General features: G+C 42.9%; 5 protein-coding genes and 1 long non-coding RNA gene across 8 annotated transcripts; all 6 read right to left on the reverse strand.

Moving 5' to 3' along the window:
- Positions 1-13,745: 13,745 nt before the first annotated feature.
- Positions 13,746-29,028, reverse strand: LOC308332380 (uncharacterized protein). The gene is made up of 26 exons (XM_080788261.1): positions 28,901-29,028; positions 28,594-28,733; positions 27,849-27,974; positions 27,273-27,321; positions 27,131-27,174; positions 26,849-26,918; positions 26,689-26,745; positions 26,418-26,548; positions 25,799-25,906; positions 24,696-24,747; positions 24,246-24,326; positions 23,262-23,492; positions 22,975-23,099; positions 22,350-22,448; positions 21,959-22,019; positions 21,590-21,727; positions 20,544-21,413; positions 18,275-18,417; positions 17,333-17,467; positions 16,517-16,574; positions 16,090-16,167; positions 15,842-15,982; positions 15,702-15,764; positions 14,109-14,916; positions 13,948-13,969; positions 13,746-13,825 (listed from the first exon to the last, which is right to left on the reverse strand). Exons 1-24 carry the CDS (start codon positions 28,983-28,985, stop codon positions 14,111-14,113), a joined length of 3,891 nt encoding a protein of 1,296 aa, XP_080644387.1. The 5' UTR covers positions 28,986-29,028; the 3' UTR covers positions 13,746-13,825; positions 13,948-13,969; positions 14,109-14,110.
- Positions 29,029-29,211: 183 nt separating this feature from the next.
- Positions 29,212-46,709, reverse strand: LOC308331455 (uncharacterized protein). The gene is made up of 18 exons (XM_080786897.1): positions 46,537-46,709; positions 46,363-46,434; positions 43,762-43,786; positions 43,053-43,070; positions 39,872-39,931; positions 39,314-39,450; positions 39,112-39,228; positions 37,401-37,458; positions 37,148-37,207; positions 36,930-36,998; positions 36,471-36,610; positions 35,567-35,692; positions 34,061-34,121; positions 33,596-33,676; positions 31,527-31,592; positions 30,984-31,021; positions 30,803-30,871; positions 29,212-29,473 (listed from the first exon to the last, which is right to left on the reverse strand). The coding sequence occupies exons 1-18, from the start codon at positions 46,561-46,563 to the stop codon at positions 29,351-29,353; spliced, it is 1,347 nt and encodes a 448-aa protein (XP_080643023.1). The 5' UTR covers positions 46,564-46,709; the 3' UTR covers positions 29,212-29,350.
- A 1,441-nt stretch (positions 46,710-48,150) lies between these two features.
- On the reverse strand, positions 48,151-61,308 carry LOC308332379 (uncharacterized protein). 3 transcript variants are annotated; one of them, XM_080788260.1, is made up of 16 exons: positions 60,446-61,308; positions 60,008-60,115; positions 59,719-59,837; positions 59,490-59,580; positions 58,706-58,848; positions 57,526-57,648; positions 55,924-57,100; positions 55,217-55,360; positions 54,046-55,059; positions 53,782-53,933; positions 52,622-52,756; positions 51,558-51,615; positions 51,364-51,441; positions 51,063-51,197; positions 50,919-50,981; positions 48,151-50,749 (listed from the first exon to the last, which is right to left on the reverse strand). In XM_080788260.1, exons 1-16 carry the CDS (start codon positions 60,774-60,776, stop codon positions 49,077-49,079), a joined length of 5,544 nt encoding a protein of 1,847 aa, XP_080644386.1. In that variant the 5' UTR covers positions 60,777-61,308; the 3' UTR covers positions 48,151-49,076. The 3 variants fall into 3 exon arrangements, with proteins under 3 accessions (XP_080644386.1, XP_080644385.1, XP_080644384.1); XM_080788259.1 differs by having other exon boundaries at positions 55,223-55,360; positions 59,490-59,837; XM_080788258.1 differs by having other exon boundaries at positions 59,490-59,837.
- On the reverse strand, positions 61,258-72,590 carry LOC308331681 (uncharacterized protein; the record flags this gene model as incomplete). Its single annotated transcript, XM_080787172.1, has 18 exons — positions 72,472-72,590; positions 72,175-72,258; positions 70,385-70,422; positions 70,207-70,275; positions 70,070-70,097; positions 69,749-69,769; positions 68,631-68,702; positions 68,362-68,507; positions 66,455-66,574; positions 66,298-66,358; positions 65,879-65,926; positions 65,722-65,778; positions 65,456-65,589; positions 64,165-64,272; positions 63,679-63,724; positions 63,077-63,157; positions 62,465-62,839; positions 61,258-61,565 (listed from the first exon to the last, which is right to left on the reverse strand). The coding sequence occupies exons 2-18, from the start codon at positions 72,230-72,232 to the stop codon at positions 61,258-61,260; spliced, it is 1,770 nt and encodes a 589-aa protein (XP_080643298.1). The 5' UTR covers positions 72,233-72,258; positions 72,472-72,590.
- A 5-nt stretch (positions 72,591-72,595) lies between these two features.
- LOC308332196 lies at positions 72,596-77,577 on the reverse strand. Its single transcript, XR_013965683.1, has 3 exons — positions 77,445-77,577; positions 76,134-76,211; positions 72,596-73,416 (listed from the first exon to the last, which is right to left on the reverse strand). It is a non-coding gene; the product is annotated as an uncharacterized lncRNA (long non-coding RNA).
- An 11-nt stretch (positions 77,578-77,588) lies between these two features.
- On the reverse strand, positions 77,589-99,846 carry LOC308331682 (uncharacterized protein; the record flags this gene model as incomplete). Its single annotated transcript, XM_080787173.1, has 17 exons — positions 99,752-99,846; positions 99,521-99,592; positions 94,972-94,996; positions 94,260-94,277; positions 93,295-93,336; positions 92,226-92,356; positions 92,025-92,138; positions 91,430-91,478; positions 90,366-90,413; positions 88,993-89,061; positions 88,664-88,803; positions 87,828-87,956; positions 86,175-86,232; positions 85,693-85,773; positions 83,112-83,225; positions 77,649-78,233; positions 77,589-77,608 (listed from the first exon to the last, which is right to left on the reverse strand). Exons 1-17 carry the CDS (start codon positions 99,776-99,778, stop codon positions 77,589-77,591), a joined length of 1,722 nt encoding a protein of 573 aa, XP_080643299.1. The 5' UTR covers positions 99,779-99,846.
- Positions 99,847-101,667: the final 1,821 nt, after the last annotated feature.

The raw sequence follows: 101,667 nt of genomic DNA on the forward strand, positions 1-101,667 counted from the left end.
GACAAACGGTGCAAGCACAAACATTAAACGGCGTTTACAAAACAAACATTGAACTAAAGACAAATTAAATAATCTCTAAAAAAAACACCTCTAATACCATACCTTTCCAATGTATCTAATATGTGATAATAGGATCAAATGCCCTTTTTAAATCTACAAATAGTCCCATAGCACACTTCTTTTTATCTATACAATAAGTGATCTCTTCAATTAACCAAATGTATTTAACCAAGAAAGTGAGATTCCTGAGTTATGTTTTGTCTCCTTTTATTGTAAGTCTCGTTTGTATGTTTTTTTGCTATTTTTTGTCCGATCTGTAATTTTCTGGTTAATCACTACTGAAATGCTTTTATGCCAAAAATCATAATAAACAGATGTTTAAAAAAAGAAAAGGAAAGTGGGATTCCGTTTTAATTCCATTCGTGCTAAAGAGATGTTTTCTCTGAAGCCATGGCTGTCAGTCAGCAGTTTGTTTCTCAATGAATGTGTCCAGTCTTGTATTGAATATCTTAGAAAACTGAGGCAGCAATGAAACAGGCCTGTAATTTGTAAAGTCGTGTTTGTCTCCAGTTTTATACAGTATTATTAACGGTATGATGTTTTTGCCAGTTTAAATACACTTGCCTGGGCTTGACCGCCAGATGTGGACGGATGCGTTGGGCTGACTTGGACGTTGTGAGTCACCTCAGAAGCAGGTTGAGGTGGTTAGTTTCCTGTTCAGCAACGAGCTCTCTCTCTTTCCTTAAATCTGTCAACACACAGAGAATGATGGAGAAGTTCAGACGACTGAACTGACAACCGCATAGGAGAAGTTCTGAATAATGTGAGAACCATCAAGAGACTGGAAGAATAAATAAACACTTGCACACCAAAAGGAAATGCTATGAGAGACTGTTGAGAGAGATTGCATGATCTGTTCCACACTATCTCATCTGCATTTGACCAACACAGTCCTCTCCAGGCCAGCACACTCGCTCATGTTTACCAGCTCCCTGGTTATCTGAAACCCTCAGATGTGAACGAACACCTCTCAGGGAAGCTGAAAGGAAGTGGCGTAGGACAAAGCTACCAGATGTCCACTCCCACTTTCACTCACTCCTTTCTGCCTTCTCCCTCTCACTATCCACTGCAAAAACCTCTTTCTACCAGACCAAAATCTCACCAGAACATGATTTACCATTCTGTCCATATCGGGTCACAATTGAACGTCGCGAGTCAGCAGGTTGTGTCTCTCCTCTCGTGGCTCAAGTTCCCTTGAGACGGCACCCCTCCGTCACGGTCTAAAACTGTACTTTATCCCCTACTACTAGTAGGATGGGGTGGGGTGTGAGCATTTACTTAAACGTGAAGAGGATTCCATGCTCGTGTCTGGGATGGCTGGAAGCTGGTCTTGTGTAGGTCCTTCCGTCCATCTGCACCCCAGCAGTCCACACCTTCCCATCAGCACTGCTGATGATCTTTGTGACTCGTACTACGGGCCACAGCACTCGAGGAGTCAGCAGGTTGTGTCTCTCCTCTCGTGGCTCAAGTTCCCTTGAGACGGCACCCCTCCGTCACGGTCTAAAACTGTACTTTATCCCCTACTACTAGTAGGATGGGGTGGGGTGTGAGCATTTACTTAAACGTGAAGAGGATTCCATGCTCGTGTCTGGGATGGCTGGAAGCTGGTCTTGTGTAGGTCCTTCCGTCCATCTGCACCCCAGCAGTCCACACCTTCCCATCAGCACTGCTGATGATCTTTGTGACTCGTACTACGGGCCACAGCACTCGAGGTAGCCTCTGGTCGATCACCGTCACCAACGTGCCAACAGTGAGGTTCTCCATGTGTCCTTCACTCAATTCTGCCTCGACTGCAAGGAGTAGTACCACAGGACTGGTCTCTAACACCTGGCTGTGCAGCCATCTTCTGAGGATTTTTTTATTCAGGGTACACAACTGGTGGGGCGGAGTCAGGCTGCCCCATGAAGAAGTTGGGGTATTTGGGGGTCCACATCAGCTGTCAGTCGACACATAACCTAGTGGCTTGGAATGTAAGATTCCATCCATGTCGATCAGGGCGGTTCAACTTCATAGCACTTGTCACCATCTGTGCTCCCAGGGTAACAGACTAACAGAGTGCAGCCTTGATCGTCCTGAAAACTATTCTGCTTCAGCATAGTTATATGCACTGGGAGTGCTTGAATGAGAGGCTGCCCCGTGCAGTCACCTGCTTGTGGCCTCAATGGGCTCTTCAAATGTGGAGTAATCTTCAGCGGCTGGGGAGTAGAAATAGTGAGACCACAGAAGACAGACTTCTTCATCTCTGTCTCATCCGAAACCTCTTTGAAGTATCACGTGGCAAGGATGGCAGGACGATGACTGAAATGGTTTGGTGTGGCAAAATCCAACAGCATAATTCCTCTGGTGATGGCGTCTGCAAGACTATTCTTTGGTGGTTCGTCAGCTCTTGGATTTCAGATACTCGGGTTCCGGCAAACACTTTGTGTTGTTAGGACTCAGACTGTATTCAGGTAAGCACAGTGGTGGAATCGGACCACGGCACTCTCTCAATTTAAGATTGAGCTCTCTCTGGATGAAATGGGCAAGCTGAGTTCCAGACAGAGCTTTACTAAGCTGAAGTTGTGGCATTGTCTGCTTATTCTTCAGTTCTACTTTATAGCGAACTAGTATGAAGCCTACATGGACTTGGCCTTTAAGATCTTCACTGTGTAGGTAAACAACTAATCCACAGGCGGACTCACAGAAGATGTGAAGCTTAATGCTGGGAGAACTAACGTCTGAGTTCCCACCAGACATGGTGGGAACTGCTAGGAGCTGCGGCAACTCTTCTCCCCATCTGGACCAGACTTGCAAGAGGTCAGCAGGTAAGTGTGGATCATCCCAGTCGCAGTCTTTGGCCCAGTCTCTGGACCAGAACTTTGGCCCTTGTGGTGTAGGGCAGGGGTACCCAGGTGATGCCTGTAGTGGAGTGAATCCTCCATGAAGTGCCAACTGAGGCCTAGCGTCATCTCCTGAGAACTCCATGGGTTTGGCAAACACTGCTGTCAGACATGGCCTCTGTGTGCACGTTGCGGCTCACCTCCGGTCGGTTGAATGCCCACTGGCAGATCTCGAAACCGCCTGCAGCTAGCAGGGTTCTCAGCTTGTTCATGAGGCTACTTGCGTCTTCTTTGGCAGACAGGCTTTATAGACAGTTATCCACATAGATGGAACTGTTTTACATTATGATGGACATCTTCTCCAGGTTGGCTGGATTCAATTTTGTGCTTTTGGAGCATGAACTGCATGTCTAGAGTCATATGAAATCGGTGTTAACGGAATCGCGGACGGAATCGCGGAAATGACCAATAAAATGGAATTGGAATAAAACGCGGAATATTGTGGAATTGGCCCTAATCTAGGCTGAAATTCAGTCAGTTATTTACTTAATAACGTTTCTGTCGGATGGAAACCTGATATTTCCAAAACTTTTCAGGATCAAAGGATTCAAAAATAGAAAAAGTAGCAGGTCTACAAGCTCAAAGCGCAGCACGGTTTTGTTGAGCTTTCAAGCTTGCAGATCTGATACTTTTGATACTTTTGTGTGACGCTGTATGATTAAGTAGGGCATTCATTTACCAAAAAAAAACACATTTTGAAATGTTATATATACATAACATATTCAAATTTGTTGTGTTGTTGAGGGCCTAATATATACAGGCTTAATGTTTGTTTTTAGTTCAATGTTTGTTTTAAAAACGCCATTGACAATTAATGGAAAACATGTCATCTTGTCCCTAACACAAACATTAAATGCCATTAACAATAAAGAGAATTTAATGTTTGTTTTGTCACCGTTTGTTTTATATCACCATTACATCACCTAATCAACATGAGTTAGACTTTAATATATTAGCGCCCCTCACTTCACACGGGTGTGATTTTTGAATATGGAGATAAGAGGTTTCTGCCCGACAGCAATGATATGCACAGGCACATGCAGTTTACACCGGCGTGTGTGGTTCTACATGAAAATAAAGTTAACAACCGAGCTACACCAAGCATGTGTGCACGAACCCCACATATGCACACTTTAAAATAGGACTGGATCTAAAAGTGTGTGTGAGTTTGTGCATATACACATCGCAAACGTGCTTTGAAAAGCCTGGTGTAGCTCAGCCTTTCACAAACAAATCAGCATTAGCTATTTAGTATTTTTAGGCTATACTTAAAACATGAACAAATACAAGTCCTCATAATAAACATTATAAAACGCAAACCTTACTCACTTGTGTTCCCAGATGCACACCCTTTCAAATCCAGACATGAACTGAAGTCACAAACAAATAACAAATCAAACCACCTGTGCTGACATCCATTTACCAATTAAACAATCTTCATCAGTGACCAACCAGGTACGTGCTCCTCGTTGGGCATGTACTATGTAGTGACATGGTGATTGGTCACTGCTCAAGTACCACTGGAGCCTTAATTAACAGCCAGTCCACATCAAATGATCAAAATGTTTTACAATAAGTAGCCTAAAAGTCAATAGCAATATAGACATACTCTGTTACAACTAAGTAAATGACCGGAATTCAAAATGTACTTGAAAATGGCATGAAAATGTACTTTACTCATTGTGCAGAAGATCCCATTTCAAGTTTTCAAATGTATAAAAATCTTTTGAAAATAGCCACTCTACAAGCACAAAACTTCATATTCATGCTCCTTAGCCTACAAGTGAACTCAACTCAGTCTGTTAGCCCCTCTCGGGACCCCCTGGGTCAGCTCATTCTATCGTGCCGACCCATGGTAAAGTCTTAAAAATGTCAGAAACTTTACTACCATTGGGTTCTGACTCGCGGGGCTATCAGTCTGTCTACCGCAAACAAGTGCTCTGCTATTAAGCCTACAAACAAGATGGAGTTTGGACATCACTTTCAAACACTTGTAGACTAGACTGCCTGTCTTACTATAATTTTAAAGCGAAAGCATTATTTAGTTAGAGTGTCTGCCCTGCTGAGATTGGGTGAGCCATTTAAAAATAAACCCAAACGGTAGCATACCTACTTGTACTAACAGTCCTGGAAACGCCATCGATCGAAGCTGTTGATGATGAGAGCAAAGTAAATGAAACGTGTTTTTATTCCGTGGAGAGAAGACGCCAAGACGTCTTCTCGGTTCACCAGCGGTTGAGTCCGACTCCTATTGTCGATAATATGGCGTAACAACTTCGACCCCCAGTCCCCACCCGGTCTACAGTCTATGACCCCCACACGGCACACACACCACGGCACGACACGAGTAGTAGCGGAATCTTTGTGCGTGGGCGGGCTGGGCTCAGTGGGCTGGCCTGGATGGAAACGTCATGGTGATGGTAGAGCATCACCATGTGATGATGATGTGTAGTTACAAAGTTCTCCGTGGTAGCCTATCAGTGATCCTGGTCTGATCAGTGATAATGTTCCCTTTTTGCTTTGCTGATTCGGTCTGGCATATTATTAGCCAGGCTTATATTATATATATTATTATATTTTTTAAACGATGCAATAGTGCCTCATCAAAGTTGGTGTTGTGTCATTAGATATTGTCAATTACTTGCATGAGGCTCAAAAGTGAACGCTTTCAATTGGCTATTGATGATGTTGGAGCCGAGGAGGGTAAGGGTAGTGGTTCTCAAAGTGGGGTCCGGGGTCCTTTACTTGAAGAGGCACCGGCTTCCAGCATAAATTACCACCAGTCCACAACTGGCGCACATAAATTATGTGCACTGCGGTTTTATCGACCCCAGCAACCCTACCATAAGTTCATAACCATAACACAAACACATGACATATACTAAGTATGTAAATATAATATATATATTATAAATATAAATACGTTACAACTTGTAATGCATTAAAATAAAAGCTCACAACTAATCGTCGTGGTGCTATTTTTACTGGGCTATATCTGATAGGGCTTAAGGCGTGGGTCCAAGAGTCCATTCCAAGAAATGTAGTAGCATCAAATGGCCTACGTACAATATTATTTTTTGAAATGTTGTGGGATCTCACACACACACACACACACACACACACACACACACACACACACACACACACACACACACACACACACACACACACACACACACACACACACACACACACACACACACACACACACACACACACACACACACACACACACACACACTCTCTCTCTCTCTCTCTCTCTCTCTCAGTCACCACACACACTTACTTGCTGATGGCTGTCCATTCATAATCAGTGTCGATGACTTCATATCCCCCAGGGGTAAAGGGGGGTTTTCAGCGTCTGGTGTGCTCATGCGCACACACAAGTGTGCGCATGAGCATGCATACACACAAGGGGTGTCTATGCAGGAAGGGGCCCCCCGCATATTCAACGCACATTTCACACGCACGTCACAAGCATGCGAAGACCATAGGCCTCCCCTAATATGTACAATTTTGGGCCAACGCAGACTGTTGATTGGTGCATATCTCGTTTGAACGCACACACCGCTGGGGTACATACACACTGCTGGGGTACACACACACACTGGGGGTACGTGCACGGTGCACATACATTCACAGCAATGTATTGACCCAGTATAAAGTGGCAGACAAAGGAAATAACCGCACTCCTATTAATACCACACTTTGTCATACTCAGCATCACGCAAAAGTAGCGGAAATAGCTGATCTACAAGATCCTTTGTGAGCTTGTATAAGCTATTTGTGCTTTTTTGTAAATGAAAGTGTCTTTACTTGTAAGTGTTTGTTTGTGTGTGTGCATGCGTGACTTGCGTGTGTGTGTGTGTGTGTGTGTGCATGCGTGACTTGCCTGTGTGTGTGTGTGTGTGTGTGTGTGTGTGTGTGTGTGTGTGTGTGTGTGTGTGTGTGTGTGTGTGTGTGTGTGTGTGTGTGTGTGTGTGTGTGTGTGTGTGTGTGTGTGTGTGTGTGTGTGTGTGTGTGTGCGCGCGTGTGTGTGCGCGTGCTTGTGACAATATTATAACTACTAGGCCTGCTGTACATTAGAACACATTTCCTGAAAGGTATACGAGTACACCCAACAGCAGGATGTAGCATGTTGATCTAATCTGAGTTCCCAGAAAAGGGCAGAAAAAGGGGGTCTATGCAGGAAGGGGCCAAGGCAGCAGTGAAAGTACAAAGGGGCCTAGGTCAGCTACACATGGAGGCAGCCGAAGACCCAAAAGGTGTTCCCACGATTACAGGGCTGCCAAAGAACAAACAGTCCACCAAACACCAGATGGCACCAAACGCCAGAACAAATCAAATCAAACTTTCAATTCAAACTTAATTTGTATAGCACATTAAGTGCTGAACAGGGTAAAAAACTAAACACAGCAATATAAAACAATGGAAAAGGAGACAATAAAATATAAAACAGAGCAATACAATAGCACAGAGCAGGAAATCAGAATACAGGTAAAGCAGGTGCAGTTAAAGTCGAGGGAGAACAGATTTAAAAGCCTGAATTGACTGGGAAGATCTAATAGGGAGGGGCAGCAGAGCTTGGGCCCACAGCCGCAAAAGCACGATCATCCCCGCTCCTCTTACTAGTCGTGAGCTCGACCAGCAGCAGCTTAATGCTCTAGGTGGGACGTAGGGCACAATTAGGTCAGAGAGGTAGGAGGTGTAGAATCGTTTGAAAAGAAGAAGTCCTCAGGATGCGTTGTATATTACTCAGCAAGAATCTTTATTAGTTGCTAAGGAGTCACATTTGAGTTCAACAAAAGTAAACAGAGTTGGACAGCTTACTTCCATGAGATGACAATTCGAGTATGACTCCAGATGGCTGTTTGCATAGTTCCTATATAGTTCTGAATATAATGGGAGTGTGTGTGCATGTGTGTGCGTGCATTGTATGCGTGTGTGTGTGTGTGTGTGTGTGTGTGTGTGTGTGTGTGTATGTGTGTGCGGGTGTGTGTGGGTGTGTGTGTGTGTGTGTGTGTGTGTGTGTGTGTGTGTGTGTGTGTGTGTGTGTGTGTGTGTGTGTGTGTGTGTGTGTGTGTGTGTGTGTGTGTGTGTGTGTGTGTGTATGTGTGTGCGTGCGTGCGTGTGTGTGTGTGTGTGTGTGTGATTAGTCCGACATATAGCATCACTCTATGGTCATGTGAGTTATAACAATGTACATAGGATGTCGATTGTGACAATCGAGACAGTGTCCCGTTGCGCGTGGTGTCTCACAAGACACAAGTCACACGTCCCAAATACCACAGAGTGCACACAATATACTGCATAAGCAACAAAAATATCCTATAGAGGGTGAGAGGCCGTGAAGTGATTTAAAAACAAATAAAAGCACCATAAAATCTATTCTAAACTTAACACGGAGCCAATGGAGAGAGGCCAGAACTGGGTTGATGTGGTCTCGTTTTTTGTTCCGGTGAGAAGACGGGCAGCTGCGTTCTGCACTAGCTGCAAGATTATGATTTTAAAGGGGGAATAAGAGCACATAGCATATCAGTAGCAGCAGAGACACTAATCAGCTAATCAACTTTTATAAATATGTTCAAAGTAATATTTGAAGAAGCCTGGGAGATAGAAGATAGAGAAAGATTATATTGAAGGGACCTGGGAAAGCGACAGAAGGGAGAGAAAGATTAAGATCAGCTAATCAAGAAACAACAAGTGAACAGGATGGGCTGTGATCTGGGCACGATCACTGGGAAAGACAGTAAGGAGCACTTATGATGAAAATAGTCAAACAATGGGAAGATAGGCTGCCAAAATGTCGAGCTAACCTTAAGAGTATAAATAAGGAGGGTTTTGGAGGACCAGTGTGAGTGTGTGCCTCTACCATATCGTATGGATACTATGTCCTGTATGCTACGCATCTTTCTGAATAAACCCTACTAAACTGAGTTTACATTCCTGCCTGATTATTTAACCTGTGTGCATTATCATCCCTGAGCTTCCAAGAGCTACACTCTCAACTACAATATCATTCCACAGACATGCAGGGCCAGCAGTAAACCTTATCTTCATTGAGATTATCACCAGTGATACATCTAAAGAGATAGTTTTATAGCATCTACTGTAGGCCTAGGGGCTTAAGGGTGGCAACAGGCATGCAAACCCGGTTGGGGTCACTTAAGGTTCAATTAGAAAATGAGTCGAGTGGCTGTGAGGACAACAGGACAACAACCTTCGATGCAAATACCAAAAGGGTCCTGCGTGTGCGCATGCACACACACACACACACACACACACACGTTTGTAGTGGCAGAAAAGGTCAAATGTGCAGAGGAAGACTCATGATAGTCTCACAGAGACTGAACAATACTCAGGCATTTCAAACATAGCGCAGCTTTTAATTAGCAGGTCCAAGGTAGTTCCAGCCAGCAGTTTGGGAGGTCGATGATCTCTCTCTCCCTGATGTACACCCTGTGCATGTAAGTGGCCTTCATGTTCATATACAAGTACCCATTCAAATGACTGGTTTCCCTACAGACTCAGAGACTCAGTCCCATGGGATGTACCATAATTATAATTGATTCCATTCAGTTTTTAGGATTACCGGTAAGTGTCATCGCCACAGATCACACCCATGTCATGTTTGAATGTTCCATTCAGTCATAAAAGCATTCATTCACAAATCCTTGATCATTGATTGGAAATATGACATTCACTGTACAATAAATGTAATCATTGCAGTTATGTTATGTGATAAGTGCATGCATACACAAAATGACCTTTCCCAAATTGAACTTCAAAGAGACTTTGCCTCACAACAACAACATGATGTCTACTTCTGGGAATGCATGTCATCTCAATGTCTCCATCTTGCAATGAGAGTGCAATATGGTAACTGAGCCATGCATTGCACAACGAAGAGAGCTATATAATGAAGAGGGAGATGAAGCCCAGCCAGGACTAGTGGGATAGCATAGGAACGAGGAGGATCCGGAGGGATTCAGAGGAAAAGACGGATGACGATGGAGGGAGAGGAGAGGGGAGGGACAAGGAACCAGAGAGAAGGATGTCTGATGAGAGGGTCTCGGCCACATCGCTACACAGACCAACCCCACTGCTCTGACCTGAGTGTCCCAGGCGATGCCAGGCAATCCAAGGCACTACGACGACAGGCTCAGGAGTTACCCTTACCCAGACGATCCAACCCCTGCCGCCGCCTGCCCGCTGTCCCTCTCTCCATCAGAAGACAGGCGAACACCTTAAGTCTATTATTTGCTCAAGAGTTGAACTTACTGGTTTTTGACACATGCAAAGTAAGAAGGCTATGTCATTTTAAAAGATCTCTTACCTTCAGATTCCATAGATTTATTGAGATAAAATAATAATTTTTAATTATTTTATTAGTGGTTTAAAGTTAAGGGTTAAATCTAAATTAATCTTGTGCTTATTCTTAAACTCATTTCACTCATTTCACAAAACATGCAGTAATCCTGGTCACTAAACTGCCTCCCCCTGGCCAGCCGGGGCGCCTGATGGAGGGGAAAGGAACTGGTTGGAATAACGTGTTCCTTCCACGCGCTACGTCCAACCAGGGAAACTCCCCCCTGTCAGGTGTAAAGGAGCAACTTGGACACTCAGGCATGAAGGAAGCATGAGTTCAAGTCCCCTTGTCCCCCATATATGGGGACTACGTTGGTGGAGGGTGTGTAGAGCCCAGGATCACATTAGATGATTGACACAGGGGTGAAAAATGAGTTACAAAATCGTGGGATAAAAAATATATATAAAAGAAAATAAACTCATTTCACTGGTGCCCCTTCTAAAATTCAGATTGATTTTGACTCTTACTTATAAGACTTATAATTATACTTATAATTCAAACTTAATTATACTTATAATTCAGACTTATGAATAATTATTTCACAATTATTCATTCCACTGATCTACAGGATTAAATATACAACTACTGTACCTATATATGCTTAAACCTTGCTGGACTGTCTGAGTCTCCCAGTTCATTTCGACTGTACATTTTCTGTAATTTCCCTGGACACTACACAATGTGCCATGGGTGTGTGTGTGTGTGTGTGTGTGTGTGTGTGTGTGTGTGTGTGTGTGTGTGTGTGTGTGTGTGAGAGAGAGAGCAATTATGCTGATGTTACTGTTGCAACACCACTGTTGCAACTGTTTAGTCTGGCTTTGGCTAGACACATCTTGTGCCACCCCTTACCACTTATCTATAGGAGATGATTAGACCTAGACATTTGTTATGCTTTTGAATTGGAATTTGAAAGTTTTGGACATGTGAGGTTTCCAAACGACAGAGGTGATAATACTGTATCTTTATAATTATCGCAATTAGTAACTAGAGCGGAGAGGTTTGACCACAGTTAGTTGGATTCATATCCAGCTCAGGTTCAGGTAGAGCAAAGAAAGTCCTATCAGTACAATGACCCAAAATACACTTGCCAGCAGGGTTACAGAGGTTAAATAAGGGGACATCTGGCCTGCGCCTGCAATGCCAGTGTGTCGCGGGTTCGAATCCCGATCCCGACGACCTATACAGCGTGTCACTCCCCAGTTCTCTCCCCAGTCTACTGTCCTATCAATAAAGGCAAACAAGCCACAAAAAAAAAATAATAATAATAAAGGTTAAATATAATATATACCCATTATTTATTGAAAAAAAGTGAAAGAGTGAAAAAATAAATTTTGCTTCACATTAAACGAATACATTCAAATATCCAGTTAAAGGTTGATTATTAAACAAATAAAACATACTTTTCCATCTTAGCAATACGTTCTGTCTCAGTAAACAAATTGTCTCAGTAAACAAACTGTATCTATATGAAAAACAAACTATAATTAAATTATTACAAAACACATTAATCACTTAAACCATTTTACACTTTGGCTATTCGAAAATAGCTGATCTACAGTAGCCTACAAGCTCACAAGTCACAACAAGCTTCTCAGCTTACTGTAGATTTGAGTGCATTTACTTTGGTAGGCTACTACTGAAAGTAAATTTTTATTCCATACTATTACTCAATTATAATTTTTGAATGCAGGTATTTTACTTAATTAAACAGAGTTGTTGCTGTTCGGAGGAAACCTTAAAACTCAATTTTTGAGGTTTTAGATTTTTCTTTTGTTGCATAAATCAGTGCTATTGAACACCCTTTACGTCTGTGTGTTGTTTCGAAAATATTGAACCAATGGAAAGTAGTAAAAAAAACGCATTGGACAAAACCTCTTAATTCCATTGGACCCTCAAACTGTCTGCTAAAACAGCTAACTCCACCACCTCTCTCCTTCTCATGCAAGTAATTGACAATATCTAATGACACAAGACCAACTTTGATGAGGCACTATTGCATCGTTTAAAAAATATAAAGTTTTAGTAATTTTCCTTAAAAATGTATATTTTTCATTTCCTGAAAATACTGTATTATAGTCCTTTAAGCATACATTTAGTTCCTTTTGTCCTGATGGCTGCACCCCACGACTGACACAGCCCTGGGTAGATAACCCAGCCTGGCAGAGATCTGTGCTCATAGCGCATCCTTTCTAGTATCTGGTCCTGCAATGTGCCGTTTAAACTTTGGAACACAGTTTCCTTCTAATTCACATAATCAGGGGTCACCATGTTGGCTTGCGGTGGACATATTATTTGTAAAAAAAATTTTTTTGCTATTGGTCCATTTGGTGTGGGTCCACGAATGTACAGTAAGTAAACAGATTCTGCATATGTATAACATTAGGGGGGTTATTTAACTTTGTTCCGTAGTAGTCTGCTCATAAAGTAACTACTGTATAACTATAACAGATACTTTCTCTGTAATCAGGGGTCATACCCATGTTGGCTTGCGGTGGACATTTTTGTCAAAATTCAATATTACCAGAAACACACAGATAGCCCTGAATTACCATAAGTCATAACAGGTCTGTAACTCTGAGAGTGTGCAATTTGGTTCCATGCTTATCTATTCTGTTGTGCGGGCTCTAGCCACCTTTAAACGGAAGTAGGCTATTTTTAGTCCAGCACCCACCTGTCGATGTGGGTTATATACATCCTCTTTCTGCTTCATTCACTCTCACAAAAAAGAAAAGCTTATCACCAGATCTAGCTGACAGTGTAATGAAGGGCTACACGACATTCATCATTTCATAATTCATACATCTGATTACGATAGACTGATCCTATGACTCCAGAAGAATAATATACACCTGGAAATCGCATCTATCTAAAAATGCACCAAGTCTGTGTGTACGTAGCTAAACTAAATGTTTAAATGACTACATTTCAGTATTTCATTAGGTAACTTATGTAGGGTAGACTCCTGGTTCATACCTCAGAAAATATGATGAAGATAAGAGTGAGCATTCTCAAGTTATAGGCTTTTGTGTCACCTTTGCCCTATTCAGACTGGCCTTTTTCAGAGATTGGGGTAGGTGTAAAGAATAGCCAAAAAGACAAAAAAAACTAATTTTGTCCCAAAATAAAGTTTCGCAAGAATCCATTTAATTAATGGGAGACCCTAAAGATAAGAAAAACATAGTTGCATTTAGTTCTAACTCGGGTAGGGGTATCTAAAAAACTAAGGCCTTTTTTGAGGACTTACCGGTCTAATAGTGCTTTAAAGAATCTGTAAAGAATCTGAATACTTCTAAAACTAAACGTTGATGCTGTGGGCACAGAGGTTAGGGTCAGAGGAATTACCAATGTCAGACAAGAGGGTACCAACAAGAGGGAAGTCAACTGTTGAACAGTAAATGCCTAACTCAAGATGTTATTACCGTGAACATGGGGCAGCAGTGGTTGTTGGAGGTAGAGCAGAAGGTTCCCTGTTTGATCCTGAGTTGGTGTCAAAGTGTCCTTGAGCAAGGCACTGAACCTCCATGAGCAGGTCGGTGCCTTGCATGGTTACCTCCGCCGTCGGTGTGAATGCATGCGTGAATGCATGCGTGAATGAATGGGCACATTCAAGCAGGTCAGATGTATGGAGAATCAGGATGACTGGCGGCGATGGAAGGCTCGTCTGAGGACGACGGTCGACGGTCGACGGGGGGGGGGGGGGGGGGAGAGAGAGAGAGAGAGAGAGAGAAACATGGGTGAATGCAATGCACATTGTATATCACTTTGGATGAAAGGCGCTAGCCTATAAATGCACAATTTACCATTATTGCGGCTGCTGCCAGGCTTCTGCAGTGGGATACTGGAGGATACCTCCTCCAGTAGAACCATAACTGTAGTCGACATACTGTGAGAACACAGAGTGCTGTTCTGGAGCTCGGGCAATACTCGCAGGTCCAGTTTCGTACGGACACCCGTGTGTGAAGTAAGAGCTCTGGGTTCCAGTTCCATATGGATATCCATGTTGGAAATAAGGGTTGTGGGTGACTTGACCGTAAGGATAAACTGGGGTGCCATAACCTGCAGCTGGCAGGGAGTTCCAGGGGCTTCCCGTTGATATGGTGGACTGGTGGAATCTCTGGCTAGTTGGGTTTGGGTTCACCATAGTCATGGAACTGCCCATGTATGGACCGACCCCGAAATTAATAGGAGAGGCCGTGGTGTTATATATGGCAGCAGCGTTTGGATTAATGACTGTGGCTAGGGTGGCGCTGGGTTCACCCACGTTGATGCTCACATTACAGTACAACTGAAGAGCCTGGTCTACCCTGGGCTGTAGCTCAGTGGAACCGACGGCCTTGGCTGCAGGTGAGTTTGACGGAACAGGACTGTCTTCACCTGCAGGGTTTGCTGCTCTGCAGTGGTTTTCCAGAGACTGGACATCACCGATGATGGCGTCAGTGAGAGAAGAACACTGGCCGGCAGGTGATGAGATGTCTGAATAAGGACCTGATGGTCTGTCATGTGTGTTGCCGCCATCGGGAGACATTGACATTCTTTGCCGTTTGACCGTCTCTCCGTCTCCATTCGATGAGACATCATCCAAAACACGTTTCACCGTTTGTCTCTTTTCTGGGGAAGAAAAAAATACAAATATGTTAGGATACATGCCAGACTGTCACCCTGCACCCAGAGATATATTCATTGGTAAATAAAACAAGAAAAATAAAAACAGATCAGTTATCTGCCTGACAGCGACAATATAAAGGACAACTGCACTGGGTCAGAGGTTCCGGGCTCTATTTTGTCCATGTTTTTCTAAAGAAAAAAGGAAATTTGGTATATAGTATTTTTTATTGGCCTAAAATAGTGTCTCTATATACATTCATGAATCCACTTGCTGACCGGCTGTCGGTATCTTTTTTAAAGGGGTTTCTTGTGACCCTACCATTAACATCCTATGTAAGGCAAAAATGTCAAACTTTCCTTGTGCTTTAAGTAGCATGAGACATGTCAAACTAGGGGGGTTTTCATGATTTTGAATCCATTCCAAGCATTAGTTTTGCACTAAAAACAGCCAGAATGTATATATGAATGTAGGCCTAGACAATATTTTAGGCCAATAAAAAAGACTATATAACAAATTTCCCACCCCACAAGCCCGGCTGGCGGACTATTAGCATGGAAATAGAGCCCTCCATCTCTCCCATGTGTGCACGGGACACATGCACATGGAAATAAAGCCTCGGAGTGGTTTTCTTTTTTAGAATACAACCTCATGACATATAAATATTAAATAGTATCGAATCCATAATCAAACCCTGGAATTTCTATAATAGTAAAGTTGCTCAAAACAGCAGCATTTTCAGGACAACAATACAAGTTGTGTTCCAGTATACAGTAAGTGAGCTATTTACCATTATGTCCAGAGAAGCAGGGGTGGGTGTGGGCTTCCTGTTTCACCTCCTGTTTAATGGTGACTGGAAACAGCAGAGAGACAATTAGACCAATTAGATGTGTTGGGAGTGGACTTGAGAGTAATGTTGACCTCACACACCTGTTATGTTTGAGTTGTGAGCGTTCAGGGTTGTGAGCTGACACTCTGGGATGGGCTCAGTCTTCACAATGGCCACGCTGGTCAGAGTCGTCTCAGTCAGACTCTTTTTAAAACGTACACTTTCTTTGTTGTCTGTCCATTCTGTATAGGGAACAACGATACATTAATAAGATTATGAACTTCAACGGTGTCACTAGCTGGGACATATCATAATCATAGAGCTTGTCTGTAGACGGAGAGGTTCTCACCTGGTGGTTGTTGGTCAGCAGGTGGACAGGAGGAGGTCACATTCTGTTGTCTCCAGATGTCCTCCAGTATCTGGATGCCTATAGACAACAATCAATCCACTACAGTTACAACACCACACATTCAAGGACCACAGCTGTGAATAGAACATTACACACTAATGTGTGTAATGTTCGGTAATCAATCAATTACAAGACAGGACGATAGGTCACAGTTCTCTTGGGTTTAATGAATTGAACACAGGAGATGACACAAGAATGACTGACATGTGTTGGTCTGCAACTAGTATTAGGGGGAAATCTAGTATTATCTGGTGTTATATTGTCTATTAGTAAACTCACATGGGGTTAGACATACACACACACACAAAGCCACATTTAGCGAGGTTAGCATCGCTCAAAAAGCGAGAGAAAGAAGATTAAGAACTACCTTCATCGAATGAAGCCGCTTGGACGCGATCATATGAGTTTGTGTCAAGCAGTCTAACCTTGAAGTTTAAAAAAGAAACATTACAATAGGTTAGAAGTTTTAAAAAAACTTAGTAGGGCAAGTGATATTCCTTTATTAAAATAAGTATTAAATATCTATATATTCTGATGTAATCATTGCTATATGAGTGTTCGTTCAGTAACAGGAGTCTCGAAGTCTCTCCAGCTCTTTATTAAACAGAAAATGCATTTTCAGTCGGGATACCAATTTTATCCAGTCAGGACTTTAATACCCTACTTTGTAACACAAAAGTTGCTAAAATAGCTAGGGTTGTCACGCGATCGGGACATACATTACCTAATGTCAATATTATATCCATATCATGATATTAGACTGGATATTGTCTGTGATTTTGGATATTGTGCTATTGTGATATGGCATAAGTGTTCTATACAAATTGGGGAAAATTGTATCGTATTCTATCGGTATCCCTAAAATAGCTGACGTTTTGGTTTTTTTTAGGTATTTCTGAATTTGAATCATTTAAAAGTAACATTTAAAAGGACATACAGTATGAGGTATCTCAAACATACTCACACTGTGTGAGGGGGCACAGGGAGAGGGAGGACAGGCAGGGAAGGAGACACGTGGTTGTCTGTGTGTGCTCAACCTAAGAGCAATGCTGTTGTGCAGACTTTCATTCTTTTAAACCTGTCATTTTGTGTCCAGTTACCAGCAACAAAATGGAAGTGTGCAACGCACTGTTTTAAACTAAAAATATGTTTGTGGTGCAGCAGCAACGTTCCAACTGGTTACCTCAACGTCCGTTTGGTAAAACTCTTCCCGTTCGGCGACTTCATTGACGGCAAGCTCGAAGCCTTTCTTCTTCTGTTCCACACCCATGCCCTCCAGATTCCAGATTCCAGCCATTATATTGGGGTACTTCTCCCACTAACAGAACAGAGACACATTTCAACCTGTAGCTCAACACAGCTACTGTTCTGATAAAATAAAATGGAGAGTCAGGCACTCAATTTCAATTTAAAATTGGGAGATAAGTGGCAGAATGCCAATTAAAGCCTCTAGTCTACATCAACAACATCTTTATGCTAGGCAGTTGTTACCATACACGGATCATAGAAGAAGGGGAGTGTAATGAGTAATCTGAGTAGATGTACAGTAGTACAAGACAGAAAGTTCACAAGCTGTTAGAACTCCCCTATGGGAGTTGATGGTCTGGTTAGAGTCTGGCAGGACACGACCAAGGTTACAGGAAATGAGAGGGAGAATATAGCTGTTTTGACGATTGGAAAAGTCTGGGAAAAGGAAGCATGCGAGGCACATGGGAGACAATAGCAGCTTTCATGTCAGGTCACTCAGTACCGCTAGAGGGGAATGTGCGCCTTCTGCATCATGTGTTTGTGTTCAAATCATCCTGACCCGGTTCGAAGGAGAGGAGGGGGCCAAACCTAACCACTGATAGAAAAGGCACTGATGGAAAGAGTATATACAGTACTGAGAAGTACTGCTTCTGCTATGCTATTTGTAACCTACAGGCACACAATAAACTGAGCTTGATGAAGTGAACTGTGTCATCATCGATTCAACTGCCTTGTCAGAGGCTATACACTTCAGGAGCAGCCTTGATTTAATACTCCAACCACACTGATAACAAAACAAAAGCATGTAGTCGATTCAATTCACTCAGATTTTAGAGCATGACATAATTGTAGGAGTTAAGTACTAGAGGCCACTGACCATATAGTGAAACTGGTGATCGATGCCGACGATGTGTTCACAGATGTGTTCAAGTTGGACAGTCTCTTGGCAGCTGCGACACATGTAGAATCGGAAGACTGTGTCCCTCTGAGACTTTCTACACACCAGCATCGACTTCAGACCTGACACACACACACACACACACACACACACACACACACAAACACACACACACACAAAGACACACACACACACACACACACACACACACACATACGCGCGCACACACACGCACAAGCACACGCACATGCACACACTATGACACATGCTTCTTCACTAGCCGCCCTACACAACCAAACGTTGGGGTGAGGACTTGTGTCAAGTGACTAAAGCCGTTAATCCTCTGGGGATGTTTAATTGTTTCATACTGGTCTGATGTGGAAAGAGGAATCAGTGTCACATTCGGTTTTATTATGTTTTTCGTAAAGTTCCCCACTCTCTCAACTCTCTCAACCTCATGATTTCCATAACTCTTCTTCACCTTCACAGTATGATGATTTGTTATAATTATAATTATGAAGATAACTGCTTCATATAAAGAACAATGTTGGTGTCAATGAAGAATCATCAATAATAATAATAATAATAATAATAAAGGAAGTTGCACTTTAACTCAATGCAGTGTATACTGTCTTCAAATATCTTTTGTGTGAAGCAGTTTATAGGTGAACTATAACAAGGCAATGCAAGGCAGTGGCCAGTTTACAATAACGTTAGGTTTGCTCTATTATGGCCATGGCAATCATTATAATCATCACCAATAAAAATGTTGTAGGTCATCACTACAACATAACTACCAGGAATTAGCCTTACCTTTGCCTCATTAACTTATTTAAGACGTATGATGTACACTACAGTAATACTTGATATTACAATTTACAATTTAGGCATTTAGCAGACGCTCTTGATCTTGATCTTGATCTTGATCTCTTGATGACTTACATTAAGCAAAAACAAAAGCATGGCATACATCACATAAGAAGTAGTTATCATGAATCATGTATAAACTAAGAACGTAACAGTGGAGTATCTATGTCAACTATACATACTATACTATACTATATTATATATTATACAATATACATGTGTACTATAAAGTGCTATGACTACATAAAATACAATTCTAGTGCTGTCTACGTAACAAGCTATAAGTCTAAAATACTATATAAGGTCGCATTCTCACCAGAGAGCTTTGCTGCGATTAAAACGAATCCTGCTGCGCATTTTCAGAAAGTGCGCTTCGTTTGGCAGGTGTGAAGGCTCTTTCGAATCCTAATGCGCAGCAAAGAACCACATTTTACTCCGAGCAAAAACGGGGGTTTCGCTTCACTTCCAATCGCGCTTGACTACGATTCGGTGCAGGTGTGAATGCAATCCGCAGCAAATAAAGGAAATGAAGCAAACAATGTGGCGGGTGAGGAGCTGAACACAGTTGGAGACGGAGAAGGCATATTTTACGCAGCGCAAAGATGTCCCGTTACCGTGGATAGACGTGGTCGAATGAGGAGAGTGGAGACTGAAGCCCTGATCGAAATGAGGACGAGTACATTAATCAATTGCTTAAGAAAACACAAACACTGTAGTGCAGTGTAATAGTATTATAGCCTACAGAATATTCTGTCTGTCTGTGCGTGCCGTAAACATGGAGTGTTGTCACTGTGTGGGGACTAGTGGGGAGTAGGAACTTTCATCTCGATAAACTTGTAAACATTTTGCGCTGCTGTCTGTTATATCAGTGCGCTCAGCGCTGTGCCTCCATGCCCAAAAGAACAGTGCGTGGCTGCGTGCTTATAGTGAGAGAGCGAGAGAGAGAGGGGGGGGCAGTCCCAGACGGCACGACACATATGCACGTTATGAGTATAATTTTATCACCATAGATTTATCATTTCACTGTGTAGGCTAGTTTATGAATGGAACACATTGATAAAGGTCCCCCCTGCTGCGTTTCCAATTGCTGCGGATCATGACAGTGTGAAGGCAAACCGTAGCCAATTAAACATGCAAGAATCCCATTTCTCCGCCCATACGCATTCGAGTCTACCGAAGTATTAGGTGAGAATGCGACCTAAGTCTACATAAAGTGCTATCTAAGGGGCTAGGCTAGGGCAAGTGCTACGGACCATATTGACTTGATACTTATTAAAATGAAATACTTTTTTTTAAACTTTGTAATATTTGAATATCTTGTTGACACCCTTGCAGCAAATCTCACCACAAAATGATTTCCTTTGTGCATAAGGTCACTCACCTACGACTCGCTTTCCAGTGGCTGCTGAAATGGCTTTAAGGTAACAGGACAGACGGCTGTCAGTCGTTATGCCTGCTGGGAGTGACAGACTTGAAGTGATGCCCTGAGGTGCTTCCTGCTTCGTACCAGGGTCCTGGGGAACCTGCAGCCTTGTACCAGGGTCCCGGGGAACCTGCTGCCTCGTACCAGGGTGCTGGGGAACCTGCTGCCTTGTACCAGGGTCCTGGGGAACCTGCTGCCTCGTACCAGGGTGCTGGGGAACCTGCTGCCTTGTACCAGGGTCCTGGGGAACCTGCTGCCTTGTACCAGGGTGCTGGGGAACCTGCTGCCTTGTACCAGGGTCCTGGGGAACCTGCTGCCTCGTACCAGGGTGCTGGGGAACCTGCTGCCTTGTACCAGGGTCCTGGGGAACCTGCTGCCTTGTACCAGGGTGCTGGGGAACCTGCTGCCTTGTACCAGGGTCCTGGGGAACCTGCTGCCATTCCTTGGAGTCCTCAGGAGCCCCTGGCTGTGTCCCTACATCCCGACGGGCCACTGGCTGTGTCCTGGAGCCATGAGGAGATGTTGGCTGTGTTCTGGAGTCATGGAGAACCTGCAGCCTTGTACCAGGTCCCTGAGGAACCTCCTGCCATTCCATGGAATCCTTAACAATCCCTTGTTGCTTGACATCGTCCTGAGGAGCAACTGGCCGTGTCCTGTGGTCCTGAGAACTCTCTAGCTGGACATCAACGCTCTGTGGACCTTCTGGCTGGGTGTCAGTGGGTAAGCTCTGTGGACCTTCTGGCTGGGTGTCAGTGGGTAAGGTGTGCACCGGTGAGCATTCTGAGTCAGGACGAGTCAAAGGATCTGGGCTTTGATTTGTTTTATTACCTATGGATGGAAGTGATAGTTGGTGCCCAAGAACCATTAAGAATGCACGTAAATTATGATGGAAAGAAACAGGCGGAGGAGGGAAACTGAGAACAGGAAAATCTGGGCTGACAACCACTGTAACAAAGGCATCCTATCTATAAATGTGAAACAGTGAGGATGGTTGGTGCATTTACCATCAGGGTGATGTGAAGGTTCATGTACACCAGTTGACATGTCCTGGTGTTTCAGGCTCTCTGGTTGAGGATGAGTTGCAGAAGGTGAATCCTGTGACCCTCTCTGCTGTCTCAGGAGGGCTTTTACTTTAATTAGGACTGAACAACAAAAAACACAATCACATCCAATTAAATAAAAAACCTGACGCACACACGCACACCTGTACACTCCTCTCTCTCTCTGTCGCTCTAATTAATTAGTCTCATGTCGCGCAGCTGCGACTAGATTCTCCCAGCAGATCCTGTCGGGAGCTGCCTATGCCATAGGTGGACCCCAGGCAATTTTTTATGTGACCGAATAAAATCAACTAATCAAAAAAGCTGTTTTACCTTCAGGTACTTCTGCTTTAGTCAGCTCTTCATACTCTCTCTCACTATTCATTGGCATAGCCTATGCAAAGAGAAAAGAGACAATCACAGTAACCCATTAAAACCGGGAAAGCATCCCTGCCGTGTACAACCATGTTCATTTGCTGCTCTGAGGGCAGCTTTTGAATTCTTCTCTCAGGGCATCAATTTAACATTGGTGTATGTATAGCATTTAAATGCTATACATGATGCGCCTGTTTCAGGATTTAGAAGATATTAAAAAAATTGGCCTCATGAGGTCTTAATGGGTTGAACAAAACAAAACATGGCAATATGATCATCAACATGCCCATCCATTCTGAATAGAGTTGTGTATTTTGTCTGGATACCCGCTAGGAGGACTGTGAGTTACCTGCGTTCTGCCTCCCGTGTCTTGCTTAGCCAACTCCGTGACAATCATCTGGAACTCCGTGTCTGGTAGATCCGAGATCAACTCTGGGCGCTTGAACCTCTAAATGCATCATTCAGAACATACAGTTAACATGTACTGTAGTGTAGAACAGTGGTTCTCAACCTTTTCAGGCCCCCACCACCCCCAAAATAATCATATTTGAACCCCCCACCCTGACAAGCACATGGAATTGTATTGGAGTTGAGGCATTACATGTAGTTTGACTTGGTTCCACAGATAAATATTGTGAAAATAGCAGATAAACGATGATGGAGCTCACAACGACTCACAGCGTGTAGATCTGCTATTTTCAAAATGTTTGCCTCTTTCTTAAATTATTTGATCAGTTTTTTATAGTAGGCCTATAGTTTGTTGATTACGTTTGATGCAGTAATTGTCTTTTTGATGTGTTATAAAGGTCTCAGAACCAGAAGTCCTTAACTTATCGCTTCACTGTCATCTGGGGACCCCCAAATCAACCTGTTTCCTAAAACTACTGACCACGTGCAGGTTTAATAAACTGTGCAGCAAATAGGTGTTCACTCACCAGTCACCACGTAGTTTAATAAACCTTTGAATCACTCACCACATAGTTTAATCGGTGTTGCGTGCTGAACCTGTGCTGGTAGCTAGACGGCCTGGATTTGCACAGTAGACAGAACAACGCACACCTTTTGTCACCGTGCGTGACCGCTACCAAGAAGTTCAAACCTGGAAAGGTTCACAAGCAAGCACACGTTGTTCTGATTTGATTAATCATCACAAGAGTAAGAAACAACAGAATTGGCATACATGTAACAATCTAACCACGTTGCATAATGCGTCCAGATGTACTCAAAATAGCGGTAAAGTGGTTAAAAGAGTTATACTGACCCACTGCCGGTCCATGTGTTGTGGACTCTGATTGCCTGGTGGATTCTGATGTTTCTACACTGCTGCTCCCACACGTAGATGCAGGAGACACGGCTGCGGCCCGTGAGAGATCACTATTTGACCTCACATAGGTCTGGTCGGTCTTGGAGGGTTCTTTTGAGGTTTGACAGGTAGTTGAGGTGGCATGGGTTTTGGCTGCAGTGGGTTTGGAGTTGGCTGTGATTCTTGACACTGTTGGAGTTGCACTGGAGTTAGTCTGGGTCAGGTGTGACTTGGCTCTAGTGGATTTGGAGATGGTGGATGTGTTGCACTACAGGTGGTTACAGAAGTTTTGTAACTGATGGCAAGTTTTGAGTTGGTTACAAGCACATCAGATGTTATTATTATCATCATAGGTACAGAAGGTATGGTTAAAATCTGATTAGGAAACATAATTTTTTTCATCAGATGTGATGAAGAGCTGATGAGGCACGAAACGTCATGTCCACTTTGGTGTAAGAATAAATCTTTAAGCTTTGGAGCTCAGACCAGTGTGCGGACCTTATTTTCTTTTCTCTTATTTACCTCGGCCCAGCACCTGGCGTTTTAGTTAGTGGATGTGCGTGCTTTATTGTTTCTTTCAGCGTTCCATTCTATATCATTGTAGGTGAGGTTCCTTTCACAGTGTGTCACAATGTATGTTAGGTATACAACAAAATGATTTGTTTCATGACATTCATTTTCATTTATTTTTCGTTTTTTTTTTTATAGGTTCTATGACCTCAATTACACCCAAACAACCTGAACTTTGAACATTCAGTGGATTTTCTGTGGTCTGAGGTTTTCTCTGTGTGTTCTGAAGCCCTTTGAGCTGCAATGAACATCACAGTCCACAGGCAACAAAGTTTTTTGGGTGCAATGAGCTAAAAACAAAACAAAAAATCATTTTTATAGGCAAAGACAAGAGCATTTCAATCAATATGTGCCTGATTTGACTTGACTTACCCAATTTCGCTCCCACTGGTAAAACAGGAATAAGCTCTCCTTGACCACCCTTCATTTTACTCCTTTGCAAGATCTTGACAGCTGGAACAGACATGAGGGACTAAGACACCAACTCTGGTTCTATCATAAATGACATACTGTACACACCATGAGAGGAAGGGGAAGTGCAGAACTGCCTATATTCACAAATATCGAGGGCAAAACAAATTTCACTGATGTAGTACATCAGTGCCAGGCATAGACTCCAATTGTAACGAGCCTCCGTTTCATGTTATAATAGAGGCTCAATGGAGCTGGATGGAAAGGACCCATAGCTGGTGGGGACGTAGGCTTTGCATATGCATATAGCAACCGGAGCAATACTAAAAGGTAAATTGGCGGGACTCGCTCTACTGAGAACATGTTCTAGTTATCTACAACAGCAGAGGGTATAACCATAACAACACTCACCCTTTCCATATCCGTTTGTCCTGATGGGGATGCTATTGCTCAGTGTCACAATCTGTAAGACAGAAAACAGAGAGATAACGTTGAAATCAAACTGATTGCTGCAGCATCTATCAATACATTCACAAAACCTGTTTCTGTATCTCTGTGTGTCTGTCTATCTGTCCCGGGCATAACCCAGACTTGGTACAGGTATGTGAAGACCTGGAGGCGTGCAGTGCTGAGTGGAAATATGGTCGGACAAGCGGTTGTCCAGAGCCAAACAAGAAATGATCACATAGTGATATTTGTCAGGTGAAAGAAGCGCTGTCTCCGTTGTGTTCTCCCCCCATATTATTATGATTATTATTTTAGTAACGTGTATGTTTGTGTGTCACAACCTCGCGCTCAATGACTGTGTTTTGTTGTGGCTATGCATTGGCTGCGCTGCTGTTTCAGCCGTGTTTGGTTTGAAGTTATATCGAGTGACGTGAGAACATTGCAAACGTGTCAAATAACTCTCTCTCTGCAGTCTGCGTGGCTGCCAGGGATATTTGCCTGTCCCCTTCCCATTGGCTAGAGGCAGCATTGCCGTTGCTTGTCGCCCCATTGGCTAGAAGCAGCCAATCACGTCATCACGTCAGTATGACTAGAGGGTTGATCTTGTCGTCTACATTTCATGTAGGTTTCACCTGACGAAAAAACATTGCCACTGCACCAATACAAGTGATATAGCATGCACAATAGATATTCATTCCTTTTACAGGACAGTCTTGCATTGTTGTTTTGCATTGTTGCCTCTCGCAATTTTCTTCCGTCATACAGTCTGGAGTATGGGGAAGTTCTGATCATGAGCAAGCTCCCCACTTCCGTTTCATCTTTACAGTCACACTAATTTATTCTAATATAAATCAAAATCCTCCTAAGCATATAGCTGGCTGCTTAGCAGAAATGGAAATAAAAAAATAAAATGTAAAGTGAAATGGCATTCGGAGATTGTGGAATAGTTGTCTGGCCACGCAAGACTAGTGTCTGACTAGTGATCTCTACACTAGAGTGTACACTCTAGATATCATTCATTAAATCAGGACGGTGTGTGTAATTGTACTTGATGTGTAGTAGTGTACCTGTATACAACCGGTGGGGTGGATGTTTGCTGCCTGCTTTGCCAAGTCCAGCATCTTGTCACAGCTTTTCTTTGCTTCAGAATCTAGGGAGTCTGGGTGTGCAGAGTCCTGCAACGCACGCACACACACACACGCACACACACACACACACACACACACACACACACACACACACACACACACACACACACACACACACACACACACACACACACACACACACACACACACACACACACACACACACACACACACACACACACACACACACACACACACGGCTAATATATTTATAACCATCTTCACCAATATAGGAGTCGAATAAGTGTCATATTTCAAAGTTGACTAATGGTCAATACTTCATACTGTAAGTATACACAATATATGCCTACTGTACTGTATATCTGGTTGTGATGTCTCTCTATCTATACAGTAGTATTAGTATAGTGGTGATGCAGGATAATATATGACTGGAATGGATATCACCTCTGTAACAAAGCTTCATCACTGAAGATGCCATGAAGTCAGTTTGTTGTGGCCTGGTTTATTAAAACATACATACAGTATGGATATAGTACCTCTAGCACATTTGTTACAAAAGCAATTTGAATGTACTCACCAGAAACGTTTCTACGTGTTCAAAACTGAATACGTGGCAGGAGAATTCAAATTCATCCAGGATCCTCTTACAGAGTAAACATAAGGATCTCCGCGATCTGCCACAATTGTACCGAACTAGAAACTGCAGACCTGGTACGAGCACATGCACCATAACAATTATACAAAGGCCTTCGGCCAGGCGCAGATAATTAGAATCACTGGGATCACCTGCACAATATAGTGTTTGTTGTCTGCAGCCCTTTAGAGTGGTTGCAGTCGTACTTACTCACCGAGCTGTGGATATTTGTAGTAGCTCTGCAGGTTATCAAGTCTGGCAATCTTTGGAACTATGCGTACACATGAAAATGTCAATATAAAACACCAAAAATAATATTTTTGATAAATGAACGGGAGGCAAGCGCACAACATTGTTATAGTACAATCACTAACCTTCATACATCCAGTCAAACTTGAGGTACTCATCAAGCATCTTGCAGGCTGTCAGAAAATCATTAAAATCCTGAAAAGATACTGTACAATGTAAGGAGAAAGCCTGCTACTTTTGAAAAGATATGGGGTAGGTTCTTTGAGGTTCTACCTTCAATATCTCCTCTGGGTTGATTTAGTTTTATTTATATTGTTATTTTTGATGTTTGATTTTTGATGTTTGATGTTGTCAAGTGGTGTTCAATACAGAGTACAATACAAAGTAATGAGATCTGTGTAGTTTACCTTTCTAGGGTTGGGGTTTGTTTTCTTTTTTGAGTTTGTCTTGTCTTGTTTAAAAGAAAAGAAGAAAATCATGATTCTGTAATTCATTGTTTGAAATGATGATGTCTGCATTATCATTAAATAATGATAATAAATAACTCACCACGATGACTGTGCTTCCCCAAGATCATCCAGCTTGGGAGATCAATTATCTGAATGAATGAAAGAATGAATGAATGAATGAATGAATGAATGAATGAATGAAAGGACGGACGGACGGACGGACGGACGGACGGACGGACAAACAAACAATCGTGCAGGTCTCTGAAACGCTGGGTTGCCTGTCCATGGCCCACAAACTTTGGAAGTCAGTCATATATATATATATATACATAGCCATGTGTACCGAAGTGTAGGAGTAGAAGCAAAAAGTGTGTTTTGAAGAAAACGCATAAATAGATCTAGTCTGGCGCAAATGGCAAGGCAAGTGGCCTACATGAAGCGTTGATTCATGATCCAAAGAATAAAGAGGAATATTTACAGTTATAGTTTTAAGCATTATAGTGCCACCATGAGGCCAATTTAAATAAAGTTTAATTCCAACGGTGCCGGGGATTAGCTGCTCAAGTGTGAAATCATACATAGTCCAAGTCCCCGCCAGGCCCTCGACCATCCAGCCTGGCAGTGGTAATAAATGAATCGTTTCTGGAGACGGGCCAAGGAAATCGAGGACTTTCACCTTGAGCACCATGTGTTCAGGTCCTTGTCCATGTGCATTCTCTTCCTCCCAGGCCAAAGATGTTAGGACCTCCTTAACCTCCTTTTCCTTGCAGGCAAATGGTAATTTAGCAGGACACTGGTGCATCTACAGTACACAAGTAAAATAAAAGAGAGAAAAATTAAAAAGTGCTATAATGTTATTTTCCCACTATAATGACAGCATAATGAAATAGCAATAACCAGTGTTATAATGGATGGCACAACAACTGCAGATGGTGTTGATGCCAATTAGCGTAACTTGGCACTTGATCAGTAAGGGACATTTTAGACCAGTGGTTTTCAACCAGTGGTCCCGGGGCCACCAGTGGTCCTTTAGAGAGTTCCAGGTGGTCCCCAGTAAAACTTAAATGATGGAGAGTTGGTAACCAAATGGACCCTTATATATCTTTAACTCTTGAGAGAGTAAAATAAGCTCTCAAGAGCTAAATTATTGTTAAACATCTGCATTACTTAATTTACAAGAAATTGGTCCGTGGCTAAAATGTAGAATAAATATTGGACCTTGACATGAAAAGGGTTGAAAACCATGGTTTTAGACTATTTCTGGACAGCCCAGAGTCTGGAAAAAATGTTTAACTCAAACTCAAGTGTAATACACATGAGGTCTCTTTGATGCTTACTAGTAAGGACACTTCAAATCTTAATTGTACAATGAAATAAAAACGTAACATGCAACCAAATATGAACAGGAACAAATGACTCACCAGAGTCTGTTTGATGTGTCTGGGATGACTCAGGTGGGCTCTGAAGTTGGAGTCAGGGAAAACATACTTGCAGACCATGCATATGCAAAGAGGCTTGCAATTACCTCGGGTGCTGACGCATGTCACGATATGAAGAAGACCTTTCCAAAATAAAATGTTCTATTAATCATTGTTATTCAAGGAAAAGAGTCCATTGTGTTTGTAAATGTGGAACAAAGTACCTTTTCATTTCAACAACTACAAAAACACAATCATGTAGATCTTGAATGGCATTACATATTATACCATATAATGCAGCCCAACTCACCGATGACTGGTTCAGCCCGCTTACTCTGGATGTACTGGCATTCATTCACGATAAAACTGTAAAACACTAAGATGAAAGCAAGCATTAAGGCCTATTTATAGTCTGGATTTTCGGTGGTGAGCTGACCACCGCGACCACCGTTGACCACCGCGAAATAACATTGAGTGGTGGTGAGAAAAAACAGAGAGAAGGGCTGGAGCGGTAGCGGTGGTGTGCTCTTCACCGCCTGCTTGTGACGTCATGTTGTAGTTCGGTGGTCACCTAACTTCCAGAAATCCAGACTATGTATGATCCAGACTATGTATGAGCCTTTACAGTTTACAGCGAACAACAAAATAATGCCTGTGATTGATTGTCTGCTAGAGTAAGCAGCAATATTACAATTCAAATATATTAAAAAAGGCATACCTGGTTCATACTCCTCTTCATCTTCTTTGATTGTAGAACAGGTTAATATAAACAAGATGCATTAATGTCACATACCGTGCAGTACATGTGGTTAACAACAGACCATGAGATAATATTGTATACTGTCATTGTCATACCTTCTGTCACAAAGATGTTCTTCATTTTCTGTAGACAGACAGACAGACAGGTTATTAGTGGGACACCTTTCAGAAGGTTCTGGGCTAGCCACTTAATTAATGTAGTATATTGGAGCCCAGACATAGGCATTATACAGTAGGCATATAGATAAATTGATTTGGGGACGGATCTGGGATGGTCTGTCTTCTCTGGCCATCTGGGAGGACACAAATTGGGTAGGCAGGATAACTGCAGGATCACTTCACAAACCACCCTTCCCCCTTCATGGAGAGTACAATTACTGAATATATCTTAAATATGTCCTATGGTTTAATCAAGTCATAAATACACATATAGTACACCTGTATTTGCAACCACATCACAATGGTATGATATGTCATGTATTTCATATTTGCAACAATAGGAGTTGTTGGTTAGATGAAGTCGTTACATGCTATCCATGAGCAGAGACTCATAGTACTATTACATTATATTAGGAGATCTAGTGAGCATCCGGTCCTGGCCTGGGTCATACAGGGGAGCCAGGAGAAGCCCAGAACAAAGGCCTGGTTGATCAGGGAACTGGCTGGCTAGATCATTAGGGTTTGAGATACACTACACTTCCTAACCATCTGTCCATTGTACCAAGACATCCGGACAGACACACACACACACACTCATACACACACACACACACACACACACACACACACACACACACACACACACACACACACACACACACACACACACACTGACAACCATACAAACCTATACACATGCACGCACATGCACGGGATTTGGTACATGTGTGAAGAGACTCAGTATATAGGAGCCTCGTGGTAGGAGGAACGGGGCTTCTCAGAGAATATTGGGTCCTGTTTGGTCATGATTGTGGCAAGCTCATTGGTGTTCTTCAAATAAACTCAAAATGAGAAAGAAAAGGTCACTGCCTGGACCCTCTCTTTTTTATACAACCTGCCTGGTATATTCTCCACCATTATCAACAATAATATACTACATTAACATTAATATTTGTGAGCCTCATTTTTGTATTTTTATACCGTAGACGTTTTGTTCCAGCACCCAGCCCATGGATGTGTGTGTCCTTTGTCATCGGTTTCATATATAGCTTGTGAACATACCGTATTAACCCATTTAGGCCTGACGTCGAAATTTTAAAAAGTCTTCTGAAAAGATCTGTGCCGCATTTTCACGATTTAAAAGAAATAGCAGACCTACAAGCTCGTAGCGCGCCACTCGGTCGGTGGCACGCTATGAGCTTGTAGATCTGCCATTTTTCAATAGCTAAAGCATAACATAATGCTAACACCAAAAGGGGTTCCCTAACCAAAATTGGGTTAAAATATGGCTCACCTGCACATGTTCCCGCCCTTTCACGTGAGCAAAATATTGCGGGGCAGCCTCAAATGTAACATTGCAGACCTGGTCAAGAGTAAAAATGAATTCATATCATTATCATCTTCAGCCCATATTTGCAATATTTCTCATTTTATGTCCAGAGATTATGGTGGTTGGGAATGGAAATCATATTCACCTGGCAACGCAGAATGCAAAACATGACCGGATGCTTTTCTGTGGAAACAAAACACAGAAATATGTATGCAGCATGCAGATGACCAGACGGTGACGCACACACACGTTACTGTACATGACCCTATGCCTGTATGCCTGTACCAAAAAAAAACACACACACACACACACACACACACACACACACACACACACACACACACAGTCGGAAGCTCTGTAGTGGTGGGATGTTGAGCTGTCATTTCACCACCAGGGCGTTCAGCAGTAGCTTTAAACGATTCCAAGGAAAACAAATCAGAATTGAAATTAAACATAAAAATAAAAGTGGCAGGCATTTTCTTGTGCCACCATTTCTAAAAAATATGTATATCAATTAATTTAATTGATATTATATCATCCATCTATCCAACTATCTATCTACAGTAGTACTCCATCTACTCCATCCATCCATGTCATGACCATCTTCTTCCTCTCATTCGGGCCATCATCATCATCATCGTCTTCGTCTTACAACTTTCAAGGGCTGTGGGTTGAAATCCACTCTCACCTGGACAATGCCTTGCCTTATGTCCTTTCTGACTGCATGTCCAGCAGACCTTTGGTCGCTCGGTGTCTGTGAAGGACAAACACATCAGAGGTTATCATTTTTAATATCATATGTAAAGTTATTTCAATGAATGAAAGGTGGGAGGCCTGCATAGGTTCAAATCTAGGACATGGTATGGATTACAGCTTTAATACAGTGGAGGAAATAATAAATAATGTATCCGTTATTAAAAATGTACTTGAATAAATGTACAAAGGTATTGGTATCAAAATGTGCTTAAAGTACCAAAAACAGAAAGTACTCAAAATGTATAAACTTTTGCTCACAAGCTCACAATGCACTGAACGCACGCGCACACGCACGCGTGCCCGCACGCACTCACACACTCTCTCTCTCTCTCTCTCTTACACACACACACACACACACACACACACACACACACACACACACACACACACGCTACTGTACATGACACCCTATGCCTGTCCTTGCACCCTGTACCCAAAACAGCATCACTTCTGTGAACCAAGAATCATAAGGAGGCCACTTCTGCGAATCTCCAACTTACATCCTGTGTCACAGGATGTAAGTTAAGTGCTCTTGAACACACTTGCAAACCGAAAGTGTGTACTGTTCAATCAGAAGACACCTGCCTTTTGTATCTGCTCTGTTCATGAACAGGCCTTAATAAATTGTACTTTGAGACTGTGTACTAATTTTTCTTGTCAGATGGCAGAATAAGTGGATTTCTCCCCCAGCAAATCAAATATTGCAGCTACTGGTCTGGTCCATATAGTGTTATAGAAGGAGTTCTCCTTAACGCTATGTTACAGATCGTCTAAAAAATACACTTTCACTAAGTGTTATGAATTCACATAACCATGTATAGATTTCCAGAGTCAGCTAAAATATCCCCCTTGGCCATTAGACCAGATAGCTTGCAAAACAGCATGTAATGGAATAGTGATGAATAGTGCTCTAAGTGCATGTTGCATATTTCTGTAGAAGGCTCAAGGTCGAAAGGTCTTGATCTTAAGAAAACATACTTCCGTTCCTTCCTGTGTAGTATTACTTTTTCCATCTCGTTCTGTACGGTTCGTCTAGCACCTCTGCCTGTAACAGCAGAGGTGTTAGGTACAAGGCGAGTAGAAACTCGCAGAGATAACAAGTACCTTCTCAGGTGTCGCTGCTCTCGCATCACTCAAGGGCCCCTGAGCGGCGCATCTGTCGCTGCTATAGGAGACAGGAAACCAGTGCCCAGCAAACCGCATGGCGACCTGCTGTTTACCTTTCAGAAGCAAGACCATAACGAACTCTATGAACCACCTGAAACTTGTTCATGTGTCAATCAATGTGTTTCTCAGAAATAGCCCATGTGACTTATGACCACTGGGCGGATACCAAAATGTTGTCTTTATATACTGCAGTACATACAATAAACGTCAGTTCTGTCATTTGAATTATTCTGACTCTGTGGATCATTCAAAAGGCATTCTCACGGCGCCTCTTTCCTCTAAGTCTGGGTTACGGCTGCAGGGATAAAGTTATCCATTTCTCTTCTACATTTGGGGGCTTCACTCACACCACAGCCGGATGGCGACAGCTGACCAGAGAGAGCACTGACAATTGATTTTCGCTACACTAAGTAAAAGAAAATGGCTGTTTTAAGATGGTTGAAAGCTTAGTTTCCTTAGTGGGAACACACTGGGCAACCCACCTCACGTCTAAAATACACCTTTTGACCAATATGTAAAATAATCCACCGGATGGAAAATAAATTATACCGTACTCCCCTGTGCCCTCTTGTCAATAGAAAATGTCCATTGACCAGATTCAATAAATCAGTTTTCAGTACCATAACAGTAGAAACAAACCACCGTGCGTGCATGATGTAATGTGAACTCCAGAGATCATAAACAATGGATACTCATTGAATTTGAATCGTGAAAAGTAACAGTTGTGGACATATGAGGTTTCCACCAACAGAGACGACATTATTTTCTTCATTCCTTCACTTAGCCAGCTTGTCATAATGTCATATTGTCAAATTCCTTCAGTCTAATACTTACCCAGCGGACAACCTGGTGTGATGATAGTTGTCAATCTGCTCTCCTTGTGTATGTCCCTCCAGTATTCCAGCATCTCCAATGCTATAGGTTGTTAGTGAATAAAAGTATAATTAATTAAACCATTATATCTCTGCTGTCGGGAATAAACCACTTAACTCCGAAATTGTAGGGAAATGAAAGAAAAATATATATATACCGGTATGTATGTGTGTGTGTGTGTGTGTGTGTGTGTGTGTGTGTGTGTGTGTGTGTGTGTGTGTATATATATACACAATTACACACACATGTATTGGGGGGAAGAAAAAATGATGTACAAATGTATCCAATAGTGTTTCTTTACCACCCACAGAGCACCCTCAGATACATACATAAAATTAATCCGTCAGTGTGCCTAAAAGCAGGAATAATAATAGGAATAGTATTTCTGACTCTTTTGACTGAAAAAAACAACAAACTAAAACTCACCCTTTGCGTAGGAAGCCCCTTTCAATGATGAGAACATCAAAGCAGGCCGTAGGACCACTTTCTATAAAAGAAGGCCTTACAATTATTACAACTCAAGGCCCAGTCAGACAACAGCGCCAGACACATCAGAAGAAGTGTCCGCTTGTCCCGGTTCACTTCCATTCTATGGGAAGAACAGGGTCACTGTGACAGCTGGCTGTTGTTATTATTATTATTATTATTATTATTATAGGTTGATGAACCAACATTCAAATCAAACTTTATTTGTATAGCACCTTCCCACAGCCAAAGCTGACCAAAGTGCTGAACAGAGTAAAAACAAGACAGTAGAGCATAGCAAAATAAAACAATGAAAAGAGACAATAAAATATAAAACAGAGCATAAATAGCACTTGGCAGCCAATTAGCTTGTAGTTTTCATTCAGTGAGTCAACACTGAGTTGTAGCTCCCTTCAGGAAGGAGTTTGTTAGGCTTAAGTTATAGGTTAACCTTTTGTTATTGGTTAGGGTTTCGGTTAGGTTAAGTTACTGTTTAGTTGATCTCCTTTTCTTTTGGAACACCTTACCACTGTAAGTGCTCGTCAACAGTTTGTTCCAATATCTTTCTCTACAACCGATACTGCTACTCTTATTATAAATGACAGCCAATGTACTTGAAAGTCGATTAACTTCCATCATGTATTCATTGTGCGATTTGTACTGGAACAACTACCTTTGTAACTTTGTAACTTTTATCTACAAGTGCAAGTAAAAGCATTTTCGAATTTGCAATTGGTTATGTTATGTGCACATTTGCCCCTAGACTTATTGGGCCGTAACAGTCACGTTGTCGGGTGTGAAGCGTCAGGTTGATGAACCAACATTCAAATCAAATCAAATCAAATTTATTTGTATAGCACCTTCACACAGCCAAAGCTGACCAAAGTGCTGAACAGAGTAAAAACAAGACAGTAGAGCATAGCAATATAGAACAATGAAAAGAGACAATAAAATATAAAACAGAGCATAAATAACACTTGGCAGCCAATTAGCTTGTAGTTTTCATTCAGTGAGTCAACACTGCAACAAAAGTCAAGGTAAGTCTTGCCGAGCCCTGAGGCCCATAGGGCAGGAGCCTATCTGCTGTTTCCGTAAGAGTGAGGCAGCTTGATGTACAAGTACACCCCCTGGACATGACGCTAATATGTCGCAGCAGGGATTTACCCCAATGTGCGGCAATCAGGGAGCATTGAGTCCTTGGTATGACCCAGCCAGGGATCGAACCCCGACCTCCCGGTCTCAGGGAGGACACTCTAACCACAAGGCCCTAGAGCTGGTGCAACGCAAGTCAAACACACCAGCAAGCCATGCATCCACTGCCGGGCACTTCCCTGCAAGGTAACATGGGAAGTGGATGCGTTTGTTGGATCGACTTGCGTTTCAGATGAGTCGACGACGACAGATCTGACGCAGTTGTCTGGCCGTAGCTTTACATGCATGAAGAGAGCCTCTCAGGAAAATGATTACCTTCATGTCAGTTGTGGTCGTTCCATGGATTTCTTCCATCTGTTTAGCTAAATCCCGCATCATGTTGTGAAATGAGGGCGTGTAGCTGCTGACTGTGCTGAGCAGAGTAGAGGGATGCCATGCATTCTGGGAACACAAACAACATGGAAGTGACCTTAGTAGCCAATTTATCTACAGGAAGTACAGTCGTCCCAGGCTCAAGGCTGAGTTTGTATTGTATTCTCTAGTTCAGGTTAGATTAGAAACTGCAGCAGAAGCAACACAGCTGCAGGCCTACAGCTAAGCAAAATAAAAGCTGCAATGTTTAACCTGAACTGAAAACTACACACTAACTACTGTATATCAGCCTTGGTTTTCATCCCCTTTAACCACTGTATATTTAATTGTATCTACAAGCACACACACACACACACACACACACACACACACACACACGGTCACACACACGCACGGCCCCCACACACAGAAAGCACAGACACATAATCTTAACATATACAGTTCCCCTATGTCTTACTCTTAACATATACAATTCCCCCTCCGCATATCACACGCACATCTTACACGCACGTCACAAGCACGCAGAGGCAACTAGACAGGCTCCATCATTTTTTGTGACTAGTTTATGTCACATTGGGTCCTGACAACGGCAACCACACCTTTCCTTTGAAATGGTACAATTCCCTGAAATTGTACCCTTCTATAGTTCCTTTATCTTACTTCATGCAAACTTCAATAATAAAATCATGTAACTGATGACCGTTGACAGATGACACTGTTGACATCCACACCTGAGATCCTGAGATTCTCACTTGCCCTTTTCGTGGTATTTCTCTATCTTACCTTACCTAAGCTTGTTTAACAGAGAGTTTACATTTTTATGCAACAGAGTTTCATATCAAATTACAATGTAGCCGCGGATGTGATGAAAGCTGAGGAGATGGCAGATGATCTTGTGGTCGGTTAGAGTGAGTTTGCAGATGGTGCAGAGATATAAGCGTCTATCAGTCTGCTCCTCACAGCTGCATTCCACCAGGTGCTCCAGACCTGCAGGGATCAAAAGGTACAACAGAGTGCAATAATTAAACATGTGATTGTATTCTACCAGTTAGTTAGAGTTAGCAGCATTCACCTGGTGAGCCAGATCTTTAAAAGTCCCTCATTAGATGGCTTTAATGAAAAGACTGAAGTTAAAGCAATACTATACTACTATCATGGAAAAGCTTATAACAGACCCCGATGTTTCAGATCAGTGTGTGTGTGTGTGTGTGTGTGTGTGTGTGTGTGTGGGTGTGTGTGCGCGCGCGTGCTTGCATGCCTGAGTGTGTGCGCGACTGAGTGTGTGCATGCTGTTGTAAACACTGACCTAGTAGAGGATGCTTCCTGTTGGGAGTTTCCAGGTATGTCTGGATGGTCATCTTGTTTGGCCTTGCAGCTGTGGAGGAGAGATGGTCCACACATTGGAACACATTGTTTTGATGACACAATCAAAGGAAGGATCTCTTCAGAGGAAGGATCTCTCACTGAAGGGTTCAATCAAACTGTACAAATAGCGAGGCAGCCAGATTAAGCTCATTAACTGACCTGAGGTCTGCTTCAGAAGGTCCATTCTGAAGCATCTGGTCCATCCAAGAATGTCCATTGCTGTCAAAGAGTGAGGATAATGATGACTTGTACCGGGGCGGACCAGGGTTTTTTCCAAATCAACCAAATCACTGAATGCTCCTTTAAAGTCATTATAACCAACCAGTATGTATATACCAATATATGGTGCTGCCAATCTAACAGATTAACATTTTAAAAACATTATAAAACAGAATGGTCAGCATCACTGTACCTTTGACATAACTGGTGTCTTTCACTGTTTCAAACAAACCTGGAGGCAAGTCCAGAACCTGCATGCAGAAAAGCAAAACAGCCCATGTTGAAACTTGAAAGTATCAACCACCCTGCGTGATGGAAAATCACCAGATGTTGAATTAGAAGTATTTTATTTAGCAAGCGAAAGCATCTCTCTGTGGAGGATTCAGCAGAATCAGTACATAATTATCAGCTAATAGCTAGCTCCCAAATGTGGGAGTATACATTATTTTCACAAAGACATCTCACATTACCAAAATCTCATGACAAGTTACAACATCGTGACAAGATGCACTGCAATTACTGCAACAGATTCCACAGAATCATGGGTGACCTTTACAACAGTCAACGCTTTTGTCTTAACAGACAACTTGCATCGTTCCCAAGTCGGCCCCCGGCCTACTTGAGAACAATGCAAGTTGGGAACCTAGTATGCGATACCCGACCCGTACGTTGTCATAGCACCCATTTTAACCGTCTGTCTGTGTCCCATATGGAGATCTATTGTATCTGTCTGTCTGTCTGACTGTGTCACTGACTGTCAAAAGTGGACTGGTGGTTAAGTAATGAAATGTCAGGTGTGGGGTTGCCATGTGGAGTTGACCACATATCAAAACTAGAGTATTATGGTCTGCTGCGCATTGTCTAAACAGAAGGGTCTTCCAGGGAGGTGCTCTTTGCCCCCTCCCTCCACGTCTTCATGACGAGTGGGCTGATGGCCACACACTCGTCCCTTTGCTGTTCTGGTGTGTTCTGGTTATCTTCTTTTGACCTTCCACCCTCGCGTGCGGATGCTTTGATGGTGGTTTACAATGTGAACAACAACCCCTAATATGATGTGTGGTTTGGATGTAGCCTTGACAGTTAACACTTGGTGTTTGCGTGTCTGCGCGCACGGGCAGGGCACCCTGACCCGTGCGGACATGCATGAGTCAACATGAGTTTGCCATTCACTGGAAAAAGCGAGTGCCCGAGAGTGGATGGAACCTGACAGAGATTACAGGGTCATCTCTGTCCTCAGTATCGAGGCCTTATGGGCTATAGCCTACACTGAGTCTTATCCTAATAGCTTTTATTAAGTACATTGATTATAATATTATTTACTCTTCCACATGGCAATCAGTTGGCTGAGGCAGAGGCTGGGAATTCTAAAGGTGAGGGCGGATTAAGGCCCAGGCCACACGTATATGGATCTTTTGTAAAGCCACACACAAACAGTGTTTTCGGCCACTCAAACGGAGGTTTTTGGAAACTGATAAATAAGTGAAGATTTTCGAAAATATCCGGATCAGTGGAGCTGTGTAGTCATGCGAAACGATAATGTCACCACTTATTAGCGCATATCATTTTTACTATAATTAGGTGAGAAATGCAGCTTAATTGTGCCTGCATGCGGAAACTCGGATATCTATCCAATTGTTCATGTTTATATATCACTGTTAACAACTTTAAAACTTTAAAACTAAATAATGTTGCATCAACTGCAGCAAGCAAACAGCAAAGGCTCTGCTCTGCTGCATCCAATAATAAATATATCTAGGCTACAGTCCAGTGCGGACTGGTGATTTAATTTGTATTGGTGCCGAGTGCGAAGCTTGAGGTTAATTGCGGACCGACCGCTACAGATAAACTGTGGATATTAACCTATACCAGGACCCAGACCAAATTTTCTGTGCATGCCAAACGACCTGCAGCGTCCCAGTGCGTTGTGTCTTGATGTTGCTGTGGAGCGCAGGATCCACCATAGATTGAATCTTAGCGCTGGGAATCCAGGAGAACCTCAGCAGGTCTGGGTTGGTGTAGTTCTGGGAAATAGGACACAAATATCTAAAGTAGAGCATTTATGCAAGCTGATGTGTATCTCTGTGCAAGGTGGTGGTCAACACTTACATAGTAATCGCAACAGTGCTCAGTAGATTCAAGATGTTCACTTAGGCCTATGTCAGAAACCAAGTCCTCACATGCGTGACACAGGTAAAACAGCGAGCCATCCTTTGAACCCAAGCACAGTGTCACCAGAGACAAGCCTAGGAGGGATGCATAACCAGAAAAAAAAACACATACCTGTGTTAAGTAAGGAACAAGGGAATCTTGCTATGGGTAATTAGTACTAATTAACCCATTTGGGTTAATTACTAATTAGTCCTGACTGCTGAGTCTGCTGGTCTAATCTCTAATAAGACGTTTACCAGCTTCAGTACCCCAGAAAGTTTTGGCATATTCCACATTCTCATAACCAGGACAAGAACCTATTTTGGCTGCTACAAATGAGATCCCATTTGCATGCACCAGAGTATACAATGGAATACATTACTATTCCAGATATGAAGGTGTGAGTTGGATGCTATAACATGCGTGATGCTATAACGTAGCACAACATAGTACACGTACACACACACACACACACACACACACACACACACACACACACACACACACTTTACTAACCTAATACCGGTAATGGGTATTTCGGGCACTCTCCCAGAATGTCAACGTTACTCAAATAAACTGGAAGAGAGTGTCAGACATGGGGAAACATCAGAAAAGCACAATATTAAAAACGACAAACACTGTCCTTTAACTGCAACTGTCCTTTATACCAGTGATGTGGACTGTGAGGTCGGACCTGACGTGCACCATAATCCCATGCATGTATATCGGATGGGGCACGTTGATATTTATTATTCTTGCAGCTAAACTAGGGTCCATATAATTTACAGTAGGCTATGTATACAGTATGCTGCTATGTTCGCTCACACACCTTGTGTTTAACCTCAGGTGATATTGATTTCATTTTATTTAATTAAAGATTCCCAATCATTAGCTGGTTACTGGTACCATACAGTAGCAACCAGCTAGTATTATCTGGATCTACGTAAAATAAAACATACAAACAAATACAGTTGCAAATACAAAATTATTACATGTCAGCGCTCAACACACGATACAAACATAAAGAGAGAGAGAGGGAAATAAGAGAAAATAAAGGAGAATAACAATAATAACGACAAACAAATGCCACAATAATAATAAGAAATATAATATTTAAATTAATATATTTAAACTAACAAATAGAATAACTGAAATTACATGGGAGAAAAAGAAGTGTGTTACAAAAGCTACTGTGTGTGCGTGCATGGCTGCGTGCATGGCTGCGTGCGTGGCTGCGTGCGTGGCTGCGTGCATGTGAGTCAAGTGGATGCAATAGATAGATAGATAACTTGATACATAAAATGCATAAGAGAACGAAATGATGTCGTTTCACTGGCTTTTAGTATGCTGGTTTAAAAGAGAACTAAAATACTATTAAAATCTAAAACTTTAAAAAACAAAAAATCCATTCGTTCGTAGCGATATACTGGGGAGTAGCCAGATAAATGGCCCTCTCCCTCAGTACAGCCAGGCCTGTTGACCTTCATCTACTCCACTGTAAGTAGGGTTGTCCCGATCCGATCACGTGAGCGGAAATCGATTCGGGGCATTTTCAAATGATCGGAATCGGATCTGGAGCAAAAATCCCTAGTATCAATATTATATCCATATCATGATATTAGACTGGATATTGTCAGTGATTTTGGATATTGTACCATGCGCCTACACAGGACTCTATGGATTGGACTCATAATAACCCTCATAACCAGAAGAATATCCCCATTCTTCACCACAATGCTCTCTATCCTTGGAGTGGCCCGTATCTTTGACTCCAGCTTAGCGGATATCCCTTATAAAAGACAACCCATTTCACAAGATACCGGTTTCTGACAGCAAACATTCTGTGCCAAAACACACATCCGCATCCTTGAGGTTATCTCGCTTAGTGATTGCACTCCTACGCCTATAGACCGATTCCGTAGCGGGTCTCATGGTCGCAGCCTACGTATTTCCTGTAGGCGGACTCGACGTAGCTGCGGGGTTTAAACCATCACCAGGCGCATCTCTTCCACTACAGTGAACGGCAGAGTGACTGATGTTAGTTTGCCTCAAACTTTACTCCTTTACCTGCTTTTTTACTAACACTAACATTACAAAGATGCCCAGAACATCGAGATGAACCTGTGTAGTTTATGGCTGCTCCAAACAGTAGTGGCAACATAAAAAAAAAAAAAAAAAACGGAATGTCTAATATCCACCGTGGTGGCTGAGACCAGAGCCATTTCGTACCCATTATGCACCCACTGCACACTAAACGAAGTGGAAACCGAGCTACACTTCCTAACCATCTGTCCATTGTACCAAGACATCAGAGACACATACTTCCCACAGATTACAACCACACACAGAGATTTTGAAAACATGACCAATGACAAAAAACTCCCATATCTGCTGGGCGAAGTACAACAATGTGCAAACACAGCAGCAAGATTTGTGAGTTGCTGTGATAGGAGAAGGATATCAAATGAAACACAACCACCCTAAACAAAGACTAATCATTGTGTATATTCCTGCACTATACCTGCATCGAGTTATCTTGGTACACAGAAGTTGATCTATTGAAGATTCTGACCTTCAAAGTACATAATTTTTGTTTTGATTGTATTGCTGTATTGTTGTATTGTTCTTTCTGCTTTGGCAATGTAAACGTATGTTTTCTCATGCCAATAAAGCCCTTTGAATTGAATTGAATTGAGTAATGGTTGAGACGAAGCAGTGAAAGATACATAACGCCAGTCTTACCCAATACCAAATCTTTCTGTTTTATTAACACAAGGCTGCTGTACTTTATACCTCATACTTTAAATGCTTAGTATGAGGTATAAAATACAGCAGCCTTGTGTTCATAAAACAGAAAGATTGGGTATTGGGTAAGACTGACATTATGTATCTTTCAGGACCTTTCACTGCTTTGTCTCAAACATTACTCAATGGCTCTGGTCTCAGCCACCGCGGCGGATATTTTGACATTCCGTATTTATTTATTTTTTATGTTGCCACTACTGTTGGAGCAGCCATAAACTACACAGGTTCATCTCGATGTTCTGGACATCTTTGTAATGTTAGTGTTAGTTTGCCTCAAACTTTACTCTTTTACCTGCTTTTTTACTAACATCAGTCACTCTGGAAGAGATGCGCCTGGTGAGGGTTTAAACCCCGCAGCTACGTCGAGTCCGCCTACAGGAAATATGTAGGCTGCGACCATGAAACCGCTACGGAATCGGTCTATAGTGGAACATGCTACATCTGTACAAATAACGTTTGTCTTGTTGTGTCACCAAATTTTTTTTTCTTTTTAAGAAAAAAACGTAGAAAGCCAGTTGCTCTTCCGTGGAAACATAACACCTCGACTGCAGAGTAAAGCAAAATAGTGACTGCACATATTGCATACAGTACACCATCTATACTGATCTAACACAGAAAAATAAAGGTGCCACATGGAACTGAAACTGGTTATCACACACACACACACACACACACACACACACACACACACACACACACATACAGATTCTAGATCTTGTAGATATGATATTGTCAGCGAATGTTGAAATGAAAAAAATGCCCACAATTGGGATGCTATATGGTTTAAATAGTGAAAGATGCCTAAATAAACCCATCATGGTCTAACCATGATGAAGAACTGTGATAGAATTAGATACCCCAGCACCCCAAACTGGTGTGGGAGCTCGCTTACCTTGCCCTCGGAACACCTCTGAAAACCAGGAGGAAAAGAGCATTTAGTCACTTTGGTGGCACAGACTAATCACATCTTTAAACACACAAGTAATGAACTTTTTTAAATAATCAAATTAAAGTAAATTACGATTATCGAGCGATTATCCATCTAGCGATTATCCATCTAGCTGTATTACATATTATTTATCACATACGCAGCCTGTATTTTCCCTGGGAGAGGGAAGTGATAAAAGCACAGACAGGGTGATCAGACCTATAGCGCTGATATTGCAGTAGCTGACCAATCAGCACATTGTGACCTCTCACTGCAGAAGGAACTATGGACAGATAAATCATCTCCTAAATGGCTATTAAGACTGAAACGCCATCACCTGGCTGGATAGCCTTGGGCAATGATGAATGAATGAATGTCAATGATTTATTTTATTTAAGTGTCATGCCACCTTGTGGGCCCATCCCTCATGGGATTATACGACACCACCTCAAATATAAAATATTCAAAAATATACCTTTTTACTACCGGTATTACTGATCACAACAACATATACCGACAGAAAAAAACAAAAACTCTTACAGGCTGTGCAATGCTTTTTTTCCTCAGATACCATGTTTTAAATGCCCTATAATTGAATAATTTGTTAAATTACTGTATCATGCATGGTCATGGAGGCACAGTGTTGTTTTTTACCAAGCAAGAGAACGCCTACCTTTATGAAACAGTTCTGCCTTTTTCTGTGGGTATAGAGAACAAGGGAGAGGTTTAGAAGTTGGTAATTTACACACTGTCGTATTTATACGGCAAAGTATAAATCAGGTTTTGTTAAGGAAAATAAATATATAATGACTGAATTATAGACTGATATGTATGACATTGTAACCATATAACATCATTGTACAACAATAACATCATTATACTCAGTTCTGTACTCTGACATATACTTATACACCACTGGTATGTTCTTCTCTGTATTTCTCATGATTCCCTGTGTGTGTAATCGGTTGCTTGCCTCCAGGCCACAGTGCTCTGTTCTGGCAGGTCACCGTGTTCTGTCTGAATTATAGGTCATTATCCCCTCGGGAGGAGGGTTGATCGTCATGCCAGGGCGGGCACAAGTCCCGACCAATGAATTGTTTGTGAAGTATATGGTTTAATTCTGTGTGTTCGTGCCAGAGATGGCACTCCCCATAGAGCGATTCACCGAGTGAAGGAGTTTATAATAACTATTATGTGTCATATGTGTCACGTTTCAGTGCCCAGTTCTCTCCAGGGCCCACTTTGTTTCAATGCCCAGTTCTCTCCAGGGCCCACTTTGTTTCAATGCCCAGTTCTCTATATGGCCCACTTTGTTTCAGTGCCCAGTTCTCTCTATGGCCCACTTTGTTTCAATGCCCAGTTCTCTATATGGCCCACTTTGTTTCACTGCCCAGTTCTCTCTATGGCCCACTTTGTTTCAGTGCCCAGTTCTCTCTATGGCCCACTTTGTTTCAGTGCCCAGTTCTCTCTATGGCCCACTTTGTTTCAGTGCCCAGTTCTCTCCAGGGCCCACTTTGTTTCAGTGAACAGTTCTCTCTATGGCCCACTTTGTTTCAGTGCCCAGTTCTCTCCAGGGCCCACTTTGTTTCAGTGAACAGTTCTCTCTATGGCCCACTTTGTTTCAGTGCCCAGTTCTCTCCAGGGCCCACTTTGTTTCAGTGAACAGTTCTCTCTATGGCCCACTTTGTTTCACTGCCCAGTTCTCTCCAGGGCCTACTTTGTTTCAGTGAACAGTTCTCTCTATGGCCCACTTTGTTTCAGTGCCCAGTTCTCTCCAGGGCCCACTTTGTTTCAGTGCCCAGTTCTCTCCAGGGCCCACTTTGTTTCAGTGAACAGTTCTCTCTATGGCCCACTTTGTTTCAGTGCCCAGTTCTCTCTATGGCCCACTTTGTTTCAATGCCCAGTTCTTTCTATGGCCCACTTTGTTTCAGTGCCCAGTTCTCTCCAGGGCCCACTTTGTTTCACTGCCCAGTTCTCTCTATGGCCCACTTTGTTTCAGTTCCCAGTTCTCTCTATGGCCCACTTTGTTTCAGTGCCCAGTTCTCTCTATGGTCTCTATGGGTAAGCCTGGAGATGAATTGCATTTTTATGGCGCTTTTGCGGCTTTTCTATACACTCTATAACCACAAGGCCACTGAGTTGTAAGGGCCAATAATAATAATTGTAAAAGTAGTAGATGTTTTGAAATTATCACAGCTGCATGGCTATTTCTCTGTAGGGATGCATAACTGCTTGTTCCTATATTGATGTGAATAAAAAAAAAAATGTTTTTAGTTAAATGTTTGTTTTAAAACGCCATTGACAATGAAGGGAAAATGTACAATTGTCCCGAACACAAAAATGTAATCAAATTAACAATAAAGACAATTTTATTAATTTGTTTTGACACCGTTTGTTTTACATCATCATTACATCACCTAATCATAGCAACATGAGTTAGACATTAATATATTAGCGCCCCTCACTTCACAAGGGTGTGAATTTTATATATAATTGACTGCGGCCGCGTGTGCAGGGGAGAGACCTTAAGAGACACAGCTTGTCAAAATGCAGGCGCGCAACTAATTAATTACCAGTGTTGGGCATCGTTACTTTCTAAAGTAACGTCGTTAGGTTACTGGATTACTGCCCATAAAAATAATCCCTTACCGTTACAGATTACCTTCTGAGAAAAGTAACAAGTTAGATTATTTCCCGTTACCAGACAATTAAAACCCATTTTTTATGCTTGCGCAAGTTGGTTACATTGTATTAGCCCTACTGCCTACCGTCAATGCGCCGCATTATCACGGCCCGGTTAAAAACGAGAATGATACACACCATGAACTGACCATAGACAATATCCCCTTTACAGCTCTCTTTATTAACGAATATAAGTCGCCACAATCGCCAGCCTATACACGTAGGACTGGACAGAAAGAGCTATAGTGCAGAGAGTAGGCCTACAGACAATACCAGACTAGGCTGTTGCGCTGCGCTCTGATGCCCTCTCCACGCCGCGCACCGTGGCCCATGAACAACAATAACAACTCCACGTGGACCCACGACGACCCACGTATGAATTAGATAGTTATAAAATGCTGACTTTATCGGATCATCCTGACCTGACACGAACGAGCTTTATATTGTTTGGCCAAAGTGTCAAAACAAAACTTTTGTTAAAAAAGGTTTCGAGAAAAAAAAAGAAAAAAGAAAAAAAAGAAAAATGTTGGGTCCGCCCGGGACTGCGGGACAAACAATAAAATATGATATTAATATCCTATAGACTACATACCTGTCGATGTTCCATAGATCTTAGATGTCTCTTGAATTTACCGATGGAGTGAGGACAGTCCACAAGACAGACCTGAAAATTTGGGCATTTAATTATTAGCTCAATAAAATCAGCCGGTATATATATAGGTTAATCAGGTAAACCACTAAATAAAGGCTTTTTAGTGCAGCTTACCTGACAGAACAGTCCTGGAGGGTGCATGACGACAAGTTAACCAAACAGACCCGGCAATTTTACTTTCTAAACGGATGCGACATCGAAGCTGATCAGAGGACTCTTCCCTGGAGGAAAAAAAACCCATCAGTGATGATCATCATAAATTCCTGGTCGCTCGATGCAGTCCCTTCGCTTTCCGCTCCCGCTCAAGCAGAGACAAGACCGACCTTGAGAATAATAGGTTCCCGTGAGAAATACACGGGGGAGTGTAGGCTACAGGCTGCCTTGCATCCTCCCCAAATCCGCCCACATGCACAATTTGCACATCAGCTCAACACTTACATTTTTGTTTGCTTAAAAAGTGGTGGGGTCATCAGGGGAACTGGAAAGTGGGCATCTCATCCCCAGTACTGTATAGGGCTATAGGCTACTGGTCAAATAAAATATAGGCTATACAGGTCAGTCAAAATTTGTAGGCCTACTAAAAGTAGGCCATATTTTCTTTGAAACATAAATTATGCAAAAGTAGGCGCTACACAACAAGTAGGCTACAAATTACATTTCTTTCTTAATATCAATGCATGCTGTGGAAATGTAGTCATTTATTAATTAATTTCAGAAATATTTAATAGTTTAAGTAGCAGAGCACTTTGCTTGAATAAAACTGATGCTGCTGAGCAGAGAGCAATATATTTTATGACATGATTGGTTCAGTCATCAATCTAAAGGAAACAAGTGCAAGTCACACAAAAAGCCAAAGCTTGTTACCATTATGGTCCATTAAAACAATTAACACCCAATTAAGTTACCAACAGATATAATCTAAATAATCTAAATAATCTAAATAATAATTCAGCAAATGTCTGTCTGTCTGAATGAATGAATGTCACTGACAGAGCATTATCTCCTCATTAACTGCACGAATCACTCCCACTTTTCACACAGGCATGGACCATAATTATATGGAGGTCTTAACGGAGCCCTTTTTCCCATTTGACACATTAATGATTAATAATTAATTTATTAGTGAATAACCTCGCACCTCCGTCCCCTAGCGACACCTGCATCACAGGCCACCGTTATCACCGTTACCCCACTGGCATGCTTCCTCTAGCTACCGCTGCAACACAACAAAATGTGCCCTATACAATTTGGCACCGCGTCTGACGCGGCCACGCACACACACACACACACACACACACACACACACACACACACGTTATATTCAGAGCTATATAAAGGACAATGCAAACAACCATCTGGAGTCATACTCGAACTGTCATCTCATGGAAGTAAGCTGTCCAATTTAGCAACTAATAAAGATTCTTGCTGAGTAATATACAACGCATCCTGAGGTCTTCTTCTTTTCAAACGATTCTACAGGAACCACTGCTGAATATTGAATCTTTGCGCCAAAGTTGACACACAAAAAATCTAACTTTTTTTTTCTTTTGTGGCACAAGGTGACACATTGCAGATCTGCTATTTTTCAATAGCCAACACATACATGGATAAAGTGGTGATAAAAAATAAAAAATAAAAGCTGGGGAATCCTGGTATAGGAAACAAGGAAAAACTAACTAATCTTTTTATTTTATTTTTGCACAAAATAGGGATAGCAGGGTTAAGGCGGTTAAAATAATGTGTAAATAAGAAGGAAGTCAATAACCTGCACAAAATAAGACGCTACTGTATGTCCCATTTCCCAAGTATGAAAATACAAAATAATTACATTTTGGTTCACATTAAACACAATACATTCAAATACCCATTTAATGGTTTGATCATAAAAAACATATAATAATTTAAAAAAATCATACAGTACTGTACATTAACAGGGCATCTGTATTAAAAAAAACATACAGTACTGTACATTAACAGGGCATCTGTATTAATTAAAGGGTAACGTACAAATGACAAATTGGTCAATTATAAATCCGTCACCTCTCAGCCAGAAACAGAATCTTCCTCAAACAAAATAAAACTTAGCATGGCTGACCTCCATAAACCTGAGTAGTCTTTATTAATACTATACAGTACTGTACATCCAGCAGCTGTTCTTTCATAAACACCCTGTGATTCTTCAGTCACTCCATAACAAAGTAAATGTATACAAGTGAGATGCAGTGCGAGCACACGCAAGCGCACACGCACGCACGCACAGTTCAAAAAGTCAAAGAAAGGCCAAGGTCATGGCTCAATGGTCCAGGCACCTTGGCTGGTAATCCAGCCTGGCAGTGTGCCGCGGGTTCGACTCCCGATCCAGACGGCCTTTACTGAATGTCTTCCCCCCCCCCATCTCTCTCCCCATTTCCTGTCAGCCTACTGTCTGTCCCTCCATAAAAAATATAAAATAAAGGCGAAAGCCACAAAAAAACAGTCAAAGAAAGTCTGACATTATGCAAGGATCCACAGTACAGCGGTCAGGGTGAGAAGAACCAGTGTGAGACAAGAGGAGAGTAAACTACGTAAAGTATCTACAGTAGGTCATACAGTATAGCCTACGATGAAACTGTGGTGAACAGCAGGTGTTGTAAAAGACAACGTTACCTGAATCATTATTGCGGATGCTGTCTTTGGAAGTCAAGCCATGCTTCTGGAGTGTTGTTTGGGTACAATCCTCCAGTAGAGCCATCACTGTAGTTTGCATACTGTGAGAACCCAGGGTGCTGCTCTGGAGCTTGGTGAGTACCTGCAGGCCCAGTTCCATATGGATACCCATGTGGGAAATAAAAGTTCTGGGTGACTTGACTGTAAGGATAAACTGGGGTGCCATAGCCTGCAGGTGGCATATAGTTACTGGAGCTTACAGTGGGCTGGTTGATTCTGTAATCAGAATTTGTAAACTGCTGGCTAGTTGGGTTTGAGTTCACCACAGTGACGGGATTGCCCTGCATGTATGTACCGACCCCGATATTAAAAGGAGGACATGCACTGGCCTGCAACACTTGAGCAGTGTTGTTTGGATTAACGACTGTAGCTGGGGTCGTGCCCAGGTCATAGTTGAGCGATTGAGCCTGGTCTCCCCAGGGCTGTAGTTCAGTGGAATCGACAGCCCAGGGCTGTAGCTCAGTGGAGCCGACAGCCCAGGGCTGTAGCTCAGAGGGGCTGACTGTCCTGGCTGCAGGTGGGTTGGCGATAGCAGGACGACTGTCTTCACCTGCAGGGTTGGCTGCTCTGTAGTTGTTTTCCAGAGACTGGTCTTCACCGATGACATCAGTAGCACTGCTTTCCGGCGTGAACTGCCGGTTTTCATAGTTCCAGACGCCGTCGTCCGCAAGCTGCGGCTGAAGTTTCCACTTCAGCACGTTGGCATTTTGGTTTGGGTTCGGAATTTGACGCTTTGAGTGCAATTGCACCCTGGGCTTCACGCGACCTATGGATGTTTGGGTGGATGTTGGCGTCACAGTCACATTTTCGGGGCTTTCTCGGCTGGGGGAGACATCCTTCACAGATTGCTTGGCTCGCAGCAAAGATGTCAAATGTCTAAGGTTGTTCATGTGGACGACAGATGTCGGTTCACTAGCGGGCATATCTTTGTTAGGTGGAGGGGACAGTGGGACAGCGGTTACGGAAGTCAACATCAGCGGTGGCGAAGCTTGTTTAGCCTCGGAGAGGGTGGAGTGAAGTTCAGGCTCTGGCTCATGTTTAGCAAGAGAAGAATCTATGAACCAAGGTGTGGTTGACGGCTCAGTAGATGCACCTGAGACTTGCTTTGTTGCAGAGCATTCAAGGTTAAAGTTAGAGGAAGCCAAGATTTTAAGTGAGTTCAAGATCTGTTCTAATTTAGGTCGAGGACGCATTTGTGAAGACTCACAGTCAGGCACTTGAGAAACCACAGCTGATGTGCTTTCTACTTTCACTCTGGCCTCTGGGTTTTGGGGAGAGGTACAGTGACTCGGTTCTACTTTCACTCTGACCTCTTGGTTTTGGAGAGTGCAACACTCAGACTGTGGCTCACATTTAAGCATTGAAGACTCTATGAACAAAGGTTTGGTTGAAGTAAATGCTGGATTTGTTGGAGGGCACTGACTGGGTTCTACTTTCACTCTGGCCTCTTGGTTTTGGGGAGAGGGACAGTGGCTGGCAAGCGACGACACATTTGAACCTGAAGTGCCGTCACACGTTCCACCATCATCGGGAGACTGTGAAATTCTTCTCCGTTTGAACGCCCCTGCATTTCCATGAAATGGCACGCAATCAGAACCATGTTTCACCGTTTGTCTCTTTTCTGGGGAAGAAAAAAATACAAATATTTTAGGATACATGCCTGACTGTCCACCCACCCAGAGACATATTCATTACACAAGCATGTCAAACATTAAAATTACTTCCATACAGTTTTAAATAAGTAAGGACAACTACACAAGTTGTGTTCCAGTATAAGCGTCAGTATTTACCTGTATGTCCAGAGAAACAGGGGTGGGTGTGGTCTTCCTGTATCACCTCCTGTTTAATGGTGACTGGAAACAGCAGAGAGACAATTAGACATGGTTTTATATTCAACATTCTATGTGTTGGGGAGTAATGTTGACCTCACACACCTGTTATGTTTGAGTTGTGAGCGTTCAGGGTTGCGAGACGCTCTGGGATCAGCTCAGTCTTCACAATGGCCAAATTTATCGGAGTTGTCTGAATCAGACTCTTTTTCAAATGTACATTTTCTTTGTCTGTCACTTCTGTATTCGAAACAATGATAAGATTATAAACTTCACACAGTGTCTTATGAGAGGAGGGTCTTGTGAACTCTGCTGGTCTGTTCAACAGAAGGCAGAACAAGTCCGTCTACAGACAAGCTTTATGTTCAACTAAAACAATGTTAGAGTGAGATGAAGATGTTCTCACCTGGTGGTTGTTGGTCAGTAGGTTGACAGGAGGAGGTCACATTCTGTTGTCTCCAGATGTCCCCCAGTATGTGGATGCCTACAAACAACAATAAAACCACTATAGTTACAACACCACACATTCAAGTACCACAGCTGTGAATAGATATGGACGTGTAATGACACTGGTTAGGTTACAAAGAGACAAAGTACTACCTTCTCTGAATTGAGCCACTCGGACACGATGATATGAGCTCTTGTCAAGTGGTATAACCTTGAAAAGAGAAAACATTACAATAGTTAAGTCCAGACTCGGATATACAAGTTGAACCGTGTTTGTGTGATGAGTCATAGCTTCAGTCTGTGCCATCTTCTCTCAGTGTAAACAATGGTTTTGTACTCGTGAGGTCGGATTAAAGTTTTATTAAGCTCTGAACATCCTTCATTAGCTAAATCTGAGCCTTATAAATGCTTTGATCACGTGCGAGGACGATTTTGGATATTCGATGACGTCACAACATGGGTGCCATCGGATGCTAGTGATGGATGGCTAAAAACAGCTAATGAACGTTAAATAAAATACTATTCATTCTGGATTAAATTACATTAAAGAGGGGGACATGGGGTTTGGTGACCCCTCGGGGTCATTATTTTGGTGTATATTATTAAAAAAATATATATACCGGTATATATATTTTTTGTGCAACTGAATGGCTGGAAAATGGAAATTAAGAGTTTACATAATAATAATAATAATGAATTGCATTTTTATAGCACTTTTCCAAGTGCTCAAAGCGCTTTACAATGGTTCATTCATTCATACATTGGGAGGTGAAGCGGCGAACAGTCGACGCCAGCGTCCTCACTTCCCACCCCCAATCCAACCCTTGATGCTGAGTGTCAAGCAGGGAGGCACTGGGTCCCATTATTTAGAGTCTTTGGTATGACCCGGCCGGGGATCGAACCCCGACCTCCCAGTCTCAGGGCGGACACTCTACTACTCTACTTATTGTAGCAGTCAGTAGTTTATATTGGGGGTCGGGAGGGGCGGGGTGGCATTTCCGGGGGTCCCTGGCCAAAAACGTTGAGAACCCCTGATGTAGGGCATGATGATTGCTTTATGTTTGAACATGAACACCTCTGATTTATGACTGTATGCACCCAAGATGTGTAACAACCATTGTTTTGGGGCTTTCAAACAACTGTAGTTCCGTCGCAGTTTTAGTTTTGTAACATAAAGGCGGATCCCACATGGCTTCAGGAATGATCAAACTGGTTACCTCAGCATCCATTTGGTAGAACTGTTCCCGTATGGCGATTTTGTTGACGGCCAGCTCAAAGCCTTCCATCTTCTGATTCTCATTCCACGTCTCCATATTCCTGACTCCAGTCATTAAATGAGGGAACTCCTTCCACTAATGCAAACATACAGAAGACACCGTCGTATTTTGTGATTGTTTTTAAAGACATTAACACAGTAGTCAGGTAAAATGTAAAACTATTTACTATGTACTAAATATATGTACTAAAATAAAAATATTACATGCAATACGATCAGAGAAAAAACACGTAACATTCTTTTGAAAATGAAAACTAAACTAGAAAAAGTGCCCCTCGGGGCACAGGTCTCCACCAGGCCAGGTCAGGTCATGGCCTCCTGGTGGCGCTATAATAGGCCAATGTGAAAAGGGTGCCATTTGTTCTTACGCCTTTGATGGCAATTGGATGATTTGAGGCATTTTGTTACAAAAATGTGTTTTGCAAAAATCCACCTGTTGGTTGCGCTATAACAGGCCAATGTGAAAATGGTGGGATATATTCCTCAGCCTAGGAAAGTGCATGAAAGATTTTTTAAATTGCATGCTGCGTTCATGATTTGAGGATTTTTGTTCAAAACGGGCCAATCCTGCAAACTTTGAAAGCCAATGTTAGCCAATTAGGATGGAATATGAAATATCGGACAGATCCGTCTCGAGCACATGACTATAGAGATACTGTGTAATGATTTGCGGGATTTTTGGACAAGATCTGGAGGAGTAATATAAAAAAATGTGTTTTACAAATGTCGGCCTCCTGGCGGCGCTATAACAGGCCGTTCTGGAAAATTTGGGGCAGAGGTTCATCGTTGGCATCTAGGGAGTGTGTGTGTGCAAAGTTTGGCATCAACCGGGAAATGGCCCAGAAGTGTTTAAAAGTGCTACTTTATATGGTATGTGGGTCATCGTAATTGTATTTCTGCTTAACGCTTTTTTTTCTCTCTTTTTTTACAATAATCAATAAATACATTTTAAAATAACCACTGAATAATTATGTTGGCTAACCGGTTGCAAAACTATCAGTTACTGACAACCCTAGTGTCTAGTTGATGCAATTCACTCAGATGTGAGAGTTGTGAGTTGTGAGTGTTGTGAGAAGTATACCAGAAACTAAGGCCACTGACCATGTACTTGAGCTGATGATCGACGCTAGTGACGTGTTCACAGATGCGTTTGAGTTGGACAGTCTCTTGGCAGCTACGACACATGTAGAATGGGAATAGTGTCTCTTTCTTAGATATCTCTCCACACTGACACTCCAACACCGATCTCAGACCTGGGGGGAGGGAGCAACGCACACACATGATGATGATACACCACAAAGGATTTGTACTTGCGCATAAGGGAAAAAACACAAACAAACAAAAAAACAAAACAAAAACACTCACCAACTACTCGCTGTCTATCGGTGTCTGACATGGCTTTCAGGTAACAGGACAGGCGGCTGTCAATCGTTATCCCTGGGAGTGACGGACTTGAAGTGATAACCTGAGGTGCGTTCTGACTTGTACCAGAGTACTGAGGAGGCCAGAGTCGTGTGCTAGAACACTGAGGAGATTCCTGCCTCGTACCAGTATCCTGGGGAACCTGCTGCCTTGTATCAGGATCCTGGTGAACCTGCAGCCTTGTATCAGGATCCTGGGGAACCTGCTGCCTTGTACCAGTATCCTGGGGAACCTGCTGCCTCATACCAGGATGCTGGGGAACCTGCAGCCTTGTACCAGGGTCCTGGGGAACCTGCAGCCTTGTACCAGGGTCCTGGGGAACCTGCAGCCTTGTACCAGGGTCCTGGGGAACCTGCAGCCTTGTACCAGGGTGCTGGGGAACCTGCTGCCTTGTACCAGGGTCCTGGGGAACCTGCTGCCTTGTACCAGTATCCTGGGGAACCTGCTGCCTCATACCAGGATGCTGGGGAACCTGCAGCCTTGTACCAGGGTGCTGGGGAACCTGCTGCCTCGTACAAGGATCCTGGGGAACCTGCTGCCTCGTACAAGGATCCTGGGGAACCTGCTGCCTTGTACCAGGGTGCTGGGGAACCTGCTGCCATTCCCTGGAATCCTCAAAAATCCCTTGCTGCTTAACAGAGTCCTCAGGAGCCACTGGTTGTGTCCCTACATCCCCACGGGCGACTGGCTGTGTCCTGGAGCAATGAGGAGATGTTGACTGTGTCCTGGAGTCATGGGGAGACGTTGATTTTGTGCTGGAGTCATAGGGAGACCTTGACTGTGTCTTGGAATCATGAAGAGTCACTGGCTGTGTACCGATGTCCTCAGAACTCTCTAGCTGAACACCACAGCTCTGCGGACCTTCTGGCTGGGTGTCAGTGGGTATTGGTAAGGTGTGCACTGGGGAGCATCCTGAGCCAGTGGCCAAAGGGTCTGCGATGTGATTTGTTTCATTGCCTATGGATGGAGGGAAGCGATGGTTGGTGGATGAGTGCAAATACGATGATGGGACAGAAACGGCCTGAGATGATAAACTGAGAACAGGCTAATGATAATGGGTTGACAACTAAAGACATCCTACAGTATCCTCTTTATTACATACATTTATACGTACATTTACCATCAGGGTGATGTGAAAGGTCATGTAAACCAGTTGACATGTCCTGGTGTTTCAGGCTCTCTGGTTGAGGTTTAGTTGCAGAAGGTGAATCCTGTGACCCTCTCTGCTGTCTCAGGATGGCTTTTATTTTAGCCAGAGCTAAAGGAGAAAGAGCACAATTACTTCCAAAGCAAAAACCACAGCTCCACACTAAACACCCAGGTTATTATAATTAATGCGGTGCTATGAAACTCTTTTGCTAATGAATAATATGTGCCATTATGACGCCATCAAGGCACTGCCAAAATATATATATTGTAACGTTTAGCACCCTGAGCTGGAGACGAACCCAAGCCTCCAACTCAGTAGACAAGTCAAGCAACAAGTTTGTTGATATATAATTAATTCATAGCCTGAATTAAATATATAATTCACTATCAAATCACATTTTATTCCTAAAAACATAGCAAAAATGGGTTTTGTATGCCTGTTGACAGTATTTTCTGATTTATGGAGTGATAATTAGAGATATCTAAAATCCCCATTTCCTTTGTCTCTAATATGTCAAGAAAATGAAACAATAATTTGATCCGATCTTCAGATTTATCGTCCCAAAATGTATGCAAATTAGTGCAAATTTGTAATGCCTAATTTGTAAATGTATATATGTATAAAAGAAAGAAAGAAAGAAAAGTGATTAAACATAAAATACAACTACTGACCCACTAGTCCATTTGTTGTGGATTCTGGTGTTTCTACAGGGCTGCTCCCACAGTCAGATGCAGGAGACACGGCTGTCGCCAGTGAGATATGCAGCTGTGTCTCTCTCTTCTGTGTTGCATCATCATCATCATTTGACATAGAGGTCTGCATATGGCCGGGCGTGGAGACATGGGTTGACATTTCCCAAGGGATTTCGGTAGTGTTGGAGGTGACTTTGTTTTTGGGAGAACCTACAATATCACAGGCCTCTGCAACTGTGGGACTGGTGGTGACAGCTTTACCTGAAGTGCTCGAAGCTTCGACAGCAGCCTCAAAATCTTGCCAGATAGATGCCCAACCAGCTTCAGTGAAGGCTGGAGAGGTGGTTGTGTATGAAGGAGGTTTGGAGATGTCTGGGGTGGATTCAGACATGGCTGGAGATGTACTAGACATGTGTGCAGTGGGTTTAGAGTTGGCTGTAGTTCTTGAGATGGTTACAGTTGCACTGGAGGTAGTCAGGGTCTTAAGTGACTTGACTCCAGTAGATTTGGTGATTGCAAATTCTGCACTGGAGACGGTGGATTTACCTAAAGTGCTTGTAGCTTTAGATGCAGCTCCTGTAGATGCAGTAGGTTTGGAGATAGTTGTGAGGGATTTGGAGATGGTTGGAGTTGTTTTTGAGATGGTTGCAGTAGGCTTGGGCATGACTGTAGCGGAATGGTAGACTGTTGTTAGACCTGTAGCTTTAGAGGTGGTTGTAGATGGAGTATATTTGGAGATGGCTGCAGTGGATTTGGCTGGAATTGCACTGGAGACATGAGCAGTGGGTTTGGAGTTGGCTGTGGTTCTTGACACCGTTGCCGTTGCACTGGAGGTAGTCTGCGTCAGGTGTGTCTCGTCTCCAGTAGAATTGGAGATGGCGGTTGTTGAACTGGAGATGGTTGCAGCATAAGATGGGGCTACAGGTTTGGATGGGGTTGCAGTAGTTTTGGAACTGGTGGCAAGTTTTGAGTTGGTTGCAAGCGCATCAGAGGTTGTCTTGGACAGTTCAGTTAATTCAGCCACAGTCCTGGATATAAGAATCGTTTTGAGGTCTTCGTTCATTTTAAGACAAACATCCGCTGTTTTGTATGCTTTCAATGGGGATTTGGCAGTAGCTTTCAGGGATTGGCTTGTGGATGACTTCATCACCGTCACCTTTAAAACAAAATATTATGCAAGTAACTTCTTATTGACACTCTTTAATAAATGGCTACATACCATTTAGTACATGATAACTATTATCTTCCATTTCCAATACTGCTACAGCTTTTCAGAATCCCGCTTACAAACACTAAATCTTAGGGAAATGGCATCTTAATCGTTACGTTTTCAGTTTCTGAATTCTTCAAAATATGGAATACCTTAATGGCATGCAATATATCCCACAATGCATGGAAATATGTGTTATGCAATAATGGGCACTATACTGTCTCCAGCAACCATCGTTCTTATTTGTTTCTGATAATAAATCAATTGAATTGGTTAATCCAAGAGATATTAAACTATGGTGGAAAAAACATTTAATGCAGTGTGAACTACTCAGTAGAAGACTGCTGGTCTGCTGGTAAAAGAAAAAATACCTTCATTCTTCCACATCCCTCATCTATCTCCACCTGTTGGGCCAGGTCTCTCAGATCTCTGGGATTCCCATTAGGATCCACACTGCTTGGCCAATCATGGACCATGCTAGGACGCAACTTTTTCTGCAAAAACAAACATGTAGAGTAAGTTGCAGTTCTAGTTTGAATCAGTGATAATATAAGATAGAATGCATTTATCTTATTTATTTATTATTATTATTGTTTTTTAAGATTTGAACCTTTGACATTTACAGTGAAGACAGACAGGAAAGAGGGAGAGAGAGAGAGGGGGAGAGACATGCAGCAAAGGTCGTTCTGAACGGGACTCGAACACGCAACGTCAGGCCAGAGCCTACATGTGGCATGCGCCTGGACCACTAGGCCAGCGGGCGCCCTAGAATGCATCTCTTGTTAAAGCAAGGTCAAACTAGGCCCACAGTACAGTACATACCCAGTGATTGATTGAATACTTGATAAACATGATTATTTATTACTCAGTAGTAATGTAGAGTATTCAGTGAATCACAGCCAATAAGCTGTAAGTCAATCAGATATAATAGTACAATATTGTTTTTCATCTTCTCCCCTTCCTCCCCACACACACACATAATAATTTTGGAAATATTCAAATTTGGCCCTTACGCAGAAGATCTGTATCAGTATCAGCCGATTGTGAGAAAAACAAGCGGTGATCGGGATCATTCCCCAAAAAAAGGAGCACTTCTTTTTGCTTAACCCATTTTGGGCGGGAACCCCTTTTGGTGTTTTATGTTATGCTTTAGCTATTGAAAAATATCAGATCTACAAGCTCATAGCTTATAGGTCTGCTATTTTTGAAAAATTGAAGAACGACTGACATAGAAACATAGCCTTTTCAGAAAACTGTCATTTTCAAACAGACATTTTTTTTATCTGATCTCAAGTCAAAATGGATTGTTTTCATACATAATCCACACACCTCCTATACTTTGAGCTTAGTTTGCATTCAAAGCTTTTGCTCCCTTCCATAATGCTCAGATAATGAACTGTATCCTCATGCTGACCACCTCAAGAATGTGCCATTCCTGGAACACAAACGGTAAACAGTCTGAACACTACGCCCGTTTCATGCTGTGTTGGCAACACCATTGTATGCAAGGTTTCCTATAGCCGCTACCGCAGGCTCACATACAGTACTCACTATGTAGTTGTAGCGGTGATCTGACGATATGATGTGACTCATGTATTGGTCACAGACGATGACTCTACAACAGCAGTGACAACGGAAATAGTTGCGTGCGTTGTGCTCTGGCGGCCACCGGTACTTTGTCATCATACTCAGGCCTGGAGGACAGTGTCACAGAACAGTCACATAGTGAACACAATGGCAGGTAGATGATAATGAATTAATGCTCATCACACATTATCTGAACCAAAACAAGACAGGCTCTAATAAGGTTGTGGCTTCTCTGTCTAACTAGCTGTGATAGCAACTTGTTGTTTGCAGTTTGTGACCAAAACAGCAATGATGTACTAATGTGCCAATGTGAGGTTTAGCAGCACGAGGTGAGCTGTGAATTGGTGTAGCAGCGTAAGCAGGTTTCTGTTAATTCAATAAATCAATTACAGTAAATTCAGATGATCATTTCACCTCTACAATGGGATATTCCAACTAAAGAGTAGTTACGTACTTGAGATATCCTGAATAGTAACTTAGATATCTTTTGCGTAACAACTGTCAAGATATCTAGACCATCTGAGTAAAGATTGTTTGCCACACTGTACGATGGTGTCGTACCAGCTGAGAGCTTATACAGTAGATCTGCCATTTTCAGAAAAGCAGTGATTTCTTCCACCTATTTAAGATTATCTCGCACATATCTATCACAAAATAGTATACTTTGCCTTCTAGAGGAACATCTCACAATGCTATAAACCAGATATTTCAAGACAAAGAAAATACAAAAACTTGAGTGTAAGCTGACCAATGACTGGCTCCGTTCTATCAGTGTCGTTGAGGTAGTGCCACAGGGCTGTGTTTGTATCTGCAGGGTCCATGGTGTCCTCTGGAGTGACCTGGGGGTGACACCTGTCGGTTGGTGACTGAACACTGAATGGCTTGTCCTGGACAGCAGAGATGAGTGTACTTGGCCGGGGTTGACCGTCAGATGTGGATGGAAGGGTTTGAAGGCCCTGGGGATGCGTGGGGCTGACCTGGATGTTGTTCGACACCTGAGAAGCAGCCACGGTGTCTGCAGGTTGATGAGGAGCGTTTGGTTGGAGTCCATTCAAAGTGTCTTGTTCAGCAACGAGCTCTTTCTCTTTCCTCAAGGCTGTCAACACACACAGAGAGTATAATGGACAAGTTCAAACTCCTGAACTGACTAGGATCTTTATAAATCGTTTTTGAGTGGTGCAACCACTCCAAGGAACAGCAATGTCCGTGTTCACCTATGCGTTGAGAGAGAGAGAGAGTCCAGTAGGTAATGTAACAGGAGCCTACCTATCCCATGCAGCATAGAGGGGTCCAGGAGGTCCATCATGTACTCAATGTCATTGTCCAGCTGCATGTCAGGAGAAAGGTCCAAGTCATCGGTCTCATAGCGCTTCCCTGTGGTGACAGGAAACAGACAACAACTGAAGCATTTCACTGTAGGGTTATCAACACGCATTCATTACACAACATTTACATTATACCCATCACCCTTGACACAGTAATTTCATGATCATCTGTTGAGACTTGAGAGTATCGTCTTGTTTAACATTTCACTGCCTTATCTGGGTTGTACAACAGGGCCAAATATTTGCCATGCGGCCTTGCACTACAGAATGAACTGATCTGAATTAAAACAGTAGGACAAGACACTGTTGAGTTGCTTAAATGGAACACCACCAGAGAAGACCAACTGATGAAGAATAAAATAACTCGGCAGATACACACCTTCATGTTTTACACATTGATCACGTGTGTTTGTCTCCACTGCCACATCACTCAAGGCCTCCACTGTTTGGCTAATACTGCTTATGTCTCCTGCTTTGTCTTGTTCTTCTTTGGACGCCTTCTGAGTCTTCGTGCAGGCAGAGCTCTCCTCTGCATCACTGAGTCGTTGTCTTTTAACCCCCACCTCCGGCCTGGCGTGTTCGCTCTTCCGCCTTTTCTCTGGTGTCCTGCTCTCCGTTTCGGCTTCACTGTCTTTCCTGACCCTTGGCGTGACGTCTTTATTTTCCACTGGAAGAGGCGTGCACTCAGTTTCTGTGTCTCTCTCGACCATCGAGGAGTCATCGTTGCAAGTCGCACCCGTTTTTGTTTCGGCCTCTTGTCCGGCATCAAGGTTTCCTTTCCGGGCAGTAGAACTCACCCGTAACCACGCAAACTTCCACGTGAAAGTTCTGCCCGTCGTTTGTTCTTTTTCAGTCTTTTGTCCTTCTGTACTTTGTTTCAGAGTCTCTTCGTCTGCTCTACGTTCCACAGAGGAGTCCAGAGTGGGACACTTCTTCTCATCAGTTTTATGAACACTGGAATATTTTTCAGGCACTGCTTTCTTTTCCACTGGAATGGTCTGTGCAGAGGGATCCTTCACATCTGGAGTGGGACCCTTCACATGTGGAGGCTGTAATGTGGGAGCCTTTACACCTGCAGGCTGTAATGTGGGATCGTTTACACCTGGAAGCTGTAATGTGGAATTCTTTACAACTGCAGGCTGTAATGTGGGATTCTTTACACCTGGAGGCTGTAATGTGGGACCCTTCACATCAGGAGGCTGTGGGGTGGAACCCTTTACACCTGCAGGCTGTAATGTTGGAGACTTTACACCTGCAGGCTGTAATGTTGGAGCCTTTACACCTGCAGGCTGTAATGTTGGAGCCTTTACACCTGCAGGCTGTAATGTTGGAGCTTTTACACCTGCAGGCTGTAATGTTGGAGCTTTTACACCTGCAGGCTGTAATGTTGGAGCCTTTACACCTGCAGGCTGTAATGTTGGAGCCTTTACACCTGCAGGCTGTAATGTTGGAGCGTTTACACCTGCAGGCTGTAATGTGGAACCCTTTACACCTGGAGGCTGTAATGTGGAACACTTTACACCGGCAGGCTGTAATGTTGGAGCCTTTACACCGGCAGGCTGTAATGTGGGACCCTTTACACCGGCAGGCTGTAATGTTGGAGCCTTTACACCTGCAGGCTGTAATGTGGAACCCTTTACACCTGCAGGCTGTAATGTGGAACCCTTTACACCGGCAGGCTGTAATGTTGGAGCTTTTACACCTGCAGGCTGTAATGTTGGAGCCTTTACACCTGCAGGCTGTAATGTTGGAGCCTTTACACCTGCAGGCTGTAATGTGGAACCCTTTACACCGGCAGGCTCTAATGTGGGATTCTTTACATCTGGAGGCTGTGGAGTGGGACCATTGGCCTTCACATCTGGAGACTGTGGAGTGGGATCCTTTACACCTGGAGGCTGTAATGTGGGATCCTTTACACCTGGAGGCTGTAATGTGGGATCCTTTACACCTGCAGGCTGTAATGTGGGAGCCTTTACACCTGCAGGCTGTAATGTGGGAGCCTTTACACCTGCAGGCTGTAATGTGGGATTCTTTACACCTGCAGGCTGTAATGTGGGATTCTTTACACCTGCAGGCTGTAATGTGGGACCCTTTACACCTGCAGGCTGTAATGTGGGACCCTTTACACCTGGAGGCTGTAATGTGGGACCCTTTACACCTGGAGGCTGTAATGTGGGACCCTTTACACCTGCAGGCTGTAATGTGGGACCCTTTACACCTGGAGGCTGTAATGTGGGACCCTTTACACCTGGAGGCTGTAATGTGGGACCCTTTACACCTGCAGGCTGTAATGTGGGACCCTTTACACCTGGAGGCTGTAATGTGGGACCCTTTACACCTGCAGGCTGTAATGTGGGATCCTTTACACCTGCAGGCTGTAATGTGGGATTCTTTACACCTGCAGGCTGTAATGTGGGATTCTTTACACCTGCAGGCTGTAATGTGGGACCCTTTACACCTGCAGGCTGTAATGTGGGATTCTTTACACCTGCAGGCTGTAATGTGGGACCCTTTACACCTGCAGGCTGTAATGTGGGATTCTTTACACCTGGAGGCTGTGGAGTGAGACCATTGGCCTTCACATCTGGAGGCTGTGGAGTGGGATCCTTCACATCTGGAGACTGTGGAGTGGGATCCTTCACATCTGGAGACTGTGGAGTGGGATCCTTCACATCTGGGCGTTCTTTGTCAGCATCTCCCTCAGGCTTCTTGGTCATTTCAGGAGTTGTGCTCCCAAAGACATTTTCAATCTCCTTCAGGGTTTCTGTAGGGACTGAGAAACAGCATACGGTATAGGCAACTGACAACAAAAATAAAGCATAAAATCAGAGTCAATGTTTCTTTTTTACTTTCACCAGTGTCAATGTGTTCTGTGCATCCTGCACATTTAAGGAAGTTACAAAAACAATAACATAAAAATGTAGACTTGTTGCTGCATGCCGAATATTAGCACTAAAAGACAAAAGCATTTCAGTTTGTCTGTGGACGAAAAATATTTCACATGACTTACCCAATTTCTCTCCCACTGGTAAAACAGGAATAAGCTTTCCTTTACCCTCAAACTTCTTTTTCCTTTGCAGGGTCGTGACAGCTGGAACAGACATGTGTAGCTACATTATTACTTTATTGTACACTATGAGAGACCCTCTAGGGATGTAATTTAACACTTAAAACGCCAATGCAAAGTGTAATGTGAAATAATTGAACATATGATTATCATCTCACAAATATAAAAGGGAAAAACCATTTCACTAATGCACCATTAGTTTGATTAAAACTACCAATATTAGTAGAGGGGGGTGGGATTCCTCATATACATGCGTAGTATAACGTCTTAAATTGATTAGATTTAACATAAATTGTCCTGAAATGTTCATTATGTCACCCAGGAAGAACTGATTATCTGGTCACATGGGTCATGAAGCTCTACTGGCCAAAAGCATCATGGTGCTAGAAAGTCTGCAACTCCTTACAGACAAGATGCCACCCCATAGGTGGAGATCTGTGCTCTACCGAGCATACAGTATCTTTTGGTTAACTCGTATTTTGAATGCAAACAGCAACGTGAACGATCTGACAACTTTCTCTCCTTCTGCCCACAATCACACTCACCGTTCTTATAGGTATATGGAAATATGGGGATGCTCAGTGTCACTTTCTGTAAGATAGAAAATACAGTATTATTAAGTATATGTTGAAATAAATTTAGAACAGATTTCTGCATTTAATTCATGACATCTAGAAGATGTGTAGTGTATCCGATGTGTAGTGTACTTGATGTACAGCATCTATAGAGTGTACTTGAGTGTACTTGATGTACAGCATCTATAGAGTGTACTTGATGTATAGTGTACTTGTTGTGTAGTAGTGTACCTGTATACAACCAGAAGAGTGTACTTGATGTATAGTGTACTTGTTGTGTAGTAGTGTACCTGTATACAACCAGAAGAGTGTACATGATGTATAGTGTACTTGTTGTGTAGTAGTGTACCTGTATACAACCAGAAGAGTGTACTTGATGTATAGTGTACTTGTGTACCTGTATACAACCAGAAGAGTGTACTTGATGTATAGTGTACTTGTTGGGTAGTAGTGTACCTGTATACAACCAGAAGAGTGGATTTGCGCTGCCTGCTTTGCCAAGTCCAGCAACTTGTCTGGGCTTTCCTTTGCTTCAGAATCCAGTGAGCCTGGGTGGGCTTTTGTCTGCGCACGCATGCAGTCACGCACACACACACACACACACACACACACACACACACACACACACACTAGCTTTATAATAAGAATTTCATAGAAAAAGGTCGATGCACACCTCAAAAGGTTGGTGACAAGTGCGTAGGGCAATAGTGCATATATTGAAAAGAGTATCGTTGAAATACAAAGAGGCTCTGGCCTGACAGCGTGTCGCGTGTTCGAGTTTCGTTCATGACGATATTCTCTCCACTTCTCTCTCTCACTCTTTCCTGGCTGTCTTCACTATTAACTATCATTAAAGGCAAAAAGCCAAAAAGCCAAAAAAAAAAAAAAAAAAAGGGTCAGCCAGCCAGCCAGCCACAAGCAAAGATGTTGTGCAAATGAATGGAGGTTACTTTGATGCACTGAGTGGTTTACTGTTATGGTTTGTATTCATGTACAGTGGCTATGAGTATTCACATATATCACATACTGTACTATATATTTATGAGACATGTAGATTTGAAGGGCTGTATGTAAACTGCCTGAGCACTAAGTTTTGCCTGGAAGACGTCTGTTTATCTGTAAACCTCATTCCCTGCCATTTTGGTAATGAGATTTTGTTAATATGTTTGAGAGATGTCTTTGTGAACATCTCCTATAAGAAATGTCTAATTCAACTCTTCATGATTTTCGCCACCACATTATGCATCTCCCATATTTTAAAGTCATTTGTAAAACCTTGCACATACAAAGGAGGAAAAAGGAGCTCTCCAACATGGGAAAAAATAAATCAAGACGTAGGCAGTGATACTGAAACAAGTGGCCCTCCTCTGTACGTCAGAGTAGTTTAGCACTGACTGGACTCAATCAGAATCAAGGATTGGGACTATCTGTTTTAGAAACCATTTTCACTTCCACACCACAAGTGACCACCTGACCTCCACACATGTGTTTTATCCACCATGCACTTTTTACCTTATTTGTTCATATTTGTTGGTACAGCTGAGCACAGGGGCCAAGTCAAAGTCTTTGACCACTGATTGTATGTGTAATTTGGCATAACTCCAAATTGGGAGGATACAAGGGTAAAAAAAAAGCCTACTCTAAATCAAGCAATCAATCAAACTCATTGTGGAAATGCCTCCTAGTTATAGTTAAAAAAAAGGAGTTACAGAAGGAGAAATGTGGCCCTTTATTGGTACGTACTCACCATAAAGTTTGTGACATGTTCAAAACCGTATACGTGGCATGAGAATTCACATGCTTCCAGGTCCTTCTCACAGAGTAAACATAAGAACCTCCACGGTCCCAAGTCAGATTTGTGTTGAACTAGAAACTGCAGACCTGGCAGGGAAAGAAGAAGACATGTACAGAGACAATTGGACAAAAATAATCAAGACCAGTGTTCCTTAAAGTGAGGTCCAGGGACCCCCAGGGGTCCTAGAGGGTGGCAGAGGTCATTAGTGTGGCACTCACCCAGCTGAGGATATTTGAAGCTGCTCTGCAGCTCATCGAGTGTGACAATCTTTGGAACTATATGCGTACACAGAAAAATGGTTCATGTCATTTTAAAACAACGCAAACATTATTTAGATAATGAACGAGAGGCAAGACTTATATTAAATACACTAACCTTCATATGTCCAGTCAAAGCTGAAGTTCTTATCAAGAATCCTGCAGACTAGAGTCATTAGAAACCCATTAGACAGTTTAAGACAGTCCCTCCCCGATTAGACACGGTACCAAGGCTTTTATTTTCGTTTATTATTGGCACAAAAAATTAAAGTCTGGGACGAGTTACATTTCCTGGTCTAGGAGTGGGAGTCAACTACAGTGCAGAGAGGCATCGCTTAAAATAATGGTGACGTCAGTTTTATCCAGGGAGGGGAGGGGCGGTGGGGGGCGGAGGGGGCAGGGCCAGGCGATCGGTGAACACATTCTCCAGCACTTGCTCCATGCGCGCCCACCCCTCTAGATCAGAAAGCACGCTGGCTGGGCCAGGCTACTCCACGATATAGCTCCAATATGTTTGATGACATGGCCAGTACTCACCTTGCTGATAGTCACCAGTCACAGTCAGCCTGTGAAAAGCCCTGCTGGGGAGATCAATTATCTGGAAAAAGGTCAAAATGAAGGTGTCAAGTTTTACAGACTTACTGCATTACATCACAATCCTTATGTAAAGGCCACCCTATGTTTGCCATTTTACCTTCAGCATCATGTGTTCAGGTCCCTGAGCGTTCTCCTCCTCCCAGGCCAAAGATGTTAGGTCCTGCGTGATCTCTTTTCCCTTCCAGCCAAATGGTAATCGTGCAGGACCCTGATGCATCTAGAGCACACATTAAATAAAAAAGAACAAATAGAAAGTTGGAAAAAAGGGAATATCTGCACTCTCGTGTAAAGTTTCTTATGAGTTTTTTTATTTCATGAAACGCGTGCGGATATTGCCTTTTATCCATTGATCTTCAAGAATCTGCACCCATCAGCTACAGAGACTATTAAGACTCCCTGATGCTACATGATGCTATCTAGCTGTTAGGTGTCCGTGCTTCTCTGTGTTCTCTGGTACTACAGGGCACGGTGTACAGGAAGCACCCACAGGAAGCTTACCACCACAAAGAGGCCCATGAAGATACGATGGGGCCCCTCGGCTCTCTCCCCCTCTTCTCACCTCTCAACAAACTCTGATGTCTATATCTTGATGAACTTGTAACCTTATGCATCTGTACACCTTTTGTTAGCTACTGTACATGTAAGGTTCTCACAAATAGCCCCGTGACTGCCGTTGCTCCACTGTCTGTATAAATACTCTAGTCACGTGTGAATACACGTGACATATTGACCTCAAACACACGTTTGGACTTCAGTCTGTTCCCAGTAGCCACTCTTTTCTGCTATTTCTAAGACTTTGACAATCATCACTACTTTTTCTTGGATTCACTGCTTTTTGGATCCACACTGGGCTGTGCAGATATTAATTAAAGGGCAGATAAAAAATAAATAAAAAGCCAACCGAATACAGAGCCATGTTCTTAGTATTGAGCGTTTAACCCGTGTTTTATTTTATTTTTTTAAACGCTGTAGAATATTTGGTAAGGTTTATACTTCATGTTAGTAGTGAATCTGTGGGCAATTGACATACGTAGATACATCTAAGTGAATCTCTTCTTTGGGCAGACATTAACCCGCCCATGGTCCGTCAAGTCACAGGTTGGAGGTATTCTAAACAAAGCTATACTGGGACGTCCCAGGGCGACACACAGACCAGCTAATGATGCCTGGACATCACTGAATGCCATGTGCACACGCACACACACACACACACACACACACACACACACACACACACACACACACACACACACACACACACACACACACACACACACACACACACACACACACACACACACACACACACACACACACACACACACACACACACACACACACACACACACACACACACACACACACACACACACACACACACACACACACACGCGCATGCATGCATGCATGCATGCATGCATGGACAAAGGGATATTGCTCAGTGCTCTTGGTCCAGTTTTTCAGTACCCACCTCTCCTTCTCCGTCTCTCCCCATGTCTCCTTCCCCTCCCCATGTAATCTTGTAACTTCTTTATAATAAATGAGCTATGTTAAAACCTTGCTGACCTGTCTGTATTCACTCGACGGATGGCATCCTAACCAGATAATACACTTCAACGCCTTCAGATTTTCTTTCTTTTTTACTTTTTGAATACTATCCCAAAAGGGGTTCCCATCCAGTATGCTTATTAAATGTCTGAACATACACATTAACATGAGACCAGTCCAACATATTAATGAAAAAATAAGTCAACAAACTATAATTTACTTAACACTGACGATAGTGTTGTCAAACAAGTCTACGAAGCTATCTATAGAATCTATGAAAAAGTGTAATCTGCAACTGCAGTTTTACAATATGTAGTGGGGGCCCCTGCTTCATTTCTCTGTCAGCGAAGGGGTCCTTGACCTGAAAAACGTTGAAGAACCATAGACTTCAAATCACAATTGTACTCAGCTCACCAAATCAATGCAACCCACACTGAACAGAATCAACAGTCTCACCAGAGTCTGCTTGATGTGTCCTGGATGAATCAGATGCTCTTTGAAGGTGGAGGCATTGAACAGCCTCCGGCAAACCAGGCATATGCATAAACCATTGCCCTCTGTCCATTGCCGGGTGCAGATACACGTCACAATGTGAAGAAGACCTTGCAGAAAGAAAATGCTGTTCAAAATGCTGTTCAAACTGTTCATTAAAATATGTCAATGTAGGTCTTGAATGGCATCAACATAATGTTTATAACGATGACACATAATGCAGCCCAGCTCACCGATGGCTGGTTCAGTCCGCTTTTTATTCTTGATGTAGTGGCATTTGTTGAAGATATTACTGTTGAAGACCACTGAGATAAAAAAAAAACAAGCATCAATTGAGCTTTACAGCTTACAGTCAATGACAACATAAGTATATGATTGCCTGCTAGTTTAGATCTGTTGCAATTGATTGGAGAATATTAATTATCTACATGTTCATATACAATTCCCTTTATTTTTTCATCTTTTAATCTGTTTAACATGTTGTTCTCAAATTCCAATGCTAATAACTGATAGGTCTCTAGGGAGCACCTTTGTCAAGGAAACAATGTCAAGAGGCCTTTTGAGAAGAACGGGCACAGATGCTGGGTGTAAATAATTCTCCGCTCAGCAACTCCCTTACTTTCTCAGGGTTTACCTTATCAAGGTCGCGACATTGCTACATCTATCAATGGGCCAGTCAAGCGACTAGTTTCAACCGGTACTTCAATGGCTTGTTGCCCAGTATCTCAGAACCTGTCATGTTAGGATCCACCCTTTTTTGCTGATTTTGTGCTCTCATATACTCAATGCAAAGTGCATTTATTTCATGTTGCCCCAATTACTCCTTCAGAGCGGTTGTGACTTCATCACTTGTAAGGTACATTTTACTTGTGGAATAGATTTCCCATCAGACCAGACTTTTCTCTCAAGTGCTTTTATTTCTCATCTTGTGCATTAAAAACCTTCAATCACAAACTGTGTCTCATTAGTTGTTGCTATACATATATATATATATATATATAATATTATTATTATTATTATTATTAATAATAAGAAGAATTTGAAGGTTTTCAGAAACCTAGCCTTTAGAAGGTGTTGTTAGAATCGGCCTCAGGTGTAAATGGTTAACCCATTCTGGGCGGGAACCCCTTTTGGTGTTTAAGCATTGTGTTATACTTTAGCTATTGAAAAATAGCAGATCTACAAGCTCATAGCGCGGCACCGAGCTGCCGTTGGCAGCCAATACATACATATCATTCTGGGGGTCCTTGACATGAGAAAGGTTGAGCACCACTGACATAGAAAAATCAGCCTCAGGTCTAAATGGTTAAGCAGCACTCCACTATTTCTGAATAATAATTATAAATCATACCTCGTCCATCCAGTTCATCTGCTGTGATTGTAGAAGGGAGGGTTAAGAATAAACAAGATGCATTAATGTCACATGGGGTTAACAACAGACCATGAGATAACAGGCCTTATTGTAGTGTTTCAAAATTGGCCTGAAAAAAGGAGACCAAAGGGGAGGTAAATGTAATTTCCCCATCTCTTTTGTACACATGGTGTTTGTATTTGTTGATGGCATTCATTATTGTGTTAATTATTTGATGCAATGTTGATGAATTGAATACCGTACTGTGCCACGTGCTGTTTACATTTCTGACTAATAAGTATTCAATAAAAAAAAAGGTACCTTCCGTCACAAAGATGGTCTTCATGTTCTGTGGAGAGACAGACAGACAGATATATTTGGACACATTTCAGAAAGTTCTGCTCAGGTCAATTCATTAATATCTTAACTTGTGAATATATGAAAAATATAAGTCTCACCTGCTGGTGTTCAACTCCCCTCACGTGAGTAAAGAATTGACACGGCGACGTGGTATCAAATCTGCAGACCTGATCCACAGTCACAACAGGTTTAAAAACGATCATAGCAAGAGGCAAGACGCAATCAATTACAATGTAGTAATGATGTCAAGATTATGTTCATAATATTCATAATCACCTGGCAACGTAGTGCGCAAAATGTTACTGGTTTCTTTGCTGTGCCAACAAAATACAAAAGAACGAAACAAAAAAGCAATATGAGTATGCAGAACAAGATGTTAACACAATACATGAAAATTAATAGAGGTTTTACCATAAACACAATACATGAAAAATATGAAAATGTATAGAGGCTTGAACACACACACACACACACGCTGTTGTGCCATGCAGAAACAGAGAGAGAGAGACAGTGCTGACAGACTGTTGCCTGCTAATGAGAGAGAGAGAGCGAGAGGAGGGGGGAGAGGGGAGTTGCACCACTCGGTTCACACGGGTGTGATTTTTTTATTACAGGGCCAGTCAGAAAGATTTGCGTTGGGAATGCATTTTCCACCCAGTTGTGCCATGATCTAATCTATCCCTTCACTAATTGGGTACCCTCCCCAACCCGTCCAAAAGGCATGTTAGCAGCGAGGAGACAGGGCAAGTTGTTAAATGACGGGATTTCTCCATATAAATAATCGATAATTTCAGTAGCATCATATCTAGTCAACACAACTTTCAGCCAATCACAGCGCAAGATGACAACTTTCAGCCAATCACAGCGCAAGATGACACGACTTTCAGCCAATCACAGCGCAAGATGACACAACTTTCTCCTGAAAGGGAGTCGGCACATGTGCGTTCATGTGCACATAATTCCACACAGAGTTCTCCTTCGCCTGATCAAAAACAGTGTACGTTAACATCTGTACGGACAAACACAGAACAAAGTGCATTCAAGCATTTTGTTTTGATAGGAGGAACTTACATGCAAGTCCTGGACCTTTAACTGCTTTCGCTGTGCAATTAATTGCCAGATGTCCTTTCTGTCCACATCCGAAACATTGTTTTTTTGAACCTTTTCCTCGCTTTTGTTTTCCTGGGAATATAATTTCTAAAGTTAATTTGACTGTATTCATACATTATGTTCATTTACTAAGGCTATGAGTAGGCTACCAGGGGGGTTTAAACGGTTCTACCATGCAGTGGATTGGAGAAGAAGTGGGGCAGGCAACTACCGTAGGGATAATTCTAAAGGAAGAGTATACCAATCCTAAAGTAACCTAAATGAATTATGCTTAAACGGTTAAACCTAACCTTATTCTTAACCTTAGTAAAAACTATGCCTAAACCTAACCCTATACCTAAACTTAACCCCAGTAAAAATATGCCTAACCCTAAACTTATTTCCAACGTTATTCTTTATAGTAAAAAAACAACATAAAGAATACAAGAACTGCGGGACCGATCGGTCGGCGGAAAGAATCGAGGGCGAGATGGATTAGGGGCGACCGTACATGATACCGTACATAGGTACTGATACATCAACAGCAATTTTGCAAACGGCACGTTTTATCCAAAGCGCTTTGCATAGATTGTGCATGACCAAAACAGCCTCATTCCACCTCTGCAACATTGCCCGCCTCCGTCCCACACTATACCAAACTCCACCATGCCTTCACCACATACAGACCCGACTACTGCAATAGCCTCCTGATATACGGTGTCACCACCAAGGTCCTCAAGAAACTTTTCCTGAATAATTCAAATCTCCTTTCTGCCTTTTAGCTTTATGTTTGTTTAATTATTTGCTTAGTTTTTAGCTTTTTTAACAAAATGTCTCTTTTAAAAGTTTTATTTGTATTGTTGTAGAGACATTGATTACCAAGAAAGGTGCTATATCCATGTTATGTATCTTATTAGCTCCTCCTATAGTAGCTCTCACACACACACACACACACACACACACACACACACACACACCTTCCAACTTGAAGACTGCAGTTGGAGACTTTGCATTGGTGTGCTGTTGTGCTGTCATTTCACCACCAGGGAGCTCAGCAGTAGCTTTAAAATGATAAAAACAAAATGATTGAGATAGAAAAATAAACACAAATAATATCTACAGTACATTATGTTATAATTCCAATAGTATAACTTCTCTACGGACAAACACAGAACAATTTTGTACATAAGCAATTGTATGTGCACAGCGTGCAACCATTTTTGTTTACAGGCTGCGCAAAGTATTTTTGTGAGACCATTCAATGGGGAACTTACATGTAGGTCCTGGACCTCCACATCCTTGGGCTGGGGGGGCTGAGCTGGGACGATTCTTTACTTCACATCCTTGTGCTGGAGGGGTTGGTTTCTTTGCTCCACTTCCTTGTGCTGGAGGGGTTGGTTTCTTTGCTCCACTTCCTTGTGCTGGAGGGGTTGGTTTCTTTGCTCCACTTCCTTGTGCTAGAGGGGCTGAGGAGGGACGCTTCTTTGCTCCACTTCCTTGGGCTGGAGGGGTTGAATTCTTTACTTCACTTCCTTGGGCTGGATTCTTTACTCCACTTCCTTGGGCTGGAGGGACTGGATTCTTTACTCCACTTCCTTGGGCTGGATTCTTTGCTCCACTTCCTTGGGCTGGAGAGGTTGGATTATTTGCACCACTTCCTTGGACTGGAGGGGTTGGATTCTTTGCACCACTTCCTTGGACTGGAGGGGTTGGATTCTTTGCGCCACTTCCTTGGGCCGGAGGGGTTGGATTCTTTGCACCACTTCCTTGGACTGGAGGGGTTGGATTCTTTGCTCCACTTCCTTGGACTGGAGTGGTTGGATTCTTTGCACCACTTCCTTGGATTGGAGGGGTTGGATTCTTTGCACCACTTCCTTGGCCTGGAGGGGTTGGATTATTTGCACCACTTCCTTGGCCTGGAGGGGTTGGATTCTTTGCACCACTTGCTTGGGCTGGAGGGGTTGGATTCATTGCACCACTTGCTTGGGCTGGAGGGGTTGAGGTGGGAAGATTCTTTGCTCTACTTCCTTGGGCTGGAGGATCAGCAGACACGGGGAGGTTTTTGTTTATGCTCGTGGGAGGTCCTGCGTGCCCCCCACGGCAGAACAATTGTGCTGTCTTTAATATTTCCTGAGGGGCTTTATAATAGGTGGTGGCACAACTCCTGTACCAATGTCCGGTCTGTCCACATCCCAAACAGATGTCTCGTGATAAAAGTCCTGTGAATATAAATTCTAAAGTCAATTTAACTGTATTTAATATTACATTTTATGTTCAGTTGCTATGGCCACGAGTATCAATGTATATATACACACACACACACACATATATATACATATATACACAACCCCCCGTATATCTAGGTGTGCCCTGGGATTTTTTGGCTATATACTACGCGGCAAAGCAGCGCCGTTATCGGGTTATCGGATCACATGGACTAACTGGCCTTGGAACGCTTGGGGATCCCCCAGGAGGACGTTACTAATGTTGCTCTGGAGAGGGAAGTCTGGGGCTCTCTGGTGGGATCCCCCAGGAGGACGTTACTAATGTTGCTCTGGAGAGGGAAGTCTGGGGCTCTCTGGTGGGATCCCCCAGGAGGACGTTACTAATGTTGCTCTGGAGAGGGAAGTCTGGGGCTCTCTGGTGGGATCCCCCAGGAGGACGTTACTAATGTTGCTCTGGAGAGGGAAGTCTGGGGCTCTCTGGTGGGATCCCCCAGGAGGACGTTACTAATGTTGCTCTGGAGAGGGAAGTCTGGGGCTCTCTGGTGGGATCCCCCAGGAGGACGTTACTAATGTTGCTCTGGAGAGGGAAGTCTGGGGCTCTCGGGTGGAGCCGTTTCCCCCGTGACCCGACTACGGATAAGCGGTTGAAGCTGGATGGATCAGGTACGGATTAAACCCCATGAGGGCTCCTGAGCCGGTAATGTGTTGGGGGGGGGGGGGGGGGGGCACATAGCATGCGTGCGTGCACATTTTTGTGTTTTTTTATGTTTTTATCATCTTTTTTACCTAAATTTTACAAAATCAATGGCCAATTTCAGGGCCTCAAACCCAGTACCACGCGGTCCAGTTTCCTCAAAGGGCCCCTAACAGCCATGGGCCCCGGTCACACTGGCCCAATAGATAATTTGGCCCTGGGATGGATGGATGATTTCACATACCATATTAGCCTTTGCGGTCACTTTGTGGTCACTGTGGTCAGTAAGAAAGGGGTATACTGTACCTACTGCCCTGTATTTATTAACTGTTATGCCTATTCTGTTTATAACAACATAAGAGTTCTGATTCTGAATCAGAGTTCTTTAAATATTTAATTCAATTGATTCATTTATATTAAATACATGTTTATTTATTATACTTCATTAATAAACAATCAACCATAATAGTCTACTGAAATAGTTTGGCTATTATTCCCAAATCAGCAGCCATTGGCTATTGCATGGGCAGGAGAATCAAACAGTTCCCAGTGCCACAGAAAACATACGCCGACATACTTTGCAATTTGCTTTATATTAATCTCCCGTGACGCTGTCAAGCCAGGGATTTGCCTCTTCCGGATATTTCCTTCAACACCCAAATCACCAAAGTAGTCCAATCATGTTACCATCAAATCAGAAATATCGCTAAAATTAAACCTTTTTTGTCATTTGCAGACCTGGAAACCGTCATACATTCATTCATATCTTCACGACTGGATTACTGTAACTCACTGTACTCTGGTATGAGCAAAATAAATATATCTCGCCTCCAGATGGTGCAGAACTCTGCGGCTCCCCGCGAGAAAACGTGAACATATCACACCGATTTTAGCTAATCTTCACTGGCTCCCTGTAAGCTACAGAATTGATTTTAAGATTTTATTGATTACTTTTAAAGCTCTACATGGTCTAGCTCCCATTTATTTAAGAGATTTGCTGAAACCCCATAACCCTGTGCGCTCCCTTAGGTCTTCAGGGATGGCCCTCCTAGTTCCTCCTGCAACGCGTCTGGTCACTCGGGGTGGCCGGGCCTTTGCGGCTCAGGCACCTTTGCTCTGGAACTCCCTGCCTTTGGCTATTAGATTAGCAGAATCAGTGCCTTCTTTTAAAACGCTTTTAAAAACACATCTGTATGCCAAGTGTTTTTCCTAATATTGTTTTTTATTGTTTTATTGACCTGTTATTTTCTTCATGCTTTATTATATCTGATGTCTTGATGTTTTGTTATTTTTATGTTTTTTATGATTACTGTTTTATAACCCGTCTGTAAAGCACTTTGTAACTATACGTTTGGAGAGGTGCTATACAAATAAAATTCATTCATTCATTCTTCCATGCACTCACGTCTATATTTTTAAGGCGTTTTCTTTTTTTGAGACGGTGGAGAATCTGCTGTTGTAGAACTTCTAGTACTAGACATTTTAAACAGTGCGGTGCGGCCGGCAGGCGAGACACGCACTGGATTCGGCACGTCGCCACGGCGCAATTGAGAGCAACGGCAGAGCACACCACACACAAGCAGATCAGCAGCCACGGGGAGGTTTTTGTTTATGCTCGTGGGAGGTCCTGTGTGACCCCCGCGCCAGAACAATTGTGCCGTCTTTAATATTTCCTGTTTTATTTTGTTCATTATTGTTAAATTCAGTGTTGACGTTGTGTGACAGATCGCACAGGGGGGCATTTAGGAAAATACGGAACAAACCGCGTTCCGTATTGATTCAATATGGGACGCATCATTTAATGCTCAAATAAAAGACGAATCCGTATTTTACGGAACGGGTGGCAACCCTAGTTGTCGGTTGGTTGTAGTTGGTTGGTTGGCTTGTATTTCAAGTATTTGTATGGGCCTCGACCTCGAAAAGGCAGTAGAGTTGGTTGTGGTGGGCCAGTCTGGCCCAGAGTTTTGTCTCAGTCCAGCCCTGGTTTCAAGGACTGTGGGTTGAAATCCACTCTCACCTGAGTTGGGACAATTCCATGGCCTATGTCCTTTCTGACAGCATCTCCAACAGTCATCTGCATCTACATTTTTCCATCCTGTGTAGGGAAAACAAATATCAGTTTTTATAATTGTCTTCACCAGGCCAGCAGGCTGGATACTTTTATTCGTTCCAGTTCGTGTGTGTGTGTGTGTGTGTGTGTGTGTGGAGGAGGGAGGAGAAAGTGGAGAAGAGCGTCCTTGGATTAGAGGTACAGGATTGACTTTTGGTGTAGTAGAAAGAGGTTTTTGCAGTGGTTAGTGATAGAGAGAAGGCAGAAAGGAGTGAGTGAAAGTGGGAGAGGTCATCGGGTCACGAAACTTTGCACGCAAACACAACCAGTAGGCCAAGGAACAACCTCTACCCCAAATGTTTCAGACAAAACCAAATAGAAACACAAATCAGACACAGGTAATAGGGCACACCTTGGTTTAAGGAAACCATCCTCCAACACAACCAGGCAGGCCTTAACCTGGAACCCAAAGGGGAAAAGAAAGTAGACCTGGAAATAGCTGGAGGAAGTTAATGAATGACCTATGCTCGCTCCCCAAAGAGAAAAAGGGCTTCAGTCAAATTTGTTTTGGCACACCAAATCACTTGCATCACTTCCTTTAACCCTAAACAAATAAGGCATTTGCAGACAGCGCACACAAAACATTGGCTAAACGAAAGGTGGACTCTGAAAACGCTGGTATTCAAGTCAGGTGGTAGGCAGAGGGCAAACCTCTGTGTGTCTTCTGTGTGGAGAGTGAGACAGTGTGGCTGTAATGAAAGAATATTACCTAAGAAGACTATGATAAGAAATGAATGCAACTGATTTGATTTGAGTTTTGGTCATGCACAATCACAATGCAACCATTACTTTTCCTGTTTGGTAGGAGTAGTTAGTCTTTGATCTTTGTGTTGCCCCATATAGCCTTATTTTCTTTAATTAAAACTATTTAATCCATGTGTTGGTGCTGCCAAAAAGGCATAGTGGTTTTTGACTGATAGGGGGAAACATATGAGAGTTCCTTGGTCTGCTGTCAGCATTCAAAATAACACAAAAAACAGACATTGGTTAGCCAAGTATTATGCAGCAGCGGGCGCACACACACACACACACACACACACACACACACACACACACACACACACACACACACACACACACACACACACACACACACACACACACACACACACACACACACACACTTACACACTAGATATCTGTGAAGGAGATATTGAACACACATTCAAGCACTTGTTCCAGAAAGGAATATAGCTTCCCATGGAACACATATTATACCAGAGGTCCTTTGGTAGACCTGCTGCTCTCCTGGTTGGCTGTGGGTGCTTGGGTAGACCTGTTGGTCTACTGGTTGGCCGTGGGTGCTTGGGTAGACCTGTTGGTCTACTGGTTGGCTGTGGGTGCTTGGGTAGACCTGCTGGTCTACTGGTTGGCCGTGGGTGCTTTGGTAGACCTGCTGGTCTCCTGGTTGGCTGTGGGTGCTTGGGTAGACCTGTTGGTCTACTGGTTGGCTGTGGGTGCTTGGGTAGACCTGCTGGTCTACTGGTTGGCCGTGGGTGCTTTGGTAGACCTGCTGGTCTCCTGGTTGGCTGTGGGTGCTTGGGTAGACCTGTTGGTCTACTGGTTGGCCGTGGGTGCTTGGGTAGACTTGCTGATCTATTGGCTGGCCGTAGGTGCTTGGGTAAACTTGCTGATCTATTGGTTGGCCGTAGGTGCTTGGGTAAACTTGCTGATCTATTGGTTGGCCGTAGGTGCTTGGGTAAACTTGCTGATCTATTGGTCGGTCGTAGGTGCTTGGGTAGACTTGCTGATGCTGACCTATTGGTCGGTCGTAGGTGCTTGGGTAGACTTGCTGATGCTGAACTATTGGTCGGTCGTAGGTGCTTGGGTAGACTTGCTGATGCTGAACTATTGGTTGGCCGTAGGTGCTTGGGTGGTGGGAGACCAGCAAGGTGTTTGGGTAGACTTGGAGGTATCCTGGTGGACAATAGATGCTTGGGGAGACTAGCTGTTCTCTTGGTGGATGGTAGACGCTTGCATATTGTCCCAGCAAGCCTGCCCAAGGCACTTTGGAAGACAACATGATTGGTGATTAATTAAAATGTTGGCTCTGCAGTTTGACTGGACAACGGGCGAGCAGTGAAGGAGCTATTCATTACCACTACCAGTGGGTATACAGCAGTGTCATACAGTCAGGAGCACGGAAGCTCTGATCATGAGCAAGCAATAAAGCGGATGTGAAGCCACTTCGGCCAGTCGTGCAAATTTGTCGTGCAAAAAAAGAAAAGCGTTTCTCAAATGATTATAATTATATATTTTTATATAGCGCCTTTATCCAAGGCGCTTTACATAGATTGTGCATTACATTCACACACCGATGGCAAAGGAAACCATCCAATGAAGGTTATGACCTGCTCATCGAGAGCAATTAGGGGTTCAGCCTTGAGCTTGAGCGTCTTGCTCAAGAACACTTCGACACTAACTCTGGGGGAGCCCGGGATCGAACTGGGAACCGGGTGTATGCGTTTGGTTCGACTTACTAACAATCCGACAGTGACAGGCATTAGTCCGTTTTTAGGTTAAAACAGGTTCATTTTAACCTGCCACGCATGTCGGTAGCCACAGGTTAGTTTGAACCTGCCACAGGTTGGCTTTAACCTGCCACACATGTCAGGAGCCACGGGGGAGTTTTATCCGGCCACGGGTTGGTTGTTTCTGTAACCGGCCACGCATGTCGGGAGTGGCGGTGTTGTCGGACTAATGCCTGTCGGACTGTTGTCTAACCAACGTATGCACCTCCTGGAAACCTTGCATTTCCAAAGCGGCTGCTGTACTCTGCCGCTCCATATTAACAGTTTATTATTCCAATTTAGGCTCTCAAAAATAATATGCAAAAATGCCCCAAAAATGCCAGTCCACAGGCAGAAACTGGTAATCACATTCCATGCTATTATTTCATGGCTGTAGAAATATTACTGCATGCATTGCTATTATTGTTAGGGCAATCCTGGTGGAGTGCATTTTTCTAGAGAACGTTAAAATTATGGAAGGCTTGTTGTCATTTGTGGTAATTAAAACCACAGACCACTCACTGAAATAGACAACCACGGTTTATGGCGAAAGCCTAGATCTCAAATCAGGTTTTCCACATTTTGTCTTGGCATCATGCTGAGCCGGCAAGCTTACCACATGTGTCTGTGCTGGATTCAGACTGGCTGTCGGGTGCCTTAACAATCAGGGGCTCCTGAATATAAAGACACATAACCCATCAAAAACAATACATTTGTTTAACGGTGATGGCTGCCACTGTTGTATTGTTGAAGATGTATTCAACTTACGAACAACAACAACTCTGGAGTCCTCTGGGCTGCAGGACAATTTCTAAACTCAAGCAAAAAGTCCCTTGTGTAGGTAATTCTTCCTAAAACAAAAAAGGTATAAAGTGTTCCCATCAACCAGTCATCAATATCAGGGTCAATTCCCTATAATCTGCTGAATAAAAAATGTAAACAGATATTTTACAAGGTGTAGCATAATGGGTGTGTCATTAGGAATATTACAGTACCTTTGTGCAAGAAATGAGAGGAGGACCAGGCATGTCCTTAGTTATTAAAAGTTTTACCAAATATGATAGACAGACACTTTGGAAGACAACATGATTGGTGATTAAAATATTGGCTCAGCAGTTTGACTGGACAACTGGAAAGCAGTGAAGGAGCTATTCATTACCAGTGGGTATACAGCAATGGGTTGAGCTTAAAGTTTGAACAGTTGTCAATTGTCAACTCTGTCAATTCCCAGTCAAATGCTTCCGGTCATACAGTCCGGAGCACGGAAGCTCTGATCAAGAGCAAGCGATAAAGCAGACGTGAAGCCTTCTCCCCACTTCGGCCACGGTCGTGCAAATTTGTCCTAATATAAATCAAAATCATCTAAGCATAATACATATACTGTATATGGCTTGTCTGTTCCAATGACATTGGCTGGCATTTACCTGGTACATTCCCCCTACAATGCAGCAAAAACAGATGCTTGCATCCAATTCCAGCATCTCATAGAACACATTAATAAGTTGTATCCATGCGGTTGTGGGCACGTGGCGAATCTATATCTCAGAGAATTTTTTTTTTTTTACAGATCTCTACTGTACAGTCAAATCCTAAGTGTTCATTTAACAGTGTCCAACCAACGTATGCACCTCCTGGAAACCTTGCGTTTCTAAAGCGGCTGCTGTACACTGCCGCCCCATATTAATAACAGTTTATTATTCCAATTTAGGCTCTCAAAAATGCCAGTCCACAGAGAGAGACTATGTACAACTGGTAATCACATTCCATGCTATTATTTCATGGCTGTAGAAATATCACTGCATGCATTGCTATTAATGTTAGGGAAAGCATCCTGGTGGAGTGCATTGTTCTAGAGAACGTTAAAATGATGGAAGGCTTGTCGTCATTTGTGGTCATAAAAATCACACCTGTGTGAACTGAGTGGTGCAACTCCCTCTTTCCTCTCCCCCTCTCTCATTAGCAGGCAACAGTACAGCATTATCTCTCTCTCTGTTACTGGTACTAATAGTCATACTCGTGCTCATTAACATCACATACATAGGTGAACAACACGGACATTGCTGTTCCTTGGAGTGGTTGCACCACTCAAAAACCACAGACCACTCCCTGAAATAGACAACCAAGGTTTATGGCGAAAGCCTAGATCTCAATAGGGAATGCAAGGCTGACGTCACGGTAGGACTACCGGCATACCAGCGCCATTTTGGATGTGATGCCCTACAAGCGTGTGCTTTTCTACATTTTGTCTTGGCATCATGCTGAGCCTGCAAGCTTACCACATGTGTCTGTGCTGGATTCAGACTGGCTGTCGGGTCCCTTAATCAGGGGCTCCTGAATATAAAGACACATATCCCATCAAACAGTGATGGCTGCCACTGGTGTATTGTTGAAGATGTATTCAACTTACGAACTCTGGAGTCCTCTGGGCTGCAGGACAATTTCTAAACTCAAGCTAAAATTCCCTTGTGTAGGTAATTCTTCCTAAGACAAAAAAGGTATAAAGTGTTCCCATCAACCAGTCATTAATATCAGGGTCAATTCCCTATAATCTGCTGAGTCTAAATTGTATACATAGATATTTTACACATCGTAGCGTAATGGGTGTGTCTTTGTGTGTGTGTGTGTGTGTGTGTGTGTGTGTGTGTGTGTGTGTGTGGGCGCACGCCTTCAAAAAACCCTCACCCTAAACCTAACCTCCCATGGGGCAGCACACCTAAACCTAACCTTAACCCATGTCTAACCGATGACTAGTCTAAACTAAGTATGCACCCCGACTGACCTCATGCTTCCTTCTATCCATGAGGAGTCCAAGCTGCATCTTTTCACCTGACAGGGGAGAGTTTCCCCGGCCGGACGTAGCGCGTGGAAGGAACACGTTATTCCGACCAGTTCCTTTCCCCTCCATCATGCGCCCCGGCTAGCCAGGGGGAGGTAGTTTAGAGACCATGATTGGGAGAACATGCAAACTCCACACAGAAAGGCCCTTTCGCCTATACCCCGCCTCGGTTATGGGCACTGGTGACGCGGAGGGGGAACACACCCACAGCGTCCCTAACGGGAATCGAACCCATGACCTTCTAGCTGTGACTGAGGCGACAGCACTACAGACTGTGCCACTGTGCCCCTTTGGCCGATCAGTGTCATAATTCTTGCACACCGACAGCAGGCAAAGGACCTCAATTCTCAAATATTGTCAACAACTATGTCACTGTTTTCATAAATCATTTCAGAGCAATCGTCACTCTATGGACAAGGCTTTGATATGGCCATAGACATATTAGACATACATAATTATGTAGAGGGCAGCGATTCTGGAGTCCAGAGTTGGTGTTGGCTAGTCTCAGATCACATCACATGATACATGGATTTAAAGTTTTAGCCTGTGTCCTGAATGGCTTAGGCACTACTCATTTGTATTTCTTAAATGTAATAGATGTAGTATACTGTGTACATTCCAACTCACACATGCAACCTCTCAGAACAAACAAGAGTGTCTCAGCTCAGCCAGTTAAGCTATATTTTACAATTGGTTGAATGATGGTGTTGCACTGCAAAAATAGCGTTGCACCGGGCTACAATTTTGATTGATGCCATATCCGACATTCAACTGAAAAATGCTTTATTAACCAGACTATATCTCTCAATCAAATTTACAGCAAGGAAAAGAATATAATGTCAGATGGTTTGTGACTGTTGAGAAAATAAATAAATAAATGCCACAGCCATAGCTTGCCACGGACACGTCTGTCCGTGTGCGGACATGTTGGTGACCCCTTGATCCCATATCCTGCCTTTAACACACAGTCTAACATAAAATAACAAAATGACAATTAACTTGTGAATATACTCAATAAATACTAAAATCAGCAAGCAAAGGCTGAATTGCGGATAGTTTTCTCTCAAATCTTGGATGTTGACAACAAAGACACAAACACCAGGCAGAGACACCGATTACATCTACACTGTAGATTCTACAGCATGAATGCCATCTCTCGCAGGACAGGAAGAGGCACCAGGAAGTAACAGCAAGGTCTCGCGTCAAGCGAAATTTATGATACTCAGTCTAATGAATTCTCTAGGAACACTAATCCTATGTGACTGCCACTAGGATGTCTTGACGGTCACATCAAAAATAATCCCACGTGACTGCCACAGGAACTGTCAACTACTCCGGTTTCAACATATTGAACTCAGACACTCCCGACTCTACTTTGGGTTCACTTCACTCCTTCTCTCATCCACATCATCCTAGCAGACTCCAAAGGGCAGATAGCTAAATCTTATAACATTGAGGTTCCTAGCATCTATTGAGAGGCATAGCCTTCAACTATCCGGATCCTTTTCTGTAGGGGAAAAGGGTGTCAAAGGTTCTCACCCGTCTTAGTGTCCGAGGAGTGTTGGGCATCTTGCTTCTCTGCTGCAACATCGCCGTCTTTCATGGACACTGGGTCACGAGAGGTGCTGCCAAATGTCAAATGTTTCCTTTTCACTGAAAAGAACAAGCAACATTGAAGAACAAAAAAAAAGACAAATGATTCTCAGAAGGAGATGATCTTAGAAGAACAGGGAACAGGTGTATGTCAAGGCTTCCTCATTTTGTTCTCGTCACATTTGGGAACATTTGCTAAATCCCACATCATCTTTTGTCATAGGGATGCACAGTAAAAGGAAATAAAAATCTGGATTTTCTGTTTCGCAAAATAAAGTAATTGTGAAACTTGGCAATTTATTCAAACATCTTATTTGGTTATCTGTAGCTCTTTGCCCTCGTCTCCTCATCATGAAATATTAATCAGAACATTGTATACAACACAAGTCATCTCCACATCCAACAGACTCAAAGAGGCATAAGAAAATGAAGCCCACCACACACCGTCTGCGACCGTGTGCGGCGCGTTGCTGCGCGGCGCCGCGCGGCGCCGCCTGGAAAATAGAACTGTGTTCTATCGGCGCGCCGGGCGGCGCGGCGCGGCGCGGCTCCGCGCGGCGGACGGAGCCGGTGTGCGTTAGGTTCATTGAAAATAATGGAGGCGGCTGTGCGCGCCGCGCGGGGGACACAGCCGGTGTGTGTCGGGCTTCAGAGGCATGCTGTAACTTTGTGCCAAAAAACAGGGCTATAGTATGTATTGGCAACACGATGCATCACACATCACAATACAGAAATCGTTACATCTTGTGTACAATTACAGAAGATTAACAGTCTTTAGTTCAGATTCCTCAGACATTGTAGCAGCTATAATGAACATAAATAACAGCAATAGTCAGACAGGATAATAAAGTTTCTACATTGGTCCTACTTCTACTACTTGGGGGGGGGGGGAATATAGAGTAATTTACCACATGGTAGCATCTGAAACAGTCCATGGCCTTTGATAAGCCTGCGAGCCCTGCTAACATTGTAAACGTCACAGGTCGTAAACGTCCTGTGCGGAATCACACTTTCACCGCGGGGGCTCTCTGTTGAGGGTCAGGGGCACAGAGGTGTTGGAGCCCATTCTCATCACCTGGCATCGCAAAGTTCCTCTTCTCAAGGTGTGAGAGGGCAGTGTGCAGTGTTGGCTCTAAGGCTGGTTAAGAGAATTTGTGGGGGTCTAAGGTATGTGGCATGCTGCTATTTCACATGCTTCTCAAAGCATATGCTCACAATGGGGATGAAGGCTGTACCCTACAGGACGCCAGGCATTTAAACCAGTTACCGGTTGTGGACCATTTGAAATGGGAGGTGAGGGTAAATGTCATAATATATTACAGTATTGAAATATATTGCTATACTGTGCCCAAGGCAATATACGTTTTTGTTTTGTTTTTTATCACAAAACTATTGGAATATTCAAGGGTATATCAATATTCTCACACCTCTACCAAAGATACAGCACAAACACAATGAACAATAAAATAAAATAATTAAACATTTTTTTCCCCCATCATTATGAATAATCATGATTAACAATCATAATCCTGTTAGAACTGCAATCCGTAACCCAGCTAAATCATTGATAGTTATACAGTACCAAATGGTCTGTGCTCTGTACACTCTCAGAGTTAAACACAGAGACTGCTGGGGTCCCAGAGATTTAAAATGGTATGAAATGGGGGGGGGGGGGGGGGGGGGTCCGTGGTCTAATGCATATAGGCTAATACTGTATGTATCAATTTGGGGGGAAGAAAAAGTTAGAGAACTTTATAAACTACACTGCAGATTGATTAAAATTTGTATTGTATTCCAATCAAATGAGTTCCAGATTGCAGCTTTGATTAAAAAAAAAGTATATATATATATATTTTAACCATAACAGTGCAGTTCTATCCGGTGCAAAACAGTCCCATGTCTTCTCTGATTGGCTTTGTGTGCTTGTATTCTTGTCTGTCGCCATTGTTCATTTTAGATGATGTCCTCACAGCTGCTTCCCTCAAATGTCAGGGTTGTATCAGTGAAGCTGTATGGAAGAACTGCCACTCCACATCACATCACTGACCATCAATGACTCCTGGACTCACTCAACCACAGCCAGTCAAAAGGCAAAAAGATTTACCGACTACATGCTTTCAGTCATTGTACAGTCAGCCTTATGTTCCATTTTGTTTCTCTGGTCCAACCTACTTATTTCTCAGGACACGTTCAGCTCTGCAGGTCCCCAAGACCCATGCATAAGACAGGTATAAACCGTTTAACACAGCAATCACTCTAGTAGTCTGATTTCATACTTGCTATTGCCGTGATTAAGTAATTCTCATCATGCTTTTCATTCAGTTACCCCGTCTGTCAGCGTACAATTGTTTTTGGAAGCCTCACTTTTTTCTTTGCTTAGTTCTTAGCTTTGTATCTAGTTATTCTCTTGAGTTCTTTCTTTAATTTTTCCCGTTTTGTGAAAGACACTTTGAGTACCAAGAATAGTTCTATTGGATAAAATATTGTTATTATTATTTTATGTCTATTCCTTCGGTCTAATACTTACCCAGCTTGTCTCCTGGTGTGATACTGGTTATCAAGCTGCTCTCCTTGCGTATCGTCCTCCAGTGTCCCAGTATCGACAAGGCTAAACGTTGTCAGTGAATCAACAAATATAACACAAAATGTTTATCTGGACATCTAGAGACACGTAGGCTTTGTAATGATAATACTTTCTTCATATAATTCTGCCTGCACTGTAATTCTAGTCCCTTATATTTCTGCTTCATTTTGCTTATTTAAAACCATAGCAAATAATCAGATATCCGTCACAATTTCATGATAGGGCACGAATCAGCACGATCCTACCCACAGAGGTTACCACATCTGAAGAGCTTCTTCATTTTTATGCTTTTAAGCTGAATTACAAATAAATTGCATTTAAGCTGAATTACAAATAAGTTGCATTTAATTCCCTGAATGTGCCCCCAAGCAGGCATAATAATAGGAATAGTGTTTCTGACTCTGGAACAGAAACTAAAAACTTACCGTCACTGTACGAGGCCCCTTCCACCGACGAGAACAAAGCAGGCCGCAGAACCACTTGCTACAACAGAAGGTCTTACAATTATTAAAACTAACATACAGGTATATTGTGAGTGATGAATATGGATCAGATAAAGTACACGGGCTGACCCACAGGACATGCAAACTGTGGTGACTTCATAGAAAGAGTAAACTGCTTAAGAGTTATTTACAGCCAGGTCTGTGAAAACAATGTCTCTGTTAGAAGCTGTCAAGACCCCCGGGGTGGTGGGACAGTTCTAATCTTGGAAAAAATATCTCAAACTGCAATCCAACAGCTGTGTGTTCAGGGAGCTTTCTGCTCTGCTCTTTAGTATAGAATGTATCTGTGCTCAATCAGTTAGACTGCTAATAATACATTACATTCTACCTTTGTGACATTATGTGTTAAATAAGGTTCTGCAATACTTAATTATATAGTATAGATATTTAGTTAGTCCTATTGATATAAACCGTATAGTTAAGTGTGCCACTGTGCCACATGAAGCTACATGCAATTTGTCCCGCCTACCTCTCACAGGCAGATCCGGTGAAAGCAACAATCTGATTGGCTCACATAGAGAGGAGGTAGCCTGTTTGTTTCCGGAGGAGGGTCTTGAAGTTAATATACTGCAATGTTTGGGACCACATGATATTGGCTACAATGTGACTCCTGAGGGCACGGGGCCTTCAGCCCGTACCTGCTGCCTTGTACTGACTGAGTGAATCCTGTTCAATAAACCTGGTCGGATTCGTAAGACTGCCTCCGTTCCTTCTCACTCATTCAACCATCGCCGCTACAAGACAAGGGTCATTTGACACAAAATATACATCATGAGCATCACGTTTCCTGCCATTTCCTGCCCTGTCCTGAAATATGCTGTATGGTTGAAATTCTATTTTATTTCTTAAAGCTGTTTTTCTCTTCTTTTCTTTTGTTCCTCCTTTTTTTCTCTCTCATTCTTGTTGTGAAAAACTGAAATAAAAAATGAATTAATTAATTCCTCCCCCCCACACATTTCTGTGTTGTTGTCATCTATACTGACTCAGCTGCCAGTGAGGAGGTCCCACCAGGAGGACGGCAGGGCCTTCGTCCTACTCCTCCCGCCAACACTCCCTGCTGGCAGGCAGATTGCCGCCCCAGCCCGTAGGCGTACATGCAGTGACAATTATCACTCTCCCCGCCCGGCTTCCCTCTCCCGAAACACGGGCCAATTAGCCCTTCACTAAGTCCCTCCCCAACCCATCCTTGTCCAATAGGCACGTTAGCAGCGAAGAAAGCTTGACCTGCATAGCAACCGTTGCTAAACTATTTGGATTGGCATTGGACAATCGCTTTTTGGGGTGGGATTTAGTGAAGGGCTAATTGTATTTGCATAGACACCCGGCAAAGCAGGATGCAAACCAGACTTGAGGGACCAATACAGGGACCTGTATGAAAATATGGGCCAGGTTTATCACCAGAAGCATTTTGACAATCCACCCCTTGACAATCCACACAAGAGATTCCAGACTAATATCTACGCAGTGATATTAGTCTGGCCATTAGTCTGGCCAGTCTGTGTGCTGGCTAGCACACAGATATATTTCTAATGATCATTTACTGTACTTCTAGACTAGTGTACTGTACTTCATTACCTTCATATCCGTGATGGTCGTTCCACGGCTTTCTTCCATCTGTTTTGCAAAATCCTGCATCATGCTGGGAAACGTGCTGTCGTATTCATAACTGCTGCACGTCATCAGAGTAGAGGGATGCCATGCATTCTAGAAAACACAAACAAAACTGAGGTTCATTTAGTAGCCAACGGGCAGTCGTCCAAGGCCTTAGAATCTCCCCAGTTTGCGGGCCTGTGATAGCACAAGAGGAAAGCCTCATCAAGAACAGCAGGATTACTCTTGGGATTACCCAGGCATTCATTCATCATGGCTGAATCCCCAGGCCGAGTTTGTAGTAGGACAACTTTGCATGTGTACACGTAGGGGGTCTGAGCTTTTGTCCGACGTTATAAGGGCGGGCTCCAAGTGAAAAGGGTTGGGAATCACTGTACTGTATAACAGCATAAGGTCAGTTGTCGGGTCATGATGGAGCCTGCCTTGTTTTTAGCCTGCTATATTGTTTGACCTGAAACAACGTTGACTTAACACACAGCAACTAAATGAGCTCATTTGCCCTAGTACCCAAGTCCGCCACACACACTTCCCCTTTTTGTAGAATTTCTCTATCTTTTAATCTAGCATCTTGTACTTGTTTTCTTTGGGTATTTTGAAAAGCGCTATATAAATTTGAGCTATTATTATCATAGGTGGAGAAACATTATCCAAGTGAAGAGCATACTGTACGTATAGGAGCGCTGTTGTTTCTGATATTATTGAGCAGTACTAAAATCTTTAAAACGATATATATACTGTATTGAGCATGTTGACTGAGTGTTTCCATGTTATGCAACAATCAGAGTCCAATATAAAATTACAATGTAGCCGTGGATGTGATGAAAGCTGAGGAGATGGCAGATGATCTTGTGGTCGGTTAGAGTGAGTTTGCAGACGGTGCAGAGATATAAGCGTCTATCAGTCTGCTCCTCACAGCTGCATTCCACCAGGTGCTCCAGACCTGCAGGGATCAAAAGGTGCAACAGAGTGCAATAATAAGCAGCATGTGGTTCAACTCTGGTTCTTGGGACACAATTTTCTCACTTGCTAAGGCCTTTTTCTCTCAAAGAAAGTATGTGCATTCATTAAAAACAACAAAAAGGTATCTTCCTCCAGTGTGACTAATTATTCTGAGATGCAATGCACTGACCTAGAAGAGGGTGCTTCCTGTTGGGCGTTTCCAGGTATGTCTGGATGGTCATCATTTTGGGCCTTGCAGCTGTGGAGAGATGGATGGATCAGATATATTGAAACACATTGTTTTGATGACACAATGACGAAGGGATCTTTTCTTTTGTGAAAAATGCAAGTCAAAGGTTTGTGCTTGGCCTCTAGGGAGAGTGCATGCAATGTTTTGCGCATATTGATGCAGTTATAGGTAAACATGTGAAAATCTGCCTCATGGTGGCGCTATAACAGGCCACTCTGGAAAAGTTGGGGCAGAGGTTCATCGTTGGCATCCAGGGAGTGTGTGTGCAAAGTTTGGCATCGACCGGGTTAACGGTGCCGGAGATTAGCTGTTAACGGACGGACGGACGGATAGAGGGAGGGCAAAACATACTCTCTCGCCATGCCTTCGGCCTGGTGTAGACAATAGGGAATTTACGCAATGACTGCAACAGGACGGCTCGGCTAGGCGGAAGTACGGCGACTATGACGCAATCGCCGTAGCTGTCAAAATCGTTAAGCAAACAGCCATCGGCGACAGCAACATTGGTTCCCATGGTGACGCGTCTATGAAGCATGTGTCAAACAAACTTTGTGTCAAACCCTGTTGCGCGTCAGCTAACGTGCTGATATTGCTTAATTCTTATATGCACTGGACATGATCAGCATTGGAAAGAGGAAGGTGCTGGAGCAATCTGTGTTATTCTAAAAAGTTTTAATAAAAATGGTTAATATGACATAATGGTATTAAGTGTTATTTCTTCATTCAGAGCATGTCAACACATTACACAGTATAAGATAGGTGCTGGAGCAATCGGTGTAAATGTATGACAACAAATTTCAATAAACATGGTTATGACATGGCGTTGTAGACACTACGTGTAAGTGTAGGTTCTGCCGTACTAGAAAGGGCTGCGACGGCAAGCAGGTTTATGTATCGAGCACTGATCCATTTCCGGTTGCCGGAGCGGACTGCCGTAGCCATCGCTTAAAGTAGCTAAAGAAGGGTTACTACTGACCAGAGTGTCATTGATAAAAAAAGGGGTGTGAAAACAGGACTTTCAGTCCATATCTCTTGACCCCACAGCTGCTCTGGTCAAGGCCAGCAGTAAATACCTGCATTCAGGACAAGATGTATATCTCACCCAACTGCTTTGGAGATATACACAGAGTTCATTTAAATGTTAATTCAACCAAAATATCAGGATTCTTTGACATCCGCTAGCTCGAAATGTGGCGTGAATCGGCATATTTTTCGAGCTTATAGATCCGCTGCTTTTGCTATTTTTGAATTTGAATCATGATAAGTTACAGATTTGGACATGTGAGGCTTCCACCCTCGGCATAGGAACTGACCTGTGATCTGCTTCAGATGGTCGTCATATTGACCCAGAGCGTGCATTACTGTCAAACAGAGAAGGATCATCATGAGTTAATTTGCACCGCTCCAGAATACAAGTGTTGTTAATCCTTAAAGTATGAAAGAATCCTATTCTATCCGCAGCGCATATCACACCACCAATGGAACTAGGTAATCAGTGATAGCCTGTCAACATTTGTGTCTGCCCTATTTATCGAGGTGAACATACGGACAGCATGAAGTTGTGCATTTTGAAAACAAAGATGTAGACTAGCAGCTGCACATTAATATTAAAAATATATAAAAGGAGTGAGACAGGGAATGACACGCAGTAAAGACTGTCGTGCTCGGGAATCGAACCCACGACTCGCTGTCAAGCTGCATTAGAGCATCCATGTGGTATGCAACTTCACCAGTAGACCCCTACACAACCTATTTATTAGATACAGAAGCTGCAAAGATTCGCAACAAGTTTATTCTCCATTTCTCCCTCAACCCGTTCCCAGCTGCCCTCAGTCAGATTCAGCAGTACCACCAACCGCCATAGATTGTGGCTTATACAAAGAGTAGAGTTCCTCTTCATTTCAAGTAGTGTCTAGCATGTGCGACTAGCCTCTCCCAACGAGAGCCGCCTGTGTCCACTCTACTGAGCTCAGCTGTGCGAGTGGGGATGGCAGGCAAGCTTTCTCTCTGGTGGGTGAAGAGATGTTTCTGCACTCGGATACACTTATACAGTATAAATAGGGGCAGGATGTTAAAAAGTCAATAAGAATGCAATAACAATATTTCATTGTGAAGGGTGGCTAAGAAAATACATGTCATTTTTGGGGCAGATAACGATTACATGTCAAACAGAAAATAGATAAATAAAAGCATTGTTGTAGCCAATTCAATGTAATCATGTTCTTGTAAGCCAGTGGATAACTGGAGTGGAAATCTGTGATCATGTGTCCTAAACAACTTGTTACACCAGATAGTGCTGTCAAGATAACAGACAGACAATCTTCAGGATTAACATTCTAACTAAACATTATAGCACAGAAGGGCAGCAGCACTGTACCTTTCACATAACTGTAGGCACAAAATAAATCTGTAGGCAAATCCAGAACCTGTGCACAGAAAAGAGGGGATAAAACAGTTCATGTTCATAAAGTCAGGTTTACAGTGGAGCTGCTTTTATAATATATATATATATTTTATATATATTATAGCAGACATGAGTTTCATACATTTCCTAGACATGTCACACTGGGTACAGCCTGTGTGTGTGTGTGTGTGTGTGTGTGTGTGTGTGTGTGTGTGTGTGCATGCGTGCACCGAATAGCCTACTAATCAAGCTCTGCCGTATCTTTTTTCCTTCTATCCATCTCTCACGCACATGCACTAAAGTGATTTCATGTACAGTATGTACCAGTATGTGCATGTTGGCGCAGCCATATGTGGACTGAAAACTACCGGTAATGCAGTTCACTGTCCGTACAACAACCAAGGGACTGGGTGAAAGTTCGCCCCAGCAAGTACATACATAGGTTGGTTCATTATCATAGCACTAATAATAACCTCATGACATAAATATCCTATATTACATTACAACAGCAAAGATAATTTATGAAATATAGGCTGTATGTTTCCCATGTTGCTCTGCACATGCCGACCTGCAGTTTCTCAGTGCGTTGTTCTTTGCTGTGGAGCCATATAAGATCCACCATAGTGTGACTCTTAGGGCTGGGAATCCAGGAGAACCTCAGCGCGTCTGGGTTGGTGTAGTTCTGGGAAATAAGGAACAAATATCTAAAGTAGAGCATTTATGCAAGCTGATGTGTATCTCTGTGTCAAAGGTGGTGGTCAACACTTACGCAGTAATTACGACAGTGCTCAGCCTCTTTGAGATGATTAATTATGTCCAAAACATAGACCTCACACACGTGACACAGGTAAAACAGCGCACCATTCTCTGAACCCAAGCACAGTGTCACCAGAGACACTCCTAGGAGGGAAGCAAATACAGACAATAACTAGAACTGCACTCTGTCGAGTGCATACAGTACTTGCTTGTTGCACACTAGTAGGCCATAAATGGCCATAAATGGCCTACAAGTGCGCAAGTACTTTCGACCGCTACAAACTGTCAAATCTCAGTTTCTCTGTGAAGGAACGTTTGAAATGTTGAATTATTAGTTTTAACTATTTGCTACCTACCTACTTTATGCATGTACAAAAGTAGTATTATTAAGTATGGTACAAGTTTCTATCTATAAAAGAAATACAGTTTTATCGATTTAGAACTATGACTAGTTGTGCCTGATACGGCAGTAGTGTCAGATTACATACATGTATACATACTGTAGGAGCATTACCTTTAATCCTCCCGACACTAAAACATATCGTCATTACGTCACCACCATCGAAAACCAATTACACTCTGGCATTGGGTCCTTTAATCCAAATCTTTATTACGTCATCATTGAGAACTAGTTATACCAGTTAGTTATACCAGTGCCGGGTGGATTAAAGCAACTGCCTCTATGTATATGTAATTTGTAAGTTGATTAGCGGTATACTGTGGTTACTTTGCGCCGTATGCACCATCCCAGCATTTTCGATGCGTATGCACCGTCCCAGCAAATGACGTAATGACTAATTGTGCCTGATGTGCCAGATTTATAGTTGTATACATAGGAGCATTAACTTTAATCCTCCCAACACTAAAACACATCGTCATTACGTCACCATCGAAAACCAATTACACACTTAATTAACCCAATAATAGATATTTCTCATCATCATCATTCGAGTGCCCTCGAGATCTGCGACACAAGCTGCTTCCACTGGTCTCTGTTGGTCATCGCCACACCAAGTTCATTCACAGTCAGTCCTGTGTCCCGACAACATATTTCTATAACATACAGTACACACATTACTAACCTAAAAATGAGTTTCCCAGAAGGTCAATGTTGTTCATATGAACTGGAGGAGAGAGTCAGACATGGAGAAACATCAGAAACATTAAAAACTACTGTCGTTTAACAACAAGTTTGTCTTGTTCAGCGCTATTCAAAAAAGGAAAAACAACTGCATTTACATTAACTTGCACTATTACTGTACGTGTGTGTGTGTGTGTGTGTGTGTGTGTGTGTGTGTGTGTGTGTGTGTGTGTGTGTGTGTGTGTGTGTGTGTGTGCGTGTGTCTCTATTATCTGACTGCACTGGCAGAGTTTGTCCTTTATACAAGGCTCTTTTACTTCTGTTTATGTGGACATACATAAATATTTTGTGTGTGCGTGCGTGCGTCATACAAGAGCTGGTTGACAAGCTGGATATGCCCATACAGCTATTTTGATTTAAACAATCTTTTAAATAAAATTACATTTGTCATCTAAAATGTTTTAGTTTTAGTTGACTAAATATCATGTGATAAACTGCCTCCCCCTGGCCATGGTTGGCCAGGGGGAATAACGTGTTCATTCAAGGAAGCATGAGTTCAAGTCCGTTGCTCTCCCCATGTCCCCCATATAAAACACATTTTGGCAGGCATAATAATGCCAGATTTTACACTTGGTTGCATGCTAAAAACAGCCAATCTTTATTCTACAGTACAAGCTCACAACACGTTGTGAACTTGACACCCAAGCGCAAACATAAAATTACTTTCTTTTAGTTCTACTGGATCTCTTCTCCACTGGTCCCTCCCTAACATTTTAGTCTAGTTTTTATTTGTTGGCGAAATTGTCAATATTATTTAGTCTTAGTCATCATAGCTTAGTTCTTATTTAGTTTTCATAATAATAATACTACTAATAATAATAATACTAATAATACTACTAATAATAATATTACATGACATGATGATGATGATATATAGAAATTGAAGAGAATCTCAATCTCTCTTACCTGGGCCATGGAACACCTCTGAGTTTCAGCACCAAGAAAGAAACCAAACAGAACAGAGGTGAAGTGATGTAATGAATGATGTTTGTGTGATTATTGTGACTTCTGTGGCACCGAGCTAAGTTATCTATGGGGGGGGGGGGGGGGGGGTGTTCTGCCTTTATTGATAGGACATAGTATAGTCTCGCATTACCTATTAACTATTCCACAATCTCCGAATGCTATATAGAGTCTGGGACTATAGCCCCCATGAGCTGAGTAACGGAAGCTGCCATTTCCGTTCCCAAAATTATATTTTGTATTTCCTTTTCTGCTAAGCAACAAGCTATATATGCTTAGATGATTTCTATTCGTATATTAGGATAAATGTGCGCCACTGTAAAGGCGAAACGGAAGTGGGTAGGAGTCTCCAGCTCCTCTTTATATTTTACTCATGGCAGCTCTTCCATTTCTCCAGACTGTATGAAGAAAGCATTTGGAAATTGCGAGAGGCAACAGTCTGGTAACGCGAGACTAGGCATGCGCCTATGGTGTGCACCTGGACCGCTAGGCCAGTGGGTGCCCAAATACATTTTTAAATAGCCATATTCAAGTGAACAGAGATGCTCCATTTAGCAGTGTTTAGCATTTATCACTTGAGGGGAGTGATAAATGCACAGGAAAGGAAATCATTATCTTGGAGCAATGTTCAATGTTTTTACCAGAGATGACCTACCTGTCTTAAACAGTTCTGCCTTTTTCTGTGAATAGAGAACAAGAGATAGGTTTAGAAATAGTAGCAACAACAATATAAATCAGGCTTATGGCAATTGAATTCACAGCAAACAATCCACGGTGACTTTGTCAAATACTGTATTTTTGGCATCAGGGCACAGCCTCTGTAGACATTTTGAAAGCACAGCTCAAGACCCACTTCTACACACTTGCTTTTAATTGATCTTTTATTTTTTTGTTATTCATGTCCTCACTGTATTGCATTACTGCTCTTGGTTTTTAATGTTTATGCCTTGCTTTTTTCTTTTTTTTCTCCATTGCTCTGTAAAGCACTTTGAGCTGTCATGAAAGGTGCTATACAAATAAAGTTTTATTATGTTTTAGTATTATTAAATGTACATTACAACATTGAATTACAATACATCTCCAAGTTACTCAACATGACTGTCTGACTGTCCTTCTATAAATCAGAAAATGCTTAACCACCTTGATCCCCAGCATCCATATTCTGGGGGGGTGGGGGGGACATTAGCCAAAACAATTGCATATCTACAAGCTCACACAATGCGTCACAATGTGATGCGTTGTGAGCTTGTAGAGTGGCTATATAAGTAAAGAGCCAAGTCAGCCAACTCTCTTAATAGGCACAAGACAGATCTCCAAGTTATTATAAAGTATAGTGTGGTAATCCTCGGTCCTGGCTCAACACTAAAACTGTTTGCTGAAGCAGTTAACTCCACCTCATGCAAGCAATTGACAATATATAAAGTCGATCACCCTTTGCATTGGCTGCAGCGCCACAACAAAACAGGGCTCAGGCACATCTTCGCACACAGCCGCGGACAGTTGGCGTTGAAGCCCGACGTCATTCAGGCTTTTTAGACAGCTGGTGGATGGAAAAGAAGCTCCACCTCCACGGCTGACTGACGCGACGGACAGATTCCCGGAAACGCTCTCCTCCGCGTCAGTCAGCCGCGGAGGTGGAGCTTCTTTTCCATCCACCAGCTGTCTAAAAAGCCCGAATGACGTCGGGCTTCAACTTCAACTGTCCGTGGCTATGCGCGAAGGTGTGCCTGTGGGGACACAGTCAAGCCCTTTCCACACCTATGCGCAAAACGGTTTTGCGCCGCGGACAGATGAAGCTGTGATGCGTGTGCGCAGCTGGTTTTTAGACAGCTGGTGGATGGGAATTAAGCTCCACCTTCGCGGACGATTGACGCGGAGGAGAGCGCTTCCGGGAATCTGGCCGTCGCGCAAGTCGTCCGCGGAAGTGGAGCTTCTTTTCCCATCCACCAGCTGTGTAAAAACCCGGTTTTTAAGCTGTGAGCAGCCGAAAACGTGCGCGGCTCTTTTGATAGTGTGGCAGCACCTATAAGGTGCTGCCGGAAGCGCTCTCCTCCGCGTCAATCGTCCGCGGAGGTGGAGCTTAATTCCCATCCACCAGCTGTCTAAAAACCAGCTGCGCACACGCATCACAGCTTCATCTGTCCGAGGCGCAAAACCGTTTTGGTGTGGGAACAGAACGTCGGAAACGGCCGCGAGGCTGTGACACACACATACACGTTACTAAAATAATAAGACTAATATGGGGGGGGGGGGAGAACACAACGGAGACAGCGCTTCTTTCACCAGACAAATATCACTATTGTTTCTTGTTTTTTCATTTGATTTTTGACGTTTTTGGGCCTGGTAGGCCGTAAAATGTGTGCCAATTAGTAAGGCCAGCCCAGTTAGGGCCAGGCCTGATGAGAACTCTTTTCAACGCTAAATTGCCGGTTTTCATAGTAAAATGACCTAGTTCAGACTACAGTCATACACAGTACACAACTAAAACTAAGATTAGATGAATAATACCTCAACAATCAAAAAGGAATATAAAATGTATTTTAGTTAGACTTATAGACTATAGACTTATCCTCAGTGGCCACTTTGTCGTGCCCAGTTAGCTCAAAGCATGTCGGAGGTAGATGTAAAGCCAACCTTTGTGGTACCGTAAATGTGTGAATATAATTATGTTTATGCATATGTAGAGTAATTTGTGAGACACGCACGCACGCACGCACGCACATACACACACGCACACACACACGCACACGCGCACACACGCACGCCAACAACTCCATCCATCTATCCACACCCGCCCATAATCCGTCAAGTTGCAGTAAAGCATATGGGTGGGATATTTTGAACAAGGCTAAAACTGAGACGTCCTATGTTAAAGCTAATGACGCCGGGACGTCTCTCACATCCATATTTGGCTGTGTTTGGGATAATGGACTATGAGGCCCGGTCGTTATCTCAGGTGCTGTCTGGAGACCGCCATGCCATACCATACCACACACCACAACACCCGCTCGTCATCCATCAGTTACCGCGGAGCACATGAGCGCATGTGTTCTAAGAACCCAAACTGTGCACATACACACACGCATACCTGCACACACACAGACATACTCATAAGATGAGGTCATAAGAGGCCTCTTCTCTAAGCACGTCTCCTGCATGGGATATCCCAGAGAGACATATAGAGGACATATAGGGTAATAACTATTTGTGAACACACTAGACTTCTATGCTATATAATGAGAAGACAAGGGAGCAGTGAGCAGTGCATCTTCGGAGTACTCATTGCGTTTGTCTTACCCGGTCTTTTTCCTACCCTTCCTGTAAATCTTATTAATCTCATCTTTGTAATAAATCAACTCCATGTTAAACTTTTGAGGCCTGTCCGAATGCTTCATTTACCGACGACCATGTTCTGACCAGATCCAGGGAGATACTTCATATACATGGCTGTTGGGTCGCAAGACAAATTTCAGTGTGAACTGACAATAAAGTACTATACCACATATCACAACACAGAAGCAGAGTAAACTAGAATGCTATTTGGCCCTAAACAGCGAATACACTGTGGCAGAATTCTAGCTTGATTGATTAATTGATTGAAGTATTTACAGTTTGCAGAATTACAGTACAAATTCAGTGAGCACATTGCAATAGAGAAAGGCCGCCATAGGCACCTGCCTCCCTATGGAAGACAGACTATACACCCACTGCACAATGAATTGGAAACTGAGCTACATTTCGTAACCATCCGTCCACAGTACCAAGAAATCGGAGACACATACTTCCCACAGATTGCAATCACCCACAGAGATTTCGAAAACATGACGAGGGTAAATAAGGTGTTACAGAAGCTCTCAGAGACATAAATAGCACAAATGAGCACTGTATTACACTAAGTATAAAATAAATTACAGTAGGATCTAATATTCAAAGCTCAGAGTGAGAGGAGCTGCAGAGACTGAGAGCTCGATCACTTTTGGTTTTGAGTTAATTTAACTCTTCCCCCAGAGTTAAAAATGTAAACAGCTGTATACATTTTTGCTACAGGTTTAATGTTTGTTTTTAGTTCAATGTTTGTTTTAAAAACGCCATTGACAATGAAGGGAATATTTACGTCATCTTGTCCCTATCACAAACATTAAATGCCATTAACAATAACAATAATGTTCGTTTTGTCACCCATTATGAGTTAAGACTTTTATATATATTAGCGCCCCTCACTTCACACGGGTGTGATTTTTAACTTCCAATAGCCGCCCTAGGCTATGTCCTACGACCTACGCCATAATTTATTATGATTATGAATATTGATTAATAGTTATTGTTGTACGTTGTTGTTAGGCTACAGTTAGCCCCTCTCGGAACCCTCCGAAAGCTTTTATGATTGGACTTAGCTTTGCATAGGGTTCCTGGACATTACAAAAAATTCTAATGCGATTGTTGGAACACGGACATAAACAAACTCGGCATTTAGTCGATCGGCGGACTCTGACGATTTTCTTTTTTGTGATGGCTTCTGAATGTGCGAACTATAAGTACCTATACATACCTCTGAGAATATCTCCTGTGTCGCGGAAGCTGTTAAGTATTTTTACTCCATGTTTGATTAAAAATGTCGCTTTGATTCTTCTTGTTTATTTACCGTTTTATTGTACCGCCTCCCGATGTGCGGTTGGCTTTGCGGGCTACGTCCCTGCCTCTGATCTGCTCCGTCATAGCTATAGCGCCACTAGCTAGCCAGATAGGCGGTACAATGAGGTGTCAATAAACAAGGTAGGAAGAAGCGACATTTTTAATCAAACATAGATTAAAAATACTTAACGGCTTCCGCGACACAGGAGATATTCTCAGAGGTATGTATAGGTACTTATAGTTCGCACATTCGGAAGCCAGCACAGGAAAAAACATCGTAAAACCGCGCAGATTCTTTTCTCTTTACGTGTTTACATTGTATTTATGTGTGCATACCTGGTGGCAGCCCGGTGGTGAACCAGGACCCAATGGGTAAAGTCTTAAACATGTCAGAAACTTTACTACAATTGGGTTCTGCTTGTGGGACTAGGCTACAGTATGTATCCTGCTGTCATGAGAACTGCTATATAAAATGCTGTATCACTGTGTCAGGAGGCATTTAAAGTTCAGTGACAAAAAGTTTCAAACAATCAAACTCAGTTTAATGTGATCATGCATAGTAGGCTACATACCTGACGATGGTTCTTAGAACTCAGATGTTGCTTGAATGCTTTTTTTCTTGCGGGACAGTCCACAAGACAGACCTACAGGGAACACGCAACAATGTTGTCAGCGACGGGAATTCAATTAAATGCGTATATAGCCTGTACACGTGTGACACTGAAAACATTGGAAACTTGGAAAGAGTCACAGGGAGAGAGAGAGGAAATGTGAGCGAAATCACTCAAATCAGCGAATAATACCTGGCAGAACAGTCCAGAAATATGCATGCTGAAATCCAACAGAACTGAGCCAGCTCAGCCCGGAGAAATGACCTAAACGGGAACGGGATCCGACATCATATCACAGCTGATCCGATTAAAACTCTTTATTCCCTGCAGAGAAGCGTGGGGTAACTGGGCTTTCCAAGGGTTTGCCCGCTCTCTCACTGAAGTCACTGTGCTTTGCGCTGCAGTCGCTGCCTCAAACTAGTGAACTACCATCTATGGCAGGGAGGGGACGGTGGGATAGGCGGGCCTATAGGCCTATAGGCGGTGCCTAGGCTAGGATGTGTGCCCACTGACCATTGGGGCCGCATATCAGTATCACAATTAAACATGTTTTGGAAATTCCGTTCGACTTTGTTGACCTTGCAGAGAAGTAAGTCACATATACAAACGGGAAAAGAATGGCGAGCCATTTCAACCATGTCATGTGTGTTAACTAATTGTGACATGTCATGTATGTTATGATCGCTCACATTCCCATGTTGTTTTAAATTCCGCCAACAGAGGGGGCCAGATAACACAGACAGACATATTATTCAGTTGTCAATGCCATTGTATTGCCAGTTACAGCTGTGAAGAAGGTAATAATACAGGATAGAAAGGGTGTGTGCACAATACATACTGTAGACTGTAGTCTAGTGTAGGGGAATCTGGGCACAATTTATTTGGGAAAACTGGGAACTAGAGAATATTGGGCTGTGCACCAGTAACAGTGGGCAGACTAGTATGGGCACCAGACCTCAGAAGACTTTAGTAGGCTATACTTGCAGATGTGTTGTTGCAACTGTAGGTCGCATTTACTATGAAAACCTGCATATCCCGTCCGTCTGTCCGTCCGTCCGTCCGTCCATTAGTCACCCACACCTCCATTATGGTCACGCCTCGTGACATCACGTTGCCATATATGGTCAAGCCTCGTGACGTACGGCTCCATATATGGTCACACCTCGTGACATTGTAGTCTATTTAGTATTGATAATGGTGGATATATACCAGGCAGGTTTATAAGAACAGAGCGGGTCCAGGCACGTCCTTTTCTTTCAAGATCAGCCTAATCATGACAGACAGGTGAAAAGTTCCCTGAAAGTAAAGTCTGTACAACCACGAGGCATCTTATATACTGAGTGTCTAGTACACACGTGCATTAAGTGCACGTGAATCCCGTGCATGTGCGTGCATATGTGTGTGTGTGTGTGTGTGTGTGTGTGTGTGTGTGTGTGTGTGTGTGTGTGTGTTCGTCCGGGCTTAGGAATAGTATGACCTATGTGCCCCAACTCAGGCCATAATTATAACCATGTGCTGGCATAGGCCGATAGACTTCCTGTGGGGGCCAACCACATGACCTGTATGACCTCAGGCCTGCCGATACTGTTGAGTTTCCCTTAGTATTAAAAGTCTAACCCATATGTTTTCCTCAATGGCATATACCATAATCATTACCTTGTGTGCAGCCATAGTTAACCTTATACTTATACTCAACATTATGCTGTGGGTGTAATCTGTGTGCAGTCAGAATGTACATTTGTGACACGGTATAATTCTTCTCCCTCTCTGTTTCTCAATATTACCACTTAAGATCAATCTGATCTCAGTTCATCATGACCATGACTCAGGTTGGTAATAGTGGTCTCATTGTTCAGAGAGGAGGGGCGTTCTCTGTAAACACTAATTGAGGGGGAATATATTGACCAGCGGGAGCGAAGGTTGCCTTTAGCCAACTGGCTGCGTTAACACTCTTATCGATCTCAGCTTGGAATGGCATATCACTCTCTGTATTGTACCATGTCTTCAATAAAGATCATCCCTTATTAGACCAAGTGCCTCCGTCTACATTCTGCTTGCTAAATTGATATTCATCAATACATACAATGTACAAGTCATACATTTTCCAG

Source organism: Protomyctophum bolini, assembly GCF_963924005.1.
Source record: "Protomyctophum bolini genome assembly, chromosome: 17".
Classification (NCBI taxonomy): domain Eukaryota; kingdom Metazoa; phylum Chordata; class Actinopteri; order Myctophiformes; family Myctophidae; genus Protomyctophum; species Protomyctophum bolini.

Coding starts and splice junctions, on each gene's coding strand:
- LOC308332380 (XM_080788261.1), bottom strand. CDS start 28,985: ATGCTTGCTTTCATCTTAGTGTTTTACAGTTTTATCGTGAATGAATGC. Junction 27,975..28,593: donor GACACATCAAACAGACTCTG/GTGAGTCATTTG, acceptor TGTGTACTGTAG/ATGCACCAGTGTCCTGCTAA. Junction 22,020..22,349: donor ACACGGGAGGCAGAACGCAG/GTAACTCACAGT, acceptor CTCTTTGCATAG/GCTATGCCAATGAATAGTGA.
- LOC308331455 (XM_080786897.1), bottom strand. CDS start 46,563: ATGCACCCTCCAGGACTGTTCTGTCAG. Junction 36,999..37,147: donor CCTTCTGAAGCAGACCTCAG/GTCAGTTAATGA, acceptor TCTCCTCCACAG/CTGCAAGGCCAAACAAGATG. Junction 31,593..33,595: donor CACACCAGGTTGTCCGCTGG/GTAAGTATTAGA, acceptor TGTCCTTCACAG/ACACCGAGCGACCAAAGGTC.
- LOC308332379 (XM_080788258.1), bottom strand. CDS start 60,776: ATGGTCGAGAGAGACACAGAAACTGAGTGCACGCCTCTTCCAGTGGAA. Junction 55,060..55,216: donor ACATCACCCTGATGGTAAAT/GTACGTATAAAT, acceptor CTCCATCCATAG/GCAATGAAACAAATCACATC. Junction 51,442..51,557: donor AGTGGCTCAATTCAGAGAAG/GTAGTACTTTGT, acceptor TGTTGTTTGTAG/GCATCCACATACTGGGGGAC.